This window comes from Phalacrocorax aristotelis, chromosome 5 (genome assembly GCF_949628215.1).
Source record: "Phalacrocorax aristotelis chromosome 5, bGulAri2.1, whole genome shotgun sequence".
NCBI classification, from domain to species: Eukaryota; Metazoa; Chordata; class Aves; order Suliformes; family Phalacrocoracidae; genus Phalacrocorax; species Phalacrocorax aristotelis.
In genome coordinates this window covers 23,376,858-23,521,036 of record NC_134280.1, presented here as the reverse complement: position 1 = coordinate 23,521,036, position 144,179 = coordinate 23,376,858, and the positions used below count along the sequence as shown (strand labels likewise).

General features: G+C 37.8%; 3 protein-coding genes across 13 annotated transcripts in view; 2 read left to right on the top strand and 1 right to left on the bottom strand.

Moving 5' to 3' along the window:
• Window positions 1-12,385, bottom strand: part of DCAF17 (DDB1 and CUL4 associated factor 17) — an 18,297-nt gene extending 5,912 nt beyond the window's left edge. For all 3 annotated transcript variants that reach the window (XR_012660638.1, XM_075093432.1, XM_075093433.1), the window contains exons 1-9: window positions 12,221-12,385; window positions 10,973-11,076; window positions 9,548-9,638; window positions 8,489-8,628; window positions 7,661-7,739; window positions 7,392-7,481; window positions 5,277-5,384; window positions 4,641-4,746; window positions 939-1,081 (exon numbers count right to left, since the gene is read on the bottom strand). Coding sequence is in view for 2 of the 3 variants with exons in the window: in XM_075093432.1 (XP_074949533.1) it covers window positions 939-1,081; window positions 4,641-4,746; window positions 5,277-5,384; window positions 7,392-7,481; window positions 7,661-7,739; window positions 8,489-8,628; window positions 9,548-9,638; window positions 10,973-11,076; window positions 12,221-12,385 (1,026 nt within the window). In the remaining variant the exon portion in view is untranslated. The remainder of the gene's footprint in view (window positions 1-938; window positions 1,082-4,640; window positions 4,747-5,276; window positions 5,385-7,391; window positions 7,482-7,660; window positions 7,740-8,488; window positions 8,629-9,547; window positions 9,639-10,972; window positions 11,077-12,220) is intronic.
• Window positions 12,386-12,615: 230 nt separating this feature from the next.
• Window positions 12,616-42,361, top strand: METTL8 (methyltransferase 8, tRNA N3-cytidine). Of its 6 annotated transcripts, XR_012660639.1 has the most exons (13): window positions 12,747-12,924; window positions 13,156-13,268; window positions 19,761-19,925; window positions 24,287-24,378; window positions 29,765-30,156; window positions 30,693-30,742; window positions 33,189-33,252; window positions 33,585-33,724; window positions 36,867-36,973; window positions 37,070-37,135; window positions 38,273-38,490; window positions 38,904-38,958; window positions 42,074-42,361. XR_012660639.1 is itself a non-coding variant. In XM_075093436.1 (12 exons), the coding sequence occupies exons 2-11, from the start codon at window positions 13,264-13,266 to the stop codon at window positions 38,449-38,451; spliced, it is 1,260 nt and encodes a 419-aa protein (XP_074949537.1). In that variant the 5' UTR covers window positions 12,616-12,707; window positions 13,156-13,263; the 3' UTR covers window positions 38,452-38,490; window positions 42,074-42,361. The 6 variants fall into 6 exon arrangements, 4 of the variants coding, with proteins under 4 accessions (XP_074949537.1, XP_074949535.1, XP_074949539.1 ...); XM_075093436.1 differs by lacking the exons at window positions 12,747-12,924; window positions 38,904-38,958 and adding an exon at window positions 12,616-12,707; XM_075093434.1 differs by lacking the exon at window positions 38,904-38,958.
• Window positions 42,362-71,186: 28,825 nt separating this feature from the next.
• Window positions 71,187-143,631, top strand: TLK1 (tousled like kinase 1). Of its 4 annotated transcripts, none has more exons than XM_075093431.1 (21): window positions 71,187-71,317; window positions 99,761-99,879; window positions 103,511-103,582; window positions 109,532-109,607; window positions 112,001-112,047; window positions 112,413-112,499; window positions 113,609-113,698; window positions 114,535-114,627; window positions 115,847-115,957; window positions 117,581-117,717; window positions 118,974-119,162; window positions 126,359-126,425; window positions 130,024-130,121; window positions 132,943-133,024; window positions 133,312-133,403; window positions 133,490-133,579; window positions 134,335-134,504; window positions 135,701-135,836; window positions 138,344-138,455; window positions 138,749-138,856; window positions 141,875-143,631. In XM_075093431.1, the coding sequence occupies exons 2-21, from the start codon at window positions 99,766-99,768 to the stop codon at window positions 142,049-142,051; spliced, it is 2,148 nt and encodes a 715-aa protein (XP_074949532.1). In that variant the 5' UTR covers window positions 71,187-71,317; window positions 99,761-99,765; the 3' UTR covers window positions 142,052-143,631. The 4 variants fall into 4 exon arrangements, with proteins under 4 accessions (XP_074949532.1, XP_074949529.1, XP_074949530.1 ...); XM_075093428.1 differs by lacking the exon at window positions 71,187-71,317 and adding an exon at window positions 71,617-71,999; XM_075093429.1 differs by lacking the exon at window positions 71,187-71,317 and adding an exon at window positions 72,439-72,457.
• Window positions 143,632-144,179: the final 548 nt, after the last annotated feature.

The following is a 144,179-nucleotide window of genomic DNA, read 5'->3' as shown; positions in this document are numbered from 1 at the left end:
AGGCTCAGCCTCTTTCATGCAAGTATTTGTGGAACATGTAATCCTGGGATAGCTCGTGATTTCATCTGCAAGCTGGTCAAAATCTTGGGATTTAGGCAGTGGCTTTTTGTTGTTAAATTTAACTGACCCTGATCATTCAAGTTTTCAAATGTATGAACCCACACAGAAAAAACTAGGTGAGAAAGGATTGTGCAAGTCCCTTTGCATCAAAATTGGTCTTCAGCTATGGTTATGAAAGATCTGTTTTGAAAATAAGAGATAGGAGGGGGAATCATTGATTTGATGAGGCTACTAAAAGAGATGAGGACATTTACAGATGAGAAGTTGTTTAGTGAAGAACCCTGAACTAACAGGTCCATAATCAGCTTGTATCTTCAGGTCAAATACAGATCTGAAATAAAAGCTGAGATGGAGAACTCATGACAAAGAATATATCATAAATAGTACATAAACAAAAATAGGAATGCTGGATTAAACTGAATAACAACATCTTTCCAGGGAGAGAGAGGAGGTACCAATCAGGGATAAACTACAATCATTAAGGAAACTTATTCTGCAATTTCTTAAAATGTAAAAATACTTCTTTACCCATGCCACTTGGTAGGCTGACTAGTCAGAAGTGCCTTAAGATGTTACCATGCAAGGAATCAGCTGAGATTCTGCTTGTGCCTTAATTTTTAAGCCGAGATTACGGTGCTGTGTGGCACTGACAGTGCTACGATTATATTGGAATGAAGGTAATATCAGAAGCAGTACTAATTCAGAAGAAAACATTTTACATGTGACTCCACTGGATAGCAGATGTAACACTGGGGTGATCCCTGTGAGAGCACCACACTGGAAAACAAGGGTATTGTTACCTTGAGCACTACTCAGAAGAGATGAAGACAAACGCGATACACATTCATTATAGAGAAACTGCTATCTGAATATATTACCAAAGCATTGTCTTTCAGAGAACAAATATGGAAGACTCCTTTATGTTTTTTCTTGTTAGGTGTGATGATATAATGCCAAGGGTAACCTCCAATTTGAAATGCATTCTCCAGAGAAGATGCTTCAAATAGCAAAGGTGGGGTATCTGCAAATATTCGGTAATGTTAACACCATTAGTAGCAGAACAATCATCATTCCATTGATCCTTACAATTCTAAATTCCAACACAGATATTAATTCTTCAGAACTTTTGAAGACAGGTGGAAATACACTGGCTGTGATCTTTTTTCTGGCACCAGCTATGCTACCTCACCTAGCAGCCAGGCACACACCTGCAGTTCCCTGTGGAAGGTTACTGCCTTCTTGGATCTTCAAGATGAACTGCTCTTCTGATACCTTTGACTTACTTCATTCCAAATGAGCTGGATAAGCAAAGACATAGCAAGCAATTAAAATTAATCCAGCTCATCTGAATGAGAGAGGATGTACATATGAACAGGTCAAAGAGCACATCAAAAGGGTCACTATTCTCTTGGGAAAAATAGTGGTAAATAGCTGGAAACAGGCTAACAGCAGCAATCTGTAATAACAGAATTAAATGCAGAAAGATAGCTGAATCTGAATATTCCTTCTCCTTTTGCGTAATACAACACAACAGTGTGGACCACAATGCATGCAATCTGTAGCTGAGTTAATAAAAATCAATAAAAACCTAGGAATTTTTAAAGTGAATGGCAAAAGGTATCTAGTTTTCCCTTCAGTTCAGTTGGGATAAATTATACAGATGTAATACATCTTCTTACAAATCTTCTGTGCACTAAATGAGATAAGTATCTTTGAGCAAAATGGATGGCATGGAGCTTTACAACTTCTACCAACTAGCCAAATAAAAGCAATTTCTACAGCTCCTATAACTGAATCAATTTTAGACTGAAGATCAGCTCTTTCTAACAGTAGGGAGAAGTGCTGGGAAAAAAAGAATGACAAAATGTGGAGACGATCTGCAATTATAAAGGGCATTTAAACAGGCAAAACATAAAAACCCCAAGATGAATTACTGTGAGAAGAACAAGGTTCATATCTGGACTTTTTTGTCCCAAAGGTCTCATCCAAATTTTCACTTGTTCCTGTCTGCTTAGTGTAGATAATTATCCAGGTCTTAGCCAATGGCGCTGTCACATGACATCAGAAATTATGTTTACATAGTGCTTCTCTCTTTTTCCTTCAGTCACGTTTCCCTGAACTTAGCCATTTAGATTGAAAGGAATTAGTTCACTGCCCATGGAAATTAAGTATTTTCTAAGCTGGAAAGTGGCTGTCGTCTAGTTGTCTTTTGACTAACACATAGGAAATGGGAGATCCTGTGCAAGATGTAACAAAGTGCAGGTCATAAAAACCGAGACACCTGCTGAAAATGTAGAGAATGTTGAGGATGGAGGCATAAGCAGAGGACCTACTTATACTAAAATCTGTCAGAAAATGAAAAACAAGTCCAGAAAATTTGTTAACATTTTACACTATTGACTTTTTCTTTTTAAATAAAGCACATATAGCAAGGTCCCTCAAAAATTCTGGTAGATAGACTAAATGAGAGATTTAAATGTGTTTCAGTAATATATCAATCTGAAGCAGTACAGGCTGCTGACAGAATAAGCCTTTCTGTTCATTTGGCAAACACTTGCAAGATCATAGCCACTGTGACAGCATGACTCTGCTGCCTCAACTCCCTCTTTCCTGCTATGTGTCACATGCTCTTGTTGCTCAACACCTCCTATTCTCATTGAGTCCTTTCCCTAGCATTGCCAGTTTTCAATCTCCAGTTGAGCTGCTTTGTTCACTTCCTTAAAACTCCCTGTCCTCATCTAAACATAAAGCCATAAAGTTGTTCCTGGCAGCACTAACAAGTAATTGTTCTAAATGTTAAAAAAAAAAAAAAGCTGAGCAAAATATCTTCCTCTCTTTTTCTTTTTTTTAAATGAAATTACTCTATCGTCTAATAGTAAATCAAACTACAGTTTTAAGTTCTGGACCTTTCAGAAAGTGACATAATGAAGATTTATAGGTACCCTTTCTATTCCGGCCACTATGACCAAAATCAAATTCCTTACCAGTCAATAGCTGTAAATGACGTGGAAGGTACATGGTAGCCTTTTAAGTTTTGATCTCTATACACTTCCTCTTGGGTACCTAACACACCATAAAAAGAGCACCATAATAACTGTTATCCCTTCAGACAATTTCTGTAGGGAGGCTAGGACTAAATAAGCAGGAAAATTACACATTGTAAATTATAGTAAATACAAGCTTAAACTCTGAAACTGTTAAAATCTCGCTCACTGAAGCATTACATCACATTGAACAGTCAGTCGGCGGTCTCATTCTTAAAAGAAAACAGCTCAAGAACCACAGGAATGCAGCTATCTACAAAGAGCAGTCAGAGCAAATGTCTGTCATGAGTTCAAAACTTCCTAACCACAAATTCTTGAACATGATTCAAGATAAAAAAATGTTTACTCCAGTGCATTGGTTTTAAATCTCAAAACTAAAAAATACAATGATCTATAAGACATGAAAACAAATTGGGTATAGGCTTCCTATTAAAGCTTGCACAGCTTGTTTTCCACAGGGTCCCTAACACTAAATTGCAGTTTTGCAGACTGAGACAGAGAAGAAAATGAGGAGAAATTTCCCTTTGCAGAACCTGAGATGTCAATTATCACTTTGTTTTGATAAAACATTGCATTATAACTGAAAGCCTTCACTATGTAAGTCTGTATTTTATCTTTGCGTGTTTCCTCAGGTTTATGTAAATCTGGTTTGGTTTGCCTGTTATCATCTGATTCTGTCTACAAACATAAAGAGCAAAAGCATTTTTTATGTGGACAGTCACCTGTAAAAACCATCTAAATACAGAAACATTAAAAATTAAAGAAATAAAAGCATGCGTTGTTTGATATTGGTGAAACTTTCTGAGTTTGTTTTGGAAGTGCCTCAAGTGTGAACTTGTGAGAATGTATTTTTAAAGTAAAAAGAAAAGTTTCAAAGAAAGTCTCAGCTTCGGTCATTCATTAAGATTCTCGGCACCAAATTCTAATCTCAAATGCACCAACGGAAATGACTGTTTGGTTTCAGAGAAAACAAAGTAATTACATAAAGTAGAGCATTCATAAGTTAATGATTTGAGGCATAAGAATTGCTTTTAATAGATAATTTGTTTTCTCCTCAGGAAAGAACTTTGTTGAAGCTGGCACATTTCTGACAACTTAAGAATTATCAAAATGCAACTTGGACAAATTGTATGCCGTCTCCTTGAATTCCCTCTGCAAGTTAGATTGAACATCCTCACATCTTTTGCTTACATACTGTACACTGTTTCTGGGTGTTACTAACAGCTGTCCTAGCCCTTCCTCTTTCCCGAGAGAGCAGTTGTCTCTCAGAAATAAGGAAGGGGTTTCCACTTCATGTGTTGCTTATGAAGGTTTTCAAATAGCTTAGTTGCTGTACTGGTTCTCTAGGTAAGTCCTATGTAATTAATTCTTGTAATTAGAAGTAAAGCAAAGCACATTTTCACTATAACATAAACCCAGAAATATAGCTACAGCCCAATACCAGTACAGTAATTTTAATGTTTTTTCTTGGTGTGAAATAAGTCATAATTGATCCATAAAAGCCACCAGCCAAGATAATACAAAGACCATAAATACCTGTTATTTTAATGTTACATGGAAGACCAAATGGATACTTTCCTACAACTCCCACTTGACCATTCCAGTTGAATTCATGTCCCAAATCAAACGGCTGCTCCATGAACTAAAATAACACAGAACAATTTAACTTTATTGATGCGTATTTACTTGCTGTTTAGTTTTACTGCTCCATTACTGCTGCATTATCTTGTTAGATACTGCCTGAAGTCTTATTTTTGAATTAACATATGATTTTTGATTTTAAGAATATAACCTCAAAAGTCTCACTGCAGTTCTGTTTCTGATCAAGTGATCTTCCATGCCTATCAGTTTCTAGCCTTAACACTCATCTATAACTACAGACCACCAGGTGCGTAAAGAAGAGGACACCCTGGTCTAGCATCTACATAGCTCCTCTCTGTATGCGCTTTAGTGCCTGTCTGACCCTGTATCTCTTATGTTTTGCCACCCATAACTGGAGTGGGTAGAATTTTCTGATTGTGTACCCATTTGCATCTTTTGACTGTAAATACACTCAGGCAAGATCTCTATCCTATGTCACATTCCCCATGTACCTATGTGGCATTACATGAATATTTATGATTTGTTGCCCAAAATAGCACAGACTGTATGAAAATTTTTTTATTTCATTACCTGTTCAGAGATGGCCTGGAAGTTATAGAGCCTGACCAGACCCATGCTGCACATTACAATCAGGATTCCATTAGAAACAGCAACATCTGTCACACTATTACCGAATATCTGGAAAAAAAAAAGGAGAAGAAAAAAATATTCATTTAGGGAAGAAATAATTGAGACACAATGCAAAATACTGACATTATGTCCTTAATTTTGCAATCTCTTTTATTTTTTATTCTGACCAAACCCTATGATCAGTGTTTTAGTTCATGAAGTTTTCTGTAACTTATCTGTTCTGCTGAGTTTCTGTTGCATACTTTGCACTGCAGGAACACTTGAGCTTAGATTGGACATATTCTGCAAGCAGATTAATTCTCTAATCAATTCTCAGTATATCTTCATATCATGTTACCCAGTTATTATAGTATACAATAGATTATATTACCCAGCATCCCACAGGAATGTTAGCAAAGCTAACAACTCAATCTAAAAGTACTGATTTCAGCTCTTCTGTTCTTTCTTCATTACCAGGGTAAAGTACTAGTCTAATCATGGCTCTATGACTGTGTACAGCTGTACTAAAACTACATTATCCAGCTGTCACAGAGTACAAGATCCTCTCTGAATCCAGATTAGACACATATATTAGAAGCTGACTTACCCTGTTTAACAATTATCCGGTATACATTTGCGCCACCGCTTAACACATCTCCACTGAGAAAAACCCAACAAACTAATTCTTAGTATTTAATGAATAACAACACGTGAAATTCATAATTTTTTTTTTAATAGAGGTGCTTGGAAATGTAGTTTTCACTTCTTTAATCTGAATCACTATGTGAAAAAGCAATTAATACAGGGTTAAAGCAGGCTTAAAAACAATTAAAAAAAAAAAAAAGAAACCCAGAAGATGTAATACTCCTAAATCTTAACACTGTCAATGATCTTGTGATCAGTTTAGTCCTGAAAGATACATTCACTCCTGAGACCTTGTCTTTTATGCAGTCTTATGGCTCTTTCTCAATACATTTGTTAGCTTAGGTCCCAGTGTCTTCCAGACCCAAACTCTAAGAGTCTTCCAACCCTAAACTCTTCTTTCTATCATCAAGACCTTAGCTAGTCTGAACTCAGAATTTATTGTGGTGTACCATCTCAGTAAAGCTGATACATTAGGTGCATTCTGCAGTCTTGAACAGTAACCCTAACTCTAACAGTACATTCCACTGATCTGTACCAAGTTTGGCATTGCATCCACTGGTTGCTTCCTCTGCTGGGTATATCCTCAAATTCCAAATTCTGCCCTGACTTTATTCCTAGTAGTAACAATTATTCTGATGAGTACTCAGTACAGGCCCAACTGAAGTAGTACTCTTTTAGACATTTTGCCTACTATGGCCATGAAAGAATCTGGCATGCCATTCTTAACCAGATTGAGAATACCTTTGATACTGGTAACAACTGTTTTTTCCAGTCCTAAATACTAATTTTGAACAGAACAATACACAGTGCCCCTAAACTTTCATGAACCCAAATGAAAAACGTTTAATCCCACTCCTTCACTTGCCAGCCCAATCTCAATTACAGCCTCAACCCAACCCAGCACCAGCTAAAACCCACTAATAGCTCTGGACCCCAAATAAGACTGTAGCTTACAGAGCTTTGAAGACAGAGTTTGCATGTTTGTACTGTTCCATTTATATGTTGCATCCAGAACTCTCTTGACTTAAAATAGACATGTTTTTTCACCAGAACAGTAAAATTTGCCGTCTGGATTGAAGTTTCCTAACATATACACTCTTACTTACAGGTCACAAACAAACCTCAGAAAGGTTGTATGCTCTTGACAGACAAAGCAAGACACATATTTACATTTCGACGCTCAATATCAATAATAATACAGGTTTTAAACATAGCAGAGTGCATTTGTATTTTCTCTTCTGCTCATTTGAATTAAGAATCTTCCCCCCAATGCCCATACCGGACTCAAGAACATTACTGCTAATTAATGTTTCAGGGCACTATGTTTTTGTAAGTGGTAAGTGTGACTTCTGCAATTCCGGGACAATTGCCTAAGCCATGCCTCTCATACAACTACAGTACAGATCACGACTAACAGTGGAATTAACTTACCTTTTTGTTTATTTCTAGCATTCCAATGAATGAAAGAGGCAAAACTCGGAATACAGCGAGATAGAACAATACAGACTGTTGGATGCCTGCCTGGGAAGGAATAACAATAATGAATATAGTTATTATACTTGCGGCATTTATTAAGGGTAGGACATCTTCATTTTCTACCATAATAGCAAAGCATAATGTCTCCATCTCTGTCCTTGTAAATTTTTTTTGATAAATTTTGTAAAAATTTTAAAATGACAGATTTTTTTCAACAAACTTACCTGTCGTGCTGCTGCAGAGAGCTTATTCTGAGCTGACTTTACAACCATTACCTCTTGAGGAGTATCCCAGCTCAAATACCTATTTGTGACAAGAAAGGCCTATCTTAACCATTTAAAAATAATTTAATAAATACATTATTTCACATAAAATATAATCTACTCTAACTAGGCAGATCCCTGTGTCCAGGCAAACTGTTCAGTATTCGATTTGGGAGAGGTGCCTGAGATGTTTGCAATAATGCAAAACCCACAGAACTAGGAATGGCTTATTCCATACAGGATTGTGAGAGAAATTCTGAAAGTACGAACATTCACTATCTTAATTGTTCTTCCCTTCACAAATTACTGCTTATCCTTCAGCCGAAAGTGAATAATTTCTTCTGAGAAGCAACAAAAAGATGCGGTTTGTTCTGCTTTTGAAGAACAAAATGGCTACCCTACGGGGAAGAATGCTTGCAACTTAAAAATGGCTTAGACTTTATATGCATTTTTCTCTCATTTTATGAAGTTTGTTTTACAGCTCTTAAAGGTCCTTTCCTAGTATGTTGCTATTGCAATATTAAAGGCTGTAAAATTGTCAGAGAAAAGCCAACAGTAGCCTAGATTTTGTAGCTTTTGTAGAACTTGATACCAAATTTTAGATCATAATACTTAAGCTGCTGAAATTCTTCTGTAGGATACAGCACACAGGAACAGTACTGTAGGTAATAGGCTAGACTAACAAACTTGAAATCAGCCTTAGGATAGTGCTAAAATAAACATTATTCCCTTTCTACAGTGTAGTACTAATGATTGTTAATTATATAAAGCCTAGTCAATGTTTAATACCTGAATTTGCAATAGGAACCAGCAAGGTATATTTTTTCCAGTATTTCTCCACTATCAGCAGAGAGACGTAGAAGCCAGTTCTGCACTGTCAAGACTATCAAGGAAGATTTATAGTCTGTTGGACTTGGTAGCATTTCCCCCTACATAACAAAAGGTTATCAGAAAAAAAAGTTTGTACCAGGATACATAACGTTTTGACACAATACCAAGAAAACAGAAGATAATACACATTCCTCAAAAACTAAAGTGGAAAGCTGCCTGCTAATCACATCAGGGTCTCTAAGCTCATGTTTGTGCTAAATAGTCAGCTGACTATCACATAAATAGTCTGTTGTCACACTTTTTGCAAGGTAGTTACCTTTTCTAGAAAGATTACCTTGCGCAAATGAAGTATAACTGCTTATCAATTTAACTGATACCAGTCTTGAGGCAATTGTTTAAGTATTGCAGAATAAGACATTCAGTGGTAACTCAACAGTAATGGCCAAGAATGGTATTCACACTGCTTTTATTTTTAGACATCTCAAGGATTGGGCTAATATTCCTAAGGTCTGTGGACAGTGGATGAGGGAAAAACTCCTCAAGTAGAAGGGAAATTTGATAATCTATAAGCTAGAAACAGCAGAACAGCTTTTGGGCAGAGTTGCTTTAATAGGTCTTTAGCTTATCTGCTTTTTTTTTTTTTTTATGTCAACAGACCTGGTAAAAACTAAAACTCCCACCTACTACCTTGCTAATTAAAAAAAACCCCAAACCCAAACAAACAAAATTTATGTTGTAAGGAATTAGAGTTAGTTGCATAAGCATAAAGGCACTGCTTTTAAAGTCTTCCAAAGCTCACAAACAAGCATTTGAATGCACTCTTGAGAAATTCAGAGGAGTATACCTCTAAACATTCAGTCAAAATAGAGAAGCACATTGCAAACCTTAAACAACCTAACTCTGTAAAAACACCGATAAAATAGTTCACAGGGGAAGAACACTGTTCTAAATATGTTTCACTGAAAGATATTAATTTGTTTTTTTGCACAACAATGCTTTATTAAAAAATAATCTTACCAGTGGGCATTCCAATAATAAAGCATCTTCTATTTTTTCTGACTTAGAACACTTTGGCTTTTGATAAAGTATTCTTGGCTCTTGTGCAATGCTGGAGGAAAATGATTGCTAATCATTAGTCTACTTTATAAACTACTTTATATCAACAAGTCATTTCATACAGTTGTATAAATCCTGCCTTCTCTTTAGGCAGGTCAGAAATCTAAACATCTTTTTACTTTGCAAATATAACCAGAAATTGCTCTCAGAGTAAGACCTAATAAACAATAGTTAGTATAAAAGCTAACCTCTGTATTTTATGGTTTGGTGTTGTGGTTTGGTTTGTTTTGTTTTTAAATAACAAACTTATTAACATTCTTACTTTAGTGATATACATTAAAAAGAAAGCATATACCAGAAACTAGCAATCATCCTGGAACCTTCCCCTCAAGCTCTTCCAGTGTTGCCTTTCGTAATATAAAGGTGTGGTATCATGTACAGATATTTAAAAAAAACCCCTGCTACTAGAATAAAAACTTAGTAGTGTGCACAGTTTTCCCCTCAGGGAGAGGATGAGACAAAGATAAACCTGAAAGATGCTAGACAGGTTAACCCAGTACTGGAAAGCATTCTGACAATGTAGGAATAAAACACGGCTAAGTAGATTTAGATCTCTCCTGTAAGTGATAGATTAATTTAATTAACTCTCGGTGGTTTACACTGACAGAGTAATGTCTTTCAGGTATCCCCTGACACCGTCTCAAAACTGTTCTGACCACAACTTACTCAGCAAGGCAGTTCAAGTCCCTGCTATCTCCCTCACAAGAGGGATGGGCAAGGACAAGGACTGCTGTATGCAGGACTTCCTGTCCTCTACCCTGCCCTGTGCTGCCTCCTAAGCTGTGCTTCTGCAGCTGATCATGAACAGGAGAGTACATCAGATCAGAGAACTGATCTGCAAAATACATTAGCAAAAACCAGCAAGTACTCCGCACACTGTACTTGTACATGAACAATAATTTACTTCTTTAATGGAGAATTTATAGATGTGGTACCAAGCTTGTTTCATAGGCTGATTTTGTGACACATTCTTTAGCACACTGCTAGTTACCAGAGCACAAAGAACTAATGTTCATTTGGCTTTTTAGTGCAAAATTATAAAATACCGATGACCTTCCACTTCTGTTAAAGTGCTCTAAAAACTGAAGTTGTATGGCAGCAGTAAGATCAGACTTTCGTTCACTGAAGCAGGTGTCGCATTAAGACACAACAGCATCTGAGTGTAATTTAACAAAGATTTATGCACCTGGTTATTTTTTGTTCATAAGTAAGTTCCACTCAGTTCACAGGGGTTATTTGGATGAGTAAAGTTAACAACATGTCTAAAACAGAATCACAGTGTTAAAACTGTAAGCCAGGGTAACTTTTTAATTGTCACTTTATTACCTGCTAATACAGCACTGATAATTGTCTAAGTAAATTCTTCCTCTTTCATACGCAATAGGAGATGCAGAATGAGTTGTCCAAACATTCTTGAATTTAGTACTTTCCTGAAACAGACAGTGGTTATAACAGTAATGGCTTCTGTAACAAACGCTTCTTTTAGAAAATACTTGGCTACTGCTGCTTAATAACTTACTTTAATTGAAGCTCTGCTGTTGAATGCATAAAGGAAATTTTTTTAAACAAAATTAAAAGATCTTTTTACTAGCTATTATGGACAACATGAGTAATGAATATTTTGTCATTAATTTGCCTGCATTAAAATTAAAACTGGCAACTAAATGGCAACTTTTAAAATCAAGGACAAAACATCCCACAGTGTAAATATGCACATAACTCTTTTATATGTAATTAATTGAATTTACTGAACATCTGACTCCATTCTGCTATTCGGTGTTTTGGGCAAAAGGTAGAAAAATGTGTTTACAGTTATTTGCAAAAAGTGCCTGGAATGTTAATAAGACAAACTGCTCACATAAAGTTTCTTGCATGCATTAGAGATATCTACCATTAACCACCTATACCATTAGTAAAGGTTTCAGTCTTACAAAAAAAAGCTTCTGAGTCAGATGTACTAATTTTTACCTCAGTAAACCTTGCATGCCCATCGATCTAGCTGCGTAAGTGAACACTTGAGCTGACTTCCAATAAATATATTTTCAATAAAACACAAATGCCAAATCACTTCCACATATTCACTTTTAATGCATTGGAAGGGACCTCTGGGGATCATCTTGTCCAACTCCCCTGCTTGAGCAGGCACACCTAGAGCAGGGGACACAGGAACACGTCCAGGTGGGTTTTGAATGTCTCCAAGGAAGGAGACTCCACAACCTCCCTGGGCAGCCTGTGCCACTGCTCTGTCACCCTCATAGTGAAGAAGTTTTTTCTCATGTTTAGCTGGAACTTCCTGTGTTCCAACTTGTGCCCATTGCCCCTTGTCCTGTCATTGGGACTGAAGAGTCTAGTCCCAATGTCCTGACACCCTCCCTTTAGATATTTATAGGTGTTGATGAGATTGATTATTTGTAAGTCTCTTCAGCAAAACTGCAGATTTCTTCCCCCCAAACTTGCTGGTCGGCGTGACCAGGAGCTTCTGAAACACCTGCGTGAGGGCTGACACTCAAAACTGCCCGGCTGAAAGCCAGTACACGCAGGGGTCCAGCTAGCGCCGGGAAGCATCGGTATTACCTGACACATTATCTTTCTGAGGAGTCCTAGGTTTTTTCTGTGGGCGATACCAGCATCTCTGGCATAAAAGCCGTGGGCCCTGCGGGTGAGGAGGCGGCAGACGTTGTGAGCCTCAGGCGCCCGGAAGGCGGCCCTCCTCCCGCCGGCGGCTGCCTGCGGGCACATCCCGCTGTCTCGGGGCAGGCGCGGCTTTCTCCCCGCTTCTGGGTCGCTCCTGGCGGGGCGAGCGGGCCTTGCGGGGCCGGGGCCCGCGCAGGACTTCTCTCACCCCTCACCCCTCCCTGCCCTACCCGGCGAGAGGCGCAGCGAAACGTGGAGAGAGCCCTTGATCGCTGACTCCCGGGAAACGCAAACCACGAGCTCCCGAAGGCACCGGTCCGTCCTGGGGCGGGGCCGGGGCCTCCACACAGAGCTGAGCTACCGCCAACGCCACGCTGCAACAACCCTGCGCCACCGCCGCCACCGCCTTTCCCCCGCCTCCCGCCGGGTACTGTAGTTTCCGCCGGCGGAGTTCCGCGGCACGCCCGGACTACAACTCCCGCCATGCCCCTCGGTAGCCCGCCAGCTCGCTCCCTCAGGAGCTGTAGTCTCGGCCCGAGGCGGGCGCTGTGGCTGCGGGAGCCGGGCCCTTTCCCGGGTACCGGCGGGGTGCTGCGGTGCTGCCGCCGGTGAGAGGCCGTACGGAGGCGCGTCTCTGCGCAGAGGTCGGTGAGAGCCGCTGGCAGCGGTCGCCCGCCGGTACCGCGGGGCGCGCCCGGGGGCTCGCAGCCGATCTGACACCTGCACGCGGCGGGCTTGTGGCATCGACCTGGGATGCGGCTGTGTTGGGTGGCATGTGCCCGGACGTGTGTGTGTGATTTTAAAGAATTTGTTTAAATCTCCAGGGTCGACAGCAACTTCTTGAGATGTATGACACTTCATTTTTATATTTTTAGAGCTACGTCCCAAAAGTTGTCACTATCATCAGCAGCTACTTGTCAGCAGAGCAACTGAAGCCTGTGGAAAAACTCGTTTCCTTTCCTTGCCAGAGGCCAGGCACCCAAATGGGGTAATGTGGAAGTTACTGATCTTTCATGTGTGTTTGTGTCTGCTCTTCAGGATCTCTGAGTGGAACTTTTAATCTTCGCTGATACTGTAACAAAAGACAGATTCCTGTGATTTTTCAGGTGCTTTGCAGTTATTTTGGTGAAGTGAGCTGAGCACACAAACACGGCGGTTGCAGTTGCTCCTCCGAAGAGCTGATCAGGACAGTGTGCAGAGCATACTGTACCCTGGATCTACAACATTGCCACTGACTTCAGAGCTGACAGGGCATGTTGCACCTAAGCAAAGTGCATGTGTGCATCCAGGGTCTTGCAGGGATGTAGATGAACGACATTCTTCCGTGTAAATCATAGATAGTAGTGAAATTCATGTTGCTCTATCTCTGTTCTCAGCATCTTTAATAAAAGAAAAACACAGTTGGTGTTGAGACAAATAATCTTTTGTTAGGCAACGCAGTTACATATTCACTATTTTGTAGAATATAGGGTTGAAAAACAATTGAAGTGATTGAAAGACATATTTGGAGACTTAGCTAGATGTTCACTGTGCATGTATATGTATACATAAAGTCAACACAGGATTTTTTTCCCCTTCCTCGTATGTAAGCACCAGCCAGCAGAGGGTGCGCAGGTTAACTAGGAAGCCTTATTTCTCAGCTATGTTTACCACTGATGGCTTCCTGTTGATGTTAAACTTGTGAATAGATTAATTTAGTAAATCACTTTTGTGTTGTATTCTGATGTATAACTAACAGTAAAAGACGTGAATTACCTCATGGAAAAAAAGGTGAAAATAGGGGGGAAAGAAGAAGTAAAGGATTGTACAGAAGACTTAGGTATTTAAATCCCATATCCTACAAACACTTACTGATACGTGGGAAGACAACTTGTCTGTAAAGCTAAACAAGTGTACAGGATTATAGCCTAAAGAATTATTTGTGAATTTGCCTCTTTACATTATGCAATATTTAAGTAATTTGTACTAAGAGTGACTGGTATCTTCTTATTTCTATTATTCAAATTATTTTAGTCAATAATATTTATAATTACACTGTTTCTGAGTGTGCCTTTAGTAGGTGTTACAAGTAGGGAACAGCAGAACAATTAACACTGAAAATGTTATTATAAATAGATTCAGTACAAAAGGAGAAATTCCATTCCAGGAATGATTATAGTATATCAAAATATAGTTTTAGCTTCAGCTGGAATGAAAGCATGTTTCACAAGTTGAAGTATTTCAAATTCAGTAAAAATACTTTATTAAAGCTTCATTTTAAAGGCAAATAGTCTTCAATATTGAAGTCAGAATATCTTTATTATAAATTGAAATGCTGCAGTTTCAACAAAACACCTGTCCTGATGAAAACAAAAATATTTCAAAATTCAAAAAAATAATAAAAATGTTTGACTATATTAAAGTGTCAGCAGAATTTCTACATTTCTTTAAAACACTGTGATTTTCTTGAATCAGTATTTTTTGACGAGCTTCTTTCAGAATGTTTTATCACCTGCCTTTGCAAATAAAGAAAGAAGTGGGAGCTCACATTTAGTTTAGGATAGAACAAATTACATTAGTCACCTCTGGCAACTGAACTCCACGTTTTATCTGTACAGTTAATTAAAATAAAACGCTTTTGTTAGTTATTTCATGTTCACATTATATTGATTAAAGATTCAGTAAATAAAATACATCTGCATTTCTAAGGTAACTGTTTTTTTCTTCCTTGTTGGCCATTCATGTCTCTTCGATCTTGCAGTTGCCATTATTTTATGTTTAGCTGGATTTTTTTTCAGACTGTCTTCATTAGCTTAAAAACATACTAAATACTGTAGTTGATTCCCTCGGTACTGAGGAGAAAGCTTTCTTTGCTTCCACTGTCTTCCGAGATCAATAGATGCATTTGCCAACAAGAATTAATGTTGCAGTTCATAGTCTCAACTGAAGAACGTTTTCCCTTTTTTATAGGAATGGTGTGATTGTTTCTTAAAGAGAAAAAAAAAATGTAATTATAAAACCTGCAGGTTCATAAGATATTGCAAAAATGCTTTATATAGCAGAATAATTCTAACAGGAGTATCAAGATGGAGAATAGTGGCTTACAAACAATTCTCAATGAATACTAAATTAGGAAATTAAATAATAATAATTTTTTTTTAACTCTCAAGGACTTTTAGCTCTCTGCTTGTCCCTAATAATGGTTCGTCTGCGTTCTTTTGGAAGTGATTATATAGTACCTACATACATTATGTTATCCCAGATAATGTACCTTCACATTCTGTTGCTGGTCTGCATGTATGGTGATTCAAGCAAATTATTTCAGTAAATGAGTAGTTTTATCTCCTTCCCTCCCTATTTCCCTCCCTCTACCGTTGTATAAACTATTTCCTCTTTGCTTGACTCTTTTTAACAGGCTACCTGACAGGCGGTGTAAAAATGGGCTCTTCTTACTCGACATTTCTGTGCATGTGGTGAAAATCACACCTGATGGGTTTGTTCTTACCTGCTCATGCTTTTTAACCAATGTTAACTGTGTTGTCTCAACAGGAGTCAGAATTAATCAAAATAATTTTTTGTTTTGTTTTTCTTTTCCCCTTGGTCGTCAATGCTCTGCAGTGGTTTTACTGAAGTTGCTGTGTGCCCACAGGGAGGTCTGCATCATTCCTGGTGATGATGCATGAGAAGGAAAAACAGTTGAGAGTTTTAGATCTGCTGAGTTTGAAAAGTGGTGAAATATTCTATTGTTTCAAATGTGCACTAATTTTTTGAAGTATATCATCAAAAGACTAATGATGAAGCTCCAAGAGGGTATGTTTGGTCACTTAGTAGAATAGAATAGCATTAAGCATTCACTTAGTGAATAAGTCTGGTTGACAGTAAAGTCTGCCCCCCCGGCCCTTGATTTGAAACATTCAGAAATATTAATATGTATGTATTTTAAAAAGAACCACTGGTAATTCATAGTTATAGCTTCTGTGTTACTATTATCTTGAAGAATTTTTCACTTTGTGTCCATGATTGCCACTTGCATCTGCTTTGTGTAACATGTTCTGAGTTTTGGTAGTTTGATGTGGATAAAACAGATCAGCCGTGCTTTACAGGGGAGTATTGGGGATTTATTGTCCAATGTTGTGTAGATAAGATTCTAGGTGCCATGCAGAAGTAATTGTATGAAGTTCATTGATTCCAGAATATTATTCTTTCTAGAAATGTAACATAAGCTGCATACTCCTTCCAATGTAGGCTATTGTTTTTCTTTATAACAGACACTACAGGTAGGCTTAGTGATTAGAGATGGAAGAAGTTGTTACCTTTGTAGTTGCAGATCAGTCAAATGTCAAAATGTTTTCATCCAATAAGTTCACTGAACTAGGTTCTCAGACAAAAATGACACGTTATTTCTGTTCTGGTTTGTTGGGGTTTTTTTTTTTTTCCTTTTGACATCTCTTTCAGAGCTGATACTTCTCAAGGATTTTACTCATCAGTGAAGTGTTTTATGTATTTTTAGTGTGTAATTCACTATTTAAAAAACAAGATTAGAAAGATTATTTTCTCCTGTGTCTTTACTTTTCCCTCTGTGGATGTGACTGCTCAGAGGTTTTAGTGCCAACATCAATTAGAAATTTATTATTTCAGGTCTAGCTAGCAGTTGATGTGTCTGCCTTCTGCATGCCCACCTTCAAAAAGCTGTACTAAAGGTGCTGTGTTAGATTGGGGAGGGGAGGAGTTTTAAGGCTGTTTTCTTAAAGTTTTTCAACTAAACTGAGGCCCTGATCTGTATTTGTAACAATGACAAAATTCTAAAGACTAAAAGGCAGTGCTCCACAGGGAAAAATGTCTTCCACATTGCTTTTCAGTGTGGTTACCAAGTGCATTGTTTCTTTAAAGTTTTTTTTCTGAAAAATAGTTATGGTGCCACAGAATATAGGCATTTTTGAATGTAATTCAGTTTTATGATGATATCCTTAAAGATGAAGGTTGAATTGCTTTGATTAATAATGAAACTTAAAGCCTTCCTGATCATGGCTCTGAACAAGGAAATTACTCCTAATTCTTTCAGACAACAATTCTTACTGTCAAGGCTTCAGGGTATGATCATCTTATCTGACAAAGGGTGTTTGCCTGTTTCATTAATTAAATCAGTTAGAGAAACAGTTGAGCAATGACTTGCTTCTGAAAATGTGATTTAGGCTATCAAGTCATTCAGATGCTTTTTGAACTTCTAGTAGCCAGATTGCCCATTAATCTCATGGTCTAGGGATCACTAACTCTCAGGGTTATGCATGCATGTCTCCAAGGAGTTCCTTCACATTAACACTGGATGCAGCAGTAGACTTCCCTCCCCCACCTACCTCACTCTGCTTGCATTTTCTTGATGTTTCAGAATTTATCAGCTAAAATTGTGCAATTATCACTCAAAGGATGACATTCTCATAAAAAGAGTTGCATCTCTGGATTTTACTGATGCAAGATCATCTTAGTCATCTGACTATAATTCCCATCTGTGCATCTTTTCATGTTCTTACTGAGATATTTAGAAAGCCAAGAAAAATTGTGACTAGGCTAGCAGCTGAATCATTGCATTTTATGTTGAACATCAATGCTGGCACAGGAAATACAAGATACTAAGTCAGGTCTTTTTGAATGGTTGAAGGAGGAAGAGGATTTGTAAACAGTTTGCAACGTAATCATGGAATCTTTATCCAGGCATTTTAGATCAGATTGTAGTTTGGGGTTTTGGGGGATTTTCTGTTTGTTTTTGTTTTCAAGCATATTGCCTTTATGTAAATTACACATTTTGCAGAAATTGTCATAGTGTCTTAATTTTCATGTCTCATAATTATTATTTCATAATATCCCATATATAGTAATAATTATGCATGATGTTATGAAAAATGCGTACGTATTTTCAAAAACAAAGCATGAACTGTTTGTAGTAATTGCAGTATAAACTGGAATTGTTTTAGTTGCTGAGCCACATTAAATAAAAAAAAAGAGCCATAATAAACTTGTTAACGTTAGAAGAGGTTTTAATTTTTTAATAGGACTAAATGTTACATTTTCACTGTATGGTGATGCCCCATATCCTGGTAACATTGCAGTCCCAGCAGCTAAAATCTGTCAGTGTTTTTGTTTGGCATTGACAGCCAAAAGGCAAACCCCATTTTATTTAATCTTTGACAAATAAAAAGAGATTTTAATCTTTTTTCCTCTTTTTTTTTTTCTGTAGGCTTAACATGAATAAACAATGCCCTTTTAAAATCCTGACTCATTCAAAAGTACACCTTAAATGAGGAATTGTTCATTTAATTGAAGAGATTCCTTTGCCAGGCTTTGTACTGATGTGTACAAATTAATCTTCTTTTATTCAAAGTACAAGACTTGTGATCAAATAGTACTATTTTCCTCAAGATAAAAATCTTCATTTTGTAAACAATTTGCACAGAATGTTTTCTAATAATGTCTTGTGTCTGTTCTTTTGTAACTACATTTTGTATTTCCATTGCATTAAATTTGTACATGTGGTTTATACAGAAGAAGCACTCAAAAGAAAAAAAAAAGGGGGCTGGGGGGAAGGGCAGGAAAAAATAGGACTAAGAATACTTTTTAAAGTCATATGCAGAGCACTTGAAGGAAAAAACAGCAAAGGCACATCAGGGTAAAAGTAGTAGGAGGGGTATTTCATTTTACTCATCTCCTAGAAAGCCTACATTAACGAGAATACGCAAAAAAAAAAAACCCAAAACCCCAACAAGACAAAATGCTGGTACTAGCTGCACACACTTGTTATCTTTCATTTTTAATATTGTATGAAGAGATTTCAAGTAAAGTAAAATGCAGCAATGTAAGACAGAATTATAGATGTAATAGAAAAATCTCAAGCACCTTATAATTTGCATGAATAGAAATGTAACATTTATAACCATTTCAGTGAGGGCATTAAACAGGGATCAGGAGAATACATGGCAGAAATTTTGGAAGGCTTTCTGGTGCATAATGTTTACACTATAAAAATATAAAAATTCCCTAGCTAAAAGCGTAAAACTACAGTAACAGTTCTAGAATGAAATCTTTTGAAGGTGGCTACCTAGTGAGTGGGGTGAAAAATGTCAATCTCAGTGACATTATGTACCCACTAGAACAAGTGGTTTCTTTACTGATCAGTTCTTGCTTGTCTTCTTAAAGGTACAGTGCCAAAGTTGGTTTACTGTTTTCCTTGTATTTCTTTTTATTCCCCTGCCTGATATGACTTTGAAATGATGCCAAACAATTTGTCTTTCAATGGTTTCGTTCCAGTAGCCTACTTTGGGATTATTTGGACTTTCAGCACACTGAAGCGATGCTGCTGTTCTCTAAAAAGCATTTTAAATTAATGCTATAGTAAAAGATTGTTACTAAAGCTGATACTGGTGCTTGATTATTTCACCAGTTTCTCATGTAAGTGACATAAACAATTAAGTTACAGCAAAAGTGTAATTTGAGTTAATTGTGTTTTCAGGTCTCTGAACAAAATGAATTTCATTACAAGACTTTCTGCTTTATGTCTGAGGAAAAGTAAGACACCAAAGTCTTGCAATAGGCACCAAAGTAGTAGACGACCAGCTGTTCCACTTGGATCACGGATTTTAACTGATCCTTCTAAGGTTTTTGAGCATAACATGTGGTGAGATATTTCTTCAATGTTCATTTTCATATATTTCTGTGTATTATTTACTAGGATGAACGATGTGTGTATATATATATAACGACAAACTGCCAGAATAGACATGTAAAGGTAGTGCTAGAGAAAACTTGAGATTGTCACAATTAACCTGACAGTTACGAGTTCTCAGTGACTTGTGGAAAAAGCTGCTGAGCAAGTAGTTAGTCATGGAATGAAAGGCAAAATATTGTTGTAGATCAGTAATGAATTAGGAGACTGAAAGTGTAGAGGTAGGATAGTTCATGTTATTTATAATGGCAGAAAGTTACTAGTTAGGTACAATAATGTGCATACTGAATTAGTGCTGTATTCTAAAACTGACCCAACTTTGAAAGGAACATGTAAATTGCTTGTCTTCTAAAGGTATACTGAAGATGTTACAGATAGTTCAGCAGAGATTTCGAAACAGTGCACAATTGTCAAAAAAGTCAATTGAATCTTAATGTAAATAAGCAATATAGTAGCAGAGAAGGCATTAACATGTAAATGTTAAGAAGCATGAGAATTGCTCTGAGTTGCAGCAGTACATCTCCATGTCTAAAAGGTATTTTTATGATTAATGGGGACTCAGAAAAGAGTGAGAAAGCTAGTCTACACAATGGGAAAACTGAGATTGAAAAGCCTAGGATTTTTGATCATGAAATGGAGATGAATACAAACCATTAAGTGATACGGGAAGTGTTAGAAGGATAGAAGAATATCTAAATCTATCTAGAAGGTAGAAGAACGTCTACTTAAGATCTTTGGAAGACTGGGATTTTTTATTCCTATAGTTCATAACTTAAGAACAAGGAATATTTGATGAAAAGAGAAGTGGGGTAATTAGAAGCTATACAAGAAATTATTTTCTACATAATTTTTAAATATGTTTTTTAATTCTGCCACAAACCATTTCTGAGAGCAAGCATTTCGCAAAATTAGAAAAGGTACTGGATGTGGCTAATGATAACCAATGGGTAACATAACATAGGAGTTATAGACAACAAGCTTCAGGGCTTAACCTTATTTCATAAAAGTAATCTGCAGTTCTTATACCTTCCTCAGAAGTGTCCCCTGCTGGCAACTGTCAGAGAAGTTATTGGACAGCCTTTTGTTCTGAAATGAAGCTCCCAACTTGCTGGGTTTTTTTTGAAATTATTATTCTTTTTAGTAGTCCAGTTTATTTGTTAATTGGTCCATTTTGCTTTTTAATCTAAATTATTACGGAAGTTTCTCCAATAAAATTCTGATGAATAAAAAGGTCTTAAGAGAAGAGTATGACACAGGAGATTGTCTTCTGGTTAATAAACTAGTATCTTCATTACTTTTTTAGTCTCTAAATTTGGGCTTAACTCATGAGGTAAGATATGCAACTGTCACCTATTACTGTTTTCTACATTAGATGTCCCCAAGCCATGGTCCCCAACGCATACTACCTTAAGGCCAAATCTGGAGTTATCTATATTTATGTAAGTTCCTTGGTCAAGGAAGCTGGAAGTTGGCTGGTTATTGTGGTAAAAGAGTGTAAAGTTTATTTCTGTGTTTCATAAATCTATATGCAGTGTAGTTCTTAAGCATCTTTCAGACTCAGTACCTCCTGCTAGGTGGAAAAATCCTTTACTTGTGTGAATGCTGATCCAAATGTAGGCTATATAGTCAAAGGTACGAAAAGATTTTAAGAAAAAGGTGACCCTTTTTCTGTAATATTGTACCATGATGAAACTCAATTTTCTTTCATTTTTTAATTCCCTTTCCAAATAACTGATCATGGGTAGCCTCAGTTTTTCTTTGTAGCATTCACTGACAGTCTAACACAGAGTTACCAAACTATGATGCAGGTAGTTGGGCTGGATTGTAAAGAAGGAATTGAAAGGAACAGGGTTGTTCAGAAAGTGGATCTGCAGATGAATGGACATAGCTCAGAAGGGAAAACAGGTGAAACTGAGTTGGAGCAGAGGTTGCATGGAAGTTGTGAAGGTCTTGATAAATCAAGAACCTGGCTATGAAGTGGGGGAGGTCCTCGGATCTGAAGCTCACTGAATCAGCAGGGTTCTCACTAGGGAGATAACGGGGATCAGGATGAGTGGTGGTTGAGCTAAATAGATCATGCAGGGTGATCATAAAAGATTCATCTTCCCCAGCATTGATATATGAGGATTTATGTCCTTTTGTTTTCCACTCATCATCTTTGGTACTTCATAAAGCGGCATCCTTCTTTTCTGCCTGTATGTGAATTGGCAGGGAGCCAAGAGCTGCTACTGTTGCTGCTGGGAATACTAAGCAAATCAAATTTGGGAACTAATGCTTTAGATATTTGGTGCGGTGCTTTTCTGTCATTTCAAGAGATGCTAAACATTGGAGCAGAAAATGTCTGCTTCTATTCAGGTTAGTAATTGGCATAGTTTTCACATGTTAGTTTTCAGAGATAATTGAACCCTATGCTCGCAAACAAGTTAATGGAAAAGGGCTAAGTTGAATAAGCTGAAAAGAAAGTAGCATTGCTTGGTCTCATGTCAGGCCTACTCATGTTAACAGTTCCTGGTGTGGTTAAAATGGATAGCTTCCTTTGTTGCTGTCAATGCTCAGCTTAAAACACTTCTGTATTTAAATACTTCTTCTGTGCTTAGAATTCTTCTGTGTTCCTGTCAGCTTGTATTGCTGAAGGAGCTGCTTCCTTTGAAGCATCCAAATTATGTAAATAGTTTGCATAAGAATTATGCTATGTCCCCTCTTCTGCAGATTTTGAACTAGAAATCCTGTTGCAGTCCTGTTGTTTGGGGTCTTCCCTATAGAAATATCTAGGAAAAAGTCAAAAGCTTCAGCTTTATGGATTCCCAAGGAGGGACAAAAGAAAAAAAGTTTTTGATGAAGAGAGAGGACTTCAGGCACCTATAGGATTGTGTGTAGAGCCCTTAAAGTTGATCAGCTAAAGTTTACACGACAGCAAGTCATCTGTCAGAAGGTCTGACTATGTATTTGTGCCATCTGAATAGTCCTTGGTTTGAGCTTGCTGGACTAGGCAAGGTCAAAAATGGTGATAGGAGTGAGGGAAGCAAGTCTTTCCGAGAGGATGGCTGCCTAGTAATGCTTTGGTCATTCAATTTATTCTACTACAGCACGTCTGTCAGAGCCTTGACACCGCACAGGAACATTTGGTATACGAACAAATACAGGAAGGGGAGAAGCAACCTGCTGTGGACAATAATGAGAAATATTTCAGTAGACATGCGGAAATCAAGTCTGAGGCAAGCAGACAAATACATACCAATTAGTCTCCCACAATTAACAAAAGAGGAACAGTGAAGGGCTAAGAATTAAATCACCTATATGTCACCAAGCATGGAACAGGAAGATGCTTGTTAGCTTTTAGAGACAATCAACTCTTTTCAAGTTGGCACCTTGTTCCTTTTCCCATAGTAGCCAATGGAATTTTAGTCACAGACTTTCAGTTAATTGATTTCAGTAGGATTAGGATCTAATAGATTACTTGAACTATATTATCTAATTTAATCTGATTTCTAAAACTGTTCAGACTGGGCAATTTTAAAAGCTGATTTGCTTTTAAAAGCTGCCAGCGGAACATTTTTGGGCACTCCTCATTGTGGCCTGATTCAAACACAGAATCTTCAGGGAAGGCAGTTTAGTCATCAGGGTCAGATCTTGGCTTGGTTCTGTGACCGTTTAATGGATTAATATAATGTTTAGTGAACCACTTTACAGAAATATAGATACCTTAGACTTCGGAATAATTGCAGCACTGCTTGTCTTTTCTTAGGAATGTCTCATTCTTTTTTTCTTACGTTTCCTGCCTCTATTCCCCAAATAAGTAAAATCCTATTCATCAATTCCACCTGTTCCCCTTGAATAGGTGGATTATGGTCCCTGTTTCAGGAACATTTGATTCCTTTGCTAAATTACCTTGGTTCCTTATCATAAACATTGGTAATGTGAGAAGTTTCTTGCATCAGGATGTTTGTTGATAGGTCTATTATTATATCCAGCTAAACACAATTCTAATGGGACACTCAAAATACCTTCCTATAAATGCACTCAATTTACAAGATATATGTTAATCCTATTAAGAAAAAAATGCATATTACTTCAGCCTCTTTGCAGTTGGAAGATTTTTCTTAATCACTTGAGTCTTACCTAACTAGTAATTAATTTTTATCTATCATACACTGAAACTTATTTTTTAACTGTCAGTCTCCTTGTGGTCATTTCCTTGCATTCAAAAAGAAAATGTATTTGAGACAGCATAGCTAATCTGCAACTGTTTTCTCTGGGAAAAAAGTTTATGGAAAATCCTATTTAAAGACTTGTTCTTCAACTGCCTTTTGCAGGGACCACATGCAGTGGTCACAAGAAGAAGAGGAGAATGCCAAGGAAAAAGCAGCAGAGAACTCACTGGTGAAAGTCCAATGGGAAGATCAGGGTAACAAATTCATAGTGGCTTAAAAATTCCTATTTTAATGCTATTTATTAAAGCATTTAAAGATGCTTAAAATCCAGGAACACTCTTCTTATTTTTACATTATCTTGTCTAAATTTGTTGGTTGGTGTTTGTTGTTTTTTTTTTCCTTTGTTGCCTCTAAAGATTGTCTCAAAGTGTGTTTTTTCTAGCAGTTCAGTTACTTATTTGAGCAATTTTGCATGGAGGGGGGGCAATAGGCTGTACATAAGGTACATCACTATGGTGCAGTTGCAAGTTCTGGCTCCTTTTGCAGTTCTTCAGAATAAAACTGCTTCTACACAGGACTGTTACTTCATTAAAGGGAATGAATTTGCAGCCAGCTAGGGTGCTGGGGATGAAAGTTGCTATGTAAAATATTCAAATGCTTTTTAATGATTTGTGGGCTGCTTAGAGAGCTAATGTTTGTACATTGCACCATATTTCAGTTATGTGCCATGAAAGTTGTACTGGTCCCAGCTTGCTGCCTTGGCCAGGCTGAGCTGGGAGTGCTTCAGGAAGCAGTGTGTGCACTTTGTGTGGAAGGTGTTCCAATACATGATGCAAAGTCTGGTCTGTAAATGATTAAGGAATTTCATGCCTATCTTCAAAAGGGAAACTTAATGTAGTCTGTGTTTCTGAAGAATGATAACTCTACGTTCAAACTGGCAAACTAAACCCTAGACTGAACTCTAGGGTAATTATGTATGTTAAAGCTGGAGTATCAACTTGATAGTAACATAGAAGCTGGATTCTTAATTTGTTCATTTATTAGAAAGATATTCTGAAAACAATTACTTGGATGTTCTGAGCCTCAGTTTACTTAATGTGTCTTGAACCTGTCAAATTAGATAGTGTCATTATGATCCTGTGCTCAGTTTCATTGATGTAACTAGGGCACATGTTGGAGTTTATTTGAATTACCTGTGAATGTGTCTCTGACTGTGTGTCCTTTATCACTTTGAATGCTCTGGGATTGTCATCCGGCCCTTCCCTGTTACCTCTCACATTCTTTATCTAAATACAGGAGTACAATGTTTGTTTTTAAAAAATGACATCTAATACTTTCATTTGGTTTGTATAAAAAGTGGAAAAGTAAGCTCATAATAGAAAAGTAAGCTGTGAACCATGTGGCTCATGGAACCTTTAATTCTTCATCTACAGTCATTAGAACTTAGTTTGTGCTGGTGAGAAATGGAATAATCAGGCATTTGTCTATTACCAAGAAACACAAGAATCCAAGGATATTTCCTATGAATGCCCCTCTGTTTAGAACTTGAATAGGTGAGCATTGCTGATAGTATTCCTTCAGAAAGCTTCAGCTTTATTCTGCAAGTGGAAGTACATTTTGGCCTATTTGTGTAAACAATGAACTAGACCAAAGCGAATGAGCAGGTTATTTTGGGGCCTTGGAAACTACAATAAGGGGAAAAAGACAAGACAGGTTTCAACAATACTATTATATCACTAAAATAGAATAGTTCTGGTGAGCCTCATTAAAACAAGAGAAGTTAAACTGAATGAACTAATGCACTACCTTTAGGAATTTGATTTACTTATTAGCATGTACAGTTTCTTCTCAGGCATGCCTGCTGGTGTTGAAGGATTCTGTTAAGGGGAAAAATCAGTTGACTAAGTAAGGGATTTTTTTGTCTCAGAAAGTTATGTTTATTAGTTTTGTCATTTTACATGCCTTGGAAAATTTAGTTGTCAGGCTACTTAAATATACAAAATGAAACAGAAAATTGCTAGTAGTTCTGCATGCCACTATTACACAGTGGTGCAGGAGTGACAGTGAAAGAATGGAAAGTGTTCTTTCACTTGAACCTATGTAATACCATACTAATACAATTTAAAAGGCTGACTTTAGCCATTGCTTTCCTTCAATTCTGAAATCTGGCAAACCTGATGGGAATTTAAGTAGAAGGGTTCTGAGCAGACTTGTAAAAAAGTAGTGACTATAATGAGGGGTAATAATGATTTAAGAACATTTTGAGTACGTTTGCTGTTTGTATACGGAAGCTGAGCAATCCATGAATGTGCAACTTGCACTATTGGAATCTGGTATATATGACCTCAATCAACCCTGCACTTACATTATAAAACAAGTCTGTACAATTGCTCTGCATGGCTGGGTCTTGTCCTTTAATAATACAATTGGATATATTAAATGTTAAATTTTAAAAATTATGCAGATTTCTGGGACAAGGCATTCTGCCACCTCATTGCCACTTCCCACTGCCTGTCTGTGCCTCTAATGATAATTCTCAGCCCCCTTATCTCTGAAAAGCTGTAGCGATTAAGGAAATAGTATGTTAAGATTTAAATGAGACATGTATTTGCTCTGTGCATTTATATTAAAAGAATTAACAGGTCAGTGTGAGTAGGGACAAAATAAAAAAGGTAACACATTATATGTTGTGCACTTAGCAAGAGACGTCATAGAATTATAGAATAGTTTAGGTTGGAAAAGACCTTAAAGATCATCAGGTCCAACCATTAACCCAGCACTGCCAAGTCCACCACTAAATCATGTCCCTAAGTGCCACGTCTACACTTGTTTTAAATATCTCCAGGGATGGCGACTCAACCACTTCCCTGGGCAGCCTCTTCCAATGCTTGACGGTCCTTTTGGTGAAGAAATTTTTCCTACACTTCAATCTAAAACTCCCCTGGCACAACTTCAGGCCGTTTCCTCTTGTCCTACCATTAATAACTTGGGGGAAGAGACCAACACCCACCTCTCTGCAACCTCCTTTCAGGTAGTTTTAGAGGCCAATAAAGTCTCCCCTCAGCCTCCTTTTCTCCAGGCTAAACAACCCCAGCTCCCTCAGCCACTCCTCATAAGATCTGTGCTCCAGACCCTTCACCAGCTTTGTTGCCCTTCTCTGGACACGCTCCAGCACCTCAATGTCCTCCTTGCAGTGAGGGGCCCAAAACTGAAGACAGTATTCAAGGTGTGGCCTCACCAGTGCCGAGTACAGGGGCACGATCACTTCCCTGCTCCTGCCGGCCACACTATTCCTGATACAAGCCAGGATGCTGTTGGCCTTCTTGGCCGCCTGGGCACACTGCCGGCTCACGTTCATAGTAGAAAGTTGTATACCTTTCTTAACGAGATACTCCACCATAACTCTTGTCTCAAATGGGTTAAGAAGAAACAGTTCTGTAAATGCTCTGGGAATGAGGGGGAAAAACACAAAAAAGATTTGGTTTGGTACTTTGGAGGGATGAGGAAGTGAAAACCATCAACAAAAGAGACTTTGAAAAAGCTGTAATTCTTATCTTTTTATCAGCCTTCCTTTGAATGGGTTAGCTGCAGTCCAGTGGCTAGCACTATTAGTGGTAGCGAGAAGGAGAAAAGATCTTGTTCTAGTGCTGAGAAAGAACAGGTTACAAAGTACCTCCATAGAGTACATAAATGACTAGGAAAGCAGAAAAGAGAATATTTACTTTTTTGAAAAGGGAGGTGGGAAAAGAGAAAAGTCAAATAATTAGTTTCAGTTCCTGGAAAAATACTGGAAGAGATAATCCAGAGCTTGCAGACACTGGCTTTGGAAGAACAAAGGAGATGAATACTGGCCAATAAATATTTTTTCAAGAATAAATCATGTAAAATCAAGCTAATTTCCTTCTGGGAGAAGGTTACAAGCCCTGGGGATAAGGAAAACACAGCAGACATCCTGAAATTTATCCTTAGTCAGGCTTCTTACTTGCTTTACTTGACATTTTCATAAGCAAGTTAGGCAAGCGAGAGCTAATGAAACTGCTTTTGGGTGAATGAATGCCTAGAGAGATTCTTTCAGAACTGAAGGCTGTGCTGGACAGAGAAGTGTTTTGTTCCATGTCCAGTTCTGCTTGGTATTTTCATTAGTGACCTCAGGAAACGGGAGACTTGATGATATTAAGTGATGTTTCAAGTATGGTGAAGGACAGGATTAGGATTCAGAAGGATCTGGACAAATGGTGGAAAAAAAGGATCTGAAAGATATAAATTTGCTAAAAATAAATGCAGAATACTTTGCTTAGGAACAATTCCTTGAAAAAAATCCTAGGTTCTGGAACAATTGGCTAGGTAGTCATTTTGCAGAAGATCTGAGGGTTGTGGTGAATCACTAGCTGAATCAGCAGTGTCATGCTGTTGCAAAATGGCAATCTGGGAGTTGTAAGCAGGATTACAGCCTGTAAACCTCGTAAAATATTCCTTTTGCTCTGTGTTGATAATGCCTTTACCAGAGTACAGCACCAAAAAGTAGTAAATCAATTGGAGAGAATTTGGAGAAGAAAAATTGAACTGATCAGAAGTCTAAAAATAGTGACTTCTGTGGAAAAAAGAAGAGAGTTAGGTTGAGGCAATCTTGAAAAGAGATTGTTTATAGGAGACATAGTAAAGGCTTCAACTTTGTAAATAGGTGTTGGAGAGAGAAGTAAGTAATCTTCACTTTATCTGTTTGGTTAATGGTACAAGAATTACTGGACTTAAATTGCAATAAGGAAATTTCAGGTTAGGTAGTGGGAAAGGTTTCTAACTGTAGAGATGGTGAAGGACTGTAATATTACTGAAGAAGGCTGTCAAACCTATATGGAAGGTGGTATTTTTAGAACAAGTTGGACAACTTTCTGTGGAGAAGGGATATGAATTCCCTGACTGGGTGAAATCCCTTCCAGTCCTATTCTTTGATATTCTAACATTCAGTTAGAATGTTTTGTGAATTAAAAGTTAACACAAAGGTCTATTGTAAGATTCTCTGAAGTGTTTTGAAAGTAAGAAAGCCACTATGTTGCTTCTGACTGTATTCTGACTGTCAAAACTGCATTGTTCAATGGTTTAGAGCGAATTACTGTCTATTGGCTATGCAGTAGCAGTTATCACTCCAGTTCACAGAATTGGATTTCTAATTGATGGGTTTTTTGAGAGGTGACTAGCTACCAACAAATTTGCAATTGTTCAGATTTTCATAAATCATGAAATTAATTTCAGTTTAGTATTTCTTCAATAGGAAAAACATGGAGAACGTTTAATTGAAAAGATGCATTGCTTTTATAATTTGAGACATGAAAGCTTGTCTAAGAAACTTACAATTGCCTATTTTGGTGATGTTGTTCTACTATGTCACTACATTAAAAAAAGTGATGCAGAAAGCCTGACTACTCCATCCTAAGTGACATAAAATCTAATTAAACCCTCATGGGAGTTATTTTGAGCACAGATTAAGGTAAGACACAAAATCCATATGTTTTCATTTAAATGTGTACGATGTGGGAAACTATGGATTTTTAAACTGTAAATTTGGGATCTAAATTCCATGTTGCTTCACAGTATTTTGTAGCTAAACTTATATTCACCAAGTTTTTTTTATTTTGATTTCAGATAAATATGAGAGAGAAGCCAGTAAATATTGGAATGAATTTTACAAAACTCATAAAAATAACTTTTTCAAGGATCGCAATTGGCTGTTTCTGGAGTTTCCAGAAATTCTTCCAGAAAAAAGGAGAGAAGAGTTGAAAACAGAAGCAAGATCTTCAGAATGCACAAAAATAAATAGTGCCGACAGGTTTTCGCACAAAAATGAAATGTTTGAGGAAGGGGAAAAATATTGGAAGAAAAATGATGGAGGTGGTTCTACTTCTGTACAAGGATATGTATATAATAAAAACGAAGCAAAATCTCTTACTGATAATCCTCAGGTTAAAAACTGTGGAGAAGAACTTGGCGGACTAGAATCCTTCCCTGGTAGCGATGCCACTTACAGAATATTAGAGGTAATGCACTGCAAATGATCTACCCATCATATAGAACTCCACTTAGTTGCTCAAAAGCCTGATAAAGACACTTAGTAAGTATCAAGAAAGTAAACATTTAGAATTTGACATACTGCATTCATTTATGGCAGAAACTTTCAGAGAACCCTAGGATCTGGGCTTTGTTTTCCCTTTAAAGTTTCTCCCAGATCAGAATTTAGGGCTATATTGTCAGATTCCTTTTTCACTGAAAGCTGGGTTTCCTATTTCCTAAGGAAAGTTATGTCTTAAAGTGCTTTGTTCTTGAAGTGCAAGTACTTGACGCAATCTTGCCAAATGGTGAAATTGGACAATATTGCATTTTCGTATGCAGTTTGAGAGATGGATTCTCTCCTAACTTAGAACGAAATTAGGAGAAATGTGATCACAGAAGTGATCTGAGAATTGTGGTACGAGTCTAATGGGTGCTACCTACCAACTAATTTAAGACAAAAATAAAAAAATGAGAGTTTTATTTGCTCATTTATTTTAACTTTTTGTTTCTCTTCTGATTTTAGGTTGGTTGTGGTGCTGGAAACAGTGTCTTTCCTATTTTGAAAGTTCTATGGTATGTAGTCCTGGATTTTCAAATATGAAAGTTCTATTCTAACCTTCCTCATTTTCCTCAAATGTAGGTGCTAGACCAGTGCTGCAGGAAGTGTTGTGTGGACTGTTCTGCAGCCCTGAAATTCTGATAGCTTGCAGACCACAGATAATGTTGATAGAATCAGTACAAGATACTCCTCATATTGGTCAACCCTTGTCTTGGGGGACCATATTTGCGGACAAGGTTTGTCTTCAGGTGCATTCAAACTGATAACCTTGTAGTTAATCTCAGGTGGGTAAAATATTCTCTTGTCTTATATGTCACTGTAAAGCTACCAGATATCTCTTCAAAAGGCTAAAATCAGAGACAGTAGATGATGGCATGTGATCTACTGGTAAGAAGTTGTATTATTTCTGAATTTGGCTGCTACATGTTGTCACATTGCTTCAGGTTTTAGTGTCAAGGAAGGCACAAGTCCTGTATTGCATTACTTAATTCCTTGAAACATCTTAATCCACTTAGTTTCTGGTTTTAGAAAAAGCTGTTACGAGAGCATATCCTCCCTTTCATGTAGGCAGGAAGGTTTTATTGGAAAGGCTGTGTATGTATCAAGGGTTGAAAGAGATTTCTTGTTATTCATGCCTCCAAGAGCTTGACTATGGCACAGTTTATTATTCTATAAATGGATTCTGATTGCGAGCATCACCGCTATACAAAGATACTCCATTTTAAAGATATGGAAACAGAGCAGGAGGAATCCTGCACCAGGGTCTTGTGTGAAATCTATTAGTGTTAGCAATGCATCTTCATCCCACAACAAATGCTTTGCTTAAGACAGCATGTAGTGAAAGGGGAGCCCTGTTTCATATGAAACAGGGAAAGTAATGCTATATAGGGAAAAGATACCATGTGGCTGTATTAAAAAGATGAGACAAACTTTTGTGTTTTCCTTACAGGTGACATTAGTCATAAGTTGGCATTTCTGATAATTAAGAACCCACTCATTAGGTATTTTTCCTGGAGATTGCTATTCTTATGCAAATCCTTCAGTCAATCACATTACACATTTATCTTGTATACAACCTGATGGAAACATCTCTTATCTCTTAGCAGGCCTTTATAGCACCGTTGGCTTTACTCTGAATTTAATAATATAAAAATTGCCTTTTGTATGCATATAAAAAGAAGCTAGTGTCAAGTATGAGTGTACACTGCTACAAAAAAAAATTTCCACTTAGGTTTGTAACTTTTAAACCACTTCCCCCTGCCCCCCTTAAATTTTAAGTTACTGCTTGTTAATACAATGCATTATGAAATCACCATCCAGATCAAGCTGTGTCTTAATTTTAAGTTGACTTTCTACATAGCTCCTATTCTGCTCTGAAAAAATTGAAATAACATTCTAACAAGTCAATTAGGTAATCAGCTTAATCTTTCCCAATTGACTGGCTGGGTCCAAAGCCTGACTACTTGTCTTCATCCATGATAAATAACTAAACTCATCAACTCTTATGGTGGGCACAGAGCTGATAAAAGTTTTGCTCAGCAACAAGGATGGAATATATTTTGGTCCGTAAGGGTTCTCTTCTTGAGCCCTCAAAGAGAGGTCACTGACTCAGCTGTGTATAGTGTGAGGTCCTGTAGGCACTGCCAGAGTTTCTTGATTCCCTTTCTAAAGAAACCATCTGTCCAAAATCTCGAATATTTTTAAAGAGAGACTAATTGATCATGAGTTGACCATGAGGTCAGCCCTCAGCAGGTTTTGAGGGGCTTGCTCAGTTTCTCTTGAATTATTTTTTTGGACATAAAAAAAAATTCTTCCTAGAGTTACTAGTATCTGATCAATGGTATGAAGAAATTTCTAGCTGGCTTAGTCTTGGATGGGAAAGGAAGGGAAAACAGTGCTACAGGAAATTCTTATTCAACTTGGCTTACAAAACAAAGGGGATAATGGAAGGAAACAACCAATACTGCTTAATCTAATCAAAAGCACAGCAAGGTGGCACATGGGAAGCCGAACCTCTACAGAACCTTTGCAACACCCCACCCCTGCCCATATCGTATTGCTAGTCAAACTGCATGCATGGGCTAATGACAGAGACTTAAAGCAGTGCTTCTGTAAGAAAACGTGACCTATTAATGTGCATTTATGTAATACAACACCAGGACATTGTCATCAATCCTGACAGCCCTCTGTGACCTTCTTTCTTTTCCTTTTCACTTCCTCCCTGACAAGGCTATAATTCTCCTTTTTATACTAACTGCCTGTTGGTATTCTTATGAATTTGTCTGCCCTATTGGTTCATTACAACCTATGTGGCTTTCCATGTGCTAGACATCAATAAGGCATGCTCGATCAAACCTGTGGAGAACCCCAAAGGGCCCTCTGTAGTTCCTCGAACACTGATGTAGACTTTAATCTTTTACAATAATAATTTTTCAACTGATGTTGGTTTTGTTTTCCTAGCAATACACCTGGAACCTTTCTGTACTGTTGTGATTTTGCTTCAGGAGCAGTGGAGCTGGTAAAGGTAATTCATATGTTCACTTTAGAGTACCTCGTAAGCCTGTAATTCAGGAGGCTGCCAGGAAGCCATCTTCATGAAAAAGAATGTGATAGCTTTGACAACTTTTAACTGAAGTTTTCAACATTCCAAAGAACAAAGTCTTACTCTATGCAGAGAGGAATGAATACCATCAGTGAGCTTGCTTCTCAGCTTGAGTAAGATACCAGGCAGAATAGGCTTTTATATGAGATATTTTACAATGCTGAATAATTGAAGAAAAAAAGTTTCTTGAGTCACAGTAAACGTATTAACTACTACTGTTCTCTCTGTGCCTCTTTTAATCTTTTTCTTGACAGTCACATTCGTCCTACAATTCAGCCTGGTGTTCTGCCTTTGTTCATGATGTGTGTGATGATGCTTTACCCTATCCTTTTCCAGATGAGATCCTGGATGTCATTCTCCTTGTCTTTGTGCTCTCTACTATTCATCCTGACAGGTAAATGAAGACTAAAGGGCAAAGCAAATGGGTTAAGTCTCTTTTATCACTGGAGGTTTTCAAGAATAGCAACAGAAGATGATGAATCTTTAATTTATTATTTAGTAAGCTACAATATATATAAAACAAGGTATTTTTAATGCTGTTTCCCATTTTCAGGCTTCAAGACAAAAGCTGGTCAGGCTAGTTCATTAGTGAGCTTCCTGTCTCCATCAAAATAGGAGTGTATTGTAATTAAATACATCCCAATTAAAAGTGACAGTGATTCAAGAAAATTACAAATTAAAAAAAAGAGTGTTGGTCTTCTAGAAGGAAGTTATTTTTAGTGATCAAAACCAAATATTCATGATTTAACACCTTACAATACGTTGATAAAGACTTAGGTTGCTGATTTAGCCACATGCAAGTGCTTACACACAGGTCTTTTAAACCAAAATGTATTCAGAATTTTGTAACTTGTTTGGATTAATAAAACTGGATGTAATTTTCATGCATAGCATTATGTTGAGTGCTCTTAGCCTTGTTACTAATGCCTCTCAGCATCTAATGAACCGAACTTTGACTGTTAAGGCTGGCTGATTGTGAAAATACCCTTTTTCTAATGGGAAAAATGCAAAAGAGGGCAGGTAAGTTTAAATCCTTGACTCTTCCTTTAACTAGAACATCTGAAGGCAAATACATGCAGTATGTGTGGTAATACCTCTATTACTTTAAGAATGTCATTAAAGAGGGCTTGGCAAACAAAACAGTATTTGACAAAGTCTGAGAACTCTTTCCCTGCCTAAGTTATTAATGGTTAGCTTTACAGAAAATTCTTTCCCATGTAGGATATTGCTCCTTCCTGTTTGCTCAGAGATGAGCACATGAGTCATGCAAAGCCTGGGCCCAGATTTCAAAAACAATTCAAGCAGTAGATTTCAGATCTCTCTAACTGCAGTGATGCTGCCAGGAAGAATTGGACAATAGAGATGCATTAATTGAATCGCTTTGCCTATAGAAGCAGGAATCATATGATCTGTCAGAATTTCTGTGGACCTTTTCCTATTAGTCATTTGAGAATGTGTTTGTATTTTTCTTTTTCTCCCCATGTCAGCATCTAATGGCTGACATGGATGGTTTTGTGTGTGTGTGTGTGTGTGTGTGTGTGTGTGTATACACACATAAAGATTTCTGTGTAATTATCTGTGTTGTAAGACCCACTTTCCAAAGATTTATTAATCATTACTGTCATCTTGTAGAATTAAAATGACTTCATAGAAGGCAACTGTAATCCAGATTCATCTTGCTCAGTATACATTTTTTTCTGGTAACTTTGAAAGTGGGAAATGAAAAAGAAAACCCAGAGAATGATGATGCAGAATTTGTGTACTTTGGAGACCTGGAAAATATACATGAGAGGCACATTTGTATTCAGCACAATTGTTACTTAGTGATTTCTCTTCCAGCTGTTCTGTTTAGTTTTTGATAATTACTACTCTTGTACCCCATTTTTAACACACTTCAATTCTGCTAGAAGGCCCCTCTAAAAGTTGGTTGCAGAATTTGAAAGGTATTAAACTTTCTTCAAGCTATATAATAAATGTGCTCTAGTCCTATGGGATGAGATTTCTCAAAGCACTTTCACTTTTCGTGCATGTACACTTGTTTTTTTCTATGTGCACAAAACTTACGTTTATATAGGCTAAGTCTGTAATTCTGTGCAGAACTGCCTGTCTTGAACGGTCTCTTATTCTTAGGTGGTGCTGCCTTTTCTGCTGTGGCAGTACTCTTGGTTGCCTGTGTTGAGCATGAACAAATAGGACAAGTTTTAAAGCACTTGGTTTCCTCTAAGGGAATTCTGTGCTTAAAAAGTGTTGCTGCTTTTTGTTCTTGTTTGTTTGGAGATAACATATGATTTTCTGTGGAACCATCCCCTAATTCTGTCCCTTAAAAATCAAGGTAAGATGCCTGCACTGCTGTTGCATAAGGACCAAGTTGCATTAGTGCTTAAGTTCTGACATTCTTGGGGCAAGGGGGTAAGGCCACCTGAGAGACAGGGATGGTATAAGGATGTTGTCTTGGTACACAATAATGATATGCTGATTTTGTATAGTTAAGCAGGACTTACTCTTATTTAACTCTTTTCAGATACAGCACTCTGCCTTTCCTTTCCATTAATTTTGCATTAACCCTGGCTCCACATCTTCTACATGGTTGTCTGCTTCCCTGTGGGAAGAAGGGTTGAATTAGGCAAGTGGACTTTTCTACCTTGCAGCCTGCCAGGTGCAGCCTGTCTTTTGTGGTCTTTCATGAATGTGGAAAATCTGAGTCCTTGTGTTTATTCTGAAAGATTGAGGCAAACCCAAGCCGTTGATCATTAGTAACGTCTTTTGCAGAGTAATGCAAATGTATTTATAAGAAGCTCCAAGGTAAGGTTAAAAAGTGAGAATAAAGATGCTCTGGTCTAGTGAAGGGAAAAGAATACTGTATATGATACTTATTCCTACCATACATACAGCAGGCTGGTGTAATTCTGATAAGGAAGAGCTGACGTTAGATACCCCAAGATTCACAAACTTGTCAGAATTTTGGAGGATGCAGGCTTTCCTCCTCTCACTAGCAATATCTCCAGATAGAGTTCTGCCAGATTCCTCTCCTGAGGTACTACTCAGATTCTTTCCATCTTCAACCATTGAGTGTGGAGATACCGGTTTTGTGTGTATGATCAGTACCTCCATAAAGAAATTGGGTAAGTTTTTGTCTGCCTTACATGCCTTTGATTTTGCTATGTACAGCAAGAAGGCTCAGCCTAGCTCGCCAATGCACATAGCTAACTGTTCATTCATTGTCTGTCATATATCTCCCTGACCCTTATGACCCAAATACTCAAAAACTGTGTTTTAAGCTATTTTTGAGATTCTCTTGAAGTGAAGGAAGAGGGCTTCTTTTCTCTTTCCAGTTTGTATTCTCTTACAGCTCCTTTTACATTTTTGGTTTACAGGTGTTCTGTGAAGAGTTTTTCCTGTTCACTAGTGCCTGGCCTTTTTATAATAAATATAGACGCATCTTCTCACTGTAGTTTTAGAAATCTATGTATATTCCAAGCATCTAGAAAAAGCAGTTATGTTTGCAAATTTCAACAGTATCCCATCTATTTTCTAAGGATGCAAGGGGTTGTAAATAGGTTGGCTAAACTACTGAAACCTGGAGGAATGTTGTTATTTCGAGACTATGGAAGATATGATACAGCTCAACTTCGTTTTAAAAAAGGTAATTCCTAAATGCTTTTCTAGTTCACTGTTCATTTTAACTCTTTTTGAAAAAAAAAGTGATGTGTCATTTTTAATTACTGCTCTAATTTCTTAGGTCATTGCTTGTCAGAAAATTTTTATGTACGAGGGGATGGAACCAGAGTATATTTCTTTACCAAAGGTATGAAATGGTAGTTTTATAGAAAGGGTCTCTCAAGGTGATTTGGGTTATAAAAGATTATCTTAGAACAGAAATTTAAAGAAGGCTTTACTGGCCTTTTTTTTTAGTTCACTGCCTTTACAAAGCCCAAAACTAACTGTTTTAAGAAAATAATTCCCCTTATGTGTACACTTGTTGCATCTGAGGTCCTGCAAGATTGCTTGCAGGCATCACTGGAAATTTCTCTTTGTCTAAGCTTCTTGTGTCTAATGGTATGCTCAAATTCTGTTATTTAGAGATATACTTGGTTTCTTTCTTAAAATTGAGATAAACATGCTTGGAAGGACAGTTGGTAGCAGCACTCTGGTATTTTGTTCTGCTGTGTTGGTGAATCTGAGCTGTGAGGCTGCTCTTTCTGCAGGAGCTAAACTTAAAATCCTCATTATGGATACTATTGCTCTTTGCCTGTCCACTCACTTGGTTCTGTTGGCAGTCAGCTTAGGTTGCTATATTTTAGCCCAGCTACTGGAAATTGTGAAAGTGAGCATCACAATACTTTTTTTTTTTTCTTTTTACCCTCTGCAACCTAAACTGTAAGCAAGAGATGGGTCAGGGTTTATCCCAGTCCAGGTCATTTTAGAAGTGAGAAGGAAGGTCTGGGACATGTATGGGAAATCACTTGAATTCAAAGAGCCTTCTCAGTTTTTAAGTGTCTTGTTTTGTGCTAATTCATGAAAAAGAAGCTTAGAGTTTTCCAGTGGTGACTGACAAGGAGGTAACGATGCTGGCATAAATGTGTGGATTGTCATTTCACAGTGAAATAGCTTTATCTCGATAACATGTGAACAGTGACCAAATGGCATGCATTTGTTTTCCTGAACTCTTGAATACTAAATGCTCCGAAGAAAGGGGATCTATGAATGTCATGAGTAATAACCAATGTGGTTTGGGCCTCAACATAGCATTTTTTTTACTGTAATATGAATAAAGAGCAGTGAAAACTAATTTCTAACAAAAGGCTTCTTACAGGCAGTTTACTTTATCTTTCAAATCACAAACCAGATTTACTTCCATCTTTGGGTGGACTGCAGGTTGTTAATTACTACATTCTACAAATGTCTCTTTTTCATTACAATAATTCTTCATATGAGGAAATAGATGAGGTATGGAACATGTTCAACTTGGCTGGATTAACTGAAGTACAGAATTTAGTTGATCGGCGACTACAAGTAAACAGGAAGAAAAAAGTGAAAATGCAGCGAGTTTGGATACAAAGCAAGTTCCAAAAACCATTGCTGCTATCTCTGAATAACCCTGAAGAAACAACAGAAAGATAGATAATGTACCATGAATGCCAGAAACTGAAGCAAATTTGAGTACGTATATTTCCTGTAAACCTTGTGTTAGCAACTGAAAAGGAGAACTATATTGAACTGAAAATCTTTCCCTGATTTTTTTTTTTTTGATAAATGTATGTGTGTGGAAATTATCTGGGAAAAAAAGGCGTTTCTGACTTCTGCTTTATATTCAAAAAAGGGGTATGCATTAATCTAGTCATAACTGTGACCAGACAATATTTTCCTTGAATATGAATAGTCAATAAGTATAAGCATTCTTGTTCATGTTGAAATTGACAGTATGTAAAAGTTTTAGACTGAAGCATAATTGTTTCAGAGATTTGGAGAAACAGAGTATCTGTTCTCACTATCACTACAAGCTGTGCTGTGTTAATTTCTGAGTCATGTCTCTTTTAACCACTGTGTGTCTTGCAACTGTATTTCTTCTTTAGGGGGAAATTTCTTAGTGCATAAACAATGAAGACAAAATCTCTTTCTGATTTGCATGTAAGTTATTTCATACTAACTGCATGTGATACGCATAGGTATCAGATTAGTCAGTGATTAGCATCCTCCAGCGTGACTGACTTATTCCTCTGAAGTCTCCACTTTCCATCTACATGTTCATCAGAAACATGCCAAGCTCAAGTTTCTGTAACAGCTTTAGTGACACATACATTATATTTAAAGTGCCATAGGTTGTAACTGAACATCATGTAGAAAAGAATTACCAAAATGCCAAAACACTGTTGAAACCAAATAGTTAATATTTGCCTGGATAAATACATGCATTATTTTTATGATACATCAGATACACTGGAGGGAGGATCAAAAAGAGTATTCCAGAGTACATTTTATTAATATTGTTATGGGGTAATGTAATCACACTATACTAGTGATTTACATGGCAGCTGAGATATCCGTGTTGTTTAGAGAGAGGTTGCTTTCTTAGGGCTTGAGTCTTAAAAAATAAAAGAAACTATGTTTTTGTATTGACCCTGTGGAGACACAGTAAAAGGAGAGTACCACACTAGTACATCGAGTGCTTTTAAGAAGAAAAGCAAAACGCAAACACTGTTTTTATTTGCAGACCATGATACTGAGGCTGTTGAGCTAGTATTTAAAGATGCCACTTTAGCTAATTATATGCAATTTTACAATCACCTAGCCACAAGGAGGAGAGGACAAGAAACAGGTGAATGAATAAAATAAATATTGTACTTCAACAAGGATATAGAATGCATGTAATCTATAACATCCATGCAGTTTTGAGTGCCATTACTATAGCGACATTCTCAAAGTCTCTTTTCTTGCTTTCGTTTTAGTCTGAAGGGTAAGCATGTCACAGCTGACAACCCATTTTTTTGTAAGTTGATAGCTGCTAAGCTAAGTAGAACTGATTGTCTTCTAGAAAAAAGTAAATTATCTAAGTTTAGATGCTAAGTATGTTCATCCCCTTTGACAAGACGAGGGACCTGCTTAATTTCCATAAACCCAGATCTGTTTCAAGAATGAGGTGCAATAAGGGGTTGTCCTGCTTTTGGCTGAGGTAGAGTTAATTTTCCTCCTAGTAGCTGGTATAGTGCTGTGTTTTGGATTTAACGTGAGAATAATGTGATAACACACTGACGTTTTAGTTGTTGCTGAGCAGTGCTTATATGAAGTCAAGGACTTCACAGCTTCCCGTGCTCTGCCAGCAAGGAGGTACACAAGAAACTGGGAGGGGACACAGCCAGGACAGCTGACCCAAACTGGCCAAAGGGATATTCCATACCATATGATGTCATGCTCAGCATATAAACTCGGGGGGAGTTGACTGGGGGGCAGCGATCACTGCTCGGGGACTGGTGAGGCATCGGTCAGTGGGTAGTGACTGGTTGCATCACTTGTTTTTTCCCGGGTTTGTTTCTCTTTGTTGTTTTCCTTGTCATTACAACAGCAACAATAATAAGAGTTATCATTATTGTTATTTCAGTCACTATACTGTTCTTATCTCAACCCATAAGTTTTCTTACTTGTGCCCTTCTGATTCTCTCCTCAATCCCACTGGGGGAAGAGGAGGGTGAGTGAGTGGCTGTGTGGTGCTTGGTTGCTGACTGGGGTTAAGCCACAACAGGGGTCTTTGAAGGTTGGATCTGATCCTGCATTTCTCGTGTATTCTAAACTCCCATTACAGTAAGATACTGTTTTATGAATTAAGTGGCTTAGGAAGCTTTGGTTAGCAATGGCATTAAAACTTCTGTGGTATAAATCGAAGGTTAAAACAAAGCAGTGTTTCTTCAAGCCCAAAGTCTTAAGAGACTGTAGCATCTGCATGGGAAATGTAAATGAATATCTGCTTATATTTTAATTAGCTTTCTACCCTGTGCTATTAATTGTGACTTCTAAGTATGCCTAGCTCTTAGTAGAGTACAAAGCATTTTCAGTTGTAGAATTTTCCAGGGGGGTGATGGCGATGATAAGCTCTTGAGCATCAAGCAGTCTTATTCATGTGTGTGATGTAGATTTTCCATGGGTAGAGGCTAATGAAATGTTTGCTTTGGCTCTCACACTGATGTGTTGATTCTGGCAAGATTATAATATGGTATGTTGCTAGTTTAACAAAAATGTGACATCAGAAGAAACCAAACCCTGAATTCTTGTACGGTCTTGAGCAAAATTGGCTGTTTCTCTTCCACACCTTGCAGTGTAGGTATTGGCTGCCTCTTTTCAAATAATGGTGCCTGTTTTAGAAGCAATAAGATCCGGTACTGTTAGTAAGTGTAGAATATCCACTGTAAAGTGAACTGTAACTAGTCTGAACTATCAGTAAGACTGATAGAAGGGGAAATAGACAAAGACATTGTTCCTGATAAGAACTTATGAATCTGAATAGGACTTTCTGTCTTTTGGCTTCACAGCATTTCAGTTTTCAGAAACCTTAATCAAGGGCATGTTTTTAAAATACTTTAAAATTATCTGTATTAGTTGGGAAAAATAATATAATATTGGCAAAAGAATGGCAAATAAAACTACTGAAATGAAAGAAAAGAGACACACACAACAGTATAGGAAATGCTGTTTAAAATGGCTTAGTGTTAATTAATTTCTGGGGTAAAGAAAAATTAGGATATTGCAAATGAAGTGTGCCCCATATAGAAAAAGGCTGTAAGTTTCACTTTTGAAATCTGAAGTTACTTCTTTAATCAGATATGTACCTGAAATCTCTAATGATATAAATTTATAGGTGTCACATTATATATACCCCAAAAACTTTAATTGTTAATGGCAATTTTTTTTTTTTGGGTCAGCATGACTTCTTATGCTGGTAAAACAGACTTGTGAATGTATACAAGTGGCAGTCAGAGAAAGATAATCTTCTTAGAATTGAGCTTTGTCTTCATTGGCTTTGGCTTGCTCTGTCAATAGTGCATACTTTTTGCCCATCTCCACTGGTATTGCATTACATTTATGTAATGGGATACATGAGAATGGTACTTACTGGTTTAGACCTTGCTTAGTTTTTAAGCAAGTGCAAGACATCTATAAAGTAAAGAAAGTGACCAGCCTTTTTTTACTACGCTAATTCTGATGTATCTAGTCAATAACAATTAACTCATATAAAAAAATGTTTTTTTTCCAGCAAAGCCAAGGCAGGTGCTTGTGCTGTATCTACAAATCCACTGCATCTGAAGAGGACAACCAAAATGCAGGACAAAAAGGGAGACTGCAGGAACTCTAATGACACTAGGGAAAAGTTTCTTGTGTTGGAAACCGCTGTTTCTGTTTTGTCTTGTGCTTGTCCTTTGCTTGCGACTTGGCTAACCTGCAGATTCTGCTGTTTAATAATGACTAAGAATTTGTAACAAACTGTCCTGAAATTTGTATGAAACACCAGTGGAAATCACTTAACATAAATTTTGCAACTTCATTTTGTTTTGTGGTGTGATCTTTATTCACTGCTCTAGTGTGCTCTTTGATCTGTTGACATATGCCTCATTTCCCCTTTTTTTCCTGAGCACAGTAGACAATTAAGCAGTTTCCACAGGAGCTATGTACACAAACGTTTGCAGTAAAGTTTGCTGGCTGGGTTATTTCTAGGATTGAAGCAGGAGAGTTTTATTTTCTTCTGTAAAGAAAAGATTGATTTTTCTTTTTGTGTGAATGCAATGAATTTCATAGATGCTAAATTAATATAGTGGTATTGGCTGTATTTTTCAATTATTTTAACCCAAATATACCTTAGGGTATGCTGTTTGTAATGGCAGTGGTAATAGTAGGCAGTTCATACATAAACCATTTCTTCATAAATCATCATCATAATGGGTGGTTGAACAACCTTGGAAATAAACAATATATACATATTATAAAAATCATAAATATTGCTATTGTTAATAGGCAAAGTGACCTGTATTATCAGTATCTGTAAACATCTGTGATGCTGTGATTCTGTGAATCTCTCCATGTTTGGAACAAAGTTTGGACATGGCGGTTTTTTTACATCAGTTACGCACCAGTTGCCCTCCTCTTGAGAATCAGCCAGAAATTGGACAAGTCTAAGTCTGCTAAATGCAATTACAGTTAATATATAGACAGTAAGAACTACATGGGTTGCCATAGACATCTTAGCAGGTTCTTTGTCATACCTGCCAGTCGGGGCATATAGGTCAGGCCTAGACTGGGCTTTGAGCTGAGAAGGGACTTCTCTGTCAATGACCATCCTCTACCCTTTGCTAGTACCAAGCAACTAAAAGAAGAACTTGGCCTGATTTGAAATCAAGAGCCATACAGGCAGGAGGGGAGGAAGGTGAAGTTGCAGCTCGAAGGCAGACAAGAGAAGGAGTGAGTGTTTTCTCTGGGAAATGGGGTAAGAAGGAAGCTTGGATGGACTGACAAAGCAAGAAGAATGACATGCAGAACTGAAGAGAGAACTGAGGAACAGAACACCGTCGGCACCATATAGGGAGAAGATGTATAACAGGAGACAATGTGGCAGGGTGAGGATGTTGGGCCTAGAAATGAGTTAAATGAAATGGAGGAGGCAAGAGGAAAAAGGGGACTAATCTGTCATAGAAATAGGGTGAAACCTGGGTAAACAAGTTGGGATAAGGATTGGAGGTGGAAAGACCTATCTTCGAAGTGTTCTTCTCCCAAGTGGTACTGTATTTTCACCTCTCAGTGGAATATTATAGGCTTTGTCTTTCATCCATATGTGCACAATGTATTTCAATTTATTACCAAAATGGAATGTTTCATTTGGTGTAGTTTATATGTGCTATATGCATGTTTGCAACAGTGCAGGCAGGTTCATGATGCACCTGCTTTTGCTTTTTCCTTAGGGAACAATGTTTTTACCTTCTTTCAAGTAGAACTCTATAGTGACAGAAGCTATACTCCTTCTGGGAAGCAAATACAAAAGAGTAACAGAAGTGTCTGCATCCTGATTGTGTTCAATCAAGGTAGGACAATTAAATTTACTCCATATGTTCTGATGTTGTCCCATTTAAATCAAGACCATATCTGCAGATTATCATCTTGAAGTGCATCCCAATCTCAGTTTCTGTAATACTTGCATCTGTTCAACAGAACTTAAATGAATTTGTATAAACTAGAAATACAACTTTAAAAGGAAAATAGCAGAATAATCTTTAGGCTTTATCTGGGATTACAACAGTTTAGAGAAGGAATATGTTTATTATTTTAAAACACTCACAGTTGCAGAGCAGCACTCATCCAAGAGACTGAAAATTTAGGTTATTTGAAGTATTATGTACATCATCAAGATTATTAAACCTGATATCCGTGTTATGAAGCATTGTATACTTGATGTTAGAAAAAGGAATTAGCAACAAGATAGTCCCACTTTCAGAGGATGTTTTAGTGATCAGGTTACTAAATTTTGAAGGGAACATGAAAGATTAAGAAAACAAGTGAATTAGTTTAATGATGGCTAAAACCAACTGATGCCACACAATTTAATAAATGCTCAAAGAATAATCTGAGCGTTCCTGTGTATTGATATTAAATGGACTTTTAAGTTCATTAAAAACACAGACTTGGTGTATTCTGCTCATTATAAAAACAACCAAAATGTTAAAATTTATAAATATTATGTAAAAATAGAATGCTATATAGTTAAAAATGTGATGTAAAAATAGAATGCTCTATAGCTACCGCAGAAATCCAGTGTATTGTCTTCTCTGTGGTGTGTCCTGTTCAGCTAGAAAAAAAAGACACAGTAAATGTGAAAATTCCTGAAGACATGAAAAAACTTCCTGTGAAGGCAGATTAGAGAAATAATGATAGACAATGTGAGGATGGCATATAATGTTATGTTTTAGTATTTAGAAGGTCTAGTTTATCCCTTTACGTGATACCAAAAGCAAGGTAAAAAGTTGGCAGATGACAAACCTACACTGATAAATACATACAGTGTGCCCTATAAAAACATGAGGAATCACAATGTTCACAAGGCTAAAAGATTGGTCAGTTACCAAAAATGGGTTATATTAGGGTTTTTTTGTTTTTTTTATGTGTGACAGGGAAAATCTGCCTATTTACTGTTTAAGATTTTAAAATGCCTCCAATAAAAAAAAAAACAACCAAAAACCCAATCCTACAACCTTTCTCATACCTTTTGTGAGATCCTAATATTGCTTAGCAGAAGAGCTGGAGAATAAACCCGAATACAAAATGGGACTAGTAGTCACAGTTTACTGAATTAAGAAAAGACAGAGTGGGGAAAAAATAGAAAAAAGGAGATTATACTAATTGGCATGACAACATGTAGTCCTGTAGCAATCATACAGCAGTTAGTATTTTTTATAGAATGACAAATTCAGTGCAGTGCCTAAGAGAGAGGGAGAGAGACATCAGTCTTAACACGCTTCCCTGTCACTTACAACAATATCACTGTAAACTGGTATTTGGACAAGCCAAAGAATAAAATTAATTGGTTTGTGAAAAGCGCATACAATTGATTAATTATACTTGGGTCAGACTGGCTATATTGGAGGGTTTCACTGCAGAGCCAACATTCATTTTTTTCTTTCTTTAGTGTCAGGCACATTCTAGCCTGCATTTCCTCCCAAATAACAAGTACTCTTTAAATGTAGGAGCTGCATCTTTGACCTTGAATAAAAGGGTTATTGTGCAGTGTAGGATTTAGCAGATGGGCTTAGAGAATCTGAACCCACCACTAGTCTTTTATTCCACACTAGGAAAAGCTTTGCCATTTTTAATGGCTCTAACAAGCAATAGGACGAGAGGAAAAGGCCTCAAGCTGCGCCAGGGGAAGTTTAGGTTGGATATTAGGAAAAAATTCTTCACCAAAAGGGTTGTTGAGCATTGGAACAGGCTGCCCAGGGAGGTGGTTGTCTCCATCCCTGGAGGCATTTAAAAGAAGGGTAGACGTGGTGCTTGAGGACATGGTTTAGTGGTGGACTTGGCAGTGATAGGTTAGCAGTTGGACTCGATGATCTTAAGGGTCTTTTCCAACCCTAACGATTCTATAATTCTATGATTCTATACCCTATTAAGCACAGTAGTCAGATGTCATTCTGAGGAATCGGGCAGCTTAACTTCCAATGACATTGATTACACTCAACAGTGAGAGCATGAGAAAGAGTGGTGGGTGGAGAAGTGGAAAGATAGTGTGAGGCATTTCAGGGAGGAGGTTTGCACTCCAGCACTTGCATGTGGGTGATAATCCCTCTGAGAAACTGTTTTTACTCTGAAGAGCAGAGTTGAATCTTCTGCACTCACTTCAGGTTTAATCTCCATCCCTGCGAACTACCAGTACAGCCTGTAGTTAAATGTGCATTTACTTAAAATTAATAGAAAATAAAAGTAGCAAGAAGCTGCATCTTTAGAATGGAGCTGTGATTTCACAGAGAGACCCTGGCATGAAAATCCCTGGCATAAACGGGTGTAATTCTCAATGACAACGCAAAGCCTGTTTACACAGAGGCTGAGCTAAACCCAAAGATGATACACAATGCTGTTCAAAATCAATCATTTAATCCTTTTTAAATTTTTGTGATTTAACAACCAAAGTGTTTGTGTTAATAAAAGGTGGTGTGACGAAGCTGTGATTGTCACTGAACATTACTTGCTTTGAGATAAAAATTATGACAAACACACTCATAATCTTATTTTAGATAAACATTTCATCCTGTTATTGAAGAGCGAATATTAGTGAGTTGAATAAATACTCTGTGATAGTTACCAAACTGTGAAATAAGGTCTATTTTTAAAACTGGAAACAGGCTGAGCTAGCTTATACAAAGATAGAAAAACAAAATCACACTGGCAATAAGTCTACATTTTATTTTACTGACGTTTACAAGGAATCAATATAATCAACAAGAACTTTGAGTTTAGCTTCTTTTTATTTTGTATGTACTTATTTTAATAACAAATGAAAGCAGATGAAAAAGGAAACTGCATGGCACACAGTCTGCAAAGCATGTATTATATCACTCACAATATTTAACAAACTACTAAACCATGCTCTTTTCTTCTTACATCAATTGGCTTGAGGCAGAGTATCAGAAACAGTAAATATGATTTGACTTTGAAACAATTAATGTTAATAAAAGGCCTCAGGGTTAAATCTGAAAGAAAAAAATCTTTGATCCAGGTTCCCAGTGTCATTTATGTCAATATAAGGCCAGAAGACTCTTAAAGTCTATGGAGTCACTTCAAGATATAGACTAGTTGTTTGCAATGGAATCCAGATTAACTGGTGCCTAATATTCCTTGTAAAAATAAAAATGCAAACATAGGAGTACAAAAATATTCTGTCAGTAAGAACATCTACATTAATCATTAAAAACTAAATTAAAAATCGATTGCACAGAGCCAATAGCTTTGTTCACTACTCTTACTTTGTTTAAGAGCTGAAATTTGGTTTGAGTTTAAGATGCTCACATATCTGTATTTGTATTTTAGTGTCAGGTATTCAAAATTTTTACCATACAACATCCTCTAACAGGTAGTATTATGAAACTTGACAACTAATCAGATAAGCATGGTTGATTGAAATAACTGATTTACAATAACATGCTTAAGATGTTTATTTTTGCTGTTTATCTCTCAAATAACTTGAGAAAGTACCTGTGAGAAAGTATGTCTATTCTTAAACCTAACAGTCCTTTGAAGTCCAAAGTAACAAAATTTGTGAAGATAGGATTGTAAAAAAACATAAGAGAAAAAATGGCTGGTTTATGCATTGCCAGGAAGTTAAGATGCATATTTATGTTTACCTATCTTTTTAGATTTCATAGAAATTGTGTTATTCCATTACCAAAAGACTTCACATATTGTTATGTGTTTCTAAGGAAATACCAGTAAAGCAGTGTAATTTAAATTTACATTATGCTCTGGGCTTCCATTTTTTCACAATTGTTCATTCTCCTTTTCCTAAATCCATCAGATTAAAAAAGAAAACAAACATAATAACCCTCTTTGAAAGCCACAAATTGTTAATGATAACGCAGCCAAATATTAACTGGGTATTGTTTCTAGTGGATTTTCCTGCCATCTGTGAGATCAAGAATGGGACAGTTTTATCTGCTATGTTACTAGCATTTTTTTTTAGTAGATGTATATACCATGTGTATGTTTGTGATGCTTCATATCATTTTCATGTTCTTGTTTCCAGCTACCCTATTTTCTGATTTATGTTAATAAAGCATTTGGAGATTCCCAAGTGCAATATAAGTGAATATTACTTACATATTACAGTATCTAAGTATTACTGTTCATAAAGTGAATAAATACAAAGTTTAACATAAACCTCCACGTGTAACTACATGAACAGTGACAGCTTCAGGCCTCTTGGTTTTCAACCCCAGCTTACTAGGCAAGATCAGCAATGAACATGCAAACTTTCCCCAGGGGAGCCTAGAGCGACCTTTTTTATCTCTCTGAGAGAACTGCCAAGTATTTCAGTGCTCCCTAACATTTTTTTTTTAAAAAGCACAACAAAACAGTTAATTGCCAAAGAGAAGCCTAAAGGGCTTGGATTATATACATACGTGTGTGTGTGTGTGTGTGCGTGTGTATAAAAATAAAATGAAAGCATAGAGAACATCAGCAGGCTGGGAGGTAGAGAAGTGGAAAGTGGCTGGCATCTGATTAAAAAAAAAAGTCCAGGAATAAGAAAAAAAGAAATTCTTTAAAGAGGCATTTAACATAAGGTAAAAGAGAAAGATTGTATGCTTAGAACTTCTTCCTAAAACCAATGGTAGTATGGGATGAGAAGTAAAAGAAAAGTTATTAATGGACTTTCAAGTTTTGGTCTGGAAAAGTGTATATGCCATAATTTTCATGTTTGGACTTTCTAAGCACTTTTATAAAAGGGGCCTGCTGGGGATCCACATTCTTCTGCAGTCAGTATGGGTGCTGAGTCATCAGGAAAGTTGGCCATTTGGTTTTAGGTTTCTAAATATAGAGGTGAACATTTAAAGCCCTAATCTGGGAACAGTGGACACTCCTATGCAGCTTTGGTGACCTGAATGATATAATTCTTAAAAGTGCCCATATCAGAACCAAAGCTGTTCCTGTATTACATGTACTGCTGAAAACTGTAGCTTCTATGACAAACAAAAAATAATTGATTACAATTAAAAAATTATTAAAAGTAATAAAGAAGAGTGGCAAGTTTCAGCCTCTGCTAAGCATCAAAACTCTCTCAAGATAGCTTGTGCGCTCTTGCTCTATGCAGCGGAGGTGGAACAAGTAGGCTTTGTGGGAGGAACAGAAAAGCAACCTAACTTAAGGAAGGAAGCTTAGGTTAAGCCTTAGAAGGGGTGAATTTTGGCTCTTCAATTGTGTTTTAGCTGTTGTGTTCAGGGAGCAAGGAGTGTGAGTTTGCAGGAGTCTGCCTGGAAATTGTCAGTTCTCTGTATAAATATTATCAGAGAATATTTGTACTAACTTTACCTTTGCAGTTGGTATATCATACCAACATTCAGTACACGGGTTAGTGTTTTTTTTAGCTTATGATGAATTTCTGCATGCTTTGGTTTGTTTGTTTGGGAACTTTGCTAAAATAGGACCTTTGACATTCAAAATGCTGTGACAGAGAATCAGAATTACAAAAAGGTGTTTTCACTTTCATTGTAGATAAATTTGTATAATCCAGTATTATATAGTAGGAGCTCCTTCTTTAAAAAGTGAGGTTTTACATTGGTGATTCAGTGTTTTATTTTGAGGGTATTCTGTGCCTTCTGCATAGATCGTAGCTGAAGAAATGCTTGCTGAGTGCTTTGCCACTTGAGAATATGGGGTAGGGAGGGAGAAATCCTGTCTGGTCACCAATTTTGTCAGTTTGGCTAAACATGTACATTGCTGCCAGTGGCGACATGCCTCCCTGCCAGGGCAGGCCTCAGCCATTGCGCCTGCTGGGTGCCACTGAGGTGACTCACCCCTGGTTCCCTCTGCAAGATCTGCTGCTGCAGAGTGTGCAGCATAGGTGCCATCTCCCCACCCAGCTACCAAGTTCATCCAGGAAAGTGAGTCCTTGAACGAGCTGTGAGGTCTGATGGATATTGTTCTGGCAGGCCAGGTATGGCCCAGGGGGCATGCCAGTGCCAGGCTCTGCTTTATGTGAAGCAAGTGCTTCGTTATTTAGATTGATTACAGTCCAGGTAGGCAAAACTCTTTGTGCTTTTTGAATTAAGGGAAGGATATCTAGCAAGTGGATAGCAGCAGAGGAAACACTGTTCTGAGGGAAAATAGGTTTTTCTATAAACTTTGTATCAAACTTTCATCCTAAGTACCAACAGTATGTTTCAAGGGCTATTTTTTGTAGGTGAAAGAGCTGGGAACAGAACTTCTTAACAGGGAGCAAAAACCCTGTAGCTATGTTAAGTGACAAAGTACTAGCCATTGCATGCAACACGCAGTGCCTTTGTACAGTGGCAGTTCATGTGCAGCTGATTGGTTAGTCAAAAAAAAAAAAAGTCATTACCTTACTATAAGATGTGAGCTTCAAAATGAGACTGTGCCCTCATTTTGTATGAGAACTTAAAACATGCAAAGTTTGAGGTTTTAAAAGTTAGTCAGCCATGTGTGAGTTATAAAACCACAACGAGTTAGCAACTTATGTTAAAATTTGAAATGAGTGTTTTGTATTCACTTCTAGCTCAAAACCAATTTTATCAGTTTTCTTCCAACTGGTATAAGACTCAGGCAGACGATTTTACAAAAAAAAGGGGGATTTCATGACAATATGATGATGAGAAGAATCTGTTTCTGATTAAACTAGGGCAGAGGACTGCACTGACGCTTATCTTAAAAGGTACCATTATTAGCCTGCCCCTAGCCGTAGACTTCTTGTTTGTTGCGCTGTAACACCTGCTAAACTCATGGAGTTTCTCAGCAGCATGTTGATGGAGTCAAGATCTCTGGGTTTCAGAAGATAAATGCCTAATATGTGACCTACAAGAGTATTTCTGTTGCCTGTGGTATATATAAAGAAAGCAAGAAGGTCTTATTGTATTCCACTAGGAGAAAAATCAGTAAATGTTATATTATCCAGCCCTTTTTATTGGGACTTTCTAACATGTTCTTTGGAGAGGACTGAATCCTGCTTTCAGTTATATGTGGTATGCTGAAGGTATTGATATGGGACTTTACTACCAGTCTTTATTATAATTCTCTTTATTTTGGGTAGCTGTTATTTGTCTATTTTATACCTACAACATTCAAAACACAAGTTATTTCATGTGTGCTACAATTAATATGCAAAGGATGAGACCTTGGTACAACCAAAAAAATACAGAATGCAGCTGAGATGGAATAGAGTTATGAAATCTGACTTGGTGATTGCCTAAAATATAGCCACAATTCCAGCTTAAACTCTAACATTGTGTGACCAGTTGCTACATTTCATTTGAACCTTGTGTGAAAAGAAACATGGAAAATGCAAAATATTTCCTGTATTCACAAAACTGCTAGTGCTTATTTTCTCCAGTGGAAGTGACTCCTCTGTGTCTTTAACAGTGAGAAATACCCAGTTAGGTAGCAGTAATTCCCAGTATTATAATTCAGTTTCTGTTTTCTTGTGGAATTCAGTGATGTTCTTCTCATTCAGTCTTTTTCTTCATCTGAAGGCCCTGGAGTTTCAGTCATCCCTTTTAATTCTGAAGATGCTGCTATATGAGTTGTGGTAAAACTAAATTTCCACAGAAAGTGCAAATTACTTGTATAAAACATTCATTAGAAAAATCTGCAAGTATGTGCTAGTGCCACGAAGGGCCCACAACAGCTTCCTATTCAGTGGTTACTATTATGCAGCGCTTAATTTATGCACAAGTATAGTCCCTCTTGTAGACAGCACCTCTAATATGACATTTTAAATATAATATAGCATGTTTTCTTTCCCATGATCCTAAGACCCTAGCTCAAAATTGATGTAACAAATATTGTTCTGACCCACAGGAATTAAGTAAATGTTTTGCCACTGACTTCACTCAAGACAAGAGCTCATCATAAAGAAATTTCATAGTCAGATCTGCAGCTATTGTGCATACCTCTTCAGGTAGATCTGTTGTCACTTTGATCAGTTTACTATCAAGTGTTGTTGGGCTATATTTTCTGGGACCTTCTTGATATTTGTGGATTTACTCTTCCAGGTAGGAAAATGTAGAATCTTTTGGCAAAATGAAAAAGAAAGAGAAAATCCTGCAGCTTGAGTATGTTTGTGCATTGCTGTGTTGTTGGACTTCCTTGTAAAATTAGTTTTTCAGTTCTTCTCAGGAGTGCTTTAGTAAAAGATTAACGTTGGTGTTCAGCAGCCACAGGACAGAAGCAATCCGGAGTCTCTATCTGCTCCTTACAGAAAAGGCCTGTAATAGAAGCAGCAGGATGACTTAATACAAAGAATTTTGAAAGCGGAAAGTAAGCTGTTCTGTGTTCTCATTTATTAGACAGAGAGAGAGAACCAAACAGTAACCTTTAAGGAATCTCAAATCACAGCTGAATACCTTGCATTTAGAAAGGATGTTCCTTTCGTGTTCAATTGGTTTATTGAATCCGTGTTAGATTCCTGTAAATGCTGCACAGCTTTTGCATCTCCAGTACTTTGCCTAAATGAAAGACTAACCTTTGGAATCTGGCCTGGCTATATTACATTTATGTTTAGTCTAATAGGGGTGATGAAAGTAATTGAACTAAATGGCACAAATTCCTTTGGTCCTTTAGAAGCATCTTTAACACCAATCTCACTTGGTTGTTTAGAGTGACAGGATTAACATCATTCCTATACATAGGAACATGCTTCTGCTTGAAACAGCCTTCACAAATTCATGTTTCAGTAATCTTCTATGAGGGCAGAGTGTGGTGCCAAAGGAGGAAAAGCTGAATACACTTTTCATTCCTGGGAGAAATTAAAAAGGCAAGTGCTTTGAGTGGTTAGCAAACCTGATTCTGCTGACCTGCCATAAAGAAACTTGAAACAAAGCTCATGTTACTGAACAAAAATACTTTGAACATGAGTATCTTAAGGAATCATAGAATCATAGAATGGTTTAGGTTGGAAGGGACCTTTAGAGGTCATCTAGTCTAAGCCCCCTGCAGTCAGCAGGGACATCTTCAACTAGATCAGGTTGCTCAGAGCTCCGTCCAATCTGACCTTGAATGTTTCTAGGCATGGGGCATCTACCACCTGGGCAACCTGTTCCAGGGTTTCTCCACCCTCACTCTAAAAAATTTTCTCCTTATATCCGGTTGAAATCTACCCTCCTTTAGCTTAAAACCATTACCTCTTGTCCTGTCACAACAGGCCTTGCTAAATAGATTGCCCCCATCTTTCCTATACTCCCCCTTCAAGTACTGGAAGGCCATAATAAGGTCTCTCCACAGCCTTCTCTTCTCCAGGCTGAACAACCCCAACTCTCTCAGCCTGTTCTCGTAGGAGAGGTGCTCCAGCCCTCGGATCATTTTTATGGCCCCCCTCTGGGCCTGCTCCAACAGCTCCATGTCTTCCTTGTGCTGAGGGCTCCAGAGCAGGTTGCAGGACTCCAGGTGGGGTCTCACCAGAGCAAAGTAGAGGGGCAGAATCCCCTCCCCCAACCTGCTGGACACGCTTCTTTTGATGCAGCCCGGGATGCGATTGGCCTTCTGGGCTACAAGTGCACATCATTGGCTCATGTCCAGCTTTTTGTTCACCAGTACCCCCAAGTCCTTCTCTGCAGGGCTGCTCTCAATCTCTTCATCCCCCAGCCTGTATTGATACCAGGGGTTGCCCTGACTCAGGTGAAGGACATGGCACTTGGCCTTGTTGAACCTCATGGGGTTCTCACAGGCCCACCTCTCCAGCTTGTTCAAGTCTCTCTGGATGACATTCTGTCCTTCTGGTGTGTCCAGCTGCACCTCTCAGCTTGGTGTCATCTGCAAACTTGCTGAGGGTACACTCGATCCCACTATATCACTGATGAAGGTATTAAATAGTACTGGTCCTAGTATGGACCCCTGAGGAATACCACTCATCACCTGTCTCCATCTGGATATCGAGCCAGATGCTGTGGGGTTGGTGTGAATGTGGTCCGAGCTCATTTTTTTCCTCTAGTGTACAGTATATGTTGACAGTAAATTCTTCCTGCAGATAGTGGTCATAAGAAGTTTTGCCCTAGGGGATCAGACAAAAACTGTATCAGAAGTGTAAAAGAAATATCACTGTCTATGTGGGACTTCTATATAATACACATATCTCAGTCCCTTTCTGTTCCAGCATTTTTGTATAGATCTCTTAGGTATCTTGTATAAAGTCTTTATGGACAAGGTAGTATTTAACAGGGTTTTTGAGACCTGTAATGTTTTGGGATTTATGATTTTTATGCAAAAGCAAAATCACATTGAAATCAGACATGAATCTAGTTTGTGAATTACATTCAGGAAGTGCTTTGTGGAAAAATACCCATAATGACTAACAGGGATTAGGGATTTAATATTCTACTTAATATAGCCAGCATTAGAGACATTAGTTTGTAAGTAGCATTTCCGAATTTATTCATAGCCATGACTACTTGCTTGTGTTCAGGCAGGGTGATAGTTTGGTTCTCATCCTGAAAAGCAGGAAAAATCTAATGTCTTTGTGAACTCTGCACTCACACTCTCTTTATGGGAACTTTGCAATAACAGTGCAATTGCTCTTTCGAGCCAGTCTGGGATCTCCTGAGTTATTCTGGATGTGTCCTAGTCCCCAGATGGATTTTTTTTCTTCCACTGCAGCAGTCCTTACCAAAACGGTTACTCTTACCCTTTAACCGTGTGAAGGTGGGAGGGCTAGAGTTTAGAATGACAGTACTGGAAAGTGAAAGCTTCTACAAAAGAGAAATCATACTTTTTTCCCCAAAAAACCTATGTAGACTTCACCTTCAAATTGTTGAATCCCATGCCAAGAAGCTATCCAGTAAACAGTTTCCCATTGCCAAGTATCAGGACCAAATAACAAGAGCTGTGGATAAGATAACCACCGCCATAAAGGGCCACTAAACCTATATTTATAAAAAAAGGATTCTCAAACAACCTGGATATTTTTTATCTGTCACATCAGCAAAAAGGGCACGGGTGCAATCTTGGAGTCAGTATAGCTGTTTAACTGTAACTGCTTATGAAGCTGTGTAAGAAATTGTCCCATCCTAATGAATAATCATCTCACTCATTGTCAGCTCACTGTTAGCTCATGGTTGGGTTAGAATGAGAGTGATACGGTAACAGGCATAGCAGTAACTTTGGTTCTTAGGACTCGCAGCTAGCGTAGAACAATGCTGCATATTCTCAGAGATGGAGGATACTGCACATTTATCTTCTGTTCCTCGCTCTGCATGTTCAAAGAATAATACATCAGCATCAGTACCCTGCTCTATGTTCTCTAGGCACTCCAAGAATGAGATTTGGACTATTTAAGGGATCTACTAAAGCTCAGAAATAAAACATGGGTCATCTAGAACAATGGATCTTTCCGCAGTAACAGCAAAGCTTGACTGTGTGAGAACAGAGCTTTCTCTGGAAATGGTTCAGCTGTCTCAGGAGCTACAGAAAAGGAATATTTCTTTAAAGTTGTGTGCTCCAGCATAAGTACCTGTATTTATGTGCATGTGTGCATAAAACAAAATAAAAATTCCAAAACAAAGCCGATTTGCTCCTCAGCTCAATGCAGACAAAAGTCTTAGAACTGCACAGATAGCAGTTGCATTGCTTTATGCATGCCTGAGATGTGGTCGGGAAACAATACAGAAATACATTTAAAAATAGAATAAAAAAAAGAAACTAATGTGCAGAAATGTCTTGCTGCTGTTTTCTTTGCCTCTAAATAATGTTATAAATAAATGGGTATGTGCAATTGGCCATGGATTATCCTTTGCCCCTGAGGATCTAAAAACTTGATTTGGAACAAGTTTTACAGGATATTTTATAACCTCTTTGGAATTTTTTTTTTTACTTTTTAATAACTTGGCATAGAATTTATGAGACTACTGTGGTACTATCATCAAAAAGAAGATCAAAATAGTGCCTAGAATAAGTGAAAAGGAAATAGAACTGGCACAAAATCTGTATGGAACAAAGAAATTATATTTATTATCCAAAGTACAACTCCCATTGGGAGCTTGGGTAGGTATCATACAAACCGTGATTGGAATATGTCCTGTAATGAAGGACCATTATTATAGGAAGGAGGTAGTCTCCATTTAAAAGAAAAAGCTAGGCACAACTGTATTAGTTGTTAGCATGCAAGCAGCTGAAGGAGCCCTGTGTGTTGTTAGGCACTTACCCTTACTACCTGAAGTGGAATTGTCTGATAGGAAAATTTGTCTGATAGGAGTTTCTGTGGAAAAAATGCAAATTGTATACAAAGTTGTCTGTATGAGCCTTATGACTGATTTTAGTGCTTTAAGGTTAAGTTTTGTTGGCAATGAAACAAATACTTTGGCTGTTCCTGAGGTCTGTGAGCTTTATTAAGTGCACAAATAACAAATATACATGATATATCTGATAGCAAACTATGTTCCCTTTGCTTCCCTAGGATCCTTAAACCTTGACTGAATCCCATCATCTAAGACATGCATTGCTTTCACTTGTTGTTTCTATGACAGTTGAATGTGAATGGTGAATCTATTTTTGGAAGGCAGAAAATGAGATGCATTGTCTTTAGGTGGTCAGCTCTGTTAGATATGCTCTTTTATGTGTCACCATTGAGTCTTATATAAGACTTTGCAAAAGTGAGAAGAAGTTTTCCCTGGAGAGACAGATGAAGAATAACGGATTAGTACATCTCTCCATACAATAACTCCTAATGTGAAATTCTAGCCCTATTTATATCAGTGAGAGCATTGCCACTGACTTCAGTTGGATCACAATTTTACCCCTAAGGTGCAATTGTGCTTTCCTAGGAAAGCTAATGTATAAAATACAGCCTCTGCCAGCACATCATCAATGCAATAGCATAGAAAGAGGATAACACTGAATGACATCCATAGCCAATAATAGCTGCTGCGAGCATCCTGTCGAGCAGTGTATTAATGTTAGTCACTAGCTTTCTGGGTTTGTATATGATTATTTTCTTCGTACCTGAATGAGGTAGACTCAGAATGAGTTGGGGATCTTTATGGAACTGTGGTTAGCACTTGTTTCTTGTAATTTTTTTGAAACTCATGAAAGAATGTCAGATGTGGTGAAGCTTCTTTGATTTTTATTGATAAAGCAAACCATTTATAACTAAGTAAGTTTTTAAAGCCCTTCAAGGCACTGTTTAGTTTTTCAGCTCTCTGGTTTTTGGTTCTATCTAGTTCCGTATTAGCTTCCCATCCTCAAGTCTTACCTATTTTAAAGCAGATACTGTCATGCACGTGTTTCTGGGAGGTATCTTGCACCTAATGAAGGAAGTAAAAAGACTCTTGATTGCGGTTCCAGTCTTCACTGACCCAGTGCTCAGTAGGTAGCGTGCTGTGGACATCAGCAACGTTACAGAGGGTCTTTGGCCAGCGTGTTGCCTACAAGTCATGGATTGAGGACTGTTGCTCCATGTCTTCCAGGTAAGACTAAGGTACTCTTTTTGACAGAGTTGTTTAGATGTCAGCTAAGAAAATAACTTCTTGATGTGTTTGCATGAGACTGAATCCTGTAGATAAAATTATCTTGCATAATAGTTTCCTGCAGCTCCCCAGATACTTGTTAGAGTAGTCCAAAATTTAATTCAGCCTCTCCCTATGAAATTGGATCTCTACTTTGTATGTCTGATTGCTTCTCTCAGCTCGATTAATGACATAGAAGCACTTGTTCTTTCTTGAATAGTGTCTGGGTGCCTCCTGCCAGAGCAATGGATATCACCTTGTGCTAAGCTTATACATATATGCAGCAATAGCAGCCATAATCGGTGCTTCAGTGCACTGTGTAATATCTTTTTTCCAAATTAAGGAGGCTTTGAAACATCAGTTGGTTTTTCCCTGCCTGTATTTGACTGCATACTTAAAATCAGCTGACTCTCAGATCAAGTGGTGCCTTGTAGCTTTAAGCTCAGCAGTGGCTGTTGTCTATGTTAGGGAATTCTTCTGTGACTGTCAATGGTAAAACATGAAAAAAAAAAAAGAAAAGCTGGCCCTGGATTTTCTTTGCAATGATCCTCCCCAAGAAACTTGAGCTTTCTTGATTGCAAATAGGAAAACTCTTGAAGGAGTGTGTGCACATGGTAGAGAGGACTTCAGAAGGGAAGAAAGGATTTTATTGAATAATTTCCAAAAATGAAGTGAAGAAAAATTGATGTATATCAAACCAGAAGGAAGTAGAAGAGTAGTGTGAGGTGACAGTTCTTTTAGAGTCTGAAAGTTTTACTCAAGACTGGGCAAAGTTCTGCATTATGGTATTAGATGTCACCTTCCTGAGATATTCAGCTTGGCACAGCCTCATTTCATGTTAGTGTGTTTCAGACTACATGCTAAGTATCTCCAGTATTTGGCTTTTTATACTACGTGCAATAGATTCAATTTTCCTATTCTTACAGGCAATGTCTTTAGCAGTGTGCCCTGAAATGCCTTATGGATTCAAGCTGTCCCTTAATCAATGTTGCAGAGGATGCAGTTTTGATCTTTTTCTCTAATATGTGAACTATGATACTAGATTCATCCTGGCATGCATCTGTCAGACCAGACCGAAAGCATTCAGTAAGACACTTCATAACCAGAACGGGGCCAACAAACTGGAGACAATCTAAAAAAGAGGAATTGAAATATAACATAGATGGGAAGTAGAGGATATCTCAAAATAAGGTCATAATGGAGGACTTAATTGCCCATCTATCCAGACAGCAACAGGACGTCCTCAAAATATGCTACAGTATCTGCATACTGATACTGACTTTTACACATATGCAACAAACAGGATTGTGAAAAGAACAGCTATGGGTCAAGATGTAACATAACAGAGAAAACAACTCTGCAAATATAAATATTTATTATTAGTGGACAGTAGCTGCTTCCTACTAAAATTGGCAAGAATGATGAATCCAACCCTCTTAATATTTATTGGAGAATTAGGAGGCTAATGAGTGAGTGCAGCAAAAAACCCTCTTCTGCCTTCTAGAAAAATCACCAAAGCTAACATTGCCAGACCATAATGAAGAATACTCCAGTGTACTGAGAGCTACTGAGCTGCAGATCCACCACTAAAAAACACCAGTGCTTGATGCTGAACCAAGGACCGAAAAATATAAAATTAAAAATTCTGCATTGACTGAAGGACATGCAGAATTCTTTTCCATCTGTAGTTTTTGTGGTTCTTAATACTTCTATGAAACACTGCTGGACTGCCAAAGAGCAACTTACAAGCAAGAGAAGAATGTGTCTGGTTTGATCTTCCAGCCTGTTTGAGTAGGTGCAGGTAAGAGTCAGTGTCATCTCTGCATACTGTAGCATGTTTTAATATCTGCTGTTACTGTCTGGGTTAGTTTGCAGTTTGAGTCTTTGACTTATGACCTTTTTTTTTTTTTTTAATGTACCCATTGCTTACACCCCAGAAGATGTGATTCACTTGAACTACAAAATCCCTGTTTGTTGTGGTACTAATAAGCATTGTGCTTACTGAAAGCTGCAGCAGAAGAGAAAGGGAGGAGACCTAACAGGCTTGACACCATCTTTTGTCTGTGTTGCAGCAAGGGGAGAGGGAAAGATGTCTAGGTATTGTCTTACCATCATACGCACATATACACATACATAAGCATTTTTATTTGTTTACCTAATCTCTTGGATGCTTTTTCAATGCCTGTCTTAACCCTTTGTTCTTGAAGTAAGCAAGGAAAAACTATATGACAGGCATTAAATTTTTTTTCTTTCTCAAAAACAGCTAGTGTCCCTTGTGATGACAAGAAAATGGGACCATGTGGAAAGCTCGATTTCAATTAACACATCAAAGGGCAGTTTGAGGGGTTTTGCCTATAACTAAGGTCTAACTGTGTTGCAGGACTGTGGGAATTTTGTGTTTTCCTGTACATTCATGTATTGCATTCTTACCTCTCCTACTTCTCTACTTTTCTTCTGCTTCTCTGAAGGGGCCAAATGAAAGCAGTATGATCTTGTTGAATATATTCTATGGTTCTTGCTGATGAACAGCTGCTGGGAACAGTCTGGGAATACAATTTGATGAAAAAAAGAGATGAGATACAAACAAATTCCCTTATGATACCATTCATTCTATATGCAGTGTTATACTAGAGGAGTGGAAAGATGGGAAAGCCTAAAATTCAATTTCAATTTGAGCTGGTTTAAAAAGAAGCTATTCTACATACATTGCACCCACAAAACCCTCTATTTATAGGCACAAACTTTCACTTTGTAGGTAGAAACTGCACAGTTGGCTGTATACATTTGGGTTTTTGCCTACATAAGAACTTACTTTCACAGGCACAACCACTGTACTTTCCTCTCAATATTTCCCAAACAGCTACACTAATTCTTACATTATATAGTTCATACCTCTTCTATGTGCTTTAAACAAGGTCGGGAAGGGGGAGAAAGGCCTACATTTTGGCATGCAGGACAATCAAAAATCCAATCCAGAAAATGAAAAGGGACTCACTGGTACACATCAGTGTTCCCACAATGTCCTCCCGCTCACATTTCTACCTTGTAAAAATCTGGCATGCAATTATGTGTTAAGACTGGGATTAAAGCTAATCTCCTCAGTTGCCTTACGAATGTGATACACCAACTGAAGCAATGGGCTTTTTGCTTTCTTGTCTTGCTACTTCAGTAAAGTCCTCCTCAGATCCTTTTCACCTAGCAGTGGCTGGGAAACACATGCAGGGTTAAACAGGCCTGTCTACAGAAACAGGAGAGCCAAACATAAGAATTACATTGATCTTGGAAGAATTACCATTTAGCGTAGTTCTGATGATTCACACTATTTTGGAAAGGTTAATTAGATTTTTTGATGGGGATCTTGGTATTACGGAATAAGTTATGGCCTTTGGCCACACATTCCATATTTTGAACCAGATGTCTGTGGTTTACCAACTTGTTTCCTTTTATCCCACTGCAAGCCGGTAGTAGAAATTGGATTCTTTTCTTGATTGGTTGGTTGGAACATATGAAAACCCTCATATGCTATGTATGTTTTGTAAATTAGAAGCTTGGTCTGAAAACATAACCATTTTAGAGTTCTAGGAGTATGTAAAATAAATATTTTAAAATGTTACACCAGAACAGAAATTTTTTCATGCTTAGATAATTGGAAGGGGCCTTCTTGGTAGTTATGAAAAACGGAAAAAGAAATATGTAATTTAAAAAAAAATTAACTCTTGGAAATCATGTGAAAGTTTAATAGTAGTCATGAAGACTTCAACATGAATGATATTTTTGTTTTTTTAAAAGGGATTGCATTAGCTTTCAGGATGAAAGTGTCACCAAATCAACTGTAACTATAGCTTGACACTTCATGCCTCTGTGCATGTGCATAGCTTGATATTATCTAAGTACCAGTAACAGTGATACCTAAGGCTACCGTGGATAAACACAGAAGGTTTCTGATGACAGCATCTTAAGCACAGGAGAAAAGCTCTTGTGTGCTTTATGATACCGTCATAACCCTGAGGTGCTGACAGAGCTTCAGTCACAGTTTTTCTGTGAGTTGTTTTTCTGTATTTCATGTGTCACTTTTGTTTCTTGTTGAAAATCATAGGTATTTTCTTCTCTTTAAATAAACCCAGATTAAAATTAAGAATTAAAATCAAAATACATTTTACTACCCTGGTTATTTTAAAAGAATTTAAAATCTCAATTTGACATCTGAATGGTTATAAAATGGATGTTTTGGACAATAGAACTGTATTTTAAGAAATAATATAATTAATCAAGAATAATATTTTTTTAGTTAAATATAACACAGCGTTATGGTTTTTGCCATGTGGTTGATCACATCACTCAATGTGACAGTCAACTCTATAATCATTATTGACAGAATATAGTAAGTATTGAATGAAGCTTTTGCAATGATATATATGTGCAAGCTGGCTAAAAATGTTAATGGTATTTATTACAAAAATGTGGGGTTTATTTATCTCAGGTTTTTTGTTTGGTTGGGTTTTTTTGACACATTTATGTTTTAAAATTTCTAAAGCTAGTGTTCTTTATTTTTTCATTTTCTGAATTATTTATTATTTTACATGGAGGTTAGTTTTATTTTACTAAGGCCTTGGCTACCTACAACCTTCTAGTGCCTAACCGATAGCAGCTAAATTAAAGGAAACAGGTTCTCTAGTTTTGAAAATTACAGGGGAAAAATAAAAAGGAGAGGGGCAGAAAAAGACCTTAAAAGGTCATCCAGTCCATCCCTGTTCTGAGGCAGGAAATGGGTAACTAGGTCATCCCTGACAGATGTTTGTGTAGGCTGCTGTTAAAAACCACAAATGAAGGGGATCCTACAACCTCTACAAACCTATTCCATCTAATCTAGACTTAAAGTTGAAAGGATTTTGTTGTTGTTGTTTCTTTGGGTTTTTTTCCCCTCTAGTCTACTCTTATTTGCTGCAAATTAAGCAATTACTTGTTATAATTCAGGTGGCTACAAAGAACTGTTGATCATGTCTTTCTGTATGCTGCCTTTTGAAACATGCATTTTGCCCCAGTCTTCTTTTTGTGAAGAAGCTAAGCCCATTCCTTCAACCTTTCCTTGTAAGCTATATTTTCAAAATAACTTATCATTCTTGTTGACTTTATTTCAACTCCATCCAAATTGTTGAAATTGTTCTTGGAGTGCATTGCTCAAAATTGCACAGGATGCTCCAGCTGAGGCCTCAGCAGCACTGAAGATTGCAAAATAATTAAGTCCCACATCTCACATACTGCACACTTCCTAATACATCCTGGAATGCGAAATGCCTTTCTGGAACATCACCATGTTGTTGACTCATATTTAGTTTGAAATCCACTCAAACCCTCCTTTCCTATTCTGCAGTCCTGTTGCCTTGTTAAAGCATCATCATATTATATTGATATATTCTGGTTGTTTTTTTTTTCATGAGCAGTACTCAGTTTCCCTCTATGTGGGTTTGTTGCAGTTATACTGTTTTTCACGTTATCTAGATATGTTGAATTATGATCTGTTTTCCTATGTGTTTGCAATTCCCTTCCAGATTTTTTGCAAATTTTTTTTTGCAAACGTTCATTCCCTGTTCTATTATCCAAGCAGTTCAATGAAGAATTGTATAGAATGGGACGGATGAGAAATCCCTGAAGGATGTTACTGCAGTGCCATCCTGCTTTGTCAGGAAACTGTTGATAAATACTGTTTGGGAGAAATATTTAACTACTTGTGTGTCAACTGCTACTTGATTTCAACTACACAGTTTTTGTATTGCATGCAAAATTAGAGAGGACCCAACTAAAAGTTCGGTTAAAGCGTGGATATGACACATGCTCCTTTCTTATTCAGTAGGCCTGTTGCCCTTTCTAAGAAGGAAATTAGAGAGGTCTGACACAATGATGATCCATAGATTACATTTTAATGTCTTATTGCTTAACTGTTTAATATCATATCGTTTTCTTCACGCCTATACACTAACTGCCTAATAACATATGATAGTGTTACTCAAAAATGGATGAAGTATTTATTAAACTCAGGTCAACTGATCTCTAATTCCCAAGACAGGCAGTATTTTCATCCTTTCTACTCTTCTAGGACCTCCATTGTCCTCAACGAATTCTCAAAAAAAATCCACCTCAAACCACAAAAAACCCACCCCAGAACAAACAGAATTGTCATGCAGAGATTATTTCATCTTCTTAAGTGCTCCAGGGTAATTTTTAGCACATTTTCCTATGGAAACACAGTTTATATGATCACATTGTATGACCAGTCAGACCATGCCATGCCTTTTGAACTTGTTGCTCACTTACCAACCTAACTTGGCTAGGTAGTGGTGGTCTCAAAGGTACCACATTTCTACAGTTTCTGTAAAAATGAGTAGGTAAATAAAGAGTCCTCCATGGCAACAAGGAATTCAGTGTAAATGAAACCATGATATCAGGCATTGGAAAACTCACAGAATAACGTTATGAATATTCCAGCCATAAATTTAAGTCAGGGCTGATCCAAATAGGAGACACAAGGCTACAGGGAAGCAGGCTTTCTCCACTGCTTTCTGAACTACACTTTTAAGTCAGCAGGATTGGAAACTGGCATGTCTTAATATCACTTAACCCATTACCTCCCTTTTCTGGTCTGTGCTTCTTGGACTGTGTTAAAATTAATTGCATATCTGATGCTAAGATTTTTGTAGACACATTAGGCAAAACAGACCATGAATATTTTAGTCTTCTGTGTGTCACATTATCTGCTATCTTTCTTGTTAGATGTTGGATTTGAACCTTCCTTTGTCTCCCTTACTTTGTGTGTGTGTGTGTGTGTAACCTTTTATTGTATTGTGTAACTAGGTCCTTTCCTAGTTCAACTCATTTTGCTTCTTAGCCTTCCCAATTTGTTCCCTGTGTGAGCATGCTATTCTTTTAAACTAATTTTTAGTCATCTGTTCTTGTTTCCACTTTTTTGTGTGATTCCTTCTTGGTTTTTAGTTAATCAAATAGCTCCTTGCTGAAGCCTTGCTGCTCTCTTTCAGTGCTTTCTTTGCATCAGCGTAGTCCGCTGTTGTGCTGCCTTTAACACACTTCTTTCAGTAACTGTCAGCTCTCCTGTGCTCCCATTTCCTTCTGAATTTCTTCCAAAAGATCTACCCACCCATTCATTCCCTAAGCCAGCTCAAATCTGCTTTTGGAAGCCCATTCTCTTTCTGCCACTCCATGCTTTCTTTGGCATCATTAATTTTATTGTTTTGGGATCAGTTTTGTATGTATACCTTTCACCTCTGTCTTATCTGTCTCTTATCTCCTCAACTGTCTGAAATCACAAGTAGTTGTTCTCGATACCCTTCAGGAATGTGCTGGGCAGCTTGTCTCCTGTATGACTATTTTCCAGGACTTTGTGTGTGTGTGCATGTTGAAGGGTGGTTGGTGAGAAGGAAAGGTTGTCCCAAATCTGCTGGCTATGGGGCTGTTATCTTTTTCTTGGAAGAATACAACATGTCTGGACAGAACTGGAGATAGGACACTGGACTAGGTGGGTGTCAGATCAGATGGAGCAAAGTAGCTCCCCTGTTCCCAGCACAGAGGGCATTGTGGAGTGAGGCAGCAGACCAGCGCACCTGGAGCTGGAAGGGAACAGAAGTGGGGAATCTGTAAATTTTAATACTGTCATTTTAATATCTAATATTTCATCATCCATCAGGCTTTTTGTTGATTTTACTTGGCCAAAACATGAAGGCCTTATTCAACAGTTACAAAAAACCCAACAATCCTAAACTGATATGAATTTTGCCTGAAAAAAGCATCAAGCCATGCCCCATTGCTATTAGAAACCATATACAGACATGGCTCTCTGCAAACACTGTCTGTCTCTAATGGCTTAAAATCAAAGGCAACAAAATAAGCTCCAGGCAAGACAGATACTTCAGGAAAGAAGATATAAGGTGTAAAGAGTGAGACAGAAGTATGAAAGATGTGTGGAAAAGCATGAGCTTAAAAAAAGATGGAGAGGAAGCCTGACAGATGAAAGGGGCCTGTTTACCTGAGAGCAGCCTTATAAAAGGAAAAGTCTGAGTGTAGGAAAAAATTGCAGGGAATAGCAGACAAGTAGATTGCAAGGGACACAGGAAGAAAAGCAATAGAATAAAATGAAAACAGAGAGGGAAAAAGAAAGTGAATGTAGCATCCATCAGGATAGGGTTTTTCATTCTTTCACCAGGGAACATTTGAAACCAAATTACTTTTTATTAAAATGGCATACACAAGAAGGGATTGTAAAACTGTCCTTGATTCTGACTGGAATGTAGCTAATAACCTTAGTAGCTAGAGCTGGGAGACTGGAGTCGAGGGGAACATTTCTATGGTAAAAAAACTCCACTATTTAATTTTTGTTTTTGGTTTGACGGAAAGCTGCAGGCTTCTTATGATTATTTTTACTCCAAATCTCTAGCAGAGGTGGATCACTGGATCTGACTGATGGTGATCATATCAAAGGTATGATAAATGCAGTTTATGACAATTACATGGATGATAAAAATAGATCTGTGTTTACATGGTGTTTGTGTCTCTTTCTTGAATGTAGGCTTAATGTGATACCATTTTTTCATTTCGGCTTCTCTGCATCTTGATATACTGGTATATTCAGGGAAGATATTTTTACTAGTATATTATTTATGTATGGTTTTGTTACCTTGCAACTCAGAGTTGCTAGCAAGTGCCATATTAAAAAAATTATAAACCATGTAGTGCAGTATATGGCTCAGGGAGACAGCTCTAATTCAGTGAGCCTCAAAACTGATTTAATCAAGGTCTAAATAACTTTCTCCTATAAAAATATTATTGCTTTAAATCAGTTTAGAAAACTTTATCTGAACTTGAAAATTAATGTTAGTACAATTGCAACATTCCTATCTGCTCTAAATAGAAATGCTATGGGAGAATCAGGTGCAGAAGCTGTTACAATCTGAGATGCTGTTCTATCACAGCAATGCACTTGCTATCACAGTTACTTGGCATTTTACCTTGTACTCATGCCAAAACTGCATTTTGAATCTTCTGAGCTACAGGACACAGACTGGAAGATTCTAGTCATCATTCCAGCCCAGACTGGCCAGGAGCACATTGGCCTGCTACGGGGAGGGCCCATACATGTGCTCAGCTGCGTCAGGAGAAGGAAGGACAGAGTGTTTGAGCTGCAAACTGCCAGCATCCACCAAGACAGAAAACAATATTTTCTCCTCCCAAGTTATGTTTTTGCAGCATACTACATTCCATCTAACCTAGAAATGTCATAAATACATCATTTTGATGATGAAATAATTTCGGCATTTTCTACTCGAGCTGCTGTACCAGTGTGTCTGTTTAGTTACAAGAATATTTTTCTGCTACGACAGCTAAATCAGATTGGCTGCTGGTGTTGGCAGAGTTATAGGGTGTGTGTATGTCCTTCTATATATGGACTAGGTGAGTGCACGTGTACATATGTGTATACATATATCTATGTATAAAATTCATCTATATTGGCAAATATACTGTCAAATACATAGTGTGGCATACTGTAACAGCTTATGCTTTAAGAAAATACCGCTAGAGGTCTATTATCCAAAGTGCTAGCATGACAGGGAACTAAAAAAGAATTTGCAGCCTTCTTAACAAACAAAACCTCAGTTTCACTGGCATTGCAAATAATTGATGGGCTAAATCAAAGGATTTGAATATTGCTTAGAGAAGATAATTTCTTGTTTAAGAAAAGGATAGCAACAAGGCTGGGTTCCTCTACTGTCTGTCAAAGAAGGTAACTTGCTCCAAATCCAAGAAGATGGAAGAAGGCTACATATTAAATATTTCTGATTAAATATATGAAAAAGTAAAAAGAAGAGAAAGAATATACCTTTGTTGGGCATATTGTAGAACCAAAGGAAGCAAGTGAAGGAAATAGATATCAAAAGCATCTGAAGTAAAGGTACTAATGATCTCTGATTCCTGATGTTTTCCTGATAGAAACTGATTTAAGTTTGGAAGCATATAATTCAATACTTTTCCAGGGATGTTGTTGTTTATTGTAATTCTGGAAACTCTTGACTTCCATTCCTAGAAGCACAAGCCTGCTAAATCAAGTTCCTCTTCTACCTCTACTTCTTCCGATTGTCCCATGAATTTGAGGCCTTTCTTCTAATTATTGACATAATTAAAAAATGGTCTTATTTAGAACCTATTCGGAAACACACGTTACTCATATAATCGGTTACCTGACCTGATCGGTCACTGCTCCCAGGTATTGCAGTATCTGCTGTCTGCATGAAACCTAAGCCAGCAAATATCAAATTGATTTTGGTGGGAAGAAGAGAGATAAGACATACCCAGTTTTTAAGAAGATGTATTTAATAGAGTACTTGTTTTTCATGAGGACACCAAAATGTATTTGGTGCCTATAAGCAGTGAGGGTGAAGGTCTCAGAACAGGGAAGAAACTATAATCTCTCTGCAATTGGTCCCACAATCATAGCATATGCTTCCTCAGGAATATCTGGGATAAACTCTGGATTTTATCACACGTAATCTTTGAAATGATGTCTCTTTGTTCTGTAAAGGATGGATGTAAAAGTTTTGAAATTGACATTTGACCTGCGCGCATGGTTATCTCTATAGATGCAATGCAGATGTCTCCAGGAATTCACTCCTGCTGTAACCTTCCTTATTTTCTCTATGCAGCCCATCAATTGTTTTCTTTAAGCCCTTTCCTTTGCTATCTGCCAGTTAACTTTTCTTACTTTGCTGAAGATTTAGGAGTAGATTGTGAACTTACTGTGATAAGTTTCTTGCACAAATAATGCCAGTAGCAAAGTTGAATGCTCTCACAATTTTAATGTTTTTCAGGATTTTTGTTGCTTGGCTTTTTTATCTTTGGAATAATGAGATTTCATGATGCTTTTCTGTTCTTCAAGTGTCCTTGATTTGAAGGTTACTACTGTGATAAACCTTGCTAACTTCCATTTGACACAGTCTCATGAGAATCACAGCACACAGGCATTTCACTCCTCCCCATTATGATCTGAATTTTGAGGTCCTCTTCCTTAGTGGTTAGCAAAACTAAATGAGCTTTCTTGGGTTTCGCCTGGAGTCAAGTTTTCCCTTGTAGGTAGGTTTGTGGCACCTTCTTCATTATTATGCAGTGCAATCCCACTGAAAGTGGATTTCCCTGTATCTACTACCTCAAGTTATGCCTGATGATGATGATGCTATGCAGTGTTTACATAGAAAACCTTGGTAGCAGACTACTCTGATCCTGAAAACTAGAAGGCAAAGAAAAAGATCTAATATTTATTGTATTTTTTTAAGAAGAATGAGTAATACTCATTCAGTACTATCTGAGTTGAATTTAGTTTTTAACATTTTGGGTGGGTGACACTGCTTACTGTGAGAGTTCGTGACTGTTCACCGCTGTGAGAGAGAGGTTATCCGTCTGGCCGCTGGACCATAAAGTTTTATTGCAAAATGAAGGCAGAGCGTTCAAGGAAAAGCATTCTGTACATTTATGAGGCTATGTAATAAGGGAAGTCTTTTAGACTATGTTTGGAAATTTCTAAAAGGTATTAATGAAGATGATGTTCTCTCCTGCTGTGATACGGTTAAACTGCTAACACTTAAGCAATGTGGCTTTACAAATAAACGGATACCTTAAAATCAGCATCAGCTCTAAAAACAGTAAGAAAGTAGGTTTTCTATGATCTACAGAAGGCAAATATACCAGTCCCATGTGTTTTTAAAGTTATATAGATTGCCTCATCTGGAGATGATCTATATAATTCACACTCTGCTTTCAGTCTATATCAACAGCTCACAAAAACAAGAGACACGGCTCTGCTGTATTATGAAACGTAGACCCCATCCTGTATTTTGCAGCAAGTACCCATTTCTGCTGAAAAGCAGGCGCTGTGGTTAATGAGTGCTCCGGCGAGGAATCCTGCACTATGTGCCCACTCACTCCTGGTCCCTCAGTGAGGTGCCTTCTAACACATGACAAGATATTGCAAAGATCTGATTATTTTCATGGTGTTAGTTTATGACAGTTTAAAAGACATCTTGGTATTTTTATATTTACGCTGCATGTCTAATAGGAGAATTAATGAATGGGATCTTCCTCTCCATATCCTGTTCCCCTAGACGAAGCAACTAATGGTTTATTTAAACATATCCACATATCAGTGGAGTGACTTGTAGGCAACAGTTTGTAAGCAGAAGTGGCAGAAAGAATGCTTGTTTATCTATGTTTTTGTAAGGGTAGCAGAAGTTTGTGCTTAATAGTGGATGCAAGTAAGTATAAACAAAGCGAGCGAATTTCTTTAACTCACTGCTTCTTACTTTGCAGATTTTAAAATCAGCTTGCTGCAGTAGGATATACTTATCAGGAAATGAGGTGCATATTCACCTATGCTATTGTATGGATTGTGGGATTATGAGTATGTTCTGTTTTTAACCTTGCAAGAAGCTTCCATGTTAGCTGCTGAATATTAATATTGCAGTCAGAGTGAACTAGCACTGTTTTACTTCACACCTAAGTAGTAGCAATTTCCTGGTGTAATTTGCTTAGGTAATGCCTCAGAAGTCTTCTCTAGGATCAAGTCCTTAAGAACATGTTAAGTCTTAGTTGAAGTATCAGATCACTTCTCTCTGCCAAAAAAATGCATAGCTGTTACTAAATAGATGTCCTGGAATACTTATTTAGCAAGTAAACACACTAATTTTTACTTCAAGTTAATACCGAATTTCTATGAAACTTGTAGCTATGCTGTGTACTTGTGGGAAGGGAAGATCTTCAGTAATTTGACAGATGCCACTTTAAGAGACAGAATTGGCAATATCTGCGTTGTGCACAAATCTGCAACCCAACATTAGTAATCTGTTCCTGCCCTTCTCAAATAGAGGGGAAAGTAGGTTAGTAGATGGCCAGGATGTCTCTGCACAGTGACCACAAAATGAGTGCCATGCCTGGCTAATTAATATACTTCTCTATATACGCAGAATACAATATATCTGCAAACCATTATATTTTTTAAGTACTCAAAGTCATTGCTGTACCTAAGTTGCACTCATAAATTAAAAGGCTTTGTTCCAGAACTGACTTTGCCAGGTATCTCACATTCTCAGGGGAGACTATGTTAGTTCTAGTGAAAGAAAAACTGAAAATTGGGTTTAAATTCCACTATGTCTGCACTTCAGTCTAACTCAAGGCGGAGAGGTACGTTTTGAAAGATGCACAGGTCATGGCTGGTGCCCAGCTGGGAGCTCAGCCTGCTGGGTGAGGCAGGTGAGAGGTGGCGGGGCCTGGCACATGGCTCCCACCCGAGTTGCAGCTCATCTGCTGGGAGCCGCTGCTTTGCAGCGAGGCAGGTTACAGCCGGCGAGAAACACCGTCTCCCTCAGGACAACGGCTTCTCGCGGCTCCCCCCGAGTCTCGACCGCCACGCCGTCCTGTTCGGGAAAAGAACAAACACTTGAAATGCGGCCGACCCCTGCCAGCCCCTGGAGGAAGAGCTGCAAAAACACCGTTCCCTGAGACGGTGCTGGCAAGCGCCCCGCTCGGCCCCGCTGTTCCTGCCCGTACTTACGGCAGCGACGCATACGGGCTTCGCTCCCGCCCCCCGCACCCCGCCACCACACCACGGTCATGGTGGCGGGGCGCAGGGGAAGGCGCGGCGGCTCCGTCGCGGGCGGACCGGGCCGCCCAGGAGACCTGCACGGAGCGAGGCGCCGCGGCCTCGGGGGAGCCACCTCCGGCCCCGCCGCGGCGGCCGGCGGAGCGCTGCACAGAAGGTGCGCGCTGTGGCGGGGAGGGAGGTTTCCCGCCGCGGGACGGCCGGCCGGCCGTGCGTGGGGAAGGGGGTGGGTCAGGCTGCGGGCCGGGCGGCGGGGACGCAGGACAGGTGCGTGCGCTGGGGCCGCCGCTCCCCGCCCGCCGCCCCTGGGCGGCTACGGCTCGGCTGGGCGCCGGCGGAGCGCGGCGCTCGCTCGACTCGCGATCGTGTTTGCGCATGACCCCTCCCCGCCTGCGCCCTCCCCTCCCCTCCCCGGCGGCAGCGGCGGCGGCGGCGGGGAAGGTTAGCCTCAGACACAGGCGGCTGCTCGGCGGCGGCGACGCAGTGCAGAGGTGCGGGCAGGTTGCGCTGGCCCCGCGCCCCGTCTCTCCCGCGCCCCGCCTGCCTCCGGAGCCCGCTCCCCGCCGGCGGCCTCCCCGCGCCGGTGTCGGGCCGGCCCCCCGGCCATGAGCGCGGCGTTGGGTGTCCCCCCGCCGCGCCGCCTCCCCCGCCGCCCCCGGCGGCTGCCGGGCTCCAGGAAAGTAGCTTGATGAGTGTCCAAAGTAGCAGTGGAAGTTTGGAGGGGCCGCCATCTTGGTCCCGGCTCTCCACGTCCCCACCGAGCCTGCAGGGTTGCTCCGCGGCGGCGACGGCGGCCTCCCAGCTCCACGGCGCGCCGCCCGGCAAGCCGCCCAAGGAAGGTAACCAGCGCGCCGCGGGGCTGCGCGGGGGGCCCGGCCCTCGGGGAGGGGCCGCTGGCAGCCGCCGCCGGAGGCCGGTCCCGGGCTGGCGGGGAACGGCGGCGGGAGAGGCCGGTGCCCCCGGAGGCGGCGGTGCCGGGTCAGCGCCGGGGCCCGGCGGCGGCGAGGGGAGCCTCGGGCGCCGGGCAAGCGCGGCCCCGCCGCCCCCGCCCGCGCCTCCCGCCGCCACTCCTCAGCGCGGTGGCGCCGCGTTGTTCCCCCCGCCGCCGGGCCGCGGAGGGGGATCGGCCGCGCTCCTTGCGCTCCCGGGCCGGCCGCCTGCCGCCGCTCACTTCTTCTCCCGCGGCGGCGCTCCGAAACCGGTTCCCCTCCGCCGGCGGCAAAGTAAAAGTGCTGCGCCGGAGGATGCGGCCGTTGTTGCTGGATGGAGGGAGTCGGGCACTTTTGGCATCATGGAGGTGGGGAGGAGAGAGGAGCCGACACCGGAGGGCTCGTCCCCGTGGGGATGGCGCCCTCGGGGGCGGCCGGTTTTACGGCCAGAAGTGACAGGGCGCTTTACGGCCACCACGGAATGACTGCAACTTTCTCCTGTCCTCCATCACGCCTTAGATGATAATATTTTTCTCCTCCCTCCCCTGCTCCTCCCCTCTTGTGTTACACCGACAGCGACAGCAGGGTGTTGTGGGTGTTTGCAGGGAATATCTGTATGAAGGTTATGAGCAAACAAGTCCCTTCGCTATTCCCTTTCGGGTATTGTCTGGTTTTCCTTCTTGCGTTGAAATGTATTGCCACAAGATGTAGCAGTTATACAGCTAGTGAATTGCTTGGTGCTTTTAGCTAAAATAACTACTTGCTGAACGCCGGTTAGTGGCAGAGGAGAACTTTTAAACATGGATACTTGCATACCGAGCAGTTGTATAATTTTACTTGATTTGCCCCAGTTTAATGAAGACCGTGTAGCGTTTCTTGTAGCGTCTGCAAAACGTCATTGCCCAAGCCGGAAACTTGCTAACTTAAAATAGAAATAATAGTGAAAATGGGGAGTCTTTTGTTTTTCAGGTCTTCCTGTAGCTGCTTGCTTGCTTGCTTGCTTGCTTTTCTGTTGTTTCTTTTTTTTTTTTTCTTTCCTGGTTGATAAGCAATGTAAGGACTTGGTAACAGGGATTAGACATCCTGAAAATGTATAACGCAGTCCGTGTTTCTCCATTTTCCACGCCAGTAGTTGTCAGACTTGTATCACTCTGTGTCACTTTTGCACATGCTCCTGCAGGTAGATTGACATGAAATGCTCTAGAAAATACCTGGAAAGGAATTATGGTATATGTTAAAGATGCTGAGTAAAGTGGCAGGCATTTTGTGCTCGTCTGCTCTGGGAAACTGAAGCTGTCAGAAAAACAACAACCAAATATGTAATTTAAGTTTATTAAGAGTAGGTTTCTTCAGTGTTGCAACACTTGTTATGAATATGGGTGCATGTAATATTCATGTAGAATATATATGCGGGGTATTTTTGGATATATTTCAGATACCTTGCACACAAGCCTGAAATGATTATTGCAGCACAACTTATATATCTATTTTATAGAAAAATGGTGTTCTTTCGGTACTTCTATTTAGACAAGGAAGAACATATTTGTGAAATTAATTTTTAATGTGATGATGAGCCTTTTTAGTTTTTTCTTTCTTACTACTCATGCTGTTGGATTTTTCCAGGTACTGTAATTTGCATCCTCTAATACAGATTCAGGGATTACTGAGTAATCAAAACCCTGGTGTTTGCTTGGTACTCTGGTACTCTAATGTACTGTATTTGTGCAGTGTTCCTGCGTCGTGATAATTGTGCATCCTCACTAGGTAATTCTGTTGGAAAATCAGCATAAGTTGCCAGCCATGCTTGGGTTTGTATTTTGTGTTCTTGCTCATGGGATGCTATTGGCACACCTTACTTTATGCACATACATTTTACAGTGAAGTATCTTCTGTGAAAGCAATAGGCTCTGAACTATAAACATGTCAGTATGTTCATAGCCATTGGCCTAGGTACATGAAGGAACGATGTCAGCTCAAACTGATAAGTGTGCAATATTTGCGGTGCGATGTATTTATAGGAGTTTGTGCTCTCATGGATTCTGAACTTGTGATACCTTGTGATGTCAACGGGGTTGTGAGCTTTGGAGTAGAGCAGGAGGCTGGTGGCCCATACTGGATGAGAGCTGCATTGCTGTTGATGCCTGTCCTGGTTTTGAGTGGGTAATATTTCCAGATACGGCGCATTGGGCACTTGGTCTGAGCTTGTGGTCTTGCCTGGCCTTCTCATTTGTGGATTCCAGTCCCTTTGGTTGGCTTCCGTGACAGCGATGGCCATGTTGCCTTTGGATTCATGGGCCTTCGCTGAGCCCACCACATGTGCTGTGGTTTATCCGACCTTACCTGTGATTCACTGTGAAAGTTTGGCATAAGCCCACATCTGTCACATGGGCTCTTCAAGGTTCTGATTTTTTAAGAACAGAACCCCCCAGCACCCTGGTTTAGGTAGTCCTAAAAATATTCTCTGAAGCTCTAATAGGGAGACAGCAGGGAGTTATATATGCTCTGGCGTATATAACTATCGCATAAAGTTATTTTTTTAAAAATGATGCCTTGTCAGTATCAAAAAGGGACTACTTGGGAAATACAGGTGAAATTAGAGAAAACAATCTTTTTTGAAACACACTACAACATTACAGGAACTTTTTTTATTGGTTGTTATCTTCTTTACCTTGGCTTACAAGGCTGTCATGGCTTAGCTGTATAGATTTGAATTTATGTTTTAAGGTTTTGAAATAAAAGGGCTGGGATGGGCTTGAATACAGTTGCATCTGTACACTTTTATTGTACCAGAACTGTCTCTTGTTTGCATTTCAGTATAGCTTGTAATAGTCTGTAGTTCTGTCAATTGTTTTAGATGCCAATAACTTATGTGTGGGATATGTGGTCACTTATTCAAAAGCCCTGCAGTAGATGCCATCAGGAATTTGGGAGGACTGTTATGCAGTGTTACTTTACATACAGAATGCGATTGTGTGGCTAACTCCTGTGCCATGGCTCCATAATTGCAATCACAAAACTTCATGTTTGAAGTTTCTTGACTTCTGACTGCTTTATGTGTGTAACTAAAAAGACCAAAGCGCATAGCTGGAAAGTGCTGTTTTCTAAATGGGGGATGTTCAGGCCATTGCTGACTAGGCAGAGAGACAGAAGAGATTTTGGGAGATACATATGAGCATCTTGGAATAGCTTCTGTTTTGAGGTTGGGGCGGTGCCACAGTGTCTAGTAGTCACACATGATGCTTTACAAGTTATTTTTTGTGTGTGCTGTTGGCTTTGAACAGTTTACTAAAAGCAAAACAGAAGGCTAAGAAGAACTTTGAATTCCCACGACAGGAATGTGAATTTCAGTTTTCAAATTTGAGTCCAAGTTAACGTATGATGACAAAATGGTAAACTCATGACATGTATTTGACACTCTTTGAAGAACTAACATTACAGGTGTAGCAAATTTTGTTGGTGACTTTTAAATTTGATAAATATGTATTGTTTGTATTTATTGTTACCTAAAATGCGATGGTAGCCGTCCATCTGAGCATAAAGGTACAGTTTATTTCCTCCTTAAGTTTCCAGTCTAGAAAATGTTTCTAGGTGCCAGGTTGTGTCACGTGTGCTACATACAGTATATTAGTCCATGAACGTGAAAGCTACCTGATCTTATTAACACTTCCAGGGTTGTTTTTTTCTGTTGTGTGCTTGTAGTGTAAAAACTCAGCTGCTTTATTTGCTTAACCAGTAAGTTCTCAGTAGGTTTGTGGGGTTTTTTTAATTATTCAGCTGTCAATTGAGAATTTTATGGATTTGTCCAGTTTAAGTGGGAACAGAGAAGAAAGGGACCACTTTGCATTTAAAGATGATGGTATATTTTTTAATTAGGATGAGCATAGCAATCATAAAAGATTATTTAGGCTGGCAGTAGCATGAGCAGGTGTTATGTAGGGCTTTATGTTGTTCCATTGATATGCATAGATTCTAGCTTGTGATATTACTGCTGGTTTTGTTGCAGATGTGGCTCTCACAGTGAGGTGATGTTTACGCCAAATTCTTAGATTTTATAGTAAGCCCAAATGAGAAGTGGGAAAAGGTGACCTTTATATATATATAAAATACATATTTATATATATAGAAAAAAAATATATATGGGCTCTTGTTTGAATCTGGCTTTCTAAAGGCAAGTGCTGCAGAGAATAGAGCAAATTAGTACTTGGCTAATAGTTTTGTTTTAATTCTGTTCTAACTTGCCTAGAATGGAATTTCCCATTAACCTATTCCATTTTAAATGGAGAGAGAATCAATATCTTTAAGGACAGGATGTATTTATTTATTATTATCTCCATTCAGATAAAAAGCTTGTTATATTTTTTTTTCTTGTTTGCTTTTTCTTTCAGCAATTAAATTTTTTTTCTTCAGCAAGCTGAAGTAAACTTGTTTATTAGTAATAACTCTGGTCTGCAATTACTCTTGACATTTCTTTGAATTTTCTTAGAGCCTGGTAATCCTAAATGATTGCAAAACACTGTTGGGACTCCTGGGAAAGGCTACTGTATATATGCGCATCAGGGTCAAAGTTAGGTCTACAGAATGTTGCTACCTGAAGAATGGAGATTACAGAAATGTGACAGACTTAAACAATACTTTATATCAAGAACGCAGGAAGCATAAGGTTGTGTTTTGAAGTTGTACTTGCTCCCAATCCAGATTACTCCCATACTAAATTTCTTGCCCCTGTGCTGAGTTTTTTAATGCAATAAAATGTTGACGTTAGTGAATTGTATTTATGTGGTAGAGTATTTCCTGAACTGTAGCTCCCCTAAAACATAAAAGCACACAAGTAGAGCAAAGAAAAGCTTTGTCTTAAGTGGAAGTTCTTTCCGTTTGCCTTGGTGTGTTTCAGTTGTAAAAGAGGAAAAGGGAAATTTGGTTTGCCAAATTGCTCTGACTGGAGGTGAAGGTATGTGGAGGAGAAGAGTAGTCAGGGCTTCTGTTGAGAATGCCGGTGCTCCAGTTGGGATCGCTGGGGAGTGGTTAAATAGAAGCTGGCCACCATAATATAACCCTGTATCTCAGGTGGGCTTGCAAGTGGGAAACTTCTAACGGTTGCTGAAGGTAACAAGGGACAAGTACAGCACTTTATGTTCAGTACTGAAGGATTGAGTTTGGTAGCAGGAGAGAAGGATTAGTGGCATCAGAAGGTATTTTGGATCCTACATTTCCCTTCATCTTGACTCCATCCCTATTGAGGTGTTCTGTTTGGGATAGAAACTAAGGTTCTGCTTCCTTCCGAAGCACCTTCTCTCTGGCAGTCTTGCTCCTTTCTTTCGTTCCTAAGCAGATCGCCAGGATATGCCAGCAGAAAAATCCTGGCAACCAGCCTTTCCCTGGGGAGGATGCGGTAGGTGGTGGGAACATGAATGCTTGTAAGCTTTAACCGACCTCAGTCAAACTTAGTCCCAGAAGAGGGGAGCAGAAGGGCTTAGGTGTGGTTAGACATGCTGAAGATTGACAGGGCAGGGCTGGGGCTGTGCGAGTCTTCGGGAATGGGTCCATGCTGGAGGGATTGACTGAAATCACAGTGATTATATTACTAATTTTAATCATGACTTAAATCAGCAAGCAGGAAATCCTGATTAAATAATTGTTTTTAATTTTATTTTGCATTTGTGCTTAATTATTTTTCCTAAAGAAAAGTTGATTCTAATTGGTCTAATTTGATCATCCCTCTTGCTAGGCAGGCGGGTATGCATCTATGTGCATTTATTTAAGTAGTTATGCAGCTTAGATTCTTAATGTTTAAGAAACATAATTCCCCATGCTTTAGACAGCTTTTAGGTAACTTTATTAGCCAAATTGTGCTAGATACATAAGAAGAAACAAATACATCCAAATATGTTTTGCATTTAAACCAGATTAAGTATACTTGTCTGTAGTTTGTGAAATGAACCAGTTATTTCTGGTCACCGTGCCTTGTAAGATTCAGAGTTAATAGATAAATCCAGTCACCATTTCTTCTTGTTCATCATTTGACAAATAAAGCCGGGCTTTCCTGCTTTCTCAGTTGTCGATTGCTCCTTTGGCAGTTCTGAGTGAACCAACTGTTGAAGTGGTTGAGCAAATGAAAATGGCAGAAACAGTTGCTGGCGAAAGCTGGTCAAGCACTTCAGAGCTCCAATTTGGGCATCTCAATCACAGCTTCCAGCGATGTAATGGTTTGGCTGCCAGTAGAGCATTAAAGTTTATATGGTTTGAATGTATTTTTCCCTTGTATGTATTTAATAGATCATAAACTCTAAACCTCACCATAGATTCTTATCGCTCCAAGTTTAGCTTAAACATTTAACACTGAGGCATATTTTGAAAATATACAAATAAGAAAAATTATCCACCCTGTGCTAAAAAGACCTTTTTAGCTTTAGCTGGTGAGGCTCTGAGGCTGACAAGTGTCCTCCAAGGATTTAGAAGGAAAGCTTGGGGTTGTTGGATGATTACACAACTATGACGGGAATCTGGTTGCTTTGGAATGGGAAACTTAATTTACTGGAGCTTTTACGTGAAACTGAATGTCACAGAGAAGGTCCATATTCCCTGGGACCGCCTCCACTTGCTGAGAGGTGGCAGCAGGAGCATTAAGCAATGTATCTTGCCTCATCATATCTGCACAGTTTTAAGTGGGCGGAAACTTAAAGGCTGCGGTGCTTTCTCTGTAACGTCCTTAAGAACAAAGCACTCAGCACTTCAGATTTTGAGATGAGGATGGTGGTAAGAAACTCCAGAGTGCCTTTTGCAGGAAATGAAGCCTGACCATAATTACTTGGAGATTGGCAAGTACTGGATTCCCTTTCTTTGGACTTCTAATACAGCTATACTTGTAAGAGAAAATGAATTAAAATATTGTTTTTGAGATATAATAACAGGAAATCTTGATGCTTTTAGAAAAATCCATTGTATGATGTCACATACACCCAACCTTTTAGATATTTAATTTTATGACTGTACTTTGAGATCAAAGCATATAGATGCTTCAAGCCCTGTGCCCTGCAGCTGTAGCTTCTGGTGGAGGGCAAATTTTTGTTTTTTTTGCTAAGTAATAAAACCTCTGAACTATATGTGTAACGGCAACAAATTGGGAAGTAACGCTAAATATACAAATAAATATTTAAGTTGCTTTTCATAGCTCCTGTAAGTCTGAAAGAATAAAATTCAGATCCTGGTCTTCACTTAGTGGGTCTCTGATGCCCTTGGGATCACACAGCTTTAATAGCAGAGGTGTTCCCCCTTTTTCTTCACCACCACTGAACTCTTGGACCTTTTGATTCTGTGGAGACAAACTCAGATGAAGCTACAAGTAGGATTTCTAATACTTTTCTTTCACTTCTGTGGCTTAGGCTAATCAGGCGTGTACACTGCATAGCTGCATTTGTTAAGTATCGTTTTTCCTAGTTAATGCTGTGTTCTTATAAGTTCCAGTTTTGACCTAAATTTTGCAGCTGTAGTTCAGCCAATGACTTTCTTTTTTTTGGGGTGCCCTAATACCCTCCTTCTAGCTATTTTGGTCCTCAGGGAGGTTGCGGTCTTTGCTATTTCTTAGCTTAATCCTAGTAAAAGTAATAAGAGAAGTAGTGTCCTTTAAGTTTTATTTCCATTACAAAGCAATGGAAAATAAAACCCACACATTATGAATAATATTCTCTTCAACATCAGTAGAAACATGTATTTTAAAATTACTATATACAGAATTATAATTTAAAATATATTTGTTTAGACAGGATAAATTTTTTTTGGTTGACACTCGTGACTTGCAGCAAGCTTTAAATTTTTCTAAGTGATATTATAAAGACTGTATTTGCACATACAAGATTGTAATGAAACTACTTCTCTTAAACATGTTGGTTTTATGATGAAAAATAGAGTAACTTTGAAATAGCTTTGGTTTTTTATCATTTACAAATATTATGTTAGTTTATGTAGGAAAATATTTTGCAGGTATTATGCTGGAGGTCTTAATTTATTGGCAAATTCTTTTGGTCTTGATGGGTAATGGTCTGTTCTTAACCATTGTGTTACATCTTTTAATACAACTTCTGTTAAAAGTTTTGAAATTTCTCAAAGTAAAAGTCCCTTGTTATTGCTAAGGTATATCCAGGAAAGTGTCCTGCCTCCCTTTTCCAGCTCTTTTCCCCCCTGCTATGTTCTGTTTGCCAGCCAGGTGAGAACTTACACTGAAGAAGAGTGGTGGTGGTCTAGGTGGTGTGATTATCTACATCAAGTGATTTATTTTTGTTTTAGTTGTGGTAGTGGTGATCATAGATTATTAAGAATAGGTTTATTGGTATTAGTCACTAGGGGTTTTGTTTGGGTTTTGTTTCTTTTTTAAGTCAGTTATTCCTTGAGCTGGCTGTTGTTTGGGAGTGGTTGCTGTCTTTGATACATGTTTTAGAAACTTTTTGATTATTAGTGTTGAATTTTAGTTTCAGTAGTTTTATTTACAGTACGGAACCATGGTAAAAGGCTTTCTTTCAAGTTTTCTACAAACTTTGAAAAAAGTGGAGTAATTCTTGTTATAGTACCTTTGTATTTACTATTAAGAAGAGCCATTATGATGAGTGGGATTTTTATATTTTAAAGTTACTATAGGAGGCAACAGAGTAATTCCTGAAGATGCAAGCTTAGAGGTTTTAGATGAGATACAAAAAGCACTTTTTGCTGTGATGTTATTCCTTCAGTATGTGATTGCTTTTCATGGAGGTCATTGACTATTTAATTTACCTCTACTTATATAATCAGATGGCATATTACTTCTTTCTAATTAAATAGTATTATTAAATGATTGTGATACTAATAATGCCTATGAGGGGTAACACCAGTATTCAAACTATCAAAGTCAAATGTCGTGGTCTTTGCTTCCTTGTTAGATGGTATTTTGTATTCTGCATCCATAGGTTTGTTGTTTTCTTTTTTTTTTTTCAGTCCCTTGCTTGATACATGCTGTCACATCCAGAACATCCAAGTGGTTAGTATTAAGAGGCAATTTTATATATCGTGCCTGTACATACATTTATATATACACACAAAATGTGTGTGTGAAGTCTTGATGAGCTGTGTGTTTAGTCACTAGGAATACTAATGTTGTTGTTAGGACCTCCCATCCCCCATAGCAGTCTCATAAACAAGGTAAGCTTACACAAAAACTTCAGCTGCTTTTTAGTAAAAATGTTCCAAAATCCTGTTGTCTCTTATTACATACTTCTTAAACACGTTTCGTTTTTCAAATATGTAATTTTGCTAAACCTGCTGATGAGTGTTGCAGATGATACAAAATTTGGCTGCTATATTAGTTGTGCTAGTTTTGCCGTACCATGAGTTTTAGCTTTTTATATTGATGTTTGCGTTTAAACAGAGAACAGAAGCATGTGGAGTTCACAAAAAAGCAGAGTCTGGTTGTTGTTAGATTATGTATTAATATTGTATTTCTTGTATTTTTCTCCCTATTTGTTATACTTGCAACCTATATCATAATTTGGGAATGAAATATTGAAGCTATGACAACAAAATAATTTCCAGTAAATGACCTTAATAGTGACATATATTCCTCCCCGCCCGTGTCGTGTGATTGAAAGTTGACCTGATTTGTTTTCCTGGCTAAATCTCAACATGCTGTTCTCTCCGAGCCTTTCACTTGTTTTTCTCTTTTGGAGAAGTGCAAACAACAGGCACCAATTTCTGCCAGTGTCTGACACTACCTTCCTGCTGTTTTCTGTAAATCTTTTTTTCTTCAAGTTTGTTCACAGAACAAAAAAAAGAGAGAGAACCTGCTATTTTTAGTTTTTTTGTTGTTCTCATGGCTTTGAAATCCCATCTTTCTAAGGGAAGTGAGCTATGAGGCAGCAGTACCACTGACTGTCAGAAGTTGCAGAAGTTGGCGGTGTGCCACCATCTCTATGGCTCTCCAGATGAGGTGTGTGCTCTCTTCTAGACCGGGTCCCTTGGCCTTCCACTGCTGGTCTCCCTTCCTTACTGGTGCTGGGCCACAGAGGTGACCTCCAGTCTCGTCCTGCTCCTCTGCTTTCCCTGTGCTTCTCTAAACTGTCATTTTCCTCCTCAAATCACAGTCTCCCTGGTCAGCTTTCATTTGTGCGTGTTGTTGATTTTGCTGGAGGGAGGGTAGTCTTTGATAAAGGGAGCCGGTCAATGTGGTAGAAGGAGGAACCTTCTGGATGTTGAAGTGTCGACTATCTACGCTGAATTGGAGGTGCACTGGGTGACATGGTTTTGCAAGGATGCAGCCAGGAGTCTCTCCTCTCATGTCCTGTGGCACGGAACGGTGCGGGAGCTCTCCTGCTGTAGAGCCAGCAGCAATGGTGAGTGCTTCATGCAGTTAGGAGTTGCAACCTTAGGCGCCTGTGTCTAGAAAGACTGGAGAGGAATGTTGGCTTATCTTGGGTGTCAAAATTCTGTCTGAGTACCAGCTACCACCTGAGTAGACGTGAAATCCAGTTTTAAGGTTGTTGTGGATAAAGGTCCAAATGAGGGATTTTTGAGAAATAACAGATTTTGTTAGTATTTTTTCAGTCTTTAATAATGGAAATTCCGCATGGTTTTTAGGTTTAAGTCAAGACACGTCATTACAATTGCTTTTTGTTACATTCATTGAGTCATTGAATCTATTGGGTTTGTTGTGTGAATGATCCAAAGACACTGAGCGGAAGAGTTTATTTCTTGCAAAATAAGACATTTTTAGTACGAGTTCTCTCATTTGGTAAATAATCATGTTAGCATGTAGTACTCACAGAACAATATTTTGTTATGTGAGCACAGTAAATGAAAATAGTGAATTAGTGATTCAGGTAACCCTCAATATAGGTAGTATGACTTACCTGTTAGGGATCTCAAGGGGTTTCATTAGAGACTAAACTGATTTTTTTTCTAACAGTTATACCAAAACCTGCATGGTGTGCTCAGTTATTGGTGTTTGCATTTGCCACCTTATATTTGGAAGTATTTCTGGGTGTAGACTTTATCACGTGTGCTTATTAACTGTGGCAGTGTGGTATCTGCTGCCACCTCCGGGGGCGTGTAGTGTGTGCCCACTAGCCACGGTCAGGGCAAGGAGGGCGGCCTCCAACTTGGCTATTTTTTTTTCTCCTTGGGAACTGCTGTTGATGAAACTTTCCTGATGTGTTTTTATTCAGTTGCTTTTACCAGTTCTTAAATTTCAGTTGTCTTTTTGTCACCGAGATAGCCCGCTAAAGCGGCGGGCCGGGGAGGGAGTGTGGCCTGTGTGACAGCTACCCCCGCGCATCTGGAGACTCCTCAGGGTTTTAGCCTTGTCTGACTGTACAGGCCTTGTCTCATTTGGACTGTCCTGCCTTTTCTAACTGATGGAGGTAAGCCTGGCTCAGTTCTGGATCCTCTCTAAGTCTATCATAGATTGTTGATAGATTTATTCAGTTTTAAAAAAATCTTCTGAGTGATTAGCTTGGTGTCTAGTTACCCCCAAAGTCATGAGTGTGGAGGCAGTTGTGGTAAATGTACGCCAGGTGAAATGCATCCTCATTTGTCAACTGTTGGTAAGGTGTACTGCTGCCTCCCAGTAGCACTGGCTGTTCTGTCTCTGTCAAGTTGTCTGTAGGAATTATGCAGGCTCCAGGAAGCATGCTACAGCCATCCGAGGAATTTTAGGGTCCTCCCCTACCTCTGGTGTGAGCCATTTTAAGAAGTTCTGCATTGTCTCCTGTCAGTTGGGGAACAGAACTTGTATCACACTTGTTTTTGCTTAAATTATGGCTGCAGCGGCCCACAGAAGGCAGTGTAGCGTCCTTATCCTTTAACTAGGAAGAAATGTGGTTAATTTTGTAGGACAAGTGCTATGCAGCTGAGTGTTCAGGTGCTTCTACATGGTGGATGGTGTTAATTGCACATTAGTATTTTTTCTGGTCTCTCGAAATATGTTTTGACTATATACCTGAAAATTTTTTTTTTAATTTGTAATATCAAAGACTTATAACTCTGCCCTTTCCTAATTTCTGTTTGCCCTCAGGGCTTTAACTGCATTTATGTTATGAAATTTTATTTGCGTGATCACAGACTTTGTTCAGTTATGTCTGTTCTTCTCTCACCCTGCAAGATAGGCAGTTCTCGGGAAGGGACTGTGTTGAAAGGAATGAGAATCTCTTCTTTCTGTCGTCTAAAACGTGAATGAAAGTGATAGTATAGCAGAAAAGAAAGCTGGTTTAAAATTAGGCGATGGGCGCTGTATAGAAGAAATGGCTGTAATGCAGATTTCTTTAATGATAATGCTGAGCAACACTGAAACCAAATTTTTGACAGATGATTACATAGGATGTTTCTTTGTGAACTGGGTGGGTGCTGTATTTTTAAAAATGTTCAGCACACAAAGTTGCAACTAAATTTAATGTATACTGTTGGTATCAACAGGCTTTGAAGCTGTGTTCAAAATATTTTTTCTCCTTAGCCTTAAACTTGATTTTCACTCATTCATGTGTGCTTTCATACAAATCTCACTTTTTCCCTATCTGTAGAATGGGAGCAATGCTGCATGGTCCTAGGAAAATGTAGGTGTAGTCATTAACATGTCAGCTTTGTGTGTGTGTAATATATCTATTTAGAGCCATATTCTGAGAGGCTCCTCCCGATGAGGGACTTTGAGGAAATGAGTTTCTTCCCCTATTCTGGGAAGCTTGGATTGTCATGTCAGTTCAGAGGCTGCTGGTAGAGTGAATAAATAAATAAATAAAACAAACAAAACACCAAACACACAAACAACAAAAAAACCCCATAACCACAAAAACCTAAGGAACAATATCTAGTTGCCTGATTCTTTGAGCACCACCTCGCTTCTAGACAGGGTGCTTACAAGAGAAGCATAGTGAGCTGACTCACAGCTAGCACGGCTGTACTCAGCACAGGGAGCAAGGTCCCCATTGCGTGAAAACACCATAGTGTGGTGTTTTCTCATGAAGCTTGTGATTCTGCAGTATAAATCACTTAATATAATTTTTTTTTTGTTTCAATATTTAGTATTTTCTCTGCTGTGTGTGCCGTACAGGTATTTTGAAAGGAGGAAATTGGCAATGTTGTTTGATGTTAATACCTTTTTTCTTAAAAGGGTGTAGTTCAAAAACCAACATGGTTCATAAGCCTTGTGATTACAGTTAGAGGTAAATTTACTGTCCCAGTTTAATCTTACAGTTGTAATAAGCTTTTTTGTGTGATTGATGTTAAACTGTGGCCTCTTATTAAGTATATGGAAGTTGAAGCTCTAGTGGATCACAATGTTATAAGTGAAATAGATTAATATATTTGGAAAGACTTAGGATTATTTTTTGTTTAATTTCTTGTTTGTAGTGTGTTCCTCGCCGTGTAATGGTGAGAACAATATAGGTTAAGAATTATACACTGCAATTGGCAGTTCGTTATATCCTCTGTGCTCCAGGGAGCAGAGCACTTGCCTCAGCCTTGAGGGTCAGTGGGCTGTCTGCACTGGGTGGATTTTGATGATCATGAGGGCAGAAATGGCAGTAGGAGCTACAGAAGTAAGGAGATTAGGAAGTTCAGGGAATTAACAACAGAAACACATTCCTATTGACACAAATACAGCTTTCAAGTATCAAATGACTGGTAGTGTAACTCAAAAAAATAAGACAAATTTATTCTGTGAAGTTGTTGGGGGTTATTGGGCTACCTTTCTACCCTAACTTCCAGACAAATTTATTTGGGGAAAAGGTGCACAATTTATTTTTTCCTTCATGGTTTACTTTTTCTGAGGAGTGAGGGCGAGAACCAAAAACACTGTGGAAAGGGGCATTGCTTGCTCTCTTCCTGCTTAGTAAGTGACCTCTGCTTTTAACTTCCTTTTCACTCCTTCCTTACATAGCAGAAACTACTGTTTATTTTTGATAGGTGCAAAAGCCCTGTGCCATTTTAAATTCTTGCAGAACAGCCATTTCGTGGACTCAAGTGTTTAGAGCTCCTGGTTTGTTTCCTTATAACGGAATGCAGCAAATGAAATTTGCTGTAGTTGCTGGTATTTCTCTAGGTAGATGTTTCTTCTTCAGGACTGCTCCAGGCTTTTAATCCTTTTCAGCATGGAAATAGAGGGATGGGGAGTCGTGAGCTTTTATTCAGAGTGTGAAGCACTTTTTGAGAGTATCACAAAACTGGTGTTATCTTATGATCTGTTAGTCTGCATCACTAACAAGTGACCCATGAACTTGAAGTGTGCTTCTTCTGCCTGCTCACTGCCTCTTCCCCAAGGGGACAGGGAGCATCTGGTTTTGCAGCAAATGAAGCTGAAATGGGCAAATTCTGCTTCTCTTTCTGTTTGGATACCTTTTACAGAGCTGCCTGGAAGCAACAGTAATTGCTGCAGATTCCTCCACACAGAGATGAAAAGGGAGCTGGTAAAGATAGGCAGGCAGCACGTCACCTGCACGTGTGCAGCCCAGGCTGTATTAGTTTTTATCTCTCTTGACATAATGTGTTCAAGGCAGATGTTTGCTACCTAGGAAGACAGTCTTTTAGTGTTCCTGCCACAGATATCTTGCATAACGTTGGCCAAGATGTTAGGTGCTTTCTGTAAAATAGAAATAGGCTTTTCCTACCTTATAGGGGGATTGTAAGCATAAACTTCCTGTCTGTGTATTGTATATTTGTTTATCTGTCATAGTAGTAGTACAGTTTAATACAGCAACACTGATACTGCCCTATGGGACACTAACAAGGACTTCTTACTTTTGAATGATTGAGGATCTCTAGTAGACTAAAGCAACCAAAAGGGGTGCCATCTTATTTCCTTCTAATCTTTCTTCTAACTTGGTAGAATACAAACATAAAACAATGCATTTAGTGTAGTTTTTCCTTAGCCAGAACGTTGTTCTTAACTCTGAAGAAAGAAAAGTTACTGCTTTTGACCTTACAGCTGTGTAATGAATCTTTCCATTCCAGGAGAAAGCTGCATGGATCCTCGGTGTGATTGTTTAAGGCTTTATGGTGGACTTTAGAGAGGTTAGTGTCACATTTATGCAGGCACAGACTATAGTGATCAGAGATGACAAGAAGCATCAGGAGGATGTATTAGTTGGCTACGCAGTTGCTGCCAAAACAAAAGTTGTCTTGAACAAAACTTTATTAAAAGCACTTTAAATGAGCGCTTTGTATCGCGGATTATTCCGTCACTGTAGCAGATGTTCTTTTAATGACAGCATCTGATTTGAGTTTTACTGAAGATACATTTGTTTTTCACTATACATTTGCTCTAAATGGACTACATGCTTAAAGCAGTACTTTAGACAGGAAGAGTAAACCAGTCAATAAACCTGCTCTCAGGTACCACTGTCTTCAGCTGTGAAGAGTGCAAAATGGTCAGTGAAGACCATGTTAACAAACCTGCTTGTTTCTTTGAAACATTCTGGCACTCTGGCTCTGCCAGTTTGCTATTAAATGGTAGAAGTTGGTGTTAAAAAGCCACCAAAATCCTTCTGCCAAATCAGAACCTGCTCTTTGATCGCTCTTGGCAGTTCAGAATAATCACAACTGCAAGTGAGTAATCCAGGTTTTTAAAAAAGCAGGAAAATGTGACGCTTGGGATTACATAGAGACAAGTTTCAAAGTAATGGATACCATTCCTTGTAATGAAGATATTCAGGATATCATACATGTAGTTTGTATATGTTCACGGTGTTGACATCTGCATACATGGTATTGTAGCCAACAACTCAGGAAATCTGTTTTTATTATTTAAACTCTAAGTTGTACGAGTTCAGAATAAGTCTTCTTAAGTAGGATACGACACTTCCAGAAGGGTTATTATTCACTGATTCTACTTTTCTGTGGAGTATTTTTTGTAGTGGATTTTCTGTTAGAGTGACATAGGCGGGCTCTCATGATGGGGAAAGATCTTGCAGGTTTGGATTTTGTCATAGGAAGTACACTCTGATACCTAACTCAATATTGTTTTTCAGAGCCTAGAAGGGATTACTGGACATGGAGAGGAATTTTGCATGTTGGAAGGTCTTCCTCCAAGTGGACTGTTCTGCTCTCTGGGCATGGCAGATGTTTCTGTACTACGCCCATTAACTGATCTGTTTAATTCAGTTTTTGTCTAACGAAGGCATGTGGGAGCAGAGGACAAAATACGGTGATACCAGTCTTCAAAATACAGTCTCCTTACTGCTGGTGAGGGGTGGCAATCCTAAGATAAAAAGCTTTCAAGATACTAGTAACATAATGTATGTTCTTTCAGTTGTTCTTTTTCCCGTCATTTGTTGCACGAAACATTATTCAACAGACTCAGGAAGGACCTTGTTGTGGTTCTGTTGCTCATAGCAGTATTTGCTGTGCTAATGCTTCCTGTACATGGTGCATGTGGAGTTCTATTAGAAGTTTTGGAAATGGATAGGTAGGTGTAATGTTGAATGTTCTATGCTATATCTTATCTTCTCTTTATTAATTATTCCATACTTGCCAACTCCTATCATTAATATGGGAAAAACCACTGCAAAAATAATGACATAGTAATTTCTGGGGCAAGATGGGAAAAACTGGATTTGTGAAAAATTCCTTCAGGAGAGGGTAGCATAAAGAAAAGTCTGGCCAAAACCCTACCTGTTACAAGGATTCACATGCCAAATAAAACTAAATGTTGACTCTTTTCTGTGTAATGAACAGGATTGGAATGAGACACAGCATGCCATGGAATGAAACACATTGTTTCAATGAATATTGCAAAAAGCTTCAGTAGCTTTCAGACCCATCAGCACCATTAATTGTTAGGCAGACTTCAGTCTTGAAAGCTGCCATAGACATGTACGTTATCACTTTGCAGGTTTGGGATATAATTTTTAAAGGTGCTCAATCAGCTGGGTTTCTTCTTTCTTTTAAAATCTTTCTACTGCCTGTATTAGCACTTATCTTTCATAGGTGCTGTGCTGCACCTCAGACAGGTTGTGCTTATACCTGTGCAATAGGTTGGATGTCTGTGATGTTGAAGGAAAGTACGATTACTTTTATGCAATAGATAGGGAAAATGATGTAGCTCAGAAGTAAGAGCTGTTGGTTGCTTCAGGAGACCAGTGCCTCGCTCTTGAGCTGTGTGTGGCTTTCAGGCAATTCAGTTGTACTTCCAAGGGGTAGGACTGGTAGAGGGACTCATCAGAAACAAGGCATCACTGGCTTGCCTTGGACATAGTTGCATGCCTGGTTCAGCCCCAATTACAATAGAACAGACCCTTGGGGAGTTATTGTTCTCTCTGCTATATGAATCACTCCCTGAGCTCTGAACGAGCCATTCTGAGTTCCCATCCTTGTGGCATATACCCACACGCATGAGTGTATGTTGTAGGTTCGTGGCCAAATAAAGGCATTGGTAAGCAACTTGCAAATTCATCTCTGTCTCTACTGCCTACAGCCATCTGACGAGACACATACTGGCCAAGGGATCCTTAGAATAGGGTGCCTAGCTGAAAGGCAGAGAGAATTAAACATTCTTAAATTGTTACCTGCAAATGTCTCCTAGCTGATCTGGAGTTGGCCTGAGTAGTTGATTCATAATTCTTTCTTCAAGGTGTTACCAGAGGTTTCCTCAGGAACATATTTCTCTGTAATTGACTTTTCCTTTCCAGGTTGTTGGCCAGACAATTGAAATCCAAAAACTGGCAGCATAGAGATGAAGTGTAAAGATCATTACCATTTTTTTAGCATTAAAGAATTGATTTCTTTTGTAGAATGGTTTGCAGAAAATTACTTATCTATCCAGCAGCCAAAGTTTTCTTTGTTTTAGATCAAGTTTCTGGACTGTTGAACTATTGGGAAAAGTGAAATAAACAACCCTCAAACTGCATTTTTAAAAAGTGAGCTATGGTCATTTGAAAAAAACTTCAAAAAAGTCTTCCAAAATGAAATGGTCTGCATTTTGGGGAGAGGATGGACACAGAGAATATTTTCCTGTTTTTTTTCAGCACCAGAAGAATTAATGTTGAATGGCAGAGTCCAAGTAACCCAACGATCTAACTAAAATGCTTTTCCTCGTCAGCTCTTTAGCTCATGGGAAATTGGTCAAAAGTTGTTCTGTTTGTGGTTTTTTTTCCCCTCTCCGTCAGAAAAACCTTATTTTCTTTACTTTCTATTTTAACAAGTTGCCATCCAACAATCATACATCTGTAATCAGCAGACAAAAACTTTATAAAAGTACTTTGGAAGTGGTTTTTAAAGTCATATTTGCCAAAAACTGCTGTCTTCTGATGTTTATAGGGAAGATTATTTTTCATATAATTTGTTAAATTTACCACAGTTGAGCTTTTTTAGGCCAAAATTTGGCAGTTACATTATTTCCCTCCCATAGGTTTTATGTAGACTAATGCATGATCTATCTGCCTGCTATTTTTCCAGCTTTTTCCCCTCCTTTCTTTCACCCCCTGCTTCCCATAAGCAGTAGCCACCATTCACTTGCCTGCATCCCTTTGCCCATTCTTTTGGACAGTCTTTCTCATTTTAAAAGGATCAGTTCTCTTTAGGTTATTAAGAAAAACATTTTAAGTTCACCTAGGCACCTTAGCAGTGACGGGGTGGGGGTGGGGGTGGGGGTGGTGTGTGTGTTAGGAGACAGAAGTGACTAAATAGAGAAGATAACTTCAGTGAGAAATACTGCTACTTCTCTGTTGTGTGCTTCAGTGTTACTGGCTCAGGGACTGAGAAATATTGCATTTTCACTGTGCATTTGAAAAGACCCTTGATGAATTAAATGGATTCTGTTCTTTCCTGACCCTGGGCTTAGATATATGTCTCTCTCATCAGGAATTTCCTATCAGTTAAGATCTTCTCAAACAGCTAGTTTTACTTGAACACCAGGATGTATTTTTCCCCTTTTCTGTTGCACCTCTTTCTACTGTTTGACTTCGGCTACCCTGATGTCATATCCTGTACTTTCTCATGTCATTTATTGTTTGGAGATTATAGTAGCTGTGTTGTCCTCTGTAAAATAAGTTAGTCGCCTTGACTGGAAAGCCAGTAATCATAAGCATTTCTAAATTTCCAGGTTAGACTTTCTCATGGGTAATCTGTAGCTGTTGTTATTCTGTTCAGTGTTTTGGAAGAGGTGGAACTGCGGGGTCTTGGTAAACGGTTTTGGTTATGTAGCTATTGTTAGGAGGTAAATATAGATCTAGGTATTTGTTTGTTTTATTTTAAATTTCAGAGATTGCATCTTGCTGTCTGCCCTACTGACTGCTGATTTAGTTTGAGTGGGACCTTCTTGACTTTTGAGGCCGCAGTACTGGAGGACTGTGGCCTCAGGTTTGTGGTTCATGTTGGATGGTGATGTACTTCAAAGCCTTTTGCTGAGAGTGGGCCGTCTGGCTGTGTTTTTGCTGTTATCTTAGAATTGAATTCTTACCAAATTACTGTTGCTTGGCTTTATGTCATCATACTAGCATCTCACCTTGTTTTTATAGCGCATTAAAAGTTTTCAAGGCTGTATCCAATTCTGGTTTCTGTGATTCCCTAAAACATGCTGTGGAAGAAGGGCTGTTCAAGACATGGTTTAGCAACACAGGTCAACTTTGTGGGGTTTTTGGATTCATTTCTCAATCTCACAGTTGAAATGTGCTATTTTAAATGGAACATGTGTCATCATCTTTTCCAATTTAAAAAGAAATTTGGATTCACGGTATACAGTTTGATGTCTTACTATTACTAGGAAGAGACCTTGATCAATGTGACAATGACTTGCTAGTGTTTACCCAGCCACAAAATAGTTTGCTATCAAATAGATTGTTTTCTTGGAGGTAGAAATGATAGCTTCATTACCTTATTTTCTGCAGTATGAAAAAGTCCTTTCTGGTTGGTTCTGCAATATGGAAAGTTCAGACTTTAAGAAAGGTAAGAGAATAATGAAGCTGAGTGCATGGTTTGGTTGGCTTGGTGTTGGGTTTGTCTTTTTTCCCAAATGAGACAAGAGAGTAGCTCACTTAAAAGAAAATACATGTGCATGCAGAGACAAGATGTATCTTCCTGTTGGTGAAAGAAGAAAAGTAGTTCTGTGGGCTTTTTTTTAATGAGACTGCTTAAGGATTTAAAAATCTGTATTTTTACTAATTTTCTGTAGTCTGTTTTGCATTTGATATTTTAAAGCTTTCCTTTTGTCTGCTGGTACACATGTATTCTAGAATGACAAGAGCTGTCATACTCAGTTGTTATGAAGTTAGATTATTATCAACATAATGGATAAATGCATATTTAGGATATTCCAAATTGAAATAAACAGTAACTTAAGGACTTTAGGGATTGCATTGCAATGCTGTTAAACAGTGGTTCTATACTTGGAATGGTTTCCATGTTTAAAGTCTGGTGTCCATAACTTCAAAGACTCTTTGATATCTTTAAAGGAATTTTGATTAAAAGAAAAAAAAAAGGAATGAAGGAAAGAAAGAAGCTGCTTTTCTTGCCATTTGAAATGTATGCCTCCCCTCACCTCCAGCTAAAAGGCTGAATATTAGTTAGCTTTACTGATCTAAAGGATGCCACTGTCAGTGAAGAGACTATGTGGTGGTTATATTATCAATGTTAATGTGAAGTGATGCTAAATGTATGTTCGACATAATTCTCGTACCATGTGTGTTACCATAAAACCTGAGTGCCTTCTAGGATCACATTGGGAAATTTGATTTACATTTAGGCTGTCTTCTTCAATAGGTAGGTCTCTGTGTTGTATTTTGCTTTGGCATTAAAAGCTATGTGCATATAAGTCTGTTAAAGAAACCAGACCAAACCAGTATGCCTTTCACTTAAGTGAAAGGTGGTTTGTGCTGGCCTTGAATTCAAAAGGAGGACTCGATCTAATCTGGAGGATTGCTCTAAAAAGAACCTTGCTTCTGCTTAATGAACATTATCTTCATTGTAGAAAGCTGACAATGTGTAATGCTGTCGATCTTTCTTCATCTCGAAGCTGTAATTGATTGCCAGATAACAAGAGTCCATTCAGGGTAATGAGAGAGTTGAAGATAAAAATTGAGTCTTGGAGCTTGATTCCATATTTAGTGAAAAAGAAAAACATGTTTGATCTGTCCAGCCTTTGTGTTTGGGTCTGCAATGCTGCTCTGTAGTGTAGCAGTGTTTGAGATAAAGGTCCGGTTTTAGGAAGTGAAGACTTGCAGTTGCAACTCTCTGCTAAACTTTTTCTCATAAAATATCAGTTTTACTGAGGTATGAGCAGGTATTTGATTAAATAAGCAGATCTTTTGTAAGTATGTGTATATTTGGAGGTGTGGGGCCTTGGGGTAATTTCAAATACCATGGAGAATCCTCTGATTCCTTACATCTCTATTTTGCTAAGGTAGAATATGGTGTAATTGATTACACCGAATGCCATGAAAAAGCTTATAAATTGCTTCTCTGAGTTTATAACTTCAACTTTTGACATAACCCATTGCTTAACAAATTCTTAGAGGAGTTTGGAGTTCTTTTCAAAAGACTTCTTGCAAAAAATGTGCTTTTCAGGACAAGAAATATGTATATTTCATATTATAATATGGGAGATACTACCACTCCCCAAAAAATAGCTAGGTAGTAATGGTAACTTTTGAAAAAAAAACACTCGAAGAAGCATTCCAAAATCTGTAGCGGTTGCAAGAAACAGAGAAAAATAGGTTTCTTAGGACACTTCTCTGAGTTTTGGGTAATCTTCCAGGTGTTCTCTTTGGAAGATAATGGAAGTTTGAATGGCAGTGGGTGATAGCTATGCCAGTCTTTCATTCAGCGTCGTCGTAAATATGCTGTAAGTACTTGTATAACGTGATTGCATGACCTTGGCTCTCAGGGCTAGGAATGAAGTTAGTTCAAGTAAGAAGTCTGGGCATATTTTGTAAACTGCAAGCTATGTCAGTCTTGTGGGCAGCAAGGTATTCTGTGAGCAAGGTGATCTGTGAGCAGGAGGATTTATAAAAAGTTATATTTTTTTTGTCCCTTACATGAAGTGCCTTAAATCTTACGGTATCTTTAAATGTCGGTAACTTGTGCTGAGAACTGAAGGATTGTACAGAATTGCATGTTCTTGAAAAAACAGCTGTGTGTCTGAGAGTGAATGATGTTCTTTTAAATTACAGCATGAATGAAGAAGACAGTTTAATAGATCTTCCTCCTAGGATTTACTCTGTGTTGGAAGAAGGTTTGAATCCAGCTTTTCTGTCTTGTCCGTCAGATCACAAGGATAGCAAGTGTACATGTTAATTGTGTGTTGCTTTTTGATTCTGGTCATTTAACATCAATACCAAAATCCCCAAACGCAACAACAAAAAAACACTCCAGCAGAAATAATGAACACAATACAGTGCATTCATTAGCATGTGTAGGCTATAAAATCTGAGCAGGAAAAAAAAAAAGGATTTTATTTCATTTGTGCTGTGGATTACCCTTCTACCTGCTAAATGACCATTCTGACTGGTAAGGTAACGCAGGGGTACTGATGTATTTAGTGCATTAGTATCTAGATATAGTACATGAGACCTGCAGTAGCAATTTTACTCTGCAGCACTTAAAACAAGCCTTAGCTATCCACAGTGATTATTGCTTTCCCATATTTCATAACATAAACAATATAGGCTATGGGAGTATCTGTTTCAGTAATGTACATACGGTTTGTCATTGCTAGAATTATGTCAGTAATTTTAAATAATCTCTGAACTTTTGAGGGCAGTGACTATCAAGTAGGCTAGTAAATCAAAATATTGCTAGTCCTGCTTCATTGAATGGGTTAGTTTGGTAAACTAAAATTGGTTATTTCAGAGTGGCACACACCTAAACACTTTTACTGTTATGAAGCAAAACAATAATCACTTAAACTCGCCTGACAAATCCAGTGTGATTAGTTTTTTATGCTCTTTCAGAACAATATTTTCTCATTAAGGTATAGATTACATACATACTAGGGAAGGTGTGCTATACACATCTGCTTTTTTTAAAAATAAAATTCTTATTGTACAGTGCGTAAATGCAAGATATCTTTTGTCCATATGAGACGTGTACAATTTGTTTTTGAAACTCTTGGAAGCAGTACGCAAAAACATTTTAGGAAGCAAGAGTTTAAAGAGGATTCCTGACAGTTCTGCACTGTGCATACATGTAGTAAAACAGTCTACCCCAGAGAGCTTACAATCTAAAATATGTAGAAATTGGAGGAATTTGTACTAGACAATTTCAGAAGTGGTATTATAACTGCAGATAATAAGCCAGCTGCAGTTTCAAATGGGTAATTCCTCTGCATTGCTGGAAAAAAGACCTCCAGCTCCATATGTGGCTGCGTTTGGGCAAACTCTACCTCCTCCAGAAACAAAATGCAGTATCCTCAACCTGCCACTTGGGGTTTGTTTTTTTTTTTCAAAAGAAGGCTCTGCCAACAAATTTCCTGAATGTCTCCTTCCTGACCATTTTTCTCTTGGTGTGGTTTTCTTCCATCAGAGGAGGTCTGGGTACTGGGCTTTGCAGTAAAGGAGCACTGACACCACATTTGCTGTCATCTGCCTTCCTGCAGGAACAAGGACAACTTGAACTAGCCAAATAGCAGAGCCAGTGCTTTCCCTACCAGCAGGGTTAGCTGCATGTCCAGGAGTGGCCCAAATGTGTGGTACAGAAAGTTCTGTCTAGTTCTAGAATGTTAAAGGTTTGTGAGGTAACTGAGAGCCATATAAGAACATAGTTTCTGTCTTAGGTGAGGAAATTGTAGAATGTCCTGAGCTGAAGGGACCCACAAGGGTCATCAAGTCCAACTCCTGTCCCTGCAAAGGACAACCCCAAATTTACACCATATCTCTGAGGGTGTTGTCCAAGTGCTTCTTGAATAGTGTCAGGCTTGGTGCCATGACTGCCTCCAAGGGGAGCCTGTTTCAGTGCTCCACCACCCTCTCTGGGCGAAGAACCTTTTCCTGATATCCAACCTAAACCGCCCCTGGCACATCTTCCTGCCATTCCCTCGGGTCCTACCAGAGAGGAGAGATCAGCGCCTGCCCCTCCTCCTCCCCTTGTGAGGAAGCTGTAGACTGTGATGAGGTCTCACCTCAGTCTTCTCTAGGCTGAACAAACCAAGTGACTTGAGCTGCTCCTCATACGGTTTCTCCTCTAAACCCTTCACCAACTTCATGGCCCTCCTCTGGACACTCTCCGTAGCTTTATATCCTTAGTGTACTGGGGCACCCAAAACTGCACACAGTACTCAAGGTGAGGCTGCACCAGTGCAGAGGAGAGCAGGACAATCTCCTCCCTCGACCGGCTGCAAAGCAGTGCTTGATGCACCCCAGGATGCGGTGGGCCCTCTTGGCTGCCAGGGCAGGCTGTTGGCTCATGTTCAACTTGCCATCAACCAGAACCCTCAGGTCCCTCTCTGCAGAGCTGCTCTCCAGCCTCTTGTTCCCCAGTCTGCATGTATATCCAGGGTTGCCATGCCCCAGGTACAAAATATGGCACTTGCCTTTGTTAAACTTAAAATGGTTAGTAATTGCCCAGCTCTCCAGTCTGTCCAGATCCCTCTGCCAGGCCTGTCTGCCCTCCAGAGTGTCAACAGCTCCTCCCACTTTTGTGTCATCAGCAAACTTAATTAGTATTCTCTCAAGTCCTGCATCCAAGTCAGTAACAAAGAGATTAAAGAGTACCAGCCCCAAGATGGATCTGTGCAGAACCCCACTAGTGACTGGCTGCCACCTGATGTAACCCCATTTACTATGACCCTCTGAGCCTGACCCATCAGCCAATTGCTCCCCCGCTGCATTATGTGTTTATCCAGCTGTACGCTGGACATTTTGTCCAGGAGGATACTGTGAGAGACAGTATTGAAAGATTTACTGAAATCCAGAAAGATCACATCAACTGGCTTTCCTTGGTCAACTAGGTGGGTAACCTTGTCATAGAAAGAAATCAGATTTGTTAAACAGGACTTCCCCCTCGTAAACCCGTGCTGGCTAGGACCAATGACTGCGTTGTCTTTCAGGTGTTTTTCAGTAACTCCCAGAATAATCTTCTTCATGATTTTACCAGGCACAGAAGTGAGACTGACGGGCCTGTAGTTACTGGGGACATCCCTGTTGCCCTTGAAGACTGGGACAATGTTTGCCAGCTTCCAGTCAACTGGGACCTCCCCAGATTCCCACAAGCATTGAAAAATCGTTGAGAGATGCCTCGCTATGACATCAGCCAGCTCTTTAAGTACCCTTGGATGAATCCCATCAGGCCCCATCGACATAGAGGGATCTAGCTGGAGCAGTAAGTCCTGCACAAGTTCAGGGTTTATTAGGAGTTTATCATTCCCATGGTTCACTAGCTCAGGGCTCTGGGGGTCCCTGAGCCCACCATCAGTGTTGAAGACCAAGGTGAAGAAAGCATTAAATATCTCTGCCTTACCTGTGTCCCTGCTTGTGAGGTGACCATTCTCATCAAGCAATGAGCAAATGTAATTTCTGGCCTGCCTTTTGCCATTAATGTATTTGAAAAAGCCCTTCCTATTGTCCTTCACGGTACTGGCCAGCTTCAACTCTAATTGAGCTCTGGCCGCACGTATTTGTTCCCTGCGGTGGCAAACAGCATCCCTGTAGTCTTCCCATGTCGTGTGACCTTGCTTTACCTGGCTATATACTTTTTTTCTCCTCCTTATTTCAGGAAGAATATCCCATGTCAGCCAAGCCAGCCTTTTGCTTTGCTTGCTTGACTTCCTATACTTTGGGATTGCCTACTCCTGTGCTTTTAGGAGGTGGTACTTAAAAAGCAACCAGCACTGATGGACCCCAGCACCTTCAAAAGCTTTTTCCCAGGGAACCTTCCTAAGCAGTTCCCTGAGCAACCTGAAGTCTGCTTTCCTCATGTCCCGAGTTGCTGGCAGCTTTCCTTCTGTCAACATAGATTTTAAATTTGACTGTTTCATAGTCACTGTGGCCAAGGCAGTCCCTGATCTCCACTTCACCCATGAGGCCCTCTCTGTTAATAAGCAATAAGTCAAGGAAGGCACCTTTCCTGGTCGGTTCCCTTAGTACCTGTACCAAGAAGTTGTTGTCCCAGCCATGTGGTATTGCCAGTTGACATCTGGCAAGTTGAAGTCCCCCATGAGGACAAGGACAGATGGCTTAGAGGCATCCCTTAGTTCATTAAAGAATAACTCATCGATGTCATTCTACTGGCTAGGTGGCCTATAGTAGACTCCCACGACAACATCTGCTTTATTTGTCTGTCCCTTAATTTTTACCCAGAGGCTCTCAACTGTGCCATTGCCAACGGTAAGCTCCATGCATTCCAGCTCCTCCACTACATACAATGCCAACCCTCCACCTCGCCTGCCCTGCCTGTCTCTCCTAAAGAGCTTGTAACCATCCATCATGGAACAGGACTCATCCCACCAGGTTTCACTTATGCCAGTGACGTCGTACCTCTGGGCCTGGGCCAAGGCTTCAAGCTCCTCTTGCTTGTTGCTCATGCTGCACGCATGAAAGCTGTGCTGATGCCTTCATTGACAGGATGCTTAGCTGATGGGTGGAGGTTCATAGGAGCACGCAAACTTTACAAACTGTAGTTTTCATGAAAAGGGAATTCCAAAAGCTTTTTTTCATAGTACAATTTGAATATACCTAGTTATTACTTACAGTTCTTTTTGAACTGCTGTGTTGTCCTGTGGGACTGAAAAGCACAAACTTGGTAAGTTGTGTCTTAGTTGAAAAAAATGAAGCTGTATCACTTTATATGGTACTTGAGGGATATGCTATTAAAATTGTGCATAAAAACTTTGGCATTAAATATCTTATTTAAAATAAAGCAACTGAAATGTTTCCAACTGAAGATAAACTGAATGTTCGAGTAGTTGAAAAGATTAAAACAGAGTGCAGTTTGTGTAAATACGGCTCTTTGTCTAGAACATATTTCAGACTCATGAAACAGCCATAAGTGATTTAAATACAAATCAGAAAGCTGCACATCATGTTGCAGCCTACTCATGTAGGCTGAGCTCATCAGAAACTCCTTTTGTTTCTCCATTTCCTTCCACCTTACTTTCCAGGTGCCAGCAGCACTGCTTTACCCTGCAGGGCTCTGTCAGAGCCACCACCTGTGCAAGGGTCTCTGTTACTCTTAGCTCCTTCAGTATTGCTGATCCCACTTCTTGCTTCTCTGGCCTTCGGAACCTCCATATAGCCCTGCATTCCCTTGCATGTGTTGGGGTCTATGATCTACCTTCTGATTTTCCTTTTTTTTTTTTCCCCCCTATTATTCTTGTTTGTTTGTCTTGGACATTGATGTATTGATAGCCTAAACATTTTAAATAATATGGAAAATAAGGGGATTGCAGAATTGGGAGGTTTTATGCTGGAAAGTATTTTGCTCCTGTCAGCTAGTTTTTAGTCTATAAATAATTGCCTGTTTGGCATATTGCAAGCTGCAGACTCCATGTCTCTTACATGCCTCTAACAGGTTCTAGTTTTTGCCAAAATTGACAAGGCTATTCTGATACACAGAACTTTCCCCAAAATTTCTGGAATTCATTGAGTGCATTCGTGATTAGGTAACAGGTGGTGAGTCATTGCGTTAAGGGTGTAAATCCTTTCTTTACATAGGTATATTTGTTTATATGATATGGTTGGCTTGTTTGTAAAATATTCTACTGCAAATATTAGGGAATATAATGAATTTATCTTCTTTAGGAGCAATGGATGAGCTTCATAGCCTGGACCCAAGAAGACAAGAATTGTTAGAGGCAAGATTTACAGGAGTAGTAAGTGGCAGCACTGGGAGTACTGGAAGTTGCAGTGTTGGAGCTAAAGTAAGTTCTAAGAGCAGTCACCCATTTTTGAAATGCTAATTTATTTCACGCTGTCTCACTTGTATATTGCCCACGTGATTTACTTGCAAAAGAACTTATTAATCCTTATTAGTCTGTTATTTTGCTTTGAGATAGGATTGTTTATCCTGAACCTACCTATGACATATGGACATTGAATTGTTCTTAAAAACACCAAAGAATGGTCTTATACAGGCTTTTGTGTGGTTTTGCTCCAGTGCACATGTGATCAGAGACGGAAGTTTTTCCCCAGTATTTAAGTGCAGTTGTCCTTTCTGCAGATGGTCAACTACCTACACTTCGGCTTGAAATAGACACAGGGAGTCTGGCGTGAGCTCTTTTTTTAAGATTAAACTTGTTTGAAGATTAATATATCTAGATTAACAAAGCCAAATTCTTTGAACTTTTCCAGAAGTTTATATCAATTTTACCTACTTTGATTGTAGACTTTCTGCAGTCTGACTGTTAGTATCTAAACCAGGATGCAACACTTGAGGAAAAACCTTATGAACGTTGAATACCAGGGTTTAATTACCTTCCATGTGTCATATATTACCCTTCAGTTGACACGTCTGCAAAATAAATCTGTCTTTATTACAAATTCTGTTCCAGTTACTAGCTTTAACTTCCAAGACTAATTTCTGCAATACTGTTGCCTAGCCAGAGGTACTCTGTTTTGTAAATTTGCATTTGAATGTTCTTCACCAAGTGTAGTACTTAATAAACGGATGTTAAAAAAATGTGCCTAAAAAATTAGTATTATATTTCCCCCATGATGAAAGTACTTTTGAATTCTGTTTCCAAAGTGTTTGCAGTGCCTTCATATTTTAAGTACTTTACACAAACTTGGTTAGTATTTTTCACTTCCTATTCCACATTTTAATTACCACTCTAGATGACAGAAAAAAATACGACCTGATGGCAGACGTTGATGAAATTTCTGGAGACATGTGATGTATTGATGACTATTAACAAACTACAAATAATTGAAATCCACGCATAGAGACCTTGCATTGTATCTTCTTAGTTTGTTTCTGAGAGTGCCATGAAAGTAACTGCCACAAAGCTGTAAAAAAGGTGGCATATCACTGCTGTTACTACCATCTTAACCAAGAAGTGAGTTAAACGGTCAGGGGAGTGAGTTAAATGGTCAGGAGAAGGAATCAGGTTGGATTGCCACAGTGCGGTTGATGCCCTGTTGTTTTCTCTTTTTATTTAATTGCCTTCTAATTATGACTGCAAAAATGTAGACTTGTCATATCTAATGGTTAATATTATATAGAGACAAACGCAGTAGTTCTAGCCCATCTTTCTTTGTTTCTTCCTTGGGTTCTCTAGTGCTACTCACTCCCCTAACTTATTAGCTCATTTTAACTGCTCATAATTCAAATGACTGTCCTTTTTCATTACTAGTTTTGTACTTTCTTTTAACTTCATTTAACTTTTAGTGTGTTTATAAACCCTTCTATTAGTTTTTGATACAGCTGTGTTGGTCCCTTGCCTTATTGCCAGTCTTTCCTTTTCGGAATGTGTCTACTGCTGTGTGTGTAATACACTTTCTTTAAAAGTAACTATCAAGTTTCTTGAGGTTCCTTTTCTTTAAGCTTTGATCCCCTGTGAGTCGCTGCTTACCATTTCTACAAATCTGTTCAAGTCTTTTTTTTGTTGTCTGTTCTATAGCTGATTTCACATTTACCCAAATTACATTCCACTTTCAGGTTCTCAGTTTGCTCATCCAGATTAGCCAGGAAGAAAAATAAAACCAAACAAAACCAAAACCCAGCTAACTGCTTTTTACTCAACCATGTAAAACATAAATTTCTTGTCCCTGACACATTCCAAGACCTGTTTGAATGGATAATTGTATCTCATCCAGTTGTTTTCCAAATGGATAGCTGGATAAAGGTTGTTGGTTTGTTTTGTTGTTTTTTTTAAAAATGCTACTAAATGCTTTGATAATTGTTTGCAGAAGATACTACTACCACTGTCTTCTGATTCATGCAGATCCTCACCTATGACACTGTTGTTCTTACCTTTGACCAGAAATATTCCACAAATGATCTTCAGTATAATGTACAATATATCTTCTTTTTCCTGCTTACTTTTTTGTTTGGTTTTGGGAGGCAGGGAGGTAGAGGGGAATACCAGTATCTAGTCCTATGATTTATCCCACCATCAGTAAAATGGCAATTACATCAGTTTTGTTTTGTATTTCTGACCATTCAGTGGATCGAAGCAGATAACATGAAGTGTAGCAGCTGGTCTGGAATGTGTTTGGAATATGTTTCTTTTGTTTGTTTGTTTGTTTGTTTTTTAAATACAGTCTTTAGTCTTAGTGGGGGATGTTGAGAGAGGTTTGTCTGATTTTTATTAGATTTTTATTAAATAACCTGATTAAACCTTTTGATCTGATATGCAGAGGTAACTGGGAAAATGTGATGTATAAATATCATCTCCATTGGTCTGCTTTCACTTTGTCATGGTTTAGCCCCAGTCAGCAACCAAGCACCACGCAGCCGCTTGCTCACTTCTCCCCTGGTGGGACGGGGGAGAGAATTGGAAGAGGAAAAGTGAAGTAACTCTCAGATACTGAGAGACTGCAAGGAAGAACTACCTATAGGCATTTCTATACCAGAGGCTGCTGGGGGTGGGGGGAACACACACGGAAATTTTGTGGATTTAGTTAACATTTCTCCAGAAAGTAAAATTCAGAGATGATCTAGTTATTCAGAAGATGCCATGGATCGCTATTGTCCTGCAAACTGAAGCAGTGCTGCAATGTAATGCTTTGAAGCAAGCTGAGTGTTTGCCTTGGAACTAGTTTCACTTCAAAGTATTTGTTCTGCCTTCCTATATGGAAGAGAATAATTCAGCAGTATAAGATTTTTTTCTTGTAATAAAAAGAAAAAAAGCTCAACTGATGTTGGCATTTTTGTTATGTTAACATGGAACAGACTCTTTCAATAAAATGTTCTTGTTGCCATTCTATGTTCAAAAGATCTCTGAATAAATCAGCCTTAGAAAATTTCTAAATAAGTATTGTAACTTGAGATAATTTCACTTTTTTTTCTTACTAGTCTAAATTTGTTGATTTGGGGGAAATGGTTTCCTTTAAGAATGTGGAATAATGTTGTCAGTAGGTTGTAATTTTCTGTCATTGGATGGATTAAAAAAGCCTAATCTTGGAATAGTCTGGTATCTGTCTTGGAGAAAATTAAACCCTCTTTTTCTTCAAAAAATTAAAATTTTTAGTAGTTTCTAGCACTTTCAGCAATGTTAGCTTTTTAAGCCCTTGCTGTGGAATTATTTGGTACGGTTTTTCCTTGGATGTTTTGATATTCCAAAATAAGACTGAAATGTTTTTGAATGTTCTAGGCTCCTACTTGGCTTAAAAGCAATCGAAATACAGACGTCACTGTGCTCTGTCAAAACATCCACTTGTCAAACTTTTTACCCCCCGCCTTGTAAGTCACAAGTGCTCTGGAGTTAGTCAATTTTTCCTTGCAAGCATGAAATTTTATTACTCTTACTTGTTATAACTGTGAGTGATAATAGTGGATTAGCTGTTTTATAAATCTGTATATAATGTTTAGTATTTTATTTGTCTTGGTAGGCCTCAACAAATAACGAAAGTTCAAATCACAGTTTTGGAAGCTTGGGGTCTTTAAGTGATAAAGAATCAGAGGTAAGTATATGGGGCAGATTCATTATTACCTTAAACTTTTAATGCTAACAAGTCATAATTTTATATTTGACTTTGATGCTTTATTTTATATAGAAGCTTTAAAAGTAAAATGCAAAATATACACCTAAACAGGAAAAAGCATACATTACTAAAAGGTAACATCTCTTGGAGAAGGAGATGACTTGATAAAAGTTTCTTAGGATTTTTGGTCATGAAACTAGCTGCTTCTCTTTATTGTCTGTGTAGTCATGCTGTGAGGATTCGTACAGCTTTTGGAGCTGAAAATGCTTAAAGAGTTTGCTGTCTTTTGTTTAAGAAGTAATAAGGTTTTCATCAGCACAGATAAACTTCAACTAGTCTTTGGCTGCATCTTTGAAAATACTCTAGGAACTAGTTTGCTATGTTTTCTTTAAAAATATGGATTTACTCCAAGGTCAGACAGTAGCTTTCATCTGCATTTGTAAAAGCTGCAGTTGTCTCTGTGTATTTTCTTATCTAGTACTACTTCATAATCCAAAAAAGGATTCATAGTCTTAATATGTTTTAATGTGCAGAGTGCAGACTTCCCTGGAGTAGAAGATTTTCCTATTAGTGACTAGCATTGCATTAATGCAGCTCTTAAAATTTACCTCTTTTGGGGTGGATGAGTCCCTCTGACAGTTTTGTCTGTGTACATCACAGATGGCATTGGTAAGATGATACCTCTTGTAAGCAAGAGCATCTTCCTAGCCCAGGCTAGACCTGTGTTTGACTGTGTCTTATGCCAGAGGCAGAATTACTACTAGTGATAGAATGAGAGGAAACAGCTTCAAGCTGCGTCAGGGGAGGTTTAGATTGGATATTAGGCAAAATCTGTTCACTGAAAGAGTGGTCAGGCATTGGAACAGGCTGCCCAGAGAGGTGGTAGAGTTGCCATCTCTGGAGGTGTTCAGAAAACATGTAGATGTGGCACTTGAGGGCATGGTTTAGGAGACATGATAGTGTTGGGTTGATGGTTGGACTTGATGATCCTAGAGGTCTTTTCCAACTTTAATGATTCTGTGATTATTTGGAATGTGCTTTTGATGTTATTTTCACATGGTAAAGCTTTATTTTGGGGCCTAACTGTTCATTTACTCAGTCACTACAAGATACCGTCTGCTGTTTGCTTTTATACTGGACTGACCAGCAAGTGAATTTAATTGGTCCCAAGACTGATACTTTATAAATAAATGTTCTGCATGTGTGATTTCTTGTTTTCCTCTTTGAAAAGGTCTCTGCTATGGTTTTTCCCCTTGCCTTTCCCAGCTGGATTTTCCTTTCAATTGTATATAGACTTATTTTCTTAACCAGAGGAGTCTGTTCCTGTTGGTATTCTTCATGGCTTTTCGTAGAAGTATTTTGGGCAATGTTGCAGTGATGCAGTTCTGGTGTAGGTGGCAATGGAAATGTGCTGCAGTAGCCTGAAGGTTGCAATGCATTATTGCAATTCGTCAACAGAAACGTCTGTGAGTAGTCGAGCGATCTCAGAACATTGACTGTATGTGTAATAACTTTTTGGTGTAGAAAAATGTTATTTTACGGTTGGATACATGAGGCAAGGTTTTTCTAAGGCATGTAAGTTTGAAAGTTCAACCTGTATCTTCAGAGTCTGCACAGTGTTTTAGCCTCAAGCCATGCTTCTGGGTAGGGATAATTTATTGTTTTTTAAAAAATGTTCTAAAACTTTGATTCTAAAATAGAAATAGATTTTTTTTCCCTAAAAAGTCCCTGCACAGATCTCCAGTACACAGTGCTCCAGGTTTCATCTGTGTTTGCTGAAAGATAAGTCTTAATGACATCGAATAGTGAAATATAATTTCTTGACCCATTTTCAGAAGTTGTCAGTCGTATTCACTTAAACTAAATTATAATTTTAATACCAAATATGTTAATAAGTTTTTAGAGTTTTGGTCATAAAATAACATCTAATTACTTATATGCTATAATCATATAAAAAGTACACTTTAGTTCTTAATACTGTAAACAGGTTGTGGGATTTTTTTATGTGGCTGTTTTTTTGTTTGTTTTTTTTTTTTTAATGGTGTGACAATGAAGGTTTACTAATAATAGGGAATTCCTCTTGGGGATGGTAGTGTAGAAATACAAAGACTTGCTCATATGGGAAGCAGTACCATAATTTTATGTTGAGAGATAACTGTTGTATTACAGTAGATTTTGAGAGAAAAAAGCAGAAATGCAAATCTCAGAATCATTGAAAGTAATTGCTAGCAGGAATGTCAGTTTGCTGGTAAAATGATGATGGCGCATTCTTGTCATCATTCTCTGCTTTCATCACTAAGTGGCACATTAAAAGAAAGTCAGTCTTTCACACTTAGTTTTCGAAACAAGGCAGGCTTCCCACACATACACACACACCCCTTTTTTTTTCTGGTGTGAATTTTTTCCTTTTTACTTTTTGCACACGGGATTGCAGAAAATACAAGTATTAGAACTGTAGTCTGTCTTTTTTTTTCTTGTCTGATGGATGTATGAAGAGGGACAACTTATCTGAATAGTAGTTTTAATTGAGATACTTCACAGCGATAAACTTTGATCTGCAAAATAACTTGAACCGGGTTTTATTCTGGATTCAATTCAGCATTGTGAGCTGGGTGCTTGATCTTAATATCCAGACCTGATTCAAGTTTCTTTTTAAATGTATACATTATTTTTATGTTATTCAATGCTTTGTTGCTGTGGTAGCTAGGTCTTAATTTAAGGTGTGTGTGTTAGCTACTTGGAGTTAAGATAAATCCTAAATTGGCTACCTCAGGTTGCGAACAAGTGCTTCTGGTAGTCTTCCACTATTTTGGCCTTCCCCACCATTCCTCGTTAAAGTAGATTACCTCTCCTTGTTTCGGTTACAAATACATTCTTTTATTTATAGCTAGTATTTTATCTGTAGAAAATGAGTTATTTAAAAGAGGACAGCTTTGTCTGTGGCTTGATTTGTCCAGTTTGATTAGTTATTTAAATGTTTTGCTCTGCTTGCTTGTAGCTGTTTAGTTCCTGCGGTTCCCAATAATACAGAGCCCTCATTATAAATTCCAATTAGATCAAATCTTTAGTTACTTCTGAAATTACATTTATAATGTGTTGCAGAGGAAAACAGCACTGCTGTATTTGTTTGCTGTAGTTGTAAAGCTTTGAGGGGAGGGTAGGATTTAGAAGAAAGTAATTGTGGAAAACTATCAACTCATTATGCATATAAAAATGTTAACTAAAAAAATCGTAACTGTTAAGCATAATGGAGACTTAAGTGTTGAGGGACAAAAATCCCCACAACTTTTATTTTATTATATATGATTTTCATTGTTTTTCCTCTAAAAAAATAAATTCCTGAGTTATGCTGTTACCAGTTCTACAATAATGGTAGAAAATATTTAACTATGCATGAAATATATGAAAATACTTACTTGAGGTTTTTTTTTTTTAAGGAGATTAACTAGTTGAGAATTGGTACTTAGAAATCTTTATTTTATAAAAGAGGATGTGAAAAGCCAAGATGTAAAACTGTAAATGTGAAGAGACGACTCAGGGGAAACACATTAAAATTGAGGGGTAAACTAGGATCAAGACCATGATGTATGAGGCTCTGTTAATATGCCAAGCTGTGGGTAACTTTAACATAGCTTTACAGTCTAACTTTAGATAACTTCAAAACTATTTTGTCTTGCTTTTGAAATAGTGGTATTTTAATCTAAATCTTGGCTGTACATAAATCCTTCTGAAGGGACTGAAAGTAGCTTCAGTCTTTGTTTACCAGGGGGATACTCCTTGACCCCATTAGTCTTCAGTTTCTTGTAATTCATATGGTTCTATTCATTAAAAAGGATTCTGGAGAACATTTTCTAGTGATTGATGTATGCTGTACATTGCCATATGAATATTGTACTTAGAAAAGGTGAACGTGACCTTGTTGGGTAACCTCATTAATAACCTCATTAGTGTGCTAATACTTTTTCATTTGGGAGGTTAAATTAAACACTGAAAGAAATCAGAAGCGCTTAAGGAAATAGACATTTATGAATTATTTGAGTTTCAGTTTTTAAACTATAAACCTCTTTAAAGGTCTGGTTTTTAAATGCAAGACCAGTCACTGCAGTTGGAAACTAATTCTGGTGAAGGAAATCTTAAATGTTTAGTCATTAATTAGCTTTTAAACCACTTTTTTTTTTCCTTGATACAGTAGATAAAACTGACTACATTAGAATAACAACTATTGAACTACTTAACTATAAATTGAAAGCTGGAAAATAAGAATGACATGAAAATATTTGGTTAAATAGTTTCAGTTTAGTTTTGTGGAACGATAGCTTCATGTTACCTATTTACCTGCCAGTAATTGCAAATTATTAAAGTAATATTTCTAAGTTATGCTTTCTGCTTTTAGAATCACATAGTCTTAAGATAACTTAATTTCCAGGAGTCTGTGTTGTACAGTTCAATAATGTATGATAGCACTGTAAAAGATGCAGGCGTTGGTTGGAAGACTTTATTTAAAATACAGTGTATGTAATTTAAACTTCATTTGTAGCCTGATAATACAACAGTTATAATTGTAAAACTTCCAAAGGTGTTTTTATGAATCTATCCACAGAGCTAAAACTTAAAAAAAATATATGGTATAGGTAAGGAAGACCTTTCTTGTCCTGACTGTTCTTTTATAGACTGATAATTTTCTATGGATTACAGGTAACTTAAAGTGGTTCTTTGCCAAAATAAATATTTTAGGATATTTTAGTAAATTTATATTTTAAGATACCTACATGAAGATTTTGGAACCAAAACATACTTGAAATGCTTTTAGTGATGGGTTGAAATTTGAGTTTTGATATCATTTGCTGTATTGAGAGAGAATAGTTTGAGCACAAAGTGACAAATACAATGAAATGATAAGATGATGGTATCGTAAAAAGTACCTTATCACTGATCCAAGATATTAGGGATCATTGGCTTCTTGATTGTAAAACAGAGTTCATGTAATGGCTTCTGTGCTTTCTCCAGTTACTGGTATGAGGCTGTGTGGAGACTGAGTACACAACAGCTGCAGTATCTTTTCCTTGAACCAAAGCAGCATGTAGAATTTACCTTACACTGGGTAGACTAACTGGTTTGAATCCTCAGATCAAGGGAGAACAAATATAATTTAGAGATGCTTCTGATCATAGCCCTTTCTTGTTATCCATGTCGTACATGCTGGTTGGAGTTTCTAGGCAACTATTTATAATATCTCTGGAATAAATTTTTAATAGCTGTATATTTTTTCACTTATCATTGATGTTTTTCTTTGACTTTCTTGAGATACAAATATGAAGGGGGGCGACAATGACACTTTCCAAGTGGATAGATATTCAAATTTTGAGCAATTGTTCTCTTTTTTAAATCCTAAACAGATTATAGGAATCTACAGTTTATGTTAGCTCGGAGATGACTTCTGCACTTCTGAAAATGAGTAACATTATTGGTTTCCTATTTATGCACTAGAACTTTGTGTTTATACTGTGGCAATGTGTAGAAAACAGTATCAAGAATCAGCTTATTTCACTAAGTATTAAGCTTTAAACACCCACAACTATAATCTGAAGATCTTTGGTAAAATGTAGCCATAAGTGAAACCAAACTGGGTGTTTCTAAACCCCAGAATGGATGAAGAGGTACAGTTGCTTAACAATTAATATATAGAATTGCCTTTTGGGAAATTATTTAAGAATTACTTCTTAATTTCTTAAATGCCTTTTCTGGCTTGTATTTATCTGATTGACCAAGGATCATATTATCTACTTTAACTAAGATCTGAAATTACATCCCTGCTGAATTGTGAAATGGTGTTTTATGAATGATGATTTAAATTTATTTCACAATAACATAGCAATAATATAAATAAATAGAGCTGCTGTTGGATCATTTTCATTTTGTTGTTTGTAGACTCCAGAGAAGAAACAGTCAGAACCTTCCAGAGGAAGAAAAAGAAAAGCAGACACTCAAAGTGAAAGCAGCCAAGGTAAATTAAAATGTAAATGAATTATATAGTTATTGCATGAATTTAATCAAATTTTCATGCACAAAATTTTGACTGTTAGCCTTAAAAGTTCTGTATTTTTGCTTGTATAAGACAGGTGTTGGGTTTTGGATTATAAATTACATGTCCTCCCCCCCTTATTTGTCACTGGAAGGGATCGGCAAGTAAAACAAACTGGGCTGGTAATTGCCCATAAGAATCGTGTGCTGCATGTGTAACTTGCAGCTGTGGTACAACTCTGTACTTTTTAAGAATAGTAGCAGCACTTCTCATCCAAAATACATTTGTGGTTTGTATTACTTTTCAGTAGGTAAAAGGGAAAGGGATTACAGATTATAATATCTGATTGCTTGTTTTCCAGGTATTTTTAAATATTGGATTTCATTCTTCGTTTTCTGTGGATTATTGTACAGTTTAGTTGTCTAAAGGGATGGGGAAATTGGGATGAGACTGATTTACCAATTTAATATTTGCAAAGCATAGTTTTTGTTGTTCTTCTCTTTAATGTGACTTTTGGGAGAGGAATATTGGAAGTTTAACCTCAAGACAAAAATTCATCAAAAAGGGAGAGGAAATAGTTTTGATAACATCTGTATTAGCTTTTTTCTTTCTCAGCTAGGAAATACCACTTCAGATACATATCAATGGGCTCCATATCTGGAGGTCTTCATGATTCAACATGCTATTAGTAGAAGAATTATGTACTTTGACTAAAATTAATGTCTTTGTAAGTGTTGCTTCATAAAGACTTGCTTTGTTCAAAGAACTTGAATGAACTTCCCAGTTCCCGTTGTCCTAGTCGCCTATCCTTCCTGCTACCAATGAAAGTTTGGAATTAAGAGATGGTAGAAATTTCAGGAACTTTTTGGCATAGACAACATGATTATAATGTCTCATAATTACTATTTTACTGTCAGCAGCAGTGAAACCAAATAGACTGCACTGCAGTATTCTCAAGGAACTGGCCTAGGAAACTGTAGCATGTTAGAGTGGTACAGTTGAAGCACAGTTAAATACTGCTATTGTATTGAAAAAAGGAACAAGAGATACATCTCTTGAGTGCAGTTTCTGTAACATGGCATAGAATAGATTTTTCTATACTCAAAAGGAATGCTATCTCACTTATCTGGATGAAAGCAAATTTTAATTTGATAAAGCGATATATGAAAATTAAGTATGTGGACAGAAATCACTAGCAGAATAATAGGAAAGGTAAAGAACTGGCTAAAGGGCAGTAGCAGTGTACGATAACGAGGTAAGTACTGGAGGAGTTAGCTGTGTGCTGTTCTATGTCTTTGAATTATTTTATCTAAATATTTCTGTTAAAAGTCTTGACACAAAAAGGACTGCCAAATGTTTCTGTTCCTTCATAGTGTCTTTTAATGACACAAAGTTATGCAGCAGTGCCAACACAGAGGCGTATTGGACTAGAAAGGATTCTTCAGGGCTGAGGCAATAGAAAAGCTTGAAAACCTTTGTTAAAAAGTCCAAAATTATGTTTTTGGACCTATGGGTAACGATCTCCTAACTTATCACAAAAATTTCTTTCTATAAACAAAAAAAACTTTGAAAAATTGTCCATTTTCAAGATGTCTCCTAACAGGTAGTCTGACCTGTACAAGAGACAAATACAGTCTTAAGATTTGCCTATCATCTTAGGGCCAAATAGAAGAAAGCATTCATTCCAAGGCTAAGGCATTGGTGTTATCTCTGGAATGCCACATATGGGTCAGGTCCTCACATTGCAGAAACATTAATTAACGTTGATGCTCCTGAAGTCTCAATACTGATTAAGATTTGTAAAATTATACTCTCTCATTCTGCTCTATTTATCTCCCTGGTTAACACTGTGAGTTAGCCAATTCATAATCAGATTGGGAGGAATGAAAATATTTGCTGTCCTCTATGCCCACACTGTTATTGGCACCCAAGCAAACCCTTGGGCAGAATGTTTGGGCACAGTAACTAACCTAGAGTATAAAACGTTAATAGTCTTGGTTAATTTGATATTTTGGAAGTAGGTGAACTTTGAGATAGTGCTTGAAAAGGGGAGGGACTTAGCACCAGAGGCTTGATCTGTAGGATGACAGGTGAGTTTCCTGTTATCTGGAAGAGGTCTAGGCTTGCTGCTAAGTCTGTGCTAATCTGGCATTGAAGTGTGAGTTAATTTCTGATTTCTCAATGAATGGAATATGCAAATCTCTTTGTTGTGGCCATTCCCTTAATTATCTACATAAGGAGGTGCCATATTAGCACATCAAAGAAAACCAATTAACAAGTGGTAAATCTTCGTTATAATTACTGTATAGGTAAAACTGTAAGACACATCTGCAAGTAATTTAATGAATTCTAATTTATTAATGTGTTTGCTTCAGGAAAGAATATTGGGGGACGTGGTCACAAGATTAGTGACTATTTTGAGGTAAGGCTTTTGTGTGATTGTAAAATTTACTTTAGCTTTAAAATACACTTTTAGGTTTTTTGGGTGTTACAGAATTCTTGCTTGTAGTGGACAGGCCTATTGAGAGGATTTTTTTTAATGCTTAACAGAAGTTTGAGTGTTAACCCTTGAAGTAGAGATGCAGTGGTCTCTTGGTGCAGCCTGAGCTAAAATACAAAAACCATTTTCTTTCACGCTTTTCTTCAAATGGCCAAAGGCTGCTCTAATGCAAGTAATATAACCTAATTTACAAATTCTTCGTACAGATGAGCTGTATCATTCAATAATGTACAATGTATTTTGATAAGAAGATTGACTAATTGGAGGGCCATGTATCTTCTCTACAGTACCAAGGTGGAAACGGCTCTAGTCCAGTGCGAGGAGTACCTCCTGCAATCCGGTCTCCTCAGAATTCACATTCCGCTCCTTCTTCTGTAAGTTTGTGAACTTCGTAACTGCTGGAGGTACTTTTGTAGTCTAAAAGTAGCATAATTCAAAAGAATCTATATTCAAGGTAGGAGTTTTCAAAGGAAGGAATCCTGGGAAGGAATTAAAGAGGAAAAAAAAACGGATCACATTGAATATGAAAACTAAAATTATCTGTTAATGCTGGGACTTTTTTGCTAAAACCTAATTTTTAAATACCAAGTAATCCTGTAAAATGTTGAATAAATGTTAGAATGTTCTAATGACGTCTATTCACAAGCCTAACACAAAAAAGGGGAGGATTTTTGTTACTTAGGAGGAAACTGAACCCCTAACTCAGGACTTTAAAAGCTCAGCTTTTGATAAATCATAAGTTTTTAAATAATTGGTACCTAATTTGCCTGTATCCTTTTAAAATTCTCTTTGTTGGTCAAGCTAATTAATTATTTTCCTCCTCATATGCACAATGTCAGTGTTAAGCATACCCACGTTATTCTAAATGGACAAACAGGTTTTGCCAGTTACAGAAAGGATTTGTTTTCTCTGCTGGTAGACCTCAGCTTTTATTCCATATACTTTCAACTTCAGGCATACTTATTCTTGCTAAGAGTATGGAATGTAATACAGATTGTGGAATTTGGCTTGAAAACGGTCTCATTCACACAAACTAGTGGGTTTTGGGAAGTTTCAGTAGTGGGATTTGTGTTCTGATCTGCACTAGCTTCCCATTTCTGGTTCTCCTATGGGAAATAACTGCTACAAAAATAACTCACATTACTGTATTTTTGAGTTGTGAAAGCTTAGAATCAGAAAAATAAGTCTCTATAAGACTGACATCACCTTGTATCAGTCTTGTATCGTCTTAAACCTTCCAGTCTGTTTCCCAGAAGTGAGTCTTAGTTTTCTCAGAGAATATATTGCACTCATGCTAAACTGCAAGTGATACATAACAGGGTAGCGACAGCTCTCAACGCAGTGATCCACATAGTATCTTCTGTAATAAAGATACCTTATTTCTCTGTTCTATACGATTTTCCTGCCAAGAGTTGTAAACAGGCTATGTTCATAATTAAATATTACAATGGTGTCTAAAATCCTTTGTTTTCATGCATTCCAGGTTCGACAGAATAGTCCTTCTCCTACTTCATTAGCTTTTGGGGACCACCCTATCACGCAACCAAAGCAGTTATCTTTTAAAATTACTCAGGTAACTATTTTTGAGTAGAGCTATCCTATATCATTTCAGACTGTAGGAAAAGCTGATCAATATGTTTATTTCTTTGTCTTTCAGCTGCTTCTAAACTCCTAATGGCTTTCAAAAGCTTTGCTTTTTACAGTCTACCAAAGCATTTTTCTTTTAGATTCAGCAGCTCATAATTTAAATCTCTGATTAATTTTGTATTCTTGCACTTGCTCTGCTTCATGAGTAGTTAGATGACCATGTTATTTGTATGCTTTTGCTCAAGATTTTAGTGTTGTGTGATCTTAGAAGTAGGGGTTGCTTTTTCAGTCAGTATTTGAAGTGACAGCTGCTTTTGTCATACTGCATTTAAAATATGACATTGAAGAAGAAAAATGAGATGGTAATCAAAATGATCAAGATATCATTCTGCCATGACTTGTAAAAGCCAAAAGCAACTGGTTTATCACCACTGCTGTTTCTGACATGAAGTGTTCTATCTTTCACAAGTTAGAAGGAGGCTATTTCACCTGTTGACCAAGCACAGAGAATTTAAAGTAATTAGCTAACACTTACATTCTTGCCCTGCTTTGTATGCTTGTTTGTGAATGATAACTTTTCAGTTAGAGATGAAAACTTTTAACACTGTTAGTGGTTTATTTCAACTGTTCAGTTTTTGCCCTCATGAAGAGGGAAAGCAGTTTTGAATAAGAACCTTCCATGTTACTTTCAAAACATGTGGAAATAAGATGTGCTGGTTTTGCTGAATGTTTTAAAAAGTAGTTTATTTCTCTACATAACAAACATGAGAAAAATAATGCTGTAATTGTTAAAGGATAAATATTTCAAAATGTTCTTTTTAGACTGATCTCACAATGCTGAAATTAGCTGCACTAGAAAGTAATAAAAATCAAGACTTGGAAAAGAAAGAAGGTCGTATAGATGACTTACTCAGGGTAAGTGTTAGACATGGGGTAAACATATTTATTCAGAGCAACAGGCGGTTAATCTGTGGCAAATATTTTAAATGTTTGAACAATCATTGTTCTTAAAACTTACCCCGGAGTTATCTAAATTAAAAGGTGAAACAAGTTTTTAATATATGTTAATTTTTTTCCCCTGAAAATCCAAGAAGTCTATAAAATGAATGCATAAGGGGTTTTTTTTCTGCTTCTGTCCTACAACTTGTTAGTGAGGAAATATGTTTATAGACTTTCTGAAGGTACCGAGAAAGCTGATGCTGTTTTGCAGGCAGTTGCTTAATTCCTTAAGTTCATAATACAATTTCACATAACAGGTGGGGTTTGTTGTTCTAATTGTGAATAGCAGTTATCAGTGGGACAACTGCTGGCAGTTTCAGAACGGAGGTGTTTGACAGAAATTATTACAGGCAATAAATAATTACTTTTAATAAGAAACCTATATTATACTATGCTGTAAGACCTGTTTTTATTTTTTAAAAAATCTTAGTGCTGGTGCTCTTGAAAGAAGTGTTGAAGATGTGATATATGGAAGTATGAAACAAAAAAACCTGTTTTCACATAGTCTGTTTAGCGTTTATATGTGGACAAATACATATTAATATGTGCAATCATACATTATAAACTTGTACAGGTAGACTGTTTTAGCACATGTTCAACAGTATGGGATAGACAAACCTAACCTTTTAAAAAAAAGTAGTTTTAAACAAAATATTGCTGTGGGTTTTTTAAGGTAATATGCTAAATATAATTGGAACATAGGGAACTTGTTAAACTTTATACTCAGATAATTGGAGCTTTTATAACTAAATTTTTTGTTTTCTTTTAAATTAAAAACGTTCAGATTTCACATGACTTTAGCAATCAGATATAAAGGATTTGGAGCTAAAATTAAACTTTCATTTTAACACTGGAGGACAGGGAGCATGATCAGTACAATGCTTTTATATATTATTTATATGCTGAATGCTCTGTAATACACAAAGCAGCTCAGTGTAAAGAAAATAAAAAGGAAGCAAGAAATCCTTCTAGAGGTTGGGATAGATCTGTGAAATGAGATTTTTACCTACATATATAAGTTTATGCATGTTCCTTAGTTTAGTCATATGAAGGTAGATACCATTAGTTTCTGTGACAGCTGATGAAAAAGATAGTGTTTCGATATATCTTTTCATATTTTGTATATATTTGTTAGGCTAACTGTGATCTTAGAAGACAAATAGATGAACAACAAAAGCTACTTGAAAAATATAAAGAAAGGTTAAATAAATGTATTTCCATGAGCAAGAAGCTTCTAATTGAAAAGGTAAGTTTACTGCTTTTAAAATGTTTGTGATAAAAAAAACTGTGAGGGTGCTGTAGAACTCCCATTATGATTCCTTCATTTTCACTTTAACTTTTTCACATTAGTCTCAAAACTGAAACTTCATATGCATGGTATCTATCTGGCAGTAAGTGAATTTACAAGCCTGACTAGGCAAAATAAAATGTTGAGCCTTTTTCAGATCGTGGAAGATGTGCCTTTTTTAATTTAAGGAGGGTTTTCCCATCACGGATAATTCAGATATAGCAAAGCATAAAAGGTAAGAATTTAGGATGTTGCTAATTTTCTGGACAAACCTTAACAATAAGATTACAGTGGATGAAAAGATGTCTGAACATATCTCTTGTGGAGAGGAGATGGATAAAATCTCTTTGTGAGACACTTAAGTGGCTGAGATAATTTTTGATCTAAAATGAGAAAATGCTATGTCGGCTCAGAATTAATGGGAACAAGGAAATGAAGGTGACCATTTACCTTCATACTACTATGAAAGAAATATTTATTTCAATTTAGTGCCAATTATATTTAGACTAGCAGCAGTTTCTTGAAAGACAAAGATGCCTAATACTAGCTGCTAGATGTTGCTGTCAGATACAAGGGCACAAACTGATCCGTCAGAGGATTAGAGAGTTTCCTCGCTAGCAAGCCATAAATAAATTATTGCAGTCCTTTTTAAGTTCCGGCACGAGAGGGTTGCAGGGAAGAGATGCATCAGATCTGTTCAGCATGTTGCTAGGTGGAAACCTTCAGATAGAGAATATCACATGGCCTGTTTTTTTTGTGAAAGGCCATGCAGGCCTCCCCTTCAGTCCAGAAGTCTTGTTTCCCCAAAGATCCGTAATTCTGTTAACTTCTCACCTTTTTGTGCATGTGTGTGTGTGATTTTGGGCTGTAGGCATTTCTTAAGAAGCAAGCATTTGTAACCATTAAAGATGTTTCTGTCCATCAGTGGTGTTTGCAGTGCTTGCTCTTCTTGTGCTGAAGCAGACTAGGCACACTCAGTCATTTATCACATCCCAAGGATGCTTGTGGTAGTAGTGACTGGTTCTGAGAAGGACATCTGCTTCTATTACTGCAAGTGAATATCTGTTTGCAGTTAAGTCTACCTGTAGAGCATTCCCACATAGAGATTCCTGAGCTGAGTCAGTTTGGTACAAGTAGTAACATAGATGCTCTGTCAAGGGAGTTTCCAGGCTAAGTATAGCAGATGCACTCCTGATATTTAAGCAAGCTCGTTTAGTATAATAGACATGTACAGACATAAACTTAATTACGTGCCTGTATGATGGTGATACTCTATCAGTTTTGCTGTATTTACAAATAAAATGTTGTTAATTACGAAGAACAGAGAACTTTATAGGGAAACTGAGTCAAATTTGATTTTTTCTTGTGCACAAATCGTCATTACTACCAATTCTGACAACTGCAGATGTTTGACTTCTGCAGAAATTAGAATAAATGGAATAAAGTAATAAAAGACATTTTCAGGTACTCTCCTTTTATTCCTCCCTTAGAAAGCTGTTGGAGGAAAAAAACCTGAGTGTTTTTACTGACTTTTTGAACACTTTAGTATTACTAAATATGAATGTTTTTTTGTTTTCTTAGAGTACACAGGAAAAGCTGGCAAGCAGAGAGAAGAGCATGCAAGACAGATTACGCCTGGGGCATTTTACAACAGTTCGTCATGGTGCTTCATTTACTGAACAGTGGACAGATGGCTTTGCATTTCAAAATCTTGTGAAGTTAGTCAATGCTATGTTCTTAAAATTCTCACTAATTGTTAGTTCCCTCTAGTGGATTTTTATATTACTAAGGTTCTAGGATTGGAGTGGCTTTCCAGATGTTGTATTTTGCTTTGCCTTTTGAAGACTGAGAACACAGTACAGAACTCCCTTAATCAATTAAGAGAATACTATGGCTGGGTGTCTTTGAAAGACAGTTTGGTTTCACTCGGTTCTAACTATCCTTAGAAAAGCACAAATGTACTAAATGAGCACCATGTAATTATTCAGCTCAGCTGGTAGAAAGCTATAAACCTAAATCAGTGATTTTTTTTCAAGCAGCTAACCACGTATAGTGGTGATCATCAGGGCAGATGAGGTCTGTGAACTTCTTACTGGTCAGATTGGTGCTGCCTGTGCATCTATCACTGTGGCAGCTTTGTCAGGCATCCAGCTCATCAGTGCCATGAAGGAGGAGTGACAAATATGGCAGCCTCAGATATGGTCTAGTGCAAGTGGATGGGGGAAGGCAGCTACCTGGGAAAGAGTTGCTGCAACAAGTATTTCAGCAGAGATGGAGCCAAGGAAAAGGGCTCTGGGAGACCATTAGAGATGGTGGTAAAATAACGATGCAGTGCCTCAAAAGGTGTTCTTTGGTTGTAACAAGTCTGATTTAGTCTTTGGAGGTGTGTGTGTATATATATAAAGTAATTCACGAAGGTGTTAATTTTTGAAGGGCAATATGTATTCTTAGCATTATGTGATTGCCTAGGGCCCTGGTTTTTTAAGTCAATCTTAAAAACAACCTGTGTTTTGCTTAAAAGCTGTAATTGATTGCCATACAGCCAAACTGATAATTTATTTGGGAATGGTCAGATCAAATCCAGTATTTGGCCTATAAAATTCAAGTCCTCTCAATTGACTCTGTTACATTTCTTTTGATGGTATAAAAGAAGGTATCCACAAGCTCACATACATTTTTTTTTTTCCAAATGCAGAAATCATGTGTAACACTTTCAAAAACAAACCAAAACAACCCCAAAACAAAACAACCAAACAAACAAAAACCCCCACATATTTCAAAAGTAAATTGTGCCAAAACTTTAGCAAAATTTTTCCACCTCATGAAGAACATTGATGTTCTTTTTCCTAGGAAACATTTTCACATGTACAGTAAGTTTTCTAAAAATTTCATAATGCTTTATCAGTTAAAAAGTTAGTTCTTTAAAAAACGCAAAATGATGAAACTTTAATAAAGCTTTTTTTGGGGTTTACAGGCAGCAAGAATGGGTGAATCAACAAAGGGAAGACATTGAAAGGCAAAGAAAGCTCCTGGCCAAGAGAAAGCCTCCAACTACAAATAATTCTCAGGCACCATCTGCCAATTCTGAACCCAAGCAGAGGAAAAATAAAGCTGTGAATGGGGCAGAAAACGATCCCTTTGTTAGACCCAATTTACCACAGCTGTAAGTTTAACATTTCAATCAGTCTTTTACATAAATTCTCAGATATTGTCTATGTGAGTTCTATTCAAATAACAGCATAAAAAGACACTCAGTATATTCAGCAGCTATATTCTCATTGAGGACTTGCTGATGTTAGAGAAATCTGCACCACTGCCTATGAAGATGTCATACAATTGCCCAATTTATTTTTGGTAAAATCACCAGAGAAAGGCTCATTCTCTGTTTATGCAATGTTCCTTCAGTTTTCCTGATCTAGAGTTCTTATTCTGGTTTCTGGTTTCCTGTTCTTGTAATGTCACTGATACCTATTGAACTTTTCTTGATCCACATTGGTTTAGCAGCCTCTCCTTTAGTTAGAGATCATTTCACTTTTCATGGAACAATCTTTAGCTAACAAGAAGAGCTTTTTTCAGCTTTTAGTATTTTAAGACATGTTTAAAAACAAACAGGAAAAAAAAAATTCCCCCCCCCCTTCTGAATGCTAGATGAGAGCAACTGTCAGAAGTTACTTGATCCCATTTCACATATTGACAGTGTTGAAAGTCGTTTGTCATTCAAACATAAAAAATGAGAGCTATCAAAGAGTTCTCAATTTTTCAAGTGACATTTCTTCCTGCAGACAGAAATGGTATAATTCAAGGCACAGACAGATGTGTTCTTGACATATAATTTGAGCATTTTAAGAAGTTGCTGCTTGGGGCTACTAGTTATTGCCCGTGATGCTAAGAGGCTGCAGCTGATAGTGTATCTGTTCCTAGTCAGCTTAAATATAAAGTAAATAACCAGGGTTAAAAAGACTAACAAATTAATCTGTGTTACTTTACAGAAGTAGCTCCATGTGTTGACTGTGGTCACCTCTCACTTGGGGAGGTAGTAATTTATACCTCTGGAGGCAGGGGGTAAAAAATTACTCTGGTTAGATCTGCAAAATACATGTTTGGACTGTGAGTTTGAAGACAGCTGCATATGTTTTGCATAATGCATCATTCTTAAAGTTCACGTTGTGAAATTGTTTGGCTGGACAAAAATATTATGAAAATACAGTAGCAAGGCTGGCAACGTAAGCAAATCTTGATTAGTGTTACTCAAGTATTTTGGTAGAGAGCTGAAGAATCATCACTCAAATTGGTTCTTTAGCAATATTTAGTGCCTACCTTTCTTCTCTTAGAACATAATTGATATTTCTGAATAGTATGGTAAAGGTTACTATCATGTGAAAAATATCTTTTTATTTGAATGTAATACCTCTTGTTATTAAAAGTAACATGTAAGTAATGGAAAATACCTGAAAAGTTACAGAAGTTTTAATTTGCCAGCTTTTGGCCACATCTTAATTCATGATAAATTTCCATAATACTACTGCAGCTTTAGGAGGTGATAAATATACATCTGGGAAAAAATACAGAAGACATGTTCTAATTATTATGTAGGACAAGATTAATTCCTGATAATAGGCTTCTGCATATTTTCTGGTGTTACACAGTTTTAAATAGTTTACAAATGACTAAAAACTCTTCAAATTTTCATTTCATTTGGCTTAACCAGTTACATGTTAAATGGCACATGAAAATGCTTGCTGGTTATGGAATTGCCATAGCATAAATGTAAGCTGTTATTGAATCAAAACTGTTTTGCCTTTAAGTATCCTAATTTGGTCATTATATAATCTATATACAAGATTGCTTGCCTATATGATAAGCTTATAAATTATGTTTCAGACCTTTGAGCAGGCCTGTAATATGTCCTGAGATCACAGAATCATTAAGCTGCATCATACTCTTAGGCCTTTACTTGAAAAGGTTTGTTAAATGTTGGTATTGAGGATTAATTATAATTTTGTAGAGCAGTATTGTGTGTTGACTCCTCTCTGCTTCTCAGTACAGAATTAAATAAGTTTTCTGTATCTTGGTAAAACATTTATTAATGGTGCACTTCCATTTTAGAGTAAATTTGTCATCTGCTGTATGTGATTCCCTCCTATTACATTGTGCTTATCCCTGTTCCTGTGTTACTTTGAAAGCAATTATCATAATTAGTATAGCCAAATGGAAAAAGCTCTGTTTACATGAGACATGGGGAAATGAAGAGCTGCTTGAGATTAATTAACTAAACCAGTAGTAAATCAGTAGAACATATATGCAACTGATTAGGCAAATCTTTTTTTAAACAAACTGACAACTTGCTAGCAGTTGTTAGCAACAAGTGTCTCTACCACTGCATTGTTTTCTTTAGAAAATGTCTCCAGCTGCAGGTATTGACGAGACAAAATGATCTATAGCTTTCTAACAAGCAGTATTATTGAAGCCCTCTCTGAAAACAAGTGTTCCCTGTTTTGAAATTGATTGAAGGTGTTGCCCGAGGCTTTCTTAATAAGGGCACTGTTTTAGTTTAGCTGAATATACTGTGGTCTCTGATAGGATTTTAAAAGCAAAATTTCTGCACTGAAGTTATTAGTATAGAAATGGCCATCTGCTGGTGTCCTGTGAGTGAATGGTGGGTTTGGTGTTTAAATAACATGCAACAGATGAGTCTAGACACTGTCCTGGTTTTCCATCATTCTTTCCCTTTTTGTGGCCCAAACAAAATTAAAAAGTAGTTTTAATTTTGAGAGATCTCTTTTCTACTGAACAAAGTAATTTTATTAGTCTTTCATAAAAGGAATAAATTGAAATTTATTTAAAGAAAAAATATTTATTTCAAGTAGAGGTGCCTTCTTAGCCCTGGAAAAATCTGTTCAAAAACCCTATTCCAAATTTTTTTGAGACTGAGAGGTTATAATGCTAGTCCCCACTTCTTGGAAGAAGCTCTTATCTCACTAGACAATTATTTCTAGGAGCAACACTTCATTTCGTTAGGTGGTGTTGTCCTTCCTGTGAAGCTTCAGCCATGTCAGTTGTACTCACTTCCCAGTGACTTCCTCTTCCTCTCCTTCCCAGTTCTTCCATGGAGTCTGCATGCATCCTTGTCCCTGCATGCAATTTGGAATAGGAGAGCAGAGGGAGCTGGCAGTTTCTTACTGTAGCTGAACAAATACAGAACAGAATGCTTCCTGTAAATGATGCATGGAACAAATAAAAATATTTTCAGAAACTTTTTCTGGCTGAAGTGCCAACAATGTGTCTGGGCTTTGCAGGACAAGTAAAGGCAACTCCTTTCCTGAGGCAGTCTCTTTCTAAGGCAAATATGGACACAATGGGCAGAAAGACCTCATGGAAGGCTTTGACTTGGTCAGTGTCTGCCCCTCCTTGTAGAAATTCGAGGAACTAGAGTAAGAATAAGGTTAGACAAAAAAAGAAATGCTTCAGAAATTGTAGCCAAAAACTTGTATTGGATGTGTGTATGGTTTGGGGGCGTGGCTGCATTCTGCTGTGCCTATGTATTCAGGATGATTTTTCAACTGGGAGAAGGTGGGAGGAGAGATGGTTGTAGATGTGCCAGGCTTGATCGTCATGACAAACAAGGAGCACGTGGCCATTTTGGTTTTTTGTCTTGTCTGTACCCACTAGTAAGAGTGTTTTGATCATAGAAGAATGTATTGTCTGAGCTTGTGAGGAAGAAGTGCAAGGAAGATTGGTTATGTCTACCCATGCATCAAAGCCTTTGAAATTTAGCTATGAAACATTGTTAAATGACTGGAAGGCCTATTTTTGCTAACTAAAAAAAAAAAATCTTTCAATTGGTGATAATCAAGCCTTTCAGGCCAGGTAAGCTGTCCACATCCTTCCAGCGACAAGTAAACGTGGCACACCATAGCCCTACACGTCACAGGAAAATTACACTATGTGCAGAGAGTATGTGCAGTGTTTTTTGGGGGAATTTCAGGAATTCATTGCATGTGTGTGATAGTTCATCTGGCTGTAGACAGTTAAAATACGGCATTTATTGCACAGTAATTTTGAGCAGAAAAGATCATGGTTGGCACCAGACTGTTACTAGATTAATTCATGTAACCTACTCCCAGCTGCCCTTCTTCCCCAACACTCTTCAGGTTAGCCTCAAGCCTGACTATCCAACTTAAGTTTATTTAGTGGATGGCAGCAGCCTGTTTCTGGCTGACATCCCTCCCCTGTGCTCCTCAACCTTTCTTCCTCCACATCTGATAAGATCTGAGTGTCTCAGGTGATGGAGGAGCAACCCCTTCTGCAGGAAGTGATGGTGTCTCATAGTGACTCCTGTTCTCAGAAGGTGCTTCCAGTGTGCTGCTGCCCTGCAAAAGGCGGTGGGCAGGTGGATGTAGGTGGGAAGCGATGGACTGATGGGAAGCAGTTTCTAGGCTGGATGTTTTCAGCCTGTGCAGTGGGGTGGTGGCCTATAGCCAGAAAACAGACAGCATGCACACTGTCATTGTTTTACTGCTATTTGTTGTATGCTATCTTAATATGAATATAAAATATAGTGTAATGTATTTATAGATAAAAAGTAATAAACTCCTCCTAAAGGAAAAAAAAATGTAGATGTTTCTGAATATGAGGGAATAAAGTTTTGTTTTTCATAAGTAAACTAACAAAATCCAAAGCGACTACGTCTGTGTACAGCTCAGCATTTTATATGCCTTCCTCCAAAATGTGGTGGTCAGTAATGACAGTTTCACATTGATGTGAATCATGCTGTGCCTCTAATAGAGTTAGATTTGTAAGGAAATAGAAAAATGGAAAACAGTCATTTATTGGGATATAGCATGGAAATATGGAAAGAGTGACTTAAAATCTTAATGTTTTCAATATGACCTCTAACTTGTGCGCTGTGCTCAAGAGGGCTATTTAAGAACTTTTTGGAAGGCAGTACTTGCTAGAGCTGTCTAGGCACTTTGTCATAACTCTGCGTAGATAGCAGAGGTTTTATAAAAAGGACCAGATTTCCTGTATTATGTTAGTTTTTCAGGGGATCTATGGTTTTAGGGCTGTCAGTGTTCAATGAAAATTCTGAAAGGTCATGTCATAAACTTAATGTTTTCAGTGTGTTTTACTTGTGGTTCAGCTTTCCTAAACCACCTAAATAGTCTTCTTTCTGAGAAAGAAAAACTTTACTATCTGCATTTCTGGAAATGCACAAACCTGTAATTTATACTACAGACAAGAATCTGGAAAGAATAATATTCAACCTCTAACACATTGGCATTGATCCTTTGCCTTTTTTAATTGAGAACTTAATCCATATTAGAGTAGTTTGCTATTTAAGTAGAAGTATTGAAAAAATGTCAGGGATGCTGCTGTGAGTTGTCTAGTGTGGCCTTGATGCTTGCTTCGATAGGTCTAGCAGGTGCATTACAGCAGGAGTTAAAGCATTGTTTTCTTAGGTTTCTTGCTGTTATGTGGACTGTACAGCAAATGCATTGCCAGCTTTCCTAACTATTTAGACACTCCATTTCACGTTTGCTTTAGTGCCTCTTCTTTTAAGATGTAGCGTAAATTGTCTAACCCCAGAGGATATTCTGTCAGGAGAAGAATATAAACATTTGGTCCCAAAATCTGGTAGTAAGGGACCTTTTGTCTTCCTTAGAGAGGCGAATTTCCTCCTCTGTTACCTTGAGAGTGTTTGGGGATGACTGCTGACTGGAATATGGGGCTGCTTTTCATTCCAGCAGGGAAAAAAAAGATGCAGGATAACTTTGTATGATGCTTCTTAAAAGAAGGGTAGCTTCCTTCTCAAATTCTGACAGGACGTGGTCATGGGTGCTTTTGTCACCTGATCTGAGTGTTTTCTATACATTATAGACCAGAAGGTTGATGAAATAACTACAGTCCTATGAAGCTGTTTCTAGGTTCTTGGAAATCTAAGTGCTGTGGTCAAAAAAGAATCCAGCAATTTCAGTAATATTCATGGAGAATGTCTGGTCAACTAAATCTTCTGTCCTGGCCAAGTCAGAAAAGGGGCAGTGAAATTCAGTGTTTATGAAATCAGGAATAGGAAAGGGGGTCTATGAAAGCTTCAGAACCACCAGGTTTTATCCTGAAAAGACGTACTCCTTTATTATCGACTTTTAAGACCCATAAATACAGGGTTTAGAATTCTGAAAACTGTGGCAAACTTCATCCAAATTCAAATGGGCAGAAGTAGTCTTACAGGTTAGATTTCTGCAAATTTTATCAAAGTTGCCATTTGCTGAGAGAAATCTGAATTGGTGTGCCTCACCTCTGAGGAAACTACTGGTGATTCTCAAGATACTCATGCTCCTTAGACTTGCAACATGAACAGCATGTATAGCCTTCTAAACACTGGGTGTAACTTTTCTTCCCAGGACCGTTGATAATTGAATCTGCTAAAATACAGACTTTTTGAAAAATGTATTATGCAGTTAGTTTTAGCTTTGTATCATGCAAGAAATGGTAGATCTAGTCAAAACTGTATAATGTTTAATTTTAATTTGTTCATAGGGATTTGTGTGACTCCTTTTAAGGAGGCCGTACCTCTTTCTCCTTCCCCATCCCGTTCCCTTTCATCATACACATATGGTTTCTCCTCTGGAACTTGAAGTCTCTGATTTCTTTTCTTTGGTGGTTTGCCTTCTGCATCTTTTTTGTTCATTTGTCAGATGGATACCGCATGCAGACAGTTCGTGGGTTTCTTAGTTACTAATCTGTGTGGACAGTCTAGATCCTGTGGATGATAACTGACTTTGTGTCCTAGCGAGTCTACAGACAGTGAGGGACCGCTGAATTAATTGTAGCCAGGAATCTTTTCTCAAAGGAAGATGAAAAGAGAACAAGCAGAAGAGTCGCATGCCACTTCAAAACTGAATTTGTGGTCTCATGCAAAATGTAGTGTTAATGAACTTGGAATGTATGGTTTTGCACTACGTTCTTTAAATCACAGCTCAAAAGTCCAGTATTATCAGTCTTGTCTAGTTAGTTTCTGGTTCTCTATCTTTTGGTTTATTAAGTGTTAAGAGTTGAGAATGGTGATACGATTCAGGATGCACCCAGGTGATCTAACAGGCTATCTGAGAGAACAGAAATGGTCCAGTGGGAGAGGCAGTTAATATTGCAGAATACCAGACACAGAGGCATTCTATAAGTAGCTTTTTGACCCTGAAATTACAAACCAAGATGTTCAGATGGTTCCAAACTGTAGTTCTAATATTGTGATAGTAAAAAATTAACATAAGATACTATGTTTACTGTAGTATTTAAGAATGCTATTGTTTTGTTTATCATCATATCAAAGCTATAATTATGTGTTTGATTTGTTTTTTTCAGTTTGACTCTAGCTGAGTATCATGAACAGGAAGAAATTTTCAAACTTCGATTAGGACATCTCAAAAAGGTAAGTATATGGTCTGTTATTCTAAGATTTTTTTGACCATGCCCAAATAAAAACGAGTACTGTCAAAATAAGAAGAGGGTTTGTTGAGAGATATCTGATTAGAAAACATAATACTAAAAATGCTGTACAATTTTATGCCTAATAGTCACTTAATGGCTTTCCTTTTTTTTTGTGCAACTAACCATGGACACTGGGAGTACAGGGGAGTAGTAGTGAGTCCATCCAGTTAACACTGTACTGATTCATTGAAACAGTGATAATGCCACCAGTACTGCTCTTGCTTCACTCCTGAGGAAGTGGAGTCAGGCAAGTTTGATATATAGGCTTTTTACATTAGTTTTTGAGCTTTAAAAAGGTCCAATTTACAAAACATTGCATTTCTGAATGAATATCATGTTTTGATCTTCTGCAGCATCCACTTTGGTTGTTATCGGTTAGCATACTACCTATTGCAAGAGAGAATACAAGTTTCCTACTTCTACGGAAATTATTTTCTCTGTATCTTAAATTATTTTTGCCGTCAGATATTTTACTCTAGTTTTTTACTTTTGAAAAAAGCTAGCAGTATTTTTTTCTTGAAGCCCATCATTCTAATAAATATGTATAATGAAATAATAACAAACTATTGCTTATTCAAGTACAGTTTTTGAGGAATAACCTGTGAAAAGAAATGGCCTTGGAAGAAGGCAGAAATATCTCAACAGGTGTGAAAGGAAAGTACCCTTATCTGATGAGCAGTAGTTCTTGGGAAGTTCAGTCAAAACAGGTCGTAGGTTTTTTCCCCATGAAATGTTGCAAGAGTCTGTTTCAGGCCTGATCCCTTCAAATATACAAATCACCTGTTACAAATCTTACTATAACAAACGGAACTGGGCCCCTTGAGAACACGATGCTGTTTTTAAATATGACAAGAAAGTACTTGAATCTGTAGTAGCGAATCTGCATATAAACTTGTTGGCACTAGTGAAGTAGACTGGCCACATAGTTCTTCATTGCTAATGCTTTAGAAATAGCACCACTTCATGTGGAATTCTGTAGGCTTTTTCCCATGCTTTAACTTTCTTGAAGTCTAATGGAAATTTCAAATGACGTACAAAGGAAGTTGTTAAATTTGTTTAATATCTGAATTTTTTTTTCACCTTGAGCATCAATGCTGGGGTACTCTGTATAGGAAGGAACTTCCTTGACTAAATGTCAGAGGGGAAACAAATGTTATTTCTTAGCAAATAATGTTTTAATATATCTGAAAATAATAATAAAAATGCATTTAAATTTTTATGTGTGATACAGATTTTGTTGTTAACTAAGAAAAACAATTTTGTTACTTTCTTTTTACATGCCTGTATTTCTTCTGTAGTGCTTCTCTGCTGGTTACATTTTTTTCCTTCTTTCCTTCTGCATATGCTGTTTTGCTGTCTGCTCTTCTTCCCTTCCACTCTGCAGATGCTTTCGTGGTGCTCTTATTTCTGGTGCCCTGTACATGCTGCCACCACCAGTTTTCTTTTCCTTCTGCTCCCCAGGAAATTCTTTTCCAGCTAGCAGCTTTGGTCCTGGAGAGAGGCTCTTGTTTTCTCACTTCCTTTTATATAGCAGTGACCTGAGGCAGCTAAGCTGGTTCATTCTTGCTTAAAGGTATTCACAGTCTGAGTGTCCTAAATAACAGCTGGAAACAATGCAACCAGCCAGTTCTCTTTGGACTAACGTTGGCCTATGAACCACATTTTGAGAACCACTGAATTGCATAATATATGAACAAAAAAGCCCAAAAGAGCCATAACTGATGGAATTTTTTTTTTTTTGTCAGCCTTTGGGAAGAACATAGACAATTGTGTGTGTATAAGTGTGTGGCCTTTTGTAGAGGGAGAAGGGCTAGAATTTTTTATAAAGGACTATTGGGTTATGGGGAACTTCATATCATTTCAGGGTATTTAACAGAGAACTGTAAGGATGAATCCAAATATTAAAAAAAGAGTTTGGCATTATATAAACAGGGAGAAAAAAAACCCAGCCAAAACCCTTCACATTATATGTTAGTAAAAAACAAATGGTCCACCCAGATCTGCTAGCAGATTAGTGTTGACTAGTCAGTCCAGCTTTTAAATTATTAGGAATTTGATTTTTGTTTTCTGAATGGAGGTTCATCTACTGTCTTGTTTTGGGATGAGAGTTTTTTCTTTAGCTTATGGGGAGGGATTCAAGATATCCACTGAAATCATCTGGTCTGGACTCCTCAACTCATTGGAAATGTGGTCATTTAACGTGTGTTTTAGATTATATAAATACAGCTGTTGTTTCAGGATGTGGTTTTATGATATACAATGTTTGGAAATACTAGCTTTACAGAATTTTCTCTCCCTTCTGCTGGCTTCTGCCTCTATTCCCTTGTGCCATGACTTGTTGTCCTGTTGCTTTTACCAGCACCACCAGCTTGTGCAGTCACAGTATAAATTGGATTGGAGAACTGATCTAGCTTCTTTCAAAAACCAAATATGTATCTTTTTCTGAGGCGTGCTTTTTTTAAAAAAATAAAAATAAAAAATTGATTAGTTTTCCAGTCTGTTTCACCATGTAGCTGTACAAGAGGCTGTGCCAAAATAACAAGAGATGATGTGGGGCACTGCTTCCACTGGTGCTGCTACCAAAAAAATACATATCAGATGCCAGGCCTTCTTTTTCCTTGTCAGGTAGAATAAGTCCATAATTCTGAGCTTTCTGGTATAGACTAATTTTGTCTTCCCTTTAGCCAAGCTTTCAAGTTCTAGAGGTACTAACTCTGAAATCAATATAACCTTTTCTACGGTGTCTTTCAATGAGTATACTCTTTTCACTTTGAGTATAGATACATAGGTTTCCACAAATTAGGCATCGTGAATTCTTTACTTTTTTAGAGGATCCAAATAAACACTATTTCAGTGTTCCATACTATGTAGCATAAAGATGAGATCATTTTAAGTGATGAAATTAGTTAGGGAATGTGCTAGTATCTGACATGTTTCTTTTGAAAATGTGCTCAAAGTCTTAGGCAATACACATTCTGCTTTGTAATTTTAATGAGATATAAATGGAAAAATCTTTTTAAATTAGCTTGGTTTTGGTGACTTATATCAACACCTTAAGAATATTTCTGCTGTAATGACTTATTCTTTTTTTCTTTTTTTGATTTGCTCTTCAGCCTCAAAATACATTAAACATTTTTTCTTAATTTGTCAGTTTGTACAAAATCTATAACTGCACATATCTCCGTTTTTTTTCTTCTTTGTACATCAATTTCAGACCGCTTCCCGGATAATTTCTCTCCTTGGCTGAAGCACAAAACTCAGCTGCCTCTCATTTCAAATAGCATCCCTACAGTGCAGAACAAAACTGTGAACATCCCATTACCTGTGGGTTCATGGACAGAAAGGTTCCTTGAAACAGGCTTTTGCCTTATCTTTCTGAATTTTTCTGGCTTTAAGAGAAAAGCAGTGCTTTCTTCTAGTTCAGCAGGGTTTTGTAATGTAATGTTCCTCTATCACCACTAGTATTGATGCAGAGGTAAAAATATCCTTTTCAAACGGGGAGTAAATGAGCTTTTATATTTCATTCTTTTCATTTGCAGGAGGAGGCTGAAATACAAGCAGAACTTGAACGTTTGGAAAGAGTTAGGAATCTTCACATAAGAGAACTGAAAAGAATAAATAATGAAGATAATTCACAGTAAGAGACTTACTGTCTTAATTTTGCTTGTTTATTTTTTAAATAATACTCTAAAATCACATTTGACCTACAGAGAGGCTTGTTCATAAATTCTTCTTTGGTTCTCTTTGTTTATGTATATTACAAGATATATATATATCATGTATATTTTAAACACAACTTGAACTTTAAAACATCTAATTACTTCTTATTTGGTAAATTCATTAATGGTTTTATTGAATATGCAAGAAATAACATTCACAGCTTACAGTGCAGGACAGTTGAAACTTGCTAGATCATATTACTTGGCTAAAAGAAATACTTGTAAGGGAACCCAGTGCCATTCACTTATCTGAGAATAACGCAAGAAAATGGCAGAGAGGTTTGATGCAACAGCAACAGTTAGTCTCTTTCCCATAAAGGCGAATACAAACACCAACACTGCAGTTTCACTAGCACTTTAAGCTGGCACTGTTGCTTGGGAGGAACTGGTTCTGCCTCTCACTGACTACTACTTCATTATGCCCTTGCCATGTTTCCTTTCACATGGCTTGCAATGACATTTCTTTACTGAACAGATGGTGGAAATTGATCCAAGTTAAAACCAGCTCCTGTGTTTTCTTCTTCTGCATTAATTTTAACACCAGATCAATTTCCTCATCTAGTTCTTTGCCCCAGTAACAAAAATACTTATGCTGCTATGAGGAGAGAGGGCAGTACAAGGTGGAATGAACAGTCAGGGACGGAGATGATGGGATTGGGGTTCTTTCTTTCTGCACTATTAGATGTTTATGAAACAGTAGCCTTAAGACTTGAGGATTTTATTTTGTTTTTTACTTTCCAGACACAATAGAATTGTATATACACTAAGACTTTTAAACATTAAAGCAACAAGATGTGAAATTGTACTTAACTGTTTTAATGGACTCGATACTTTCCCTGCAGGAATACAGAAAATCTTTGTTACCATGTGGTTGTGGTGCTAATTGATAGCTAAATTGGTCTTGTGTTTTGGATATGAAAAATAATGGGTATTGATGCTTATAATTCAATGACAGAATCTTTTCTTTTTAAAATAAATGTCCTAAAAAAAAAAAAAAGCAGTTCTTCATGGGCTAAATGAACAACTTTTTTATTTTCAGTGTTTGCATTAGAAGAGTTGGGTGTTCTTGTTTGTTTTTTGGGTTTTGGTTTTTTTTAAAAACAGAGTCCTTCAACAAGAAGGAGTGAATGCCACAGAAAAATTATAGGCTTTGAATGTAAATATTGCATATGTGGGGCAAAGAATGTTCACCTTATAGTCACAGTTAAAAATGGACTTACAGGACATAGACAAGCAGAATACCACAGCTTCAGTACTCATTTTCTGCAGTCAGTGTTGACACATTTTATAGTACAGAACAAAAAGCTTTAAACTGTATGTTCGTGTTTTATGTGGGAGTTTAGATCTGAGTATTTACCAAGTGGCCAGGCTGTAGCTTGTGCTCACAATATAGAAGACAGAAGCAGTGGAGAAGTAATTTAAGCCTCTACCCCTTAATGTCCTTCCTAATACATCTTGGCAACTTGACCATTTGATAAGGGAGAGGGTTCTGAAGTGAAGCAGCTCTTGGACCCTGACTCAAATCCTGTTGGGTTTTCAGCTTCCAGCTGTGGTGTAAAGCTGAGCTCGCTCTTTTTTTCTGGCAACATTCCCCTCTCTTTCCCTCTACCCATGTATGCCCTCCCCAGGTGTCCCAAATATAAGGTAGTCAGCAAATTCACCTATTCAGGGTTCCGGTCTTGACAATGAAGAATAGGAAATATTGCCCAGTTTAGACATTGGTAAACCTGTATGTCTGCATGTATTCTCTACAACTGCACTGGGATAACAGGATAAGTTGAGAGTGCAGGTTAGGACTTCTCTGTCTGGGTTTAGAACGCCCGTGATGCTGGGACTACCTGCTAGATGCAGGTTCTGAGTATGGGGAGCCACACAGAGTAGCAAAAGCAGCAGTGGAGAGGGAAGGTTCACAAGATTGTCCCTACTAGAGGTATACATGTAATAGAAGGACCAAGAAAATATGAATCTAAAATTGTTGAGAGTGGTTTTAAATGGGCTACTGGTCACATGACATCAATCACCTAATGATTGACCTCTAGATTTATTCTTTGAATTCTCTAGAATTCTAGAGAATGACCTCTGAATTTGTTACTTTTTCTACACTGAGTGCATTAATTACTGTTCATGACTATTTAAAAAATGTCTTTAGCATTGAAATATGTATTTTCACAGTGAGGAAAAGGAAAGCTTTATGTTTAAAAGGAGCACAGTAAGCAAGAACATGCATCTTCCCTCAAATACTTGACTATCTATGATCATACCTCCAAAACTGTAGAGAACACGGAAGAATGGGAAGACCTACTGGCAGACTAAACCCTTCCTTAAAATTGCTGTTTGTTATTTGTTAACTTCTTAGTGTTACATAAAATCCATTTTGTTAGAGGCAGGTATGTACAACTGCTCTAAAATTTGGCACAACAAAGAAAGAGCCCTTGTTATGCAAGTTTAAATTTAAGGGTGCTTTTCTTATCCTCACAAAAATAAAGACAAATAGCAAAGTTTGCCAGAATTGACTGGTTGGACAATGGTGGTGTGATAGCATTTGTATGCTAAATAGTCAAAAGGTACTGAAATTAGCAGTGTTGTATAATTGTGTCATGAGGTTACACGTGGTGTCATATTATTCAGCATATTATATATTGCTAGTTCTCCATTTGAGAAGTAATACTAAGAGGTTTACATTTTAGACTCTATTTGTACACCTTAAATAGAATTAATTGATTTTTTTTTTCATTCAAGATTTAAAGATCACCCCACGTTGAATGAACGGTATTTGTTACTCCATTTACTTGGCCGAGGTGGCTTCAGTGAAGTATACAAGGTAGAGCATCTCAGTTCTGCTAAATCTAATGTTTGAGCCATGTACCATACATATATTTAATTTTTGGGGGGAGGGAGGGGATTTAAATAAGCAGAAGGATTGTAATATGGTATAGTCTTTAAACACTGGTTGAACAAATTCGGATTAACCTGTGGAGGGCGGTAGCATTACAATAGACTTATCAATAGACTTGTGAATTACATGCCAATTTTTTTCCTCTCTTTATTGGTTGTTATTTTTATCATCTTTGGTTATAACTTTCCCATATTTCTGGGTTTCTTTTTTAGGCTTTTGATCTTTATGAACAAAGATATGCTGCTGTGAAGATTCACCAGCTTAACAAAAGCTGGAGGGATGAAAAGAAAGAAAACTACCACAAGTAAATATTAATGACTTACTCTTCATATGTTAAATCGAATAGCATTTTATTGATTTTAGAAGGTTAATGTATCCACGTTCTTTTAGACATGCCTGCAGAGAATATAGAATACACAAAGAACTGGATCACCCCCGGATAGTTAAACTATATGACTACTTCTCCCTGGATACAGATACGTAAGTACATGAAATGATAGATTTTCTAGAACTTGGCATGGATTTTAGTGCTGTGTATTAAATAAACAGAAAGGGTGAGTATTTGAATAAAAATAATATGTTCTTGCTTTTAGCCAAAGTATTTAGCGTTTCCTTAAGGGGACTTAGAAAAACCCCCACAGTAGTTGCAGAATTTTGTCTCAGCTAAATATTGCAGGCCTTTTATAAAGTCATGAAAACAGTGTTTTGCAACACCTGACTAGCAAGCCCTACAGGATGTCCTGAGGGTGAAAGGGACATGCAGTGCTGTGATGTTTTCAGGCAGAGCAAGGGCTGCTGCAGGGCAGCTCCAAAAGACTGCTGTAGCTTAGACAAGTTTCTAAGACTGAATGACATCGGAGCATTAGGAGCCTAGCTGTAGCCCATGGTCACTGGGCTGCACCTCTTTGCGTGGAATTGCGTTGCATCTTAAGGGATAGTGGATATATCTTTTTCTTGAGAAACATGCCTAAATAAACAAGGGGGAGTTTTTAACTTAACCTCTCGTCAAATATGGATGCATTTTCTCTTTTGATGAGTATGAATGTTCTGATTTATGTCAGTTTTCATAAGCTAATAGTTGTGCCATGTGTTCTATTAACAGTTTCATTCATATAGTTTAATATTCAGGCAGCCATTCTTAAACTTGCCAATATCAAACTAGGCTGTCATATCTCAGTTTCTGATTATGCAGTTTGACGCGTTATTTAATTTTGTGTCTCTGAAATCTACCCTAGGTTTTGCACGGTGTTAGAATACTGTGAAGGCAATGACTTGGATTTCTATCTCAAGCAACATAAATTGATGTCAGAGAAGGAAGCTAGGTCCATTGTAATGCAAATAGTAAATGCACTACGATATCTCAATGAGATCAAGCCCCCTATTATACACTATGATCTTAAACCAGGTAAATGAGGAATGTTACGAGTGAAAATGTAATCTTTTTGTTATCCTTTACTTTGTTTGCGATTCATGCCTGAAAATACCAAAATTATCTTCTGTACATAAGGCTTATTATAAACAACTGAAAAAAGTGGTTTTTTCACCCACTTTTTGACCCAGCCAAAATTATCTGTCTTTTCTTTGGAAAAATGTTTGTAATTACTTCTCTACTTTGTATTATTTTGATTTGAATTTGTTGAAAGAAAAAATCATATGGCACATAGATATATACATTGGTATTTAGCAATATAAACAGATGAGATCATTAGTTGGCTCAGTCCTGCCTGATCATTGTGGAATGCTGACGTGTGAATAATTTTTCCCTTATGTATTTCTTAGCCTGTAAAGGATTGAAATAGCTAATCAGTCACTTTGAACATCCTAACCTAAGCACTTCAAAACAGGACTTCACAGAAGTTTTCTTTACGATGAATAATAAGCATTGTCATAAACAACGTACTCTGTCTTGATTCCATGGCCTTTGTCTTACCACCTTGCATGAATGATGCTGGTATTCTCCATGTACTTCAACCTGCTACATTTCGAAGTGTGGGGTTTCTAATGTAATTCTTAGTGCCAGCCTGTTTGCTTGCTGCTGTGTAATAGATTGTTCATATACATTTCTCTCATATTACGGAATTGTACAGAATGTATTCTTAGTCTCATTAGTTTGTATTCTTGGAGGAACTTCATCAAATAACTTTTTTATTGAGGAATTACTGTACAACTTTAACACATAGAGTAAGATTCACAGTACTGCAGCAATTTCTTGGCACAATTTTGTGGCATATGCAAGCCCTGAAACCTGTAGTGTAGGATTTGTTCTGGGCAGAAAAATATGGAACTTCATTGTAACTGGTATACTGCTACATTTTGTTTTTTCCCCACTACATTTTGGTGTTTCATTGCTGTCTGGCCAGCTCCCAGATGAGGGAGCCATTTCAGATGACGATGATGACAATAACCTAGAGAGTTCCTGAGACTGCACTGAAATGTGTTATAGTCAAGTTACTCTAGACTTGAGGATATAAAGATGATGTAAAGTTGTCACTTACCTCTCATGAATTTAGTTGTTCCTTAAAATTGAACCTGGTTTTGAAAATAAAGCATTCTGTTAGCTTTTTTGAGGTAATTGTTTTCTGGATTTTTTTTCCTGGATAGGTAATATCCTCCTTGTAGATGGAACAGCATGTGGAGAAATAAAAATTACTGATTTTGGCCTGTCCAAAATAATGGATGATGATAGCTATGGTGTGGATGGAATGGATTTAACTTCACAGGGAGCAGGAACTTACTGGTAATGTCTGGTTTGATTTTGCTGTTTAGACTCTGGGTCATTGTTCAGATTTGATAAATGCTCTCTTACAAAGCCAATTTGGAGAGGGAGCTAGGATTAAAAATATTAAGATGGATGACAGAGATTTCTGTGCAGTACTGTGAATGTTGATATTCCTAAATGTTAGAGTGGCCACAAAACAAGAGAGTGTGAGTGTGTGTTATTTTTATACATATAAAAATGTGGAGATGATCACTATGCTTTTAGAAACATGGTTTCCCTGAAGAAGCAGGTGTTTAATCTTTGGCTGCAGGTGGTTGAAGACGTTTGACAGAGCTATGATGATTAAATGTGGGTGCTTAGCCCTTGGAAATCTTAGAGCAGGGATTACCAGCAGGTAATGTCCTTAGGACAAAAGAGTATTTACTCTTCCATCCTAAAGGTTAATGACAGCTCAGCAGCTGTGATTTGTTTTCTCTGCGCTCTTGCATGCTTGTCCGAAACATGAAGTTTTAGGGCTACCTACAGAACAGGAATGACAATAAGCATTTCATTGCTTACAGAAATGCTGTTTCTAGAATTTGCTTTCTAAAGATGCATCTTCTTCATGGCATAATAGCTCTTTGAGCCTGGGTGCATGGTAGCTGTGTCAGAGTAGGTGGGGAAAAAAAAACCTATATTGGCCAGGTTACTTAGGAATTAAATACTTAAGAATTAAACTGCTTTTTCTCTTCTCGTTCTGCCTGTGGCAAGATCAGAGTCAGGATCTGAAACCCAACTCTAATCAGAGAAGCCAGTCTCATTCCCATTTGCTCTGCAACTTTTCCCATATTTGGAAGTTGCACGTAATAAGGCTTTTACCCTTTGCCTTCAGTTTTTTTAGAAAAGAAAATACACATACTCTTGCACAAATACCAATGTGCACATGCTGTGAAAGGACGATTATTCACACTGAAGTATTTTAGTAGTGTTAGGCTTTTGCTACTCTTTTTAATGCTTTACCTATTTAAACACCAATTTAAATATTTCATTGTAGGAATATATGTAAAAATTTTTGGCCTTTGGGTTTCATCTAAAATGGCACAAGCACTAGTGGTGCTATAAACTTTTAAGAGATCAAAAAAGGTTCATGATCATTATAGGTTCATGATGAATCTCTGTGTTTCTAATTCACGCTTTCTCTGAGCCCAAAATGCTCATTAAGGAGAGTGAGTTTGAGGTGGGGGGTGAGTCTGTTTAGAGCAGATTCGCAAACTCTGAGCAGCATAGTCCTGGAAGGGATTTCCTCAGTCACTGGGTCTGGTTACCTGCCTTTCCAGGCAGTTAGGTCACATAATCTCTTTGTAAACTTACAGACGTTTGTATTAAATTTAGTTAGTGTTTTGTCCCCAGTAATCTGATTTGAAGTGTGTTCCGTAACCTCAGTTCTCTGATCATTAGAAACCTAATCTTCTAATTTACAGACTGTGTTTATTTGTGGCCAGTTTATACTTGTTTGTTCCTGTGCCAACACTGTCCTCCCTGAAGTAGGTTGTTTCCCTTCCTAGTACTTGCTCCGTGGTGTTTTTTATAGCCTTCATTTTTTTTTTCCCCCCTGCATTTCAGGCTTTCCATTCTTCATATCATTTTAGTAGCTTTTTTTGCACTTGTATCACTTTAAGCTCATTTTTCTTGATTTTTGTAATCAGAATTGTACACGAATATTTCAGAAGAGATTTTGTGATACTGCATGAAATTCATATTTGTGTTGCATTCTTATCTCATTTTTCTGCTTATTTGCATTTTCACAAATATTTCTTCAAAACTTCTTTTAAAGCCTTGTATGCTGTTGATGAGAGAGTGTCTGGTCTATAGTTGCTCTAAAAGTTTTTATGCCTTTCTCAATTTTAGTTATTATGGTCAATAATACTTAATTGCTCCCATATTGATAAGTTTGGGAGGTTTTGTTTGTTTTTTAAAGGAGGTTCCATTTCACCAGTTCTTTTGTAACTCAGGAATGGCACAGGAACTTCCTCAACTTTCAGCTCTTTAAGTATGGCTTCCTGCAGATCATAGGAGTGGAAGTAGCAACCACCTTTGTCTATCATATGCCCCTCTGGTTAATGATATCATTCTTACTAAAACCTTAGGTAAATGGTCTTCAAGCAGTATCTGTATCCTTGATTCCTAACCAGGCCTTGCTGTAAAATGCCCTATATGGCTTTCATCTTTCCTTGCTCTGATAGAGGAAGAAGATTCATATTTAACCTAGGATCCCAATTTAAAAAAAAATTAGTGATTTAGGTAAAGAATGTTAGTATTTGTTCTTGTATGAAGTAGACCTTCTATTTGACTGACTATACAAAAAACTTAAATGTCAGTTTTGATGGGTGTGCAAGGTGTTGGAATGCAGATCATAAGGCAACTGTACAGTTGTCAAAAGATCAGAGACGTGTAGGTGAAGCATTTGTATAATTTGATATTTGAACAAGTTCTAGTGATGCCATACATCTACTTGCAGACACTGAGATACATGTTTTGTTTTCCAGGTACTTGCCTCCAGAGTGTTTTGTAGTTGGCAAAGAGCCACCAAAGATTTCTAATAAGGTTGATGTATGGTCAGTTGGAGTCATCTTTTTCCAATGCCTTTATGGTAGAAAGGTAAGGAAAATATTCTTTGAAAATCATGAAGTTTTGGTGTAAATGCCTGTTTCCAGTAGACTGTGAATTATAGTCATAAAAATGTGAATCTATGTGGAAAATTACTTGCGTTACTTTTTGGTGGTATACATTGATATTGCAAGAAATGTAGGAAATCTTGAGCGAAACTTTCTTATTTAGAGAATGGTTAGCAGTTTGTATTAATACCGCAACAACTTACTAGAGTATAAATATTTATGAAACCAAAGTAGTTGGATAACACTCATGAAGAAAATCCTGTGCTTATTTTTCAGCCATTTGGCCACAATCAATCACAGCAAGATATCTTACAAGAAAATACAATATTAAAAGCCACAGAAGTTCAGTTCCCTGTCAAACCTGTTGTAAGCAATGAAGCCAAGGTAACTTTTCATATGATCTCTGAGTAACAGTTAAAACATTCATCATAAAGATTTCAGCTGTAAAATTGCTGTTAAGAATGCTGTGGGATGTAGTAACTAAATGTGTAGGAAAACATAATGGAGAACTAGTATTTTGATATTTTTATTTAAGCAAACTTATTCTGGGACATCTCAAAATCATGTACTTCAAAACGAGACTATATACATATATATATATATATGTATATTCCAGAAATTTGCAAGTGGTTTTAAAGTAGGCTGCCTCAAAAATTTTCTGCTTTGCTTTTTCCCAGAGGACCGTATGTGTCTCACTGAGGCTTCTCATTAGAAGTTCTTGCAGAATACTTCTGCTAAAAGTAACAAGGTCTTTCTGAAAATAGTGAATGTTATTTTCTGCAGCCTTACTGGCTAGAAGAACTATTTGACTACCAAATACCTGGAGCATATGCGTGCTAACAATTTTCCCGTTGAAAGGTCATAGTATGTGTGTATTAACTCAAAGCTGAGTTTTGAAACATAAATTTTTAAGATTAAGAATCTATAAGATACGTTGACGCTGATTCAGGAAATAAGACTGCCAAAATTTGATCTGCCAAAATTTGATCTGCCGCAAAGGTGTGGATGGCAATGTTTCCTGTATTTAAAAACCTGATTTTGAACCTCTGTAGTATCAAACTCTTCTCCACAGACTAGCTATTCAGGAACAGATTAAGGTGGTTTCCCAAATGATTGCTGCTGTGAGCATCCATAACACAAATCCAATCCTGTGCATATGGAAGAAAAAATATATCTGTTACTTGTTTGTGAAACTGCCCTGATTTTTTGAAAGGTATTCATGGCCAGGTGCAGGAGAAATGTGCTCATTGGAAAAACTACCAAGATAGTAGAATACCTATTCAAGTTTCAGCAACTAATTAAACATACTTAGATGTGGGGCACAAGCTGCAAAAAAAAAAAAAAACAATTAGGAATGTTAAGATAGAGCTTTTGAAGATTGAAAGGAAAGAAAACCTATTTCTAGAGGCTGTAACTTCCCAAGAAAGTAAGTCTTTTGGGTACATAAACCTGCTGTTATCTGTGGTATATTTTTCTAAAAGTAGTGTCAGTGAGTGAGTTGCAGTTAAGGTTATGAAAATTTGGTTGAAGAATAGTAGTTTGTCCTGGGTTTTTTGGTTGATTTGAGTTTTTCTGTTTGCTATTTCTGTTTTCTTTTACCCTGGTTTGGAAAAATTGTGTCCCTTGAATGAAGTTGACAAATATGCATCATATAACTGATAACATTACATGTTAACAGTTTATATCACTGTCTTTTAACTTCGTGTTTCTTTGTCGTTGGTAGTTTTTATACAGAGGATGTCAGGGAAGAGTAGACAGTTCAGCATAGACAATTGGCAACTTTACATTCTCTATGTATTCTATGTTCTGTTTGTTTGAAAGACTAAAATAAACCAGTGTTCTCCACTCTTGTAAACATTGTCATGATAGCTGTAAGAGTGGGGGAGAAATTATTCTCTGGTGGAAATGCTATAAAACAAACTCAGACTAACTTGTAAATTCAGACCATTTATGATGACTCTGTAGAATCTAAATTGTCTTTCAGATTTATAGGCTTGGCAGTTGGAAAGAACACCTTGTAAACTGAAATTCTGATGTGGAAAACATGGAGGTGAAATAAATATGGAACCTGAAATGGCATTGTTAGTTAGTTTTCAGAGTGTAACTGTCCTTTGATCCTCCTCACTTTTTCCTGTTTTGTGCAATGTTCTCCTTTGTATCGCAGTAGTGTGTCTACAGTGCCACAGAAGCACGAAGTATTTTACAAAGATTTTAGACACAAACTGTTAATCTGAGGATCTTGCAAACAACTCTTAACAATTCATTGGTTATGAAGGATTTTGTTGTGAAGAACTTGGTTAAAATCCATAATGTCCAAGAACATGTGAATATACATTAACGGATATGTGTGATTTTTAGTTTGTACCTTGTTCGTGCTGGATATGTAAATGATAGAAGTAAATTCTAGCAGGATTCTTTGGAACTTGTAGCACAGATTTTTTTCCTTTAATCTCTAGTTTTTAATTGGAGCAAAGAACAAACAGCTGAACAGATTTATCAAAGAAAAGATATGTAATTCTCTTAAATTAAGTTCTAAATTAAGTAATGATCTGCTAATCAGTTCTGAGCAATAATAAGGATTTTCTATCATTAAGTGTTGAAGCCCAAGCTCTCAGGAGACCAAATGTTCTTGTGTATGCTAGACGTAAAACTTGACAGAAACTTTCAGCACAAAATGATTGGCATAAATCATATGGACTTAAACGTAGGATAACATAGTGTCTCAAGAACCGTCCTGAAGCTAGCTACAGAATTTTTCAATTGAAGAGATATTTTTAAGCTGATGAGATTGCGTGTTTTCTGGGAAAGCAGTTCCAGCCAGGTAGTGGTTTCTTAAATAGTCTACTAGTTATTTCATGCCTATTGAACATGGCAACCACCATTGTCAAAGTTCACGTTTTGCTCTATTCAGTCATGGCACATACAGTAATGCCTGCTTTCAAAGGTCAACTAAAACATTGAAATTCCGCCCCTGCATCTTCCATCTACTCTTCATCCACCGCACAGCTGAATGGTTTTAGAAGCTCCGTGAAGCTCCTTTCTACTTTTTCAATCCTGACACTTGCTTCTCGTTTTTACTAAACTGTTCAGGGATAACACATGCAGAATTTTGATTGTGTGAGATGCTAATGTTTTGCTTGTCAATATAGTTCCTTAATGTGGAAATACATACTTTAAGTGTGATTATTTGAAGCCATTTAATTTGCTGATTTTTTTTTTCCCTGCTGTGACATGACATTTTTTTCATTGGACTCAGGAATCAAATGTTACGCTGTCATTTGACTTGAATTACATAGAAACAAGAACTTGTTTAGGAACTAGTTTATCCAGGAGGACATGCATATTTACTTGTAAGCAGACATTATTTGGAATGGTATTGTAACTTTCTCATTTCTTTTCTAGGCCTTTATCAGACGCTGTTTAGCATACCGAAAAGAGGATAGATTTGATGTCCACCAGCTGGCTAATGATCCTTATCTTCTCCCTCATATGAGGAGATCAAATTCTTCAGGAAACTTGCATATGACTGGGCTAGCAGCATCCCCTACGCCACCTACTTCAAGCATTATCTCGTACTGAAATTTCTCCAACCGAGGAATGGCATGATACCTTTGTGTAGTTTCCAGATGCCGACTTGAGCTTGAAAGCATTTGAGTGTTTTTACACGGGACAAGTTTGATAACTGTATTTTCAGACTGAAGTGTGAAGACTACATAGTGTCATTTGTATGATTGGAATGGATCATGGACTGTGAATAAATGTACCCTATTGAGAAATACCTTTAAACATTGAAGGATGACACTGCCTGTTACACACTAACAGGTATACTGTGTTTAAGACTGAAGAAAAGGTTTTTAGTTTTTTCTGGGGAACATTGTAAATAATCTTTTTAATACTTAAAGTACATTTGGTTGATACTGGAAAGTTCAAACATGAAGGGTAGTTTTTCATTATTTAAATAAAAAAGGGTAGTGAGCAAATTGGAAAACACAGGAAAAACCCCGTGCCTGGTTATAAACTAAATAAACTGCCATCTCTCCAAGACACTGATCTTTTGAAACCAAAGTAAGGAGTGTGAGACGGTCAAGGATATGTTCTGTGTCAGATTTCTCAGATAAAATTGTATTTTATTTGGCAACTCAGGCTTGTACCTCCAAAAATTTGGTGGTGTTTCACTGAATTTAGATTGGAAGGGTGATATGGAATTCCTAGTACTCATTTCTCAGATAGATTGCTAATTTTGAAATCTGCTCAATTTTCTAAAAATACTATACTTGCTGTGGTATTGAAACTTGTAAAACTTTCCAGGCTTCTGATAAAAGCAAGCAACAGTATGAAACCAAATGCAAACAGGTCATGTATAATGTTCTATGCAGGAATAATGATAAATTCCCTTCTAGCTCTATTGTAAATTGTTGTACAGATGTCACATTTTCAGTTAAATTTCAGCAACTTATTCCTGTACAAATGTTTAAAGTATGGCTTTTTCTAATTGGATATTGTATTTTTTTTAAGTCTCCCTCAAGGCGCTTTTAACTGCTGCTAAATGATGTTGCTTTTACTTTTGCAAAAGAATCAAATGACCTCCTTAAGGTGCAAGTCAACTGTACGTTATAGAGAGATTAAGAGTAGGTAATTCATTAACAATCAAGGCATGTAAAACAGATCTGTGTTGGCAATATACAGTACAGTTCTTTAAGTCAGTTCATTGCGTTCTCAACCTGCAGAGCGCATGGATACTAGATGTAGAAGTTGCTTATGGTTATTCTCCATTTCTGGAAGTTCCTATCAACAAGGAAATGTTTCTTGTGGCTTGTACAGATATTATAAAATGTTAAACATTTTCTAACTGCCTTGTATGGTAGAAACTTATTTTTCGAAACAGTGTATCTCTCTCCCGTTCGCTATTCTTTTTACTACCCCATTCTTGATGCTGAGTACCTATATGTAATTTTGTCCATGTTGCAGAAAAAGGAGGCTGTATTACCACAGGTTTTCATTTAGTATTGTACAGTTAAACTGTTGCTCTTGTTTCTGATGTTGCAAGCCATTTTGTTTTCATTGTATATAACGAAACATTAACTGTCTCTTTAAGATGCTGCTGAAATTGTAGAGAATGTAGCCAAAACAGTAATAAACAATGACAGTTGAAATTTCAAGGTTTTCATTGCGTGTTTTCGCATTTCAACGGAGAGCAGATCAGCTAACCGTATCACTGAGCTACACTTAGCTGTTTAAAGCTTGAGGGTGAGTCTAGAAGCACGAATTATCACTGGTCGTGGAGGAATGTTGATCCACTCCTACACAATTCAGTATCGGTTGTTCAGTCTGTATTTCATGCACATTTCACTAATTTCATTACATGTCATCCATCACTAGATTTCCTAAGCTCTCTCTGATTTAGCAGGAGGTAGACAAAAGGAATGAAGTTGAACAACATCAGGCATTTTTTAATGAACCTTGGAAATAAAAGGCTTCCTTTACTTTAAATTCATAAATGCTTTAAAATTCCTGCATTTACTGGAAGATGCTAAAATACTACATTGCTGTATAATAATAACTTAAAAAAAAAAATGTATGAAACAGGTGACTGTAAGAAGTTCTGCACTTTTAACCATGGTGGCAGTGCTACAGGACATTGCAGCTAGAGTTAACAATGGTTGGCTTGTCTCTGGAAAACAACCATGTTTTGTCACTATTTTATTTT

Excerpts from the sequence above, each read along its gene's own strand:
- METTL8 (XM_075093436.1), top strand. Across the intron at positions 19,926-24,286 it reads GTTTTTGAGCATAACATGTG|GGACCACATGCAGTGGTCAC; the intron begins GTGAGATATTTC and ends TGCCTTTTGCAG. Across the intron at positions 30,743-33,188 it reads CCTATTTTGAAAGTTCTATG|CAATACACCTGGAACCTTTC; the intron begins GTATGTAGTCCT and ends TTGTTTTCCTAG.
- TLK1 (XM_075093428.1), top strand. The coding sequence starts at position 71,849 with ATGAGTGTCCAAAGTAGCAGTGGAAGTTTGGAGGGGCCGCCATCTTGG. Across the intron at positions 130,122-132,942 it reads AATAATGAAGATAATTCACA|ATTTAAAGATCACCCCACGT; the intron begins GTAAGAGACTTA and ends TTTTCATTCAAG. Across the intron at positions 133,025-133,311 it reads GCTTCAGTGAAGTATACAAG|GCTTTTGATCTTTATGAACA; the intron begins GTAGAGCATCTC and ends TTTCTTTTTTAG.